The 121,803-nt window shown below is 42.6% G+C and overlaps 1 protein-coding gene across 1 annotated transcript; it reads right to left on the bottom strand.

Annotated features, from left to right (window-relative positions):
* Positions 1 to 4,053: 4,053 nt before the first annotated feature.
* MAP3K1 (mitogen-activated protein kinase kinase kinase 1) lies at positions 4,054 to 59,326 on the bottom strand. Its single transcript, XM_033164356.1, has 20 exons — positions 58,678 to 59,326; positions 28,672 to 28,822; positions 27,409 to 27,615; positions 26,043 to 26,243; positions 25,287 to 25,403; positions 24,231 to 24,379; positions 19,638 to 19,759; positions 18,589 to 18,670; positions 18,298 to 18,475; positions 17,542 to 17,826; positions 16,048 to 16,169; positions 14,595 to 14,686; positions 13,460 to 13,649; positions 12,032 to 13,304; positions 10,264 to 10,416; positions 9,508 to 9,670; positions 9,039 to 9,170; positions 7,408 to 7,550; positions 5,851 to 5,982; positions 4,054 to 4,739 (listed from the first exon to the last, which is right to left on the bottom strand). The coding sequence occupies exons 1-20, from the start codon at positions 59,241 to 59,243 to the stop codon at positions 4,590 to 4,592; spliced, it is 4,608 nt and encodes a 1,535-aa protein (XP_033020247.1). The 5' UTR covers positions 59,244 to 59,326; the 3' UTR covers positions 4,054 to 4,589.
* Between the last annotated feature and the right edge of the window lie 62,477 nt (positions 59,327 to 121,803).

The raw sequence follows: 121,803 nt of genomic DNA, 5'->3' as shown, positions 1-121,803 counted from the left end.
GCAGATTGGGGCAGCACCCTTGGGAGAGTAAGACCCACTGGACTTACTATCCTCAAGCAAATGTGACTGCACATGGCTCGGACTGCACACCTTGCAACCCTCGCAGTGGGTTTTTGGGGAAAATTTTAAAAGCCACGCGGGAACAGCATGTATACACCACGGATGGGGGAACTTGTGCCGCCCCCTCCCCCATGTTTTTGGATTCCAGCTTCAGCCCCAGCCAGATCTTCCTGGTCCTGATCCAACTCGCCAACCCCTACACCACTCCCCCTTGTCTGGCTGCTGAAAGATGGGCAGTGATGTGATGTTGCAGGTGGGGTGTAACCTTGTTATATTTTAATTGATATTTAAGGAACTTCAGATGCCCTTAACCATGGGATCCTCCTCAGCTTACTAAGTGAGATGGGTATTGGGGACACAGTTTTAGGGTGGTTCTGGCCCCATCTCCAGGTTTAGTTTTTCTTTTTCAGCCTCCTGCCAGTTGTCCCTGGTGTGTGTGTGTGCACATGCTGGAAAGTACTCTCTTGTCATCCACAAGAAGCCTTTGGGAGCAGTCATTAGATTTGGGGGGAGCTGTCAGTATTCTGGGAATACCCAGCTCTTTTTCTGCAACATCTGAATGAGAAGAGGCTGTGCAGCCCTGATGATGGATTTGGACCAAAAAACCAGAGTCCAAATTTATGGCAAGGGGGAAGTGCTGCGAGTGAGCAGTCCCAAAGTCTGGATTATTCCTGTTTTGGACAGGATCATACTCCTAAAGGTTTGTAGGCTGATAAGACAGCTGTGTGTTTCTGGACCAGGATGGCCTGGCCACTGTTCTCCATGTGCTGGTAACTGCTAGAATGGATTACTGCAATGCACTCTGTGAGGTTGACCCAGCAGCTGTAGCTAATGCAAACTGCAGTTGTTTCAACTGCTCCCTGGGGCAGAATATAACCATATTATGCTGCTGTTGAAAGAATTAACACTGGCTGCCAATTAGGTACCAGTTCTAGGTGTTCGTACTGGTTTACAAAGCCCTATACAGATTGGGACCAGGACACCTAAAAGAATCTCATACCTTATATACCCATCCAATCACTGCACTCTGCAGGATAGGACCTGCAGACACCATCTCACTAGGAGGTCCATTCCATACCTTGTACAAATCAGGTTTTTATTGTAGCAGCACCTACCATTTGAAATCCTCTCTTGTTGCTTATCAGGTGAACACTGTTGTTGATGCTTGTTGGGCCATCTTTTTTCAACAAGCCTTTTCAAGGATCATTTAATCTTGTTTTTTAAGTACTCATTACAAGAAAAACTTCGTTCCAATACACACAATGATGTATTATGTATAAATGATGTTATATTTCATATGATGGGAGTGCCCATCAGGTTTTGCCACATCACCCTCCATGAATTCAAAAGAACACTCTGCAGTCCTCAGTGCACTATTCATGATCCTATGTGCTGGGTATTCCTTAGGCAGGTATAGCTAAGGAACCAACTACTGTGTGTTGAGTGGCAAAAAGAGACAGCATGCCACCCAGTCTAGTGGAGGATCTAGCTCTCAACTGGTTTATGTTCTCTTCTGGAGTCTGCCTAGTGAGTCTTTGAAAAGCATTTAAAATAGATTGTTAAGTACAGTAGCTGTAAGCAATGTTCCAGTAGTTCTATTGTATAACAATTCACCAGATCCCAATTCTGGGTCCCAGAACGTTTAATCTGGCAGCATAACAATGACTGTGGGTACAAATAGCTGTTGTGGAACCCTAATTCAATGAACAAGAGATATCATAAAAATTATGCTTAGTAAATTGTGCCCTTAAGGTTTACACAAACAATGAGTATAATGAAGGAGAATCAGAACTGAGCAAGATAGCTCCCTTGAGCTTGCCTATTGTGAAGTGTTCATGCTGCCAAGAATTAGAGTAGAAAGAGATTAAAATACTTATTTACAGGCATTTTTCAAACTATATAAACAGCTGTGATAAGCTGGCTCTAAAACCTTGTGTTTGATTGCTGACTGTATTGTAAGGAAAATACATGTGTACATGAATGCCAATGTATTTGTTAAACTCAGTTCATTACCATAAAGGAGGGCAGCTTTTGTCCAAAATCTTTTATTTACTATAAAGACAAAACCACCAAAATAGGTACAAATTATACTATAAAATTGGTTCAAAGGGGTAAAAACTTTAATTAAAATATCTTGATATATTTAAAATAACAAAGGATATAATGAAGCCAAATTTTCTTAACCTAGAGATCTTTAAAATTTACGTGCACAGTAAGGTGCTAATAGAAGTTAGCCCTTAAGCCCTGGAAGTCTTAGGAAATCAGTCACATAGCAAATATAATTTCAATGTGAAAGTGAACTTTGGTAGAAGAAAATCTATAGGACACCTGAGGTAGTAGAAACTGGAATAAACAGCAGTAGACGTTATTTACAACTTAGGTACCAAATAACATTAAGAACACAAAAATAATTACACAATACAATTTTCAGTCCAGCTTTGATCCAAATAAAATAAGATTACATCACATCTGCATTAAAAAAAACCACAATTACCAGCAAGCTGAGGGAAATGCAAACAAACTCAGACAATGCTTTTAGACACCTAGAGGCAGTCTGAATTTGATATGTGGTAGACATGGTGATCTAGAAAGGTAATACTGATTAGCTGAGGTTCATCAGTTTATACAATTGACAATTTTGTCAGAAACTGCATTAATCTGACAACTGATCTTCCAGTACATGGATTGGCAAGAGCGCATCCTTTAAAGCTTGCACAGAATAAACTTGGAAACAATCTGATCAGAGTAAATTCTAAACTGTCAAGAAACAGAAGTCAAATACAAATACATAGCTACCAAACTTCACATTTCTATTTTTTAACTCTTCAAAGCCTGTCAATCTTCAAAAAGCAAAGGAAGGTAATGTTTTTAGAAAAATGCACATCCACATTTAATGACATTGCTTTTATTTAACGCTAGCATGATCACTGCTGTAAACCTCACTTTTGTTTCCAATCAGCGAGTCGTACATTGTCAATAATGTACAGTACTATAGCTTATTTAGTTTGTCCTGAGTCTTTGAGCATAACCAATTTCTGGTCAATAATTCAACTGGCTTCTGAAGAGTTAAAACTTGAACAGTTATTAAAACAAACTGATTATAAACACAACCAGTATTTTATTTCAAAAAGACTGACCAAAAAGCAAAAGAATAGCTGCCATTTTCCTTCAGTAATCCATTCATCAAAATCTAAAAGCCTGCCCTTAAAAACCATCATGAAACAATTAAAAATCTTTGCTAAAAAGTAGTTATGCACTTGTGAAAGAATTTTCTCACATTATACTTGTGGGTTATATTTTTCAAGTCCAAACACATTTTTTTCTGAAAAACTCTTAATTTTCTTTTTAAAAAAGAGCTTAAGTGATTTTCTTTTCCTTTTTTAAAATATTGCCAAATTACATATTTATCAATTGTAACTGTAAACAGATGATGCATGGTAGAAGGAAAACAGCAGGCAAATCCAACACATGGTGCACATGAACACAGTGGTAAATTGAGAGTAAGACTGGATTTTAATATTTGGCTCCCATCAAAGGTTGACTTAGAATGGAAGCTGGGTAGTGGCAGGCTTGACATAAAACTTTTCTACACAGCTTTACCATGAGAATTATTACATGAAAGAAAAGCTCCAAAACAGTTCATTTGACCCTTGGTTACAAATTCTGTTATTGAAAGTAATTGTGCATTTCCCCCTCCCAACGCTTCCCACTGACTCAATGGCAGTATTTTATTCCCGATTTCAAACCAATCTGTATCACAGTCTTTTATAACAGGTTATCCAGCAATATTTAGCTTGAACCAAGTTCTAGCTACTATGGGTGTTTTTTTTTTAAAAAATCACTTATTCCCTGAAGGATAAAATGAAAGCACAGAACTGTAACTTCCAAGGGGAAGTTACAAGGCTAGCAGTAAATGCACATTGAACCAAAATTGCCATGGTCAGTGACTTTTAGGAAGGCAAAATGTGGATTCAAAACTATCAACTGTTCCCCCCCCCCACTTAAAAGAACATGAAAATATAATGCACAGACACTGTACCTTCTTAATGATGAGTAACGAAAACAACCTAAATTGGGTTGTAGAGCCCATAACTGCTGATGTTTGCATGGTGTGAAATGGAAATGGGATTGCAGTTTTTAAATGGCTCCTGAGCCCCTCAGCTGCTAGTAATGCTGAAAAAGTGCTCCAAAATAAAAAAAAATTAAAAACCACTTCTTCCACTAAATAATCATGCAGATTTAAAAGAGGAATTGCTTTTCTGTTCACGAAGAGCCAGATCTTTGAGAAAGGCACAGTTTACATATTTCTGCAGTCTGAAATGTTGCATACTGAGCTTGGGTAAAGATCTCGATTTGTCAGTCACATACTTAAATACAGGTCCTCTACTGACCTCAAGTCCTCAAAAATGTATAGTTAAGGCCAGCAGAACAGTTAATACATACTGCCATGCAAAACTGCACAGGAAGACCAGCACTGTTCTATATTCAGTAGCATCATGTTCAGTGTATCCCCACTTTTACACAACAAACTACCACGTAGTGCGGAAGACAGGGTGTTTCAGCAACTCCCTTGCTGGGGGTCTGTCCTGAGGTTGAAGCTCCAAACACCGAAGCGCCACATCCCTTAAGCCTGGAGAGAGATGCGGTGGGATTGAGGGAGCTGTGGTTGCACTGGCAATCTACAATCAGAAGAGCAAACACAGGTTATGTTCAGGATTCCTTCTCGTAGGAGACCCCTGGATGCAGACTAGAACAAAACCCCTGCAAGACTCTGAAATGCAAGACATCTTGCTTATTTTGCATGCAGTCTGGTTGTCTTTATCTTTTGCACATTTTGTATTTCCCACCCATAGAACTTTTGGGTTGGACTTATTCCCCCAAATGTGTGTGTGTGTGTGTGTTGTAACTGCTTACTATCTTATTGCACACAGACACAGTATCAAAACATAAAGGTGGCAGAAGCAGCAAAAAATAAAATAAAAAAGTGTGCAGCTTAGCACAGAATTTGTTACAATATCTGATCTGCAGGATTCCTAGAAAAAAAAAGAGTTGTCTTGTTCAATCAAGGCATTTGCCTTTTCTAATTGGTATAGTTGTGCAGTAACACTAAACTAACTGATGTAAACAACTAGCATAAACAAGATTCGCATCTGTAGTTAATCTAGCATACATTTAAGAGTTCTGCCAATATTCACTGCCCCTGAAGACTTTACTAAAATCTCTAAATTTTGTTATTTAATTTCTATAACACTATTTCCAGTCTATCTAGCTTCTTAATCCTTGTACATAATTTCAATGAATGATCTTTCCAAAGACTGAAGTTGCTAGTGAACAGGGTATGGTACTATTCAGATATGGATGACAGCAATAGGATCACTGGGTAGACCATGCACAGCAGGGTTTAGTAAGTTCTTACTGAAGTCCCAATCATTGTCCATTTCTGGTTCCTTTCCTCTTGTTATTTGCAACTCTTAAGTACAGTAATAAAACCCAGTCCTAAACCTATGAAAAACAGTATCCTGAAAAATGTGCCCCTCAGGACATTCCTTTGGCAGGACCATGCTAATGAATATACTTATATGACATAATTAGGGCAAATTTGATAAGAGAACTGTGGGTACTTTTCAAACTAGGATATTTTGAAAATAGAATACATTGTCCTTTTAAAAGAACTTAAACAAGCATTTTTGGCAGCTCTAAATTTGTTTCAATGTTGTTTGTATGGTATATAAGTTTCCAGTGGAATTGCTCCACCTACAGGGTTTGTAGATAATTCTCTTATCGCCTTACCTTAAATATCAAAGCAAGATGATTGGAATGTTTCTCTGCGTTCCAGGGGGGTTTAGCACAAGCCATTTCTATAATGGCACAACCAATGCTCCACACATCACAGCTCCTACCATACTGTTGGCCTCTTAACACCTGAAGAAGAAAGACAAGTTTAATTTCTATAAATCTAAGAATCATCCATGGTTAACAAAATGAGAGGTTCAGCAGACACCTCTGTGTGGGTTTATGGCAGGACTGACAACTTATTTGATTTCTATACTGCTCTTCATCCAAGGAGCAAGGGGCGGTTTATAATATAAAAACAAAATACATACAGTAACAGCAGCAAAAAAACAACCACACACACAAAGTTTAAAAGGCCATAAATTGTTTAATTAATCAAAGGCAGGCATAGGCAAACTCTGCCCTCCAGATGTTTTGGGACTACAGCTCCCATCATCTCTAGCTAACAGGACCAGTGGTCAGGGATGATGGGAGTTGTAGTCCCAAAACATCTGGAGGGCAGAGTTTGCCTATGCCTGGTCAAAGGCCTGGGAGAAGAGGAATGTTTTTGCCTGGTGCCTGAAGATATGTAACAAAGGCGCCAGGCCCTGAGGAGAGTATTCCACAAGTGTGGAGTCACCACAGAAAAGGCCTGTTCTCATGCTGCCAACCCTCGATCACAGGGTCTGGGTCAGTTCCTATGGGAAGAGGTGGTCCTTGAGGTACTGCAGTCCTGAGCTGTTTAAGGCTTTATAGGTCAAAACCAGCACTTTGATTTGGGCTTGGGAACTAACTAGCAGCCAGTGCAGTTGGGACGTGATTAGTGCTATATGCTCAAACCATCTTGCCCCGGTGAGCAACCTGGCCGCTGAATTCTGCACCAGCAAAGTTTCCAAACCATCTTCAGAGGCAGCCCCATGTATTGCAGTAATCTAACCTGTTCTGCACAACATCCAAGTAGCAATATAACTAGATACAGTGACAAAGAGCAATAACTAAGAGCAGTAACTAGATAGAGTCCCAAAGAGCAACTTTCCATGTTTCAGACCACTGGCTCAAATTTGCTACATTCTTGTTCAAGGGGGAGCGGAAAAGGGGATGTGGGCTGGAGTGTTTCTGGGGTTGCTGCTGGCAGCAAACTCTTTTCTTAGTTTTAACTCACTACTTCTGAGATCCTGTCCTACTCAAGAGGTTCAAAATAAGGTGGTGGCAGACACGGAGATAGCATGGCATGGTTTGGTGCAGGCAACCTTGATCAAGTTTGCTTGATTCGAATAACCATAGTTCTTGTTATAGTCGCATGTTTGCCAATCCAAGTAGTGGAACAAGTGAGTTTAGAATCGTTTAAAAGGCAAGTAGGGCAAAACTACACTGCTTTCTCTTGTTTGCATTGCACAGGGTGCCTCTTTAGGTATTGCAGCTGAGCAAGCATGTAGGCCAGTGATGGGCAGTATTGAACATGCCAGCCAGAGCTGCTAGTTCAACATTTGGGAGGGCCACAGGTTCCCCTCTTCTGGCTTAAGGTAATAATCAAGCAGTTAATCTTTTCCCAAAGCTGCCCCTCTGAATTCTTACCTCGGGTGCCATAAATGCAATGGTCCCCAACAACTGTCCTTGGAACTCTCCAGCGCCAGTTCCTTTAGATGCCAACCTAGCTGCAGCTCCAAAATCCGCAATTCTTAACCTATGGCCTGTGCTGTCAATTAACAAGTTGGCACCTGTGAACACAATAAGAAAATAATTTAATTGCTGCTGTGGGTGGGTCTCTGTGAGGGAGGGAGACAGGCTTGGGTGCACACACATGGTAGAAACACAAATTACTATCAATCAGAATATCAAAGATTTGGGTATTTTCCTTCAGTGCACACAAATAGCCTCCATTCAAAATCAGACAATGCCATATAAACAAAAACTGCAGCCTTTCTCCAAAAGTGACATTCTCCCACCAAATATTGAAAAAACACCTGAAAGATTTCTGCCCCTGTAAACCAAACTCTGTTTTTTTTTCTATTGGAAGAGAAACAGTAGCAATATTTATCAACAGAAGATCTTGCAATACTGCTGTAGCAAAGTTACATTTGGGTGTTCACCAAAATACATTTTTATCCTGGTTGGAAACACTTTAGACATCAGTGACAACAAAAACCACTGAGTAGACTATATTGTCATCATCATCTCTTTTATTGATGTTTAATGTTTTCAGAATACAAAGAATATAAAGGCAAATCTTATGCTTGAAGAACCTAAAGGAGGACAGGAACTCCCAAATACAATTTTTTTTTAAAAATAAAACCCTTCATGTACCCATTCCCCTAACTAGAGATGTTAGCATTACATGGGTCCAATCATAAATCTATTCTATTTTGTTGTTTCATTAATCTCTGGAATTTTAACAGAAAAATCTGCATAGAAATTTATATTTAAAAATGTATATCTCTCAGCCATGCATATCTTACAATACTGTATCTTTAAAAGTGCTTTTTAATAATTAAGGTATGGCTTTTGAGAGTTGAGAACTGCATCACAAAATCTGGAGAAGTGCAAAATCCAAAGGTAACAGAATTCTTGGCGCTCTTGAAGGAAACTGATTTTCTAGATCAGTTTTCCATTTCTATTGGGGCTTAGGCTCATTTGGGCACAGAAACTGCTTTGGTCACCCTGTATGATGACCTCTGTCAGGAGAGAGACAGAGAAAATGTGTCCTTGCTAATTCTCAACTGCTCAGTGGCTTTTGATGCCATCAACCCAAACCTGCGATCATCATTCTTCATGCGCCTCTCCGAGAGGTCAGGAGGGTGGCAACACAGGAACAGGTCTTTTCTGTGGTGGTTCCCTGTTTGTGGAATGCTCTCCCCGGGGAGGCTTGCCTGATGCCTTCATTATATGCCTTTAGGCATCAAGCAAAAATGTTCCTCTCCAATGGCTGAGTAATATCCTATTTCCTTGTTGTTAGTGGGGTATTGTTTTGTTTTGTTCCTGTTCCTGTTTTTTGTCTCTTTATAGTTTGTTGGAAGCTGCCCAGAGTGGCTGGGGCAACCCAGTCAGATGGACAGGGTATAAGAAATAAATTATTGCTCTAGATTATTATTATGTATTAAGCATTTTTATGCTGTGAACTGCCCTGTGATCTTCAGATGCAGGGCGGTATACAAATTTAATAAATAAACCATTACAGGTTATAATGACTATAGTAGCACGATTCTTACCTTTGACATCTCTGTGAATTATCTGATTCTCATGAAGGTAAGCAAGGCCACGAAGCAACTGTTCTGTGTAGTTTGCAATCACAGAATCTTTGAAGGCTCCATATTTACTTAACAAATGAGCAACAGATCCCCCTGGAAGATGAGTTAACATTTTAGTCACTAGTACACTGCTCATGAAAACAATCTGGATTTTACTGCCATTGAAATAGTTTCAAAATTGGGTATACCAATGCAGACAAGTGAAATAGTTTTAAGCTCAACTTTCTGAATTTACTTTTGGGGTCCTAGTTGTTTAGAGTTTCCTTTATCAGAAAGAGTGTCTCACGTACACGAGACATAGTATTGTATCATTTACATCCCATAATTTGGGTAAAGTTAATTTCAATTTAGAGAGATGGCAAAAGGGACAGACTTACAAATCTAGAGGCAGGTAGAGAGAGAGATGAATGCAGTTTGGGGGCACACTTACCTGCCATCCATTCTATAAAGAGATTGTAATTGCTCTTCTCACACGTAGCACCCATCATTCGAATTATATTAGGGTGATTTAGATGACCCATCATTCTTATCTCTTCCCGCAGAGCTTCTACCACCTCTTCCTGCTCAGATGATGTATTCCTGACATATGTCACCTGCATCACACAAAGCCAGGTCAAATTTTGCTTCAACAATAGAGAATCTTATTGACACTGTTGTACCTGAAGCTGCACACAATGATGAGCACCTTCAAGAAAGAGGTTCAACATAGGACACGCTATCTGATTCTACCCACTATATAAAACTTCTGTTTCTGTTCTCTTGCTTTCTTCTTTTCCTTAAGCAACCATAGGCAGCCACTTCACATGTGGAGATAAATGGATTTTGGAGAAATGTATAAACTATGACATGGGAAGTGCAGTAAAAAAGATAAACACTCTTGCTGAACATGTATGTTTCCCACCTTCCTAAAGATTCTTCCCATGCAAGGGGGAGGGGGGACTTAATGTGTGGAGCTGCCTAGAATAAAAGCAGTTTTCATCATCACTTCCTCCAATAGTTCAAGTCCTTTCCCATCTTAAAGCATTAATTTGGGCAGAATTTGTGTAAAAGAAACCAGTTTCAAAATTTTCAGCACTAACATAACCGAGGACAAATCTTTCTAGACCTCTGCACTACCTTGATTTTCTTTTCCAAATATTAAGTTAATGCTGACAAAACTTGCATATCGCAACAGAGGAACATTTACCTGTTTCACTGCCATTAACGTCCCAGTTCCAACATCCTGAGCTTGATAACATGAAGAAAAGGCACCAAGGCCAATTTGTTGACCTTTAAGCCATTCTATATCTTCCCTGTAATGGTGCTTTGCTTTGGTATGCCCAGGCAGCGTCTCTGGTGTCTGCAAATTAAACAAATAGCTGTCTATGAACCCATTAACACCCAGTGTTATCCAAGAAAAGGAATTTTTTTAAAAAAGACACACATCCTAAGAATTTCAAACAAACACAACGATTGCATCCAAGTTTCTTCAGGACCACGGGGTGCACAAATTCAGGGTTTTGTGTGTATACAGGGTTGTTCAAATTCTAAAAACTAACCAGTCCTAATGTTTCACTTTCGAACTACTCGCTTAATGAAGTCTTACGTTTGGAAATATCACCATGAGATATTTCTTACTGCAAAGACAAAAAAGTAACACAAAAAAAACAAATGGAGGGGGTAGGATAGTCTAAGAAACCTCTAGAGAACCACTGAAGAAACAATACTCTCCCAGTAACAGTTAATGAATAAAATTGCAAACTATGTACCAGCAAGTAGCTGATCTCTGTACAGTTTAGAATTGCTATTATATGTTTGTTTGTTTTTTATTTCTTCAACATTTGTTGTGTTTGGTATGCATCACAGGGGGCTTCCCTTGATAAAACATTTGTACCTTGCTGACTGGTGGAGGTTATTATGGAAGGCTAGAGGACACGTCAGTTGGGAAGCAAGGCAATTAGCTTTATTGCCCCTCACCAAAAAGAACAGAACAGAAAAAGAAATCTTCTCAACTCCAAGTGTCACCTAAATCTAATGACTAAACCATGTAAGTGACAGTATCCACACAGAGATAACCAAATTAGCACAGAGTAAATACTGAATTCCTGTCTTAAAGCAATCTAATTCCACAGAGTGCAAAGGGAATAGGAATGCAGACCTCAAGGCCTAGCATGCCTGTATTTCACCTCTGGGCAAAATAATGCCCACCAGATAGATTTCAGTCCTACTTCTATTTTGCATTTTGTATATTCAGTTGAGATTCCATGCATAATCAATTTGAGCTCAAGGAGCACTCTTCCTTTCATAGCCACCCTAATTTCTTCTTTCAGTTCTATGTGATAATTCAATTATTACAACACGCGCCCCCCCCCATTCATTTAGTCTTGATGGTATCAGTAAACCCTACCCACCACATGCAAACAACATGCTGTTTCTTATACCTATTTTCCCCAGTTCTAATATATAAACAAATGAAGTGACGTGCCTTAGAGCTTGGTATGTAGCTTCAATTAACTATTTTCATGGACAGGACACAGAACCCAGTTATAGTCGAAGTCCAAAGTATGCCCATCCCCCCCCCCCCAGGTAAATTGGCTGAAGAAAAAAGTGACAGGCATAGCCACCTGTTGAGTTTTCATTGAACCATTATGGTTTCATTTCAAAAGTGTTGCTCAGCTGATGGCAAAACTTTTGTCAGTGGAATGGGAAAGGACGCCATTTTCAGCTACCTACCCCCCCCCACAGCCCTGTACATCTGGTTGAGAGGGCCCCCAGCTTCTGGAGCAGGTTCAGCGGGCAATGGCTGAAAATGGCTTCCCTCCCCCATCGGAAGAATGGCATGGTTTAGATGCAACCCACTGTGTCTTAAAGGACAAAACTGTTTTTTCTTTGGTTTCCCAAATCAAACACCAGAAATGCATTGTACAACAGTAAATACACATAGACTAAGAAAATACAAAAGCCAGTGTACTCACATCCTGCTGAATGATTATGATATCTTCACCATTTTCAACCTGCAATTGAGGAACTACTGGAAGGGCATCCTGAGATGCTGACATTGCCATGGCAATAGCTAAAGCTTCCTCTTCTTCAGCTTCCATCTTTTCCTTGCATTTCTGATTATGGTTCACATCATCTTTGTATGTGTTGTCGTTTTCCGCGCGTTCAGGAGACAGAACCGCCACTTCAGATTTGAACGTGACTGTTCCATCACTCGCTGGCATCGAAGCCTCAAGTAAGTCCTCCATACTGGAATTGAGTTCTGTATTGATATCCAGCTGGCTACGTTTTTCTTCCACAGGGGTGAAAACAGTCTCTTCACTTGGTATGACTGCACTATTATTGCTACTACTATTGCTATCACACTGTGATATATCATTTAAATTAAGTGTCATGCTGTTTTTGGAGGCTTCCCCCTGCTTGTTCATTTCACATGGAGTAGGACGAGATGGCTTTGGCCGGTGTATATGACTGAATGGCAAAGGCCGGGCCTGTGTAAAGACAGGAGACAGTTTTTCTGATTCTTTATGTTCAGCACAGTTTCTTTGAATCTGGAGAGAAAGCTTCCGTTGCGTTTGAGGAGAAGCAGAGGGCATTTTGCAGGGAACAAATCCCTGAGGTCTGAGTTTAGAAACATCAGCGCCTGCGGGTACGGATGGCGTAGTGGGGGATGACAAAGTTGGGAATACTGATTGGGAATGACAGGATGAGAGAGAAGAGTTCAAGCACTGACCATGGGGTCTGCCTTTTGTTTGAAAGGCTGGTTTTGGTTGCTCCATTGTTCCTGAAGAAACAGAAAGTCCCAGAGACATACCAGCCACCATGTCAGAAATGTCCTCTGGACTGGTACTTGGTTTTTTGTCACCCACACCTTTCCCACTTTTCCCTGATAACTGAATTGTGTTATTTGGAGTACTGCTCTCTGTGGACTCTGGAGAGTTATCAGGAACTGGTGGCTGTGCAAATTCGCGCCTGCATTCGCTGGAATGCATCTCCTCCATACCTAGCTGGATGGCTTCTGCAATTTCCATTTCATCCGCTATAGCCATCAACCGCCGGCGCATCCTTGTGTAATGTGTTGAGCTCGTCATACTCAACATTTCTAACAGTTTAACAAACACGTGCGGTACTCTTGCAACCATTCTGGCAGCACTTAAAAATACCCTCCGTGACAATTTGCCAACCATTGAGTGGGAGTTGTCAATTGACTGCAGAGCAAAGTTCAACAGCGACAGCAGCTTTTTGTACCTAAAAGTAAACACAAGGCACAGTTAATGTCTCTGCAGCAAAACAATAAAGCGTACCAAACATTTAAAGCAGCAAGTCAAATATGGTATAGTTAACAAAAAGTGTATTTTATGTAAAAAAATATTTTCCAAACTCAGTATTTTCTAATGTAGTACCTGTCTACGACAGTGTCTGCCTCTAAAATATCCCCACTGACAATGTGGGGATAAAATTCACCAGGAAACTCCAACAACAGTCTATCTATAAGACAAAGGCGCCCAAGCAGTGCTTGCCAATTGTTTGGTTCAGGCTGTGTTCCAAGGATGCAGTTTAAGACAAAATCAATACCACCAATGCCAATGGACCCTACAAAAGAACAAGAATTAAACAGAATTAAAAATATATCACCAAAATATATTGTGTTATGTGAAGTGTTTGTGAAGTTATGTCAACTTAATGCTTGTACCTTCTCTTCTAATGAAACAATGTGTAGGAATTCTTCCTTTAGAAACTCAGCTGGCTTAATCTCTCCACCGTCCCCCCCAAAATCCCCTTGCTTTTCCACTTTGATCTTCAATTTCTCTCCACTTACTCTCTCTTTTCTTTTAATTTCCCTGTTGTACCAATTTTTTAATTTATTTTTACAACTGCACCTTCTCTCCTCTCCTCTCATCTCTTTTGGTTTTGCTCTTAATTTAGAATGCAAACATGTGAACAGGGGTTTGTTATTGCTTTTAGTGTATGGCCTAGTACAGATTTGGTACTTCATGTAGAACAACAGCAATCAGGATGATTTGAGTGGGAGGCTCACAAAGCCATGAAGATGCAGGATCAAAATAAAAAAGATCTTGTGTTCATTTGATGAACCCTTTGGGGGTGGGGAGAAATAAGCTCCAAAATCAAATGGGCTTAATTAATGGTGGTCTAGCGACTGCTAGTACATAATATTATTTTTGAAATTTCCAACTTAATTGAGTACTGTATTGGACTCCACCCCACTGGAATTTAGTTTTCTTTAGAACAACTGATCATATGTTATTATTAGATTTTTAAAAAAGATTTTCTCCTCTGCCACTTCAAATTTTATCTCAAAGCTCCTCATCTACTGTAGGAAGTCTTCTTTCAGCCCTTATGAACAACCGCATGAAGTATGTGTGACAGTGTTTGCTCACATTCATCCCTTGTTACTATGTCCCCAAGAAGCCCACTGAGTAAAGGAAGAGGCAAGCATCTTTTTTCTTCTTATGATACTCTGTAAAGCACTAGGTATACTGATGGTACTATACAAATAAGTATACAATGAAGTTTTACCAGAGTTAAGTATTTCTCTACCAACTGCCAGTTCTCCAGCTTGGCCCTTGCACATCTCAAGGAGTGTTGAAACTGAAAGTTGGCTTGTGCGGCTATAAAAAGTAAAAAACAAAAAACAACAACCAATGTCTTTATCACATGAATTATGTATGTATAGTTCTATGATTTTGTTTTATTTTTACAACAGGTAGAGAACCTATCATGTAAGATCTTTATCAAGGATATTTCTGAAAACAGCATGGTCAAGATTAGGAGCAATTTTCATAATTCATAAATACCCATTTCAGCATGCTTCCATTAATATATACTTTTAAGAAAGTAAAACAAGATTGTTCTTCAACAGATGACACCAAAGTAAGGATTCCCCACTGTTCTCCCCATGGATTGGTTGGATGGCAGTGCCATCCCAAATCTGGGATTAAGACTATTTATTCATCTTCGGTTTAAGGTGGGATCTGTTTAAACTCATTCTAAACTGTCCAGCTTTCCCTCAATTAGCTGTGAGAGCTCTGATGGCAACAGCAGATACATACCCTCAATACTGAAAGTCTGGTAAACGATTAACTGGATACTTTAGTGGTGCTGCCTCAAGTTTCTGTAAGCTCTCTCACCTTCAGCTTCCAAAACTGGTGCTCTAGATTAGATGCCAGAGGTTTCCCCTTGTCCACGCTGACGGAAGTTCAGTCTAGGGCATCAGTTTTGGAATTAATATAATTTCTTGAAGTTTCTATAGGACTTATTTCTGTAGTACTATGTGATCTAGTTTGTATTCTAAGAGTGGGAACTTTTTAGCTTTCTTAACAGACTGCTCTGACTTAGGCAAAACCAACCATTTCAAGGCAGCTAGTGCTCAACTGCTGGCTTAGTAAGAACTCAGTTATTTGGTGAGCATCTGATGCTCTCTTAAAACCACAGAGGCAAATAAAAATAAAAATAAAAATTGAAAGAGCCCACACACCTCACTCTCTCTGGAGGGAGTGCTTTAGAATTTGGAAATGTAAGAGAATACAGGTAATTGACTTTGCTTGTACATGCGCAGACCAATATGTGGGACAGCACACAGATCTTTTATTATATGCTGTGCATCCACTGTGCAACATTATGACACTTCTGATAATGCGCACAACCAACCATGACAAGAAAAATTATATCCTAAATTTTTAAAAAAATCTGAGCATTTACACTTTCCAGGAAATTGCTATGTAAAAATGAAATCCAGTGTATCAATTTAAGAGTAACATTTTCCAGCTATGTATAATACCTACATATTATTCAAAGAGCTGCTGTCGAGTATTTTTTACGGTATAACCAATTTCACATTCCAGGCCAAAATAACTTCAAATACAGACCATAAATCAACTAACAGTTTTTACATGAATTTGTCCTTAATCTTTTATGAAGTTTTTTTAAAAATACATATCTGTAAAAAGTTTGAATAGACCAAACACTATACCTGTTAGCATCTGCACATTTCACCAATATAGTCTCCACAACTGGCTTCAGAAGTTGTTGCAGTTTTGCCCTCTCTGCCAGGCTATGACAGGGTGTATATACCAGCATGGCTCTTAATGTTTTCTAGAAAAAGCAGGGAGGGAGTGTTTTAAAAAGCAAACCCCCCCACAAAAAACCTTATACACACACTTCATATGTTCAAGAAGAATAGCAAGAATTAGTCATTGGATACAAAAATGCACTCTAAACTTTGCTGCAACAGACAAATCAATTGCAGGATACAATTTTGTAGACAAGAGGCAAATTTTGTAGGAAAGTAAAACAGATCCATGTTTTCCTACAAATTTATTAGGCTTCCAGATGCCAGAGACTCTGCTTTACATTTTTTATTTAGTATAAAGAACGCAGTCCCGTGTGATAGGCCAGATAGAAACGGATAATAAAGGATGACCACACTGTGCATCTTCCTCATAATAAAAAGTCATTTTTGAGGATATTCCAAAGAAAACTGATAGGCTCTATTTAACAGAAGCAGACTATTATTTTGGGCTTTCTAGAATTTTGTGATCTGCTTCCTACTGGCTTAACCAAGAATTGAATATTACTAGAGGTAAACTAGGCAAAGTAGCTTTTATCTTAAACTTGTATATGAAACCTAGAACGGACGTTTCAGTAATCTGCACTGTGGGTCCTAATTTGAGAAACTGTATTTTTCAAACATGTATTTCTCCATGATTGCCGAAGCATAGATATCCATGCATGGATTTCATTTGAACATCCACACCTGGCCTTTCAATGGAACCATTTGGCAATGGGTCTCAATAACGGGTTGTTGTTTTAATTTTGATTATATATATATATTTATATTGTGGTTTTTTCTGTGAATCGACCTGAGACCTCCGTGTATAGGGCGGTATATAAATTAATAATAATAATAATAATAATAAACAACTGTACTACTGCCACAAGACACTTCAGATACTGCATGGAATCATTCCATCTGGCAAGCTGAAATACTTGCACGGATGAAATGATTGCCATAGTGCTGTGTGGAATTCTTCCCTAAATAAGCCCCAGTTCATACATTCGCTGGGAGCAGATGTGATGGAGCAGCTTAAGCTCCTTTCTTTCACCATACACATAAGCTCCTGTGAGAATAAAAAAATTCCATGCATATACAGGTTTGTACCAGGAAACGGTTTACATGATTTACCTCCCTTTAAAAAGCACAGGAGGAAAGAAAACACGGACAGAGGTTGTTTGTGCTATTCAGGGTCTAAATTCCAGTGAATGTATGAAATAGGTAGCTATAATTATAGTAAGTGGAACCATGGCCATTAGTTTCTTTTGAGCATACCAAAAAAACCAACCAATTGGGAGTCGTTCTGCTGTCATCACAAATTCTACATCTTTGGCAACAGCATAAATAGTGGTTTCCATCTCCAAACTGTAGCAATGATTTTGCAATTTCAGTAATCATAAAGAAGCTACTTACTAAAGCAGCAACATAGACTTTGTAGACGGGATCGGCACACACCATGGAAAGGACACTACAGCAGGACTCCACATCTCCTGAGATACTGGTTTGTGATGACCCAATAGCTGCTCCTAGAGTTCCAGCACTTGTGGTGCTTCCACCACTGCTTCCAGAATTTCCAGTGCTTTCACCGTTAGCCAATAATAGAGCACCACTAACATCATGGGAGAGACGTCTAAGGGCCATCTCACGTACATTCCAGTTTCGAGAAAACAAGCAGCCAACTAATTCCATTCCAAATACCTAAAAGACAGACATGAAAACACTTAAAAGTACATGTATGATGATCTCAAGTATTCATACTGAAAAATGCAATTCCATCTAAACTTGGGGGTAGCACAGGGAAGAGCGTGTTGCATTCTTCAAGGCTGCTACTATCAGAGTAGCTACAAAACAAGGGAGATGTAATGAAGTGTCAGATAACTTCTCCATTCATTACTGTTTATTTTTGTTTGGAAGTATTTATATACCACCATCTCATAAAATATCAAGCTGGTGTACATCAATATGCATACAATAAATATGGTAATCTTTTTTCAAAGCCAGAGAACTAACACCGAAAAAGTCCTCTCCTATCACAGAATACAAACCTGACACAACTTAACCAGTAGCAGTGCAATCCTGTTTGTACTATTTGACATAAAACGGAATCAAGGAACACAAAAATACCCAGCAGCTAGTTTAATTAATGTTTCCTTTAGAAATTTAGTATACCTGTATCCATGGCTCAGCTAAGTCTTTATAGGCAGAAGGGATTTGCTGGACCCCATAATGAGTAAGGTTAAAATTACTATCTTGACTCCTCCTTGGTGAGACGGCTGTAGGCTGCTGAGTTTGCTGCTGGACAACACGAAGAGCAGAAGGAGATTCTACAGGGCTTGGCAACTCATGGCTGTAAGGTGGGGAAACGGTTTTCATGAGTAGATGTCTGCAAGCTTGCAGATATTTTAATATTTATACTAATTAATGGAAGACCCAGTACATCCAAGCACAACACATCCTTACCTATAGAAATCATGAGATCTCCACTTAGATCTACAAAGAGGGCATATAAGAGGCTCTCTGTTTCTTCTACACTCCTCTGCCCCTAAAAAAATTAACAGTAACAAAAAGAAATAATACTGACGTTAGTATGATAAGGACACTTTAGAAAATATAAAGCTATTGAGTTTTTGGAAACATCTACAGAACTTACAAGTCTATGGAAAACTAGTCATATGTAAAGCTGTATATTCAGTTCTGTAGCAAATGTGGCATTTTCCATTTTTTCTGCATGTTTCATGTACTGTGTGAATTATACCAGCTCTATATACCTGTCCACTTCTGGATTTTGGACATTTTATAGGTTAATATCACAATATTGCCCAGTTCTTTGAAACTGATTGATCAGCTCGGTTAAAACTACGTTAATAATTTTCTTATTTATAATAATTTTCTTCTCTTTCATTCATAGTAAGGGAGTTAAGACACAAAAGCTACCAAGATGCATTTCTGTACCTCTACCATCCTTTATATAGGGACGCGGGTGGCGCTGTGGTCTAAACCACAGAGCCTAGGGCTTGCTGATTAGAAGGTTGGTGGTTTGAATCCCCGCGATGGGGTGAGCTCCCATTGTTCGGTCCCAGCTCCTGCCCACCTAGCAGTTTGAAAGCACATCAAAGTGCAAGTAGATAAATAGGTATTGCTCCGGCTCAAAGGTAAACGGCATTTCTGTGCACTGCTGGCCACATGACCTGGAAGCTGTCTGCGGACAAACGCCGTCTCCCTCGGCCTATGGAGCGAGATGAGCGCCGCAACCCCAGAGTCATCTGCGACTGGACTTAACTGTCAGGGGTACCTTTACCTTTTTATGATCCTTTATACTTAAAACTCCGAAGAATACTACCTCACATTTATATGAGGAAAAGTATTTCACTTAGATTCCTACTCTAACATCCCAGTTTATGCATAATCTCATTCCATAATATCAAATGTCCCTTTTGATATTCATTATTTGAAGTAGAAGCACTGACATCTGTGATGCAGGCATATATTTAGTATTACAAGCGACTTACATATTGACATGCAGTGGTGGTGAAGTTTATTTCTGCAGCCATCTTCGCAGACAGTCAAGCTCTCTTCATCCAACATGCCTAGCAAACAAATGGGGCACATCTGTTCTTCTTCATCCTTGATACTATTTTTAAAAGAACATGTACCAATATTTAAAGAGTAATCCTTTTAATTTACATTACTATACCTCTTTCCAGGGCAAAAAATAGTCCCAATGTATATTTATTGGGGTGCATTCTATCATGCTGCAAGTGACTAGTTGACCTTTCAGTGCAACTGTTTGCAGTAAATTCCAGTGCTTTGCTTACATATTACCTTTACCACACAGGTAAACTGATCAAAATCGCCTCTACATTGTGCATGAGGTGATGTTTTATATATTACTCTTCAGTAATGTATGTTACAATAGTAACTGCAAGTTACAATAGTAACATGGAAAAGTCGACAAACTGCAGACAGCAAAATGGGGTGGATAGAAAGTGTCCTCTTCCTCTCCTACAGCAGTTCCCCCAACATGCAGTCACAATTATCATTAGAGTTTGCTGAATCAAGGGTGTGTGTGGTCAGGGGGATTTGGAGGAAGTGGGGGTCATGGAAAGATTGATTGGAAGTACCTCAGGTGCATCAGCATAGCTTCCCATCATCTCCCTCTTTCCCCTCAATCTCCTACAACACAACCCACTCCATTCAGCCTGGCCTGGTGACCCTTAGGATAAGATTTTAGGGGGGGGTTGGGGACTGATGGGGGGGGAGTGGCAGAAAAATCACCTTTTGCCTAAGCCCTTCCATGGACGAATCTCTATCTTGAAGCCATACTTTGCAGTGTATCAAAATGAAAACTATTACCTATGGTTATATAGCAAGTCCTAGAACAGATACATCATTCTCTAGGAGGTTCTGGATATTAATAGCTTTGATTTCAGAAAAAGGTTCATCTTACAGCTCAGGGCTTTTAGTGTGGTGGCGCTTGCCCTTTAGAATGTATCTTCAATTATCACCAGGCAGGCTCTTATAGTACTGGCACCTACTTAAAACTTACCTGTTCACCCATGCTTTTTCCCAGGGGGTGATCCAGCTATGTTCATGTACAATATTAATCTACCGATTTCTTTTCATGTATCCTGTATTTTTCTATCAATGTGATTTTATTGTGTATTATGTTGGTCAAAGCCATTTTTAAAAAAATGTTGCTGGTATAGAAAGTTTTGCCAATGAACAAACAAATAAACAAAAACTATTAATTCCACACTTAGGCTACTGTAGTGGTGCCAGAATGGCATTCCTGTGGTTTCTTCCCACAGTACTCTGGCAATATCTAGATGGAATAACCACACAAGTGGGGAAATGACATTGTTTTCCCATCTAGAAGTTAATGGAGTGGCGTGTGAAGAAGCTACCGGAAAGCACTTGCTATGGTTCTAAGGTAATATTAAGAACTGGTGCCATGTTAAAACTGAATCAGTGGCTAATTCAAGTGTCTTGCTTTTTAAAACGAAACAAGGGAAACTCACAATCTGGTCAGTGCCAATATTGAAGTCATCCAAAACCTAAGTTAGATATTCCTAGAAAAACTAAATATGGAATAAATTCCTTTATGTCTAGCTCAACAGTCTCAAACCTTTTAAGAACTCTCTAGATAAGCAAAATGATTACCAAGGCTGTAAGTTAAAAAGTATCACCTTTCTTCTTCTATAATACAGATAATGGAAACATGCTTATTCTATTTCTCATTTACAAAGAATTTGTTTTCTCTATAAGCCATCTGTTACGAAAAGCTCAAAATCTGGGCACTACGTGGAAGAATAAAATTTCAGCTCATGACTGATAAGTAGAACATGATTTATCAATAAAGAATATTGCTCTCCAAATGACTGGCACAAATGGAGGTTGTATAGTTCTCTGTGGATTTTTATGGGTACATAATCATCCGGGGTAACAAACAACACATATAACTTAAAAACAGGTATACTCCACAACACTACTTTCAAAATAATACTGCTAACAAGTTGTCAAAATGTAAGAACAGAATTATAAAGTACATATTTTCTAAAGAACTACACAATGCATGCACCAGGGGAGGCTAACTTGTAGCTCACCTGAGATTGCTGCACTACCACTCCCATCAACTCATGGTCAGATGACGGGGGTGGTGGTAATTTAGCAACATCTGGCGGGCCACAGGCTAGCCACTCTTGATATACACCAAGGTGATCCAACAGTTAAGAAAAGATTTGCAGGTGAATAATTTACCAAGCCTAGTTGCATTTCAAGCCTAAGTACTATGGACCTAGTAAGACCAGGAAGAGAGGTTAACTTTAGTTTAGTTATTACATACACATATGGCCAAAAAGTAATTTGATATATGTATTCCAAAGGTGGGGAACCTCTTTGCCCAATTGGCCAGATTGTTATCTGTCCCCATCCCATGGGCCAACTTTGACAGGCAATGCCAGATGATTTGACAGGATGGATTGTCCTAAGCACCTGCCAGAGTCTCTTGCGCAGAGCTTTCCAAGCACTCCACAGCCAACCGGTTGTCAGGTGGTTGGGAAATGCAGCACAAGGAGCCTAGCCAGCTCTATGCTGGCAAAGGGGCTTTCTGCAATGGCTGGCTGCACAATAAAGAGTTCCATAGGGGAAAGGTGCCATGGTTTGGGGTCAAATTTATGACATTTTAGGCCACATCTGGCCAGGGAGCTGGATGCTTCCCACTCCTCATATATTTAGCAAATTCACTGCATTTCATCACCCACAGTAAATATTTCTACTATGGCCAGATTTACTAAAATAGGAATGGGGAAACTTTTTCATCCCAGGGACTGCATTCCCTTCTGGAGGCTACATGCCAATGGAAGGCAGGGTCAGAGACAAAAGTGAACAGACAAAATGATGTAAATGTTCCTTGTGTACAGTAGGCTAACTTTTACACACACTTGTAGACCTTGCTCTGTTCTCCATTTATGCCAGCAGGAGGCATTATTAGAATTCAAGGTAACATTCCACCAAAATAAAAACACTCAAGGAGGGTGCAAAGCACAGCTGATGTAACCGAGGTAAAGTCCCAGGGGTCAAATGGAGAGCCTCAGATTTCCACACCCCTGCATTAGATGAATCACTCACACACGATAAAACAGCTACCCTTTCCAGGGCAAACATCTCTTGATTCTTTCAAACCCAACATTTCTGATAGCACCTATGCTTTAGCCCCTTGCTCCTCATCCCCAATTGAAGCTACTTCCCTGCTTCCAGTTTGCATTAAGATCTTGGGGGCAGGGATTTGCTTTTTTAAAAACTAATACAGTGGTGCCTCGCAAGACAAAATTAATTCGTTCTGCGAGTCGTTTCGTATTGCGAAAAATTCGTCTTGCGAAGCACGACCATAGGAATGCATAGAAATTTTCGTCTTGCGAGTCGCGCCCATAGGGAAATTTGTCTTGCGAGTCACCCTTTCGTTAGCGAATGCCTTTCGTCTAGCGAGTTTTTTGTCTAGCGAGTTTTTCGTCTAGCGAGGTACCACTGTAGTATTCAGTAAAGTGTCATGTACGGTGATTGTGAGGGGTGGGTGGGAACAGTAGCCACAAAAGCATACACTTTAGTCTAGCACCCAAGTTGAGAGGTGAATATATACTTTTCATATTTGAGCTGGAGATGTTCTCATACCAAAAAAAGCAAAATGAAAATTCCCATTGTTTCAAAAACCTTTTCCAGCAAATTGTCCCAAAATGAATGGTTAGGCACAAAAATAAAGGCATTGCTATGAAGAAGCAAAGAATTCACAGTAACAGAGTGCATGTGTTTTGGCACAGTATTAGATGTGAATCGCTAGCATGAATGGAAAGCCAATTCTACTTGTGCAAGGTGTCCTCCATTTCCAGTGTCCCCCCTGCACTGTGCCACATCTCTTGCAGTTTTGGAGGTTCGCTTGAGGCTTGGGAGCATCTTCTGAGGACTGTAATGGACTACAGTGAGGATGGGGGGGGGGAATGCACCATGAACAGAGTTCAGTTTGTGCTTCTTTAGATCCAAAGTTCTATTTCAACGAACTTCTAAATATTCTCTTTTCTCCTGAGAGTAAATTTCTCGCTTGTAGATGGAAAGGCTGCTGGGGCCAGTTAAAACCAGATTCATTCCACAAGTTGATAATCCCATGTCCAATTAATAATTCTGATGCTACACACAATTTTAAAATAAAGTTTCACTTTCCAAAGGTGAAAGCTCCTCTTCAAGATCCCACTAGTCACTGGTGCATTCACAAAGCACCTAATATATACAGTACTAGGCTCTTAACAAAAAATAATACTGCAACAAAAGGGCAACAAACTTCCATTTCAAAATGTGCTTTTTGGAAGACTTGGCTAGCCAACACAAAAAAAATTGTTCCCAAACATTCAAACAATAAATACCAGAACTTTTGTAACTTAATCACGCTATATAAAGAACAAGGAGTCTTTTGCAATGGTTTTGTTGCAACAGACTAACACAGCTACTCTTTTGGAATTGTATAAAATTCATGTGACAAATTAAAGCAACACTTTCCTGTGAAAAGGGGAAGATTTCGAAGAACACTACTTATTTTCTTTAGAAGAATTACTAACCTGTTTTCTGAACTAGATGTAGACGTACTAGATGATGACAATGTATGAGAATTTGACATGCGTGAGACAAACTTCTGGATGGTGTTACGAGATGGGGCTTTGATTCTTGAGCTACGCCTACTGTGATATTTCTGGAACAAACTTTCAACCTAACATTAGAAGAAAACATTAACAATAGCAATTCTGCTGTTAATCCCTGGAAGCTGATGTCCAATTTAAAATAAAGTTTTAATTGCAATCAGACTATGATGGAATAATACATTGTCAAATCACAGTAATATCAGAACAAAAAACAAGTTTTCCTACTCCACCATCAATAAGCAATGGTTGGATCCATCTTATAAACAATTAAAATCACACCTCACATTCAAAAATTAAAACCACTTCATTTAAGGCATGTGGATATAGGTCGTGAATTTTGACCAGATCCTTACTTCATGGCCAGCAAAGTCTTGCAATTTAACATTAGCTAACAGTGCTTCTGTATCTATCTACATTGCTAAGTAGAAGCAGAGAAGGAACAGAAGAATTTGCAGGAAGATACTGATTTCCTATTCTCTTGAAGTGTGTTCCTGATTTTTCGTGCTTTATTTTCAAGCCTCCACTTTTAGGGTGGAGCACATGTGATTGATGTTTAAGAAACTCGATCACTATCCACCATGGTTGCAAGATGCATCACAACTGACATCAGCTAAGTCAAGAAATCGTGTTAAGAATTGTTAAACATCATTACTGATGAAGTTAAGGTAAGAAGGAAAGGGCTGTGGAGAAGGAACATGGTATTCCACTTCCCACTCCTAGTAGTCCACTCTATTAAGCGAGCACTAACCTCCAGCTATTAGAGAGCTATTGGTGGTGAATTTTCAGTAACCCATAACAAATTATTTCATATTGCTGTAGTATTGTTGGCTATTAACAGAAATTTCAGAAACATAGTAACTCTAGCAAAACTTAAACAGCACTACAATGTGATTTCTGAATAGTAAATTTTAGCAGCTTTAATGTATTTGCAGTAACCATTGTATATCCATGATAGAAGAGACAGGATAACACTACCTCAAAGTTCTTCAAGGTTTTTCGCCAGAGCATTGGATCTGAAGATTCAAGTTGAAACACACGAAGCATAACAAATAGGAGATGAATGCAAAATGTTCCACGCCCACAGCTGCAGGTCTGTAAACAAAGATTTTAGTGTGCTTATTATGACTGTTTTCTTTCAAAAGACACAAGTTACTATATTAAATAAAGAGTTATTAGGATTATACTTCTGTATTTAGTTTAGAAAAACAAATATGTTATATCATAGTTTATTTCTGACAGCTATCCTTCCATTGGCTGATGGATGATTTATGGCAGAGCAAACAATCTATGTTGTTCTCAGATATAACCAACCTGAAGCTAATACAACTATTTATGCTTAGCTGGCGTTTATTCTAATGCCTACACATTACAAGTAGAAATTAACACACACTAGAAAATAGCACTACAGTGTGCTATTGAACATACAATAGTAATTACAACTTTATCTTCTCAAATTAGTGTACTTTATAATTACAATGGTACCCCTGGTTACGTACTTAATTCGTTCCGGAGGTCCGTTCTCAACCTGAAACTGTTCTTAACCTGAAGCACCACTTTAGCTAATGGGACCTCATGCTGCCGCTGCGCCACCAGAGCACATTTCTGTTCTTATCCTGAAGCAAAGTTCTTAACCTGAAGCGTTATTTCTGGGTTAGTGGAGTATGTAAACTGAAGCGTATGTAACCCGAGGTACCACCGTAAAAATAAAACTTGGGTCTATGCAATTCATACCTGAGGACCAATGAATACCCTATATTTATTGTCTGGGCTGTCGCCTCCTATCAAGAAAGAATTCGGTCCTATTTGCTGTAAGAGGTACAATCTGGCTCTCATGACCTTGTTGACCCGCCGATTTGTTTCCTCAGGACTATATGGTGAGAAGCCATCTGGAGATGGAGCTCTTCGTGGTGGTGTTATTCGTCCACTCTGAAACTTATAACCAATTTATTTTAATTAGCTTCCAATAATGTTGACAGGGAATTTAACCTCCCCTCTCCCAATATAAAAATGTTTTACACTGCCCATTGTGTCTGTCATCTTGGTTAAGTTATAATGGAAGAACTTGTGATCTACTGGTTGCCCACCATATTCTGATTGCACATAAATGGTAGCATCACTTCCAAACAATTGCAGAAAATAAAATAAAAAATCCATGCTGGTTTTCTCATAAGTTCAAATTATGGCTACTACTTTTTAAACCCACCCATCCCCTTCAGGTTCAAAATGAAGACACCTGTGGAGGCTTACATCAAGTTTCTTTTTTAAAAAAAATATTAAATGTAGTAGCAGTAATAGACACAAGAAAGCAAGTAAAACAGTCAATGACACAAAAACGTAACCAAAGCAGTCAGATCAAAACATCCATTGCTCCAAAATCTGCTGGAACAAAATGAACTTCAATAATGCACTACAGTATCAGGGATGAAGCCTGGGCTTCTTGGGTAGGAAATCCCAGCATCTATATATAATTGCTGCCAACTGAACCTCAGCTGGTGCCAGGACCTGCAAGTGGGATATCCCTGCTTACCAAAATGGATAGAAAGGAGTAGATATACTTGAAATATCATGGCGATAGGCTATACTCAGTCACATAAGAGCAAGGGTCGGCAAATTTTTTCAGCAGGGGGCCGGTCCACTGTCCCTCAGACCTTGTGGGGGGCTGGACTATATTTTGAAAAAAAAATATGAATGAGGGACGATGAGCAGCGTGCAAAAGGGCTCCGGAGAGGGGCTGCTTTAAAGGGCGGCCACTCGAGAGAGGCGCTCAGCCAACCGCGGCTCCTGTGTCTTTGTGAGCTGCAGGGGGGGGGAGGCGCCAGGACGATGAGTGGTGCGCGAAAAGGCTCCAGAGAGGGGCTGGCACCAACAAAGCCCAGCCCCCTTCCTCCTCTAGGCAGGGTGGGGAGAAGCCAGGAGGAGGGAGGGAGGAGGCGGTGTGTGTGTGTGGGGGGGAGGAAATGGCGCAGCCCGAATGATCAGAATCAGATCCACGCAGCGATTCCCAGACCGTCCACGGGCTGGATCCAGAAGGCAATTGGGCCAGATCCGGCCCCCAGGCCTTCGTTTGCCAACCCATGCATAAGAGCTTTTAACTTACAGGCACAGGAGATAACCTTTTCCTTCTTACACCTGGTGATTCCGATTTAACAGCCCTAGATGAGGATGAAGAGGAACTGCTAGGAGAAGGGCTCCGCCTCCCCTTCTGCGTAGGTGAAGTAGCACTTGTTTGTCCCTCAGAAACAGGCTCCGTTGCTGGTTTGTTTGCTTCACAGCCATCACCTTTTATTGGTATTGGTTTTACTACCTTTTCAAGAAATACATGAAGTGATTTAGGGTTACCTAAAATATTCACAGTGAAGTTCTGGGTATACAAATATTTACTGGATTCACACCAAAACCTGTCAGTTTATTCTCAGTGCTTTTGAGATTCTATTTCAAGTCAAAAGAATGTGTGCTCCAGGCAGATGATGTTTCAAAATGAAAACCTGCCAGATCCAATATGGTAACCAAGGTCTGAATACCCGGAAAGAAGTATACGGTAACCTTCAATACTGGGTAAACAAACAACTTTTTTTTTTTTTAAATCGACTCCAAAGTGCCTCAAAGCTTGAAAAAGCTTTTCTTTTGCAACTGCGTGCAAAGTGATATCACACAGTTTTGGAAAAGAAGTTTGCCATATAGTTAGGGGTGAGCTGCAGTATGAGAAATATAAGTCCAAACCCTTCTTGGCTGTTTACTAATAAAACAGTTCTTTAGGTAACTGCCATATTTATCAAACCACATTTTTGTGGAATGTCTGTTAAAAGTAATGGGCATCTCTCTTCTTCCACTGCACCTTTTACCAGCCCACTTTCCACTCCTTTCCGCACATTCTAAAACTTGCAGGTAAGGCCTCACCTTTGCTCTTCTCATTTTGTAGTGCCTAACCAGGATGTTAGTATACAAAAAATTTTTTTTTTAATCGTTTGACATTTGTATTTATTTTTTGAGAGCTTGACAAAGCTTCCTCACCACCACCTTTGTCAGATCCTTATTTTTTACACTTTCTGGCTATGAAAAGGAATATGGTTTTTCCCCCCCCTCCAAGAGAGTAAATTTAAAATGCTAACGATAGAGGGCAGTGTTGTAGTTATTTTGAGCAATACAAATGTAAGTTGGAGTTGACTTCCACAATATGCAGTAGACTTGTACACTGTTATGAATTTAAAGCTTCGCAATCAGCAATTCACAGAAATTAATCAAGAGGAATTACAAGACAAGAGATACCCAGATGTTAACACTAAGGTTCTGCTATGCAAGAATCAGCAATCAGGCTTTTCTAAAGCATAAACGCCAGTGCCTTTCCCGGAGCATTACTTACCACAGGGCCTCTCCTACTCCTCCTTTCAAGCCATTCATGCTTCCAAGCAGGCATACATGTTGCCTTGAGTTTCTCCCTGATCATGCGCTCTTCTGGGCGGTCATCCATTTTCTGCAACCCCCTGAGGGTTTCTTTATTCTCCATGTCACGACTACAGTAAAGAAAAAGCAGAGACCATAAATGTGATTGTCAATAAACACAGTGGCATGCTTAACCCTTGAACCACCATATTTTACTCCCCCTGTAATTGCTAAACGGTTGGTTTCAGCAACAGATGCAAACCTCTTAAACTGGTAATGCAGACATTCTGCTACCCCGTTATTTGGAATGCATCTACTCCAAATATAAAAACATCAAGCATGAAAGAAACGCTGTTTTAGTAGACCTTAAAAAAAGAAAGAAAAGAATTCCCTCAAGCTACTGACCTACCATAGCCTGATAATAAACACACGGTTCATAAGACATGGGACTGCAATCACAGGAAGTTTCTGAACAACCTTTCACACAAATTGTGCATGTGATTTTAAGTTATTTTAAACTGTTTTTAACACTCTGCTTTAATTGCTGGAACCTGCCCCAGGGTGGTGGGTGGGTAATTAATAACATAATGAACAGCACTGTGTATGGCCTCTTTCCAAAGTTATTTGTGTATGGATTTTTTTTAAAGATCAAATTAGAAGAGAAAATCTTGAGAAACAATGCTATATTAAGGTTTTTGAACACTATGAATTTATAAACATTTCTAGACAGCGAGAACTACAAATCTTCAAACAGTTTTTAATTCATGTATCTTAAGAGCCAAACTTACTTCCCCAAAGTCCAAGATTAACAGAAGCAACAAGACCATGATTAATAACGGTGACTCTAATTAAACCCACTCCTATGCTAATAACAATCTTCCTGCACATCTGAAAGTAAAATTCTCTTGCCACTCAAAAAGAATAAACTACTTAAAATGAACTAGTTAATGTACTTAAGTATCATTCTGAACATTTCAATGCCTGAATGCAAATTAATATTTTTTCAAAGGCCAATTGCTTCTCTGCCAAATATAGAATCAATTTATATTCCATGTTTGTCCATACAACTATTATAAACTACCATAGTCATGATGAAAGTCACTGTTTGTATAGACTACTGTACATCAGTTGAAGTTTAAAAACCCTGTAATCAACCACAGCAGCAATCACTGTTAGCATACTGATGCTCTGTAGTCTTGAGATTAATGATTAATGGAAAAAAAAGAGAGAGATTAATGATTGCCCAGAAAACAGCCTCAAATGCACCTACCCATTTATATACAAATTTTAGTTTATACATGAACACACACACACACCCTACTAAATGGCAAAAGCACATAATGAGTGACATTCTTGTTACTGTTTCACAACTCTGGAACAAAAAAAAAGCTTTGCTATTTTTAACTGTGGGCAACCAGTTGGGGTACAGCAATATATATTTAAATGCTGCAATGTTCCCCGACCACCCAAAAAGTTCAAGAATGATTCTGTATTTGCCTGAACCCTCTGTTACATTCTCCCCCAACTCCATGTATGCCCTTTAAATATATATTAGATAGATAGATAGATGCATGCACACTATTAATCAGAGGGGAAAGAAGGACAAAGAGAAAGACGTTTCTTCTTTTCATTCTCCATCTTCACCATTTACAGTACTTTATACTATACTAAGGAGATATAGGTATGGAAGCTAGCTTCCCCATATATATGGCTAGATCAGTAACTGCAGGTGGGAAACAGATGTGCATTCAAATATGCACCTGAGTATGGATGTCTCCTATCACAGCCGTACCGCTTTCAGTGGGATGTGCATGTAGAATGCCTCCAGAATGTGGATGCAAATCCTCATCTACATTCTGGATATGCATCCAAAGGAACATTCCATTGAAAGCAATGGTGTTGAGACAGCATCAATATTCACACGTGTCCGAGATAAACAAAGGTTACATATTGGTTCACAGGTGCTGCAACCAGGGTTCAAAATTAGCAGGACGCCAGGCACATTTTGCACCTGAAGATTCTCTATTTGCGAGCAGCTCAAAAAGTCTGGGTGCCCCCTTTTTTTTGCACCAGGCTGACACTCAAGGATTACTGAAATGTATGTACTTTGAAGCCTCAAAGTATATGTCAAGGATAGAGAACATGTTAAGGAGTTTAACAATAAAGAGTAGAGTGTTTTGAAAACTGAAGTATGGTACCAATATCTTTATTGTAAACACCAAATTAAACATGCATTAACAATTTCTGTTTAAAATGTGATATTAACAATGTGTCACTTATGTGAATTCTGTATTAGTTCATGCTTATCAAAATAATAAAAGTGTTGCCGACACCCCCACCCCCCAGGTCCCAGGAGCCTTTTGGTTCCTAGATTTTCTATCCCAGTTTCTAACACTGGCTGCAACATAACTTTCTCCTCTTTCCCATGTATCCCCTTTAACATCACTTGCTTCTTTTCAGGCTGAAGACTCAAAAAGAAAATCATATCCACAAAATTTGCTGCTGGAATCTTTTTTTAAAAAATGAATATTTTCCCCTATCACTCATCCTAATATATAAAGGAATCCATTCTTTCCTTGACCTGGGTGCTCAGTGCATCTACACATAATAATACACATTTTACTATTGGGGGAACTGTTGCTGAAATATTAGGAATAGCTTCAATATAACTAGAAAGAATATGCTAGATATTCTTCTACTGCAAACTAAAATAAAATTACAGTTGTATTTCTATGAGATCTGATATACTGCACCATGAAAATCCTTTGCAAAAAGGATACTAAGGCAGCCAAAGACTCAACCACATTCTTCTGTGTGTTCTCATGTCCACTGTTGACTTCTCAGCCGATATAAAAAAGTACTTGGACAAGCATTTATTAACAATGTACTCTAGCAGTGAAAGCTTCACAATCTTTACTTGTTCTCTCTCTCTCTAAAAAAAAGGCCAACAGCAACTAGCTTCTTCTCATGTGACAGGAAACCCAATCGGCTCTTGTTTATACAAAATATAACAGTTATTTAAATGGAGATGGGAATTACCGACTGAAAAGAGTTCTCTCTCAGATATATAGACAAGCTGTAAAAATAATTTTTTATTATCTGAAACCAAGAATGACCTTCAATGTTGCACATTCAAAATGCTCAGATTCAAATTGCATGTTCATCCAAGTATGCAAGCGGTCAATTTCTGAATACCTGAACTTCAGCGCCAAAACAAAGGCAGCAGACAGAAAGCAACATCACTACTGGATACAAGTGAGAACACAGCTTCAAGGTCTTTTAAGTTTCATTTGGCAATGTAACATTTTTCATGTTATTCACATTTGCCTCCAATCTTATTGCAAAACAGTTATGTTAAATAAATAAAGTGCCAAGCACATAATAATAGTTGTTATTGTTTAGTCGTTTAGTCATGTCCGACTCTTCATGACCCCATGGAGCAGAGGACGCCAGGCACTCCTGTCTTCCACTGACTCCCGCAGTTTCATCAAATTCATGTTGGTAGTTTCGAGAACACTGTCCAACCATCTCATCCTCTGTCGTCCCCTTCTCCTTGTGTCCTCCATCTTTCCCAACGTCAGGGTCTTTTCCAGGGAGTCTTCTCTTCTCATGATGTGGCCAAAGTATTGGAGCCTCAGCTTCAGGATCTGTCCTTCCAGTGAGCACTCAGGGTTGATTTCCTTCAGGATGGATCGGTTTGATCATTTGCAGTCCATGGGACTCTCAATAGTCTCCTCCAGCACCACAATTCAAAAGGATCAATTCTTTAGCGATCAGCCTTTTTTATGGTCCACCCCTAACTTGGACTCCAGAAGGATATCATGGTCAATAGCATTGAAAGCTGTTGAGAATTAACGAGGAAAATTAACAAGGATACATTTCCCCTGTTTCTCTCAACAGATGTCATCATACACAGTGACCAAAGCAGCTTCCAAGATGGAAAAACTTTGCCAAGGGAAGGACAGTGGGCATACTACCCTGTTCATTTTCCTAGAATACTTGGCAATCTGATGCCATTGATCATAGTATCCTACTACATAGGGCATCTGGATTGAGGAGACTCCTTGGGTAGCCAATTCCAGAGGTCCATTTGAGAGATTACAGTTTGGATCCATTACATTTACGCTATGGAGTTCCACAGAGTTTAATCTCATATCCTGTGCTCTTTAGCACCTACATGAAATCTAACTGAGATTACATGGAAATCTGCAGTAGAGTGTTATCGGTATGGTGATGACACTCAACTCTACTCCTTTTCATCAGATTCAGGTTAGGCAGTTCAAGCACTCAATCAAGTATATGAGATGTGCAATGAACACTAGTAAACTGAAGATGAATGCAGAAAAGATTGTGGTATTTTTGGGTAGCAAGTTAATCTTCTGGACAGGACTCCCCTTCCCCAGGAGAACAAGGTTGCAGTTTAAGGGAGCTACAGTGGTACCTCGGGTTACGTACCTGATCCGTTCCGGGGTGCCATTCGCACCCCAAAAAGTACGCAATCCGAGCGTGCATTTTGCACATGTGCGAACTGCGCAGAACACTTCTGCGCGTGCGCGATGATCTTTACTTCCGGGTTTGCGGAGTACACAACCCGAAAGTACGCAACCTGAAGTGTTCGCAACCCGAGGTATGACTGCATTGTGTCACCTATTACAGGTAGTTGTTTATCTCTTTGACATCTGAAGGGAGGGTGTTCCACAGGGCAGGCGCCACTACCGAAAGGCCCTCTGCCTGGTTCCCTGTAGCTTTGCTTCTTGCAGTGAGGGAACCGCCAGAAGGCCCTCAGCACTGGACCTCAGTGTCCGAGCTGAACGATGGGGGTGGAGACACTCCTTCAGGAATACTGGGCCAAGACCATTTAGGGCTTTAAAGGTCAGCACCAACACTTTGAATTGTGCTCGGAAACGTACTGGGAGCCAATGTAGGTCTTTCAGGACCGGTGTTATATGGTCTTGGTGGCTGCTCCCAGTCACCAGTCTAGCTGCCGCTAAATACAAACAGATATTCTACAATATGTACACTCAAAGAGAATTTAATTTAATAAGACTACCACACTCACAAACAGCTGGAGTAACTGTAGAAGGAAATTGTGCCTCTTCAGCCTAAGGAGAATTTGACATTTAAAGAATGCAAAAGGCCACAAACACTAGCTTCTTTTGGATGCACATTTCTGCAGGCTGATAAGGTTTCATTATTTCTTTGCCACTTGCAGCTTGCAACAGAGGAGCCAGATTGTTAACACTATAAAGCAGTCTATAGAATATGGTGGACTGAAACCAAACAAAGTTGATGTTTTTATTGACACTTTTTATTGACGTTTTTATTGTCTTCCTTGTAATTTTGTATGCTGGATTTTTAGGGAACTGTGGTCTATAAATATTTTAATAAGTAACATAAATAAATAAATAAATAAATAAATAAATGGTAACTGTTAAGTGAATTTGTAGCTGGTTGACTGACTGAACCCAAGTGCTCACTAATTGTTCCTCATCATCCTGGAAAAAAGTGACAAGTGGGGTTATTGTTCAATGTCTTTATAAACTACTTGGATGAAGGAATGGAGGGGATGTTCATCAAATTTGCAGATGACACCAAACTGGGAAGGGTAGCTAATGCTGCAGGATACAGAACCGGAATTCAAGATTACATTAACAGATTGGAGAACTGGGTCCAAACAAACAAAATGAATTTAAAAGGAGCAAATGTAAGGTTATACAATTAGGCATTGATTAACCAGCTGCACCAGTGTAGCATGTGAGACACCTGAATTACTAGTAGTACATGTGAAAAGGATCTAGGGGTCTTAGTTAACCACAAGCTTAACATGAGTCAACAGTACAGTATGTTAGAGCGACAAAAAAGAGAGCAAATGCTATTCTAGACTGCATCAAGAGAATTATAGTTTCCCGATCAAGAAAGTAATAGTAACACTCTCTTCTGCCTTGGTCAGACCACACCTGAAGTACTGTGTCCAGTTCTGGGTGTCACAATTAAAGGAGGATATGGACAAGCTGGAACATGTGCAGAAGAGAGTGACCAAGACGATCAAGGGTATGGAAACTAAGCCTTAAAAGCAATGCTTGATGGAATTGGGTATCATTAGCCTGGGAAGGAGGAGACTGAGAGGAGAGATGATTAGCCATTTTCAAATATCTCAAGAGCTGTCACATGGAAGATGGAGCGGGCTTGTTCTCTCCTGCTCTGGAAGGCAGGGCCCAAACCAATGGCTTTAAGTTACAAGAAAGAAGATTCTGACTAAACATCAGGAAGAACATTATGAAAGTAAGAGCTGTTCAACAGCGGAACAGATTCCCTTGGGAGATTATGGACTCTCCTTCCTTGGATGTTTTTAAGTAGAGGCTGGATGGTCATGGATGCTTTAGCTGAGATTCCTGCATTGCAAGGAGTTGGACTAGATGACCTTTGGGATCCCTCCCAACTCCATAGTTCTGTGATTTTAAGTTCCTGGAATACATAGAAGCTTCTATTACCAAAATAATGCTGCCAGACAAAAATTATTCACAGACAACCAGTTCAATGAACTACGTTAAAATTTTATATTATAAGTAAAGCCTGCTAGATTTTTAATTTTGCAGTGCTGAATGTGTCAACATGCAATATAAGGCCAGGAAAAAGCATATGCAGACTACTGAAGCCCTTAAGCCACCTTGCAAAGTTGTTAATCTAAATGCAAGTAATTATAATAGTGATGTTATGTTAGAGATTTTTCACACATGCCTGGAACTCCAAAGTTACACTTCCCATAGCAATAGTTCAGTCAACCTGCATAATTATATTTTCTAATAATGCATGTGTCATGGAGGAATTACAGCTAACATAACATTCAGTAATACAAGTGGGGCCCCATTATGGCAGCTGTGGGAACTTCCTGGTTTGAGCATACATGTAGAAATCACCACTACAAATAGCGCATCAAGCACCCCACATTTCAATGGGTTTAATCAAAGCTAATACAAGAATCCAGTATTTTAGTGACAGACAATTCTAGTGCACAAGAGCCAAGTCCTGGTTCCCTAGTATTTTCAAATGCAGTAACAGCTTTGACATCGGTCTTTGAACGATGCTACAGATCCCTGTTTAATGCTGTCTATCTATGGGAAATAGTTGAATGATATTGTCTGCTCCATCTTAACTCTTAATTTCCCCCTAAATAGGCAAGTGAATCTACTGTTTGTAACAGCTTCAAGTGGCAAATCTTGGTGTAGTTTAAACTTCCCTTCCTTTCATCTTTCTAACCATGTGGTTTCTTCAGCAGCTCACCATCAACATCTAAAATATCAAAGCAAAAAGCACAACACACTTTGAGTCGAAGCACCTACAATTTCAAGTACCGGTATGTTTGAAGAAGTCCCTTTTGTTCCTCAAAGCTTTTATTCTGAACACTTTCCAATGTAGTAATGAGAATACGTTGCTGAAGTTCAACAACCCTGCAGTGCACTTTACTGCTAATATTGTGGGTCAGATGTGAAAAGCTCAGGCTGGTTTGGATTCCCAAACATCACCCATACTGGTCAGCTTGTATCAAAGGTGAATCTACTCAATTTGCCCCTCAAACCTCCTCCATGACTAAATGAAGCATCCAATTGGATTCAGAACCTTCCATGATCCACTAACTTGCATGCAGTCTGGTTGCACTTCAAAATGTTTTTAAAAACGAAGAAAGTACACATTAAGTCCTAAATTAGAGCAGGGACCCCTGCTTTTTTTCCCAGAACTCTCCCCCTAAGCATCTGGCTCAGATAACGTACATATCAGAGATACACTGCAACATTTTATTGTAATCCTCAACTCCCTAGCTTAATTTCAGGACATTTTTGGCACTCCCGATGTGCTTTATGAATGTAGGCCATGTGGGATGAACTCCTATTTCTTTTCAACAGCCTCCAAGAACATTCAGTTAGACAGAGAAGTCAGGATGCATTTCTTTCTTCTTTAACCCAATTTAAGTCCTCCTATTTAATTTCTTTCTTTCTTTTTTAAAGTGAAGCTGTGTACAAAGAACACAGAAGAGTATATCCTCTAAAAGCTTTCCTTAAGATTAGCTATTTGGAAAATGTATTAGCTATTTACAAAATAGCATTTAATACACCATATATGTAGTCCTAAATATTTACTAGTATTTGTGACAAAAACAGTCAGGTTCCCAGTTTCGTACAACACAGTTAAGTGTCGTCTTACAATTTACAGAAAGCATTCAACATATAAAAGTTTGGTCAATTATTTTTAAATTAATGAAGCAGCTTCTCCTAATCTGGATTCAGTGTACGGTAATATAATTAATTTTCCAGCACATATGCTAATCCAATGTTCTTCTGAGTAAGTCAAATATAGGGATTATCCCAGACATCTCCAAACTAAGGCCCATGGGCCGAATGCGGCCCATGCGAGCCAATTGTGCAGCCCCCGATGCCCCCAACGCCTGCTCTTACCGGCATGGTGCGGTGCGGTTGCCCATCTCCCAGTTGGCGCGACGCTGGAAATAGCTTGTGCGCATGCGCAAGCGTCATTTCCGGCACACTTTCGGGTCTGTGGAGGCCCGTGTTCATGCGCACAAGCTATTTCCGGCACCGCGCTGACCCGGAAGTGCATCAGAAAAAGTGAGTGCACACGTGTATGGGCGCACACTCCCCCACCCTACGGCCTGCCGCGTGATCGGCGCCGGAGGAACCGGCCCAAGGCCAGGTAAATTTGGGGATGCCTGGATTATCCTATTCTATTCCCACAACCATCCTGTAAATTGGTCAAGACTCTGAAAAACACACTCATTCTCTCTCTCTCTCTCTAAGTTATCTAGGGAGCTCCATGGCTGAGCAGGATTTCAACAAAGCCTTCCCTTTCAAGTACAACACTATCTATACCATCACAATGGCTCTCTAGAAACAGTTTTCCAATTTATATCCCTGGATAAAAATTAGCACACAAGTATGGCCAATTTTCTTATGAGGCTTTTCATCTAATAAGTATTATACTGTACATACTTTTGTAGTCCTTCGTGAAAGTCAAATTCAAACAAAATGAGATTGACACTCTGATTGGATGTACAAGAGCATTTTCCTAAATAACAAATTGCTTTGGAAATTAACATATCTCGTATTCTATTCTTTCTTTTCGCTTTTTTAAAAAAAAAGTTTCAAGGATCACAAATCACAATACTTTCAAGATAAGGGCTGCCAGTTATATATGCTAATGCATTACTTGAAAAAGAGGGTTAGGGGGCATTTCACACTGAACAAGTCATAACAACCCCTACTATTGTGAACTGGCAATCTGCAAAGCCATAATTTAAAACCAACCCCCCCCCAAAAAAAAAACATGACAAACCAAGTCTGATACCTTGATTCATGATAGCGTTGCCGAGATGCTTGCAGGTATGCAAGTATCCACTTGCAAATACAACCTATGCCAATCCTAACTGATTTTAATCAGTAAAGAAACTAGGTTCTCTACTAGCTGGAACTAACAATGCTTCTCTTTCAGGAAAGCAGCATGCCATGAAGATTGAAGGCCAGCTCAAAATCCTATATTTTGATGCCAGTTACCCTTTTGTTTCTAATCTTCACTTTTAGAGAAAGGTTATGGAACAGATGGTCACTCTAATTTCAGATACACCAGAAGCTATTGGTTACCTGGAATCCTGCCAGTCTGGCTTTTGCCTTTTTTTGGCACCATTTATGTCTATGACCTTTGGCTACAGATTGATAGGATAAATTGTTCACTATTTATCTTTTCATATCTTCCAAGGGCTTTTGAAACTTCTTAACATAGAGTATTGGCAGTTCCCTCTTTTGCAGATAAGACAATAGCATAACATGCAAGCCACACGTCTATTTACTCCCACAGGAAATGTAAGCATGGTTATACTGATGGTTTCCTATTTATTCACTTAGTTTGCAGTGTCTTGAAGCTGCAAGATAAAAAAAAATGTACCGTAACTTCATTGATGGACAGAAACAATACGGTTCCTGATCAAAGCTCTCTTAATATTTAGTAGTTTTATACTATTTGGGGTTTGTGCATCATATCTACCAGTATTTGGTCAAAGAACACATTTATTTTCATATCCAAATTGCTGTAGATTTTCTGCATGGAGTATTACATCAGGCTAGGATATAAATAGTGAAAATATGAAAGAAAAATCAGACAGCCAAGTTTAGGAGATTTCATTCTCCATGGAATTAAAGCTTGAAAGCAAAATCATAGCCTCTCATTGACCTAAACACACACACACACACAGAGAGGGGGGGGATCTAATGAAGCAGTAGCTACTGAATGGCTACTGAAATCTGGCTACTGTCAGTGTTGGTTTCCAAAGCCAATTCCTAGATTTAAGATCATATCCTGATTAACATTTGCAGTTCTACAAAAGCCTTACATGATGACTGTCAGGGAACTGTCCCTGGCTCAGCGCAGGGTGGTGGAAGGGCTCTCGGGATGCTACATTTCCGGCGCCCCAAGTGCGCAGAGGGGTGAAACGCAAGGAGGGGAGGCGGAGATTTGGGATACCGAAACTCTTATGTTGGGGTCACAGCTGGAAGGGGCCACTCCCAAATTCTGCAAGTGACTGATACAGACATGAACTTGTAGCTCTGCACTGTAAATTTTGGAGTCTTGCCTGGCTACTCACGAGCAACCACCCCACGGACCTTACAATGACGTTCATTACTACCTCACAATTAGTACAGCATTTCTATATTTTAAAATGGATTATTTCAAATACTAAAATTCTCATTTCCAGGCACCATTATCTGCAGCCCACAAATACAAAAGGAGTTACAAAGGTCACATTTTCAGATGGTACACATTCATGTCTTTCTTTCTCTCTCTCACACACACACACACACACACACCCCCGTGTGATAAGGCTATATGGACAAATCACCACACCATTCATTAGCAGAGCATAAGATAAGCATCCCAACAATAATGTAACTAGTAGAGAGAGGAAATATTTCAACGTTGTTGCATATATTTGAAACCTGAAAGTGACCTGAGAACGTCACTAAACATGGCGCTAAAAAGGTGGTGCGGGGTGGAACGGGGCGGGGTGCGCTTATATGCATTCCACCGACGCATAGGGTTGGGTGGAAACAGAACACAAAATGGTCATTGACAGTACACATCTAGCTTTCCTGTTCTTGCACAGTACAAACACAACTATTCTATTGCACCAAACAGCAACTACACTGTCAACATATGTTGACCATACAGAATGCTGGTATTTTTCAGCAGCACTGTCTCTTTCAGGTTCTGCACCCTAGAAACATTGCTAACAAGTTGAACGTGAAGGGAAGATGTACATTTACACACATATCAATTGCTCACATTATCAAACTGTGTCATAGTCCTAATACATGGTTCATAGTGTAGAAGACCAGACCAGAGATATACCGGTAAATAGTAACATAAGCATTATAAACAACAAAAGAGGTACATTTGGACACACGCAAAACAGGAATTAATGTGTGATATCAAATTCCATGAAAAATTCATCATGCATGAAAGCCTTTCAGTCATAACACTGGAGTGCAAAGTCTAGAGAAAGCAAGAAAGCAGCAACATTTTGATAGAAACAGGAAAACACTCAACCAATGTCAGCTGATTATAGCTTATTTCAGTGCAGTGTCTTCATTTTGAACTAACACAATCTACAATTTACTACAGATATTTACAGCTGTTGCTTGAATTTGAAGTAACACAAGTCCTGCTGCAGGAGAAACTGATTTAATAGCCAAGAACTAAAGTGTTCTTGCATATGAATTTTGAACAAATCTAAAAATAAAAAATGCAGACACAGCATGCAACCTAGATAACGCATGGAAGAGCTGCCAAGAGCAGTTAAAATCAAGGTATAAGCTAGGCATTCATCTGGAAGGTAATTTAATCATTTTTGATAATTGTGTAATAATGTCACAACAGAAGTACTCTTTATTTCTGAAATGTCTGTTCTATAGCTTTTTATCTTTTAAGAAAAGTAACTAAGCCTTTAAAATTATCTACAGTATCTTGTGCCACTTCACAAATGGCAGAAAAAGTTAAAAATTGGGAGGGAGAGAAAGGGAATGAAAAAGTAGTAGTAGCGTCATTTATATTTTATTCACCCTGTCTCAAAAAAATAAATAAACCCAAAAGCACCCATGAATTCATCATTTAATATTGCTAATTCTCCAGGATCTATGGCTTGTTTTTTGTTTGTTTTTAACAATTTAAAGCAGATTTTGGGAAATTGAGCTTCTCTATAGGAGTATGCTCAAGGATGAGCTCTTCTACAGCAATTTTCATTTGCTAAAGACCTCATGCAGCACTCTACACAGTTTCCCTAATGAAAATACCAGTGTGTCTGTCCCACCACCACCACCACCCAGCTGTAGTCGATAAACATGACCTGAATGTATGTATGCACATATAGACCAACAGATGGTGGATCTCCCAGCAATAACATGCAGTTTGGTCCTCACATGACGATAGCATCTTCTTCTCTTTATGTTTGGCTATCTAAACCATTTGGGCCCAAGCTATTTATAAGCCATAGCCAGTCCATTAAATATGGCCAAAATAGCGATCAGCTATTAATTATGACATAACCACCACAATGATACAGTTTCATTACAGCAGAGTTGCATCTTACACAGTTGTTAATTCTAAAGTCTGCACAGAAGACATAAATTGTGTACAGTAAGACCACAACTTATCCACATTTAACTTGTGTACACTCAGCTTTATGCCCTTGGCAAAAATGAAGGAAAACAAGAAGGGGGGAACATCTGGGGGGGAATACTTTGACTATACACAATTTGGGCTTTAAGTGTGATTCCCAGAATGCAATCCCTGCATAAATTGAGGGTTTACACTACAGTCTAATCAAAATCCCCTGAATTGCCCCCATACACTCCCCTTTAGAAAGATCTGTAGTCAGGGTGGGGGCCCTGGGCTCTGAGCAGTCTTCTGACTCACTCCAACTCCCTTTTCTGGCTACCAGGCACCACCACTTGCTTGTGTGGTAGCTGTGCTCTCCCCCCCCCCCCCCCGGTCACCAGCTCTGCCTGCTCCCTATTCTCTACAAGTACTTTTTCTCCACCTCCACCCTGCTTTTTTTTTTTTTAAAAGCTCAGGGTGGCTAACAACTCTCTTTCTAGTTTACCATACTGTCAAATATCAGCTCTATGCCCGCTTTGATTCAATTCTACAGCAAAGGATATCCTCAAATTATTTAACCTCCTATGCTTTAGGGTTCAAATAGCACATAGCAATGGGTTCTCACCCATAGAAGTGAGTTCTAAGCTGCTGGAATTTTTCTTATTTACACCAAGTTTTTCCCAGCCTTCAAAGAAGCCAGCAGCAGTAGAGAACAGCTGTTTATGAATGGCAGTAGGCTTAATCATTACAGAAAGTCTATTTAAAATAAAAATGGATGTGCAGATACTCAATAACCATGATTCTTATAGATAGAAACTCCACAAAAGTGTTCATAATATGTATACATTTATTTACTACACTACACAAAAGTTTCAGTAAGACAGAGTAAGAAAGTCAAATTTTAGCGCCCACTCTTTATGAAGAAACCTTGACAGTTGTCCCCTTCTGGGTAAAGTCAGGCTTCCCTACTTTCTTCGAGACATAACCTGTATATAGCATTGATCACATAGTGAAAGAGTGAAACAGAAAAGAAGTTCCTTTGCTGTTCCACATGATGCATGGCTTGGAATTTGTCCTTCTACAGAAAGTTTAGCCAGACCTTAATAACTCTGACATAGCTAATGAGCACACATAGCCAGCGGAAAAGTGTAACTTGTCTAGGGATCATATGAGTTAATTATACTCACACTTCCAAGACTTTGGACCTTTTACAACTAGGCCAAAGTTTACGTATGTGGAAGCTCACCTGGGCTGAGCTTGACTGCAAGCATTTGGAGAATGTATTTCAGAAGGTTAAGCACTTGACCAATAAGGAGTTATTGGTTTCTTACGATTTTTAAAATTATAATCAGTTCTTTGAACAAGTGCCGTAACTCCTACATAGAATATGAAGGCCACAGGAAAAAGAAAACCAAGAACCAGAGTTAGAATGCCAGACTTTTTCACCTATTGCAATTTGCAAATATTTGGTGAAAGAACGTTTAGACTGTAATAACCAGGGATGCACATTTCCCCCTCTAAGTCAGTTTGTGCATGAATAAATTAAATACAGCAAATGTTTTTACTCTTAATATTAGAATGAATGCATTGTTGTGGAGCACTTCTATTAGTTTTATATTGACTGGATTTGCGTATGTGTGTTTTTAAAGAAAGGGTGAGGGCAATTTGATGCAATCTGATTCATATTGGCCACTGCTGCACCAGGACTACTGCTGGGATCATGTACCGTATTTTTCGGTCCATAAGGCGCTCCGGACCACAAGACGCACTTGTTTTTTAAAGGGGAAAAACCAGGGAAAAAATATTTTCCTGGTTTTCCTCCTCTAAAAAACCGGGAGGGGGGCGCTGGAGGGGAAGCCCCTTCTCCCTTCACAGCGGCTCATCCCCGCTTCCTTAAAGGGACATGGGGACGAGGGGAGAAGGTTTCTCCCCTCCTCCCCATGTCCCTTTAAAGCAACAGGGGATAAGCCTGCTTTTGGCATCGGGGCGCAGGGTGGTGGAGAAAGCAGCAGCATCCCCGCTGTTTCCTCCACCACCCCTCTGCTGGGGAGGCAGCGGAGATGTTGGTGGATCGTGCCTGCAGCTCCGTTTATGGAGCTGCTGGCACGATCCACCAACATCCCCTTCGCTTCCCGCCGCCTCCCCCATCCCCCGTCGCGTTCTGCGGGAGGTGGGGGGAGGCGGCAGAGATGTTGGTGGATCGTGCCTGCAGCTCCGTTCACGGAGCTGCTGGCACGATCCACCAACATCCCCTTCGCTTCCTGCCGCCTCCCCCCATGCCCCGTCGCGTTCGGCGGGAGGTGGGGGGAGGCGGCAGAGATGTTGGTGGATCGTGCCTGCAGCTCCGTGAACGGAGCTGCTGGCACGATCCACCAACATCCCCTTCGCTTCCCGCCGCCTCCCCCATCCCCCGTCGTGTTCTGCAGGAGGTGGGGGGAGGCGGCAGAGATGTTGCTGGATCGTGCTAGCAGCTCCGCTCGCCGAAAGAAGCTTCTTTCGGTGAACGGAGGTGCTGGCATGATCCAGCAACATCGCCGCTGCCTCCCCCCACCTCCCGCCGAACGCGGCAGGGGATGAGGGGAGGCAGTGGGAGCGAAGCCTTCGCTCCATAAGGCGCACAGGGATTTTCCCTTCCTTTTTAGGAGGGAAAAAGTGCGTCTTATGGAGCGTAAAATACGGTAGTTATTATCTCATGCTCCAATCGGCAGCAAAATTAGAAGCACAACAGCTGCTGTAGAAACAAGCACTAATAAAGCAACCAATAGCCAATTCCAGTGTCCATGGCAACCCCATGTGACCCACCAATCATCAAGTAGTTTGCTGCCACAGCTGCATTAGCCATACATGTAAAGCAACAGTCAACATGTAGCAATAGCACTGTTAGGACGTCACCTTACCCAGTAAACACTTATCACCAAACACAAACAGGCAGGTAGCACTGGGATTGTTTGGTCATCTCTTCCTAGCTATTACAGCACTGCAGAAATAAAGGCAGCAATTGACACCTAGAACTACAAACCCCACAGTTCATAAACATCATCTCGGGTCTTTATGTATTATTACACTTAAATTATTCATATATTAATCAGTAATAATTTTAATGTTCTGTTTTTTATCCCGCCCTGTTTTAATCAATGTACAAGCATAGTATTAGCAACATTTATATAGCTCCTTTGAGTGTTTCTAAGCTCTTTGCTTACCTTATTCTACCTAGTAAATTTACAAAGCCTCTGTAAAAGAAGGCCAAGCATCATTCCTCCAGATGGTGTGGGGAGTGGGGGGGAGTATAAATGTTAAGTATTTATTTATTTATTTTTAAACAGAACACATTTTTAGAAATTAACTGTGATTAAAAAACTAGATTAACACATAAATGGTCTCTCTCTCTCTCTCTCTCTCTAAATGAACTTGAATTATGAACCCAAAGGTTTTAACTACTTTAATGCATCATACTGGTAAATCAAAGAATCTGTTTTAAGGGCTGAAATTTATGCTCCATTGTAGAGACTACCAAAGTACTCTGCCACAAAGGGCACCATCAAATGTAAGAGCTCTTTCCCATTTGTTAATCCAATTTTATGTAGCACGTGTTGCTTGGCAACAAAACTGTGGCACCAGTTATAGGGAAATGATCACTGTGTGAAGGTTTTAAGCATAGTCCCCTGCCACATGAAGAATATGTGAATGACTTATCAAAAAGTCATTTTATATACAGAGAGAGAGATATAGATATAGAATATATGAGAGAGATGTTTTATTTTCAAAGAGACACATAACAGGATACTTGCAATCTGTTCCAATACTATCTCAGTTCCCATAACTTTGTTCCTTTACTTCAGTGTTCTCCATCCTGGAGTCTCCAGATGTCCTCCTTCCCCTCCTGCAGCCATCCAGTGTGTATACAGGGAACTAGGGCAGATGGAGCTGCTGCCTTGCATTTGTAAATATATTTATTATTTTATATTTACAAATGCAAGGCAGCAGCCCCACCTGCCCTAGACTAATAAGGAAGGAACTGTGTGCACGTTTAACCAAATAATTACTGCCAGCACCACAGAAATCTTGGTACCAGTGTTTGAAAAATAGAGACAATTGAAAATGGGGACCAGATCCTGTATTAGCAGTGAAATACCGGTAAATGCACAAGCTGGACAAATAATAGTATGTGAGGGAGGTGGGAGAATCTTACGAAAACTAGGCAAGGCTGACATCGTCTGACAGAATTTAATGATCTGGACTCAAATTCAATATGCACTTGCAAATTTTATTTCCCAACAAGTATTATGGCAGGATGCTAATTTACAAAGCTCAAATTCTGAGACTTTAATATAGAATATTTAGCCGAAGAGGTATATTGCAAAAGTGATGTTTGTCAGCTGTGTAACCATGGAGGGCCACAGGAGCACATTAAACATCAGAATTGTAACCTTTGTATGAGTTAATACCGGTACTTTACTATTCTTTGGTGCTACACTGTATCTTTGTACTTTTGTCCTTCTAGGCTTTCACACTTCATGGTTTACATTTTTGTTTTCCCTCTTTTTATTATGTTTGCCCTTTTCTTCTTTTGTAACAAATCTATTGATATCAAAAGTGAGTTAACAACTTGTAAATCATAATTCTGCTCTTCCAAGCAGTACTTCAGTGTGTCAACTCTGTGCAAATTGTAATTGGCATTTTAAAAAATGCAGATAACTTATAGTATTTGGCTTGAGTCAATCTCCTCTGATTGGAAAAAAATGGAAATTATCACCCAGTCCAACTGGTACTGCACAACTCCCTTATTTTCCCTTAGGAAACTAATCCCCCACTTCCATCACTGGTTACCTGGAAACATTATTTGGAGGTCAGACACAGTGGTATCATTCACATGTAACTCTAAACACAGTTCAGCATTACATAGCTGAGTTTCACCAAGCCTCAAGTTCATACACTAATTCTTATTACAACTCTGAGGAGGAATTCATAAGCTTTTGTTCCATTTCAGCTTAACCACAAGCTTATCTTCAATTTATGGTTGACTTTAAGCGAAGCAAGCCAACTTCAAACCAAGGGTAATGAAGTTGGTTTGCTTCAACAAGCTATTAATATTAACCACAGTTTAGAGTTTGGACAAAACACTGATTGTGGTTCAACTATAATAGGTACTTCTTATCTCCTTACGCCTATACTGGAGGAGGAGGCAGGACAAGTGTATGAACATAAAGCTCGCTGCAGCTCATCTTCAAACTCTATGACAAGGATTAACATTACATGCAAATGCAGACAGCAAAAGCTTCACTCACTGTACTCAGTGTATGATTAGCAACAAGTCCGAAAGGATCACTGACTGCATGGATTATTGTGCACAAATTATTTAGTAGCAAGATACTGCAACACAGAATTATGTTTCAAAATTGTTATAAGGGGGAGGGGGGCTTATGCACTGCATGAAAGGGCCACTCCAGATGCTGATAGACTATAACCCCCATCATCCTTGACCACTAGCCAGAGTGGTTGGGGTTGATGGGATGTGGAGTCAAACATCATTCCTGCATTGCAGGGGGTTGGACTAGATGACCCTGAGGTCCCTTACAATTCTATTATTTGGAGGGTCACAGGTTACCCACCCTGGCACAAACTATTTCAAGTGCGAACCAGCAGAAAGATGAATGCTAAGAGTTTGAATATGTTGCAGTTTCCAAAGGTGTAGCTGCACTGGTCTGTTGCAGAAAAAAATGGGAGTCTCACATAATTTTAAAGACTAACACATTTATTATGGCAGGCAAAGTACCCTCTGTGCACTACAGCACAGCTGTTGGTGCAGCAAGCTGAGAGAACCGGTTTTATGCCAGTTAAAAAAATTTAAAATGTGATGTTCCTTAAAGTGAGATGTGTGTACCTTAATGCGAGATGTGTCATGGTTGGGACATTAAAAGTTTTTTTACTTTAAGCAACTGATACATTGTTATCGAAGAACACAGACACGAAGTATTGATTGTAGCCATTCACATCATTTTTTTGCCTCCTGTGAAATAAAAGGCTTCATTTCTTAAACTCACTAGAAGATCCCTTCATTTGGAGTAGAGCCACAGGCAGAAATTGAGACATCTGCTTCTTACCAAGCAACAGCTCAATATTTATACTGACAAATAATTAGGCTTACTATGATTGGGTGGCTGCCTTCTTCCAGCATGCGTCACGCTTATCAAAGAACAGCACTGTGCAATGTAAAGCAAATGGGGGGTGACAAAATTGGGAAATCCTTCCTTCTATAACCAGTTCAAGCAAATTTACATTACTGGCAATTGGCATCATTTACCTTCCCAAACTTAAACAACTCCTCACCCACAATAATACAACAACAGGACTTAACATGGACACTGGTACCAGAGCCTGCAATAAACCCAGATGCCAACTTTGCTGCCACATACACCCGGACAACACTATTACTGGCCCCAACAACATCAAACATACCATCTCAGGACTATTTAACTGCTCATCTTCTAACATTGTGTATGCCTTCAAATGCCAACAGTGCCCTTCAGCTCTCTATATTGGACAAACAGGCCAAACCCTACGCCCAAGGATAAATGGACATAAATCTGATATCAGGAATCACAAGACAGAGAAACCAGTAGGAGAACACTTCAGTCTCCCAGGACATTCTATACAAGATCTCAAAGTAGCTGTCTTACTACAAAGGAATTTCAAAAATAGACTGGAAAGAGAAGTTGCTGAATTGCAACTAATTACCAAACTTAAAACCATGGAGAGACCTGGTCTGAACAAAGACATTGGATTCTTATCTCATTATACATGACAAAGCTATCTTTAGCCATCTCACCCCTTGCCTTTTTCTATAAGACCAATTGCAGTCGTTAACAGTCATCAACAGGTTTTCCACACCTATCAGCCAATCACCCATTCCCACCACCCTCTGAGTAATACCCCTCCCCACTCTCTCACTATATATAAGGGTCTGGTGACTTCTGTTTCAGTGTATCTGAAGAAGTGTGCATGCACACAAAAGTTCATACCAAGAACAAACTTAGTTGGTCTCTAAGGTGCTACTGGAAGGAATTTTTGTTGTTGTTGTTCTTCCTTTCACCTATTAACCTACTATAAAAATATGAATGTTGAAAACCGTTAATTATCCTTTGCAACTAGTAAAATATGTGCCAGTAACTGTAAACCTGATGTGAGATGCACAAGTTGGTAGAATTGTTTCTTGACAAGCAACTGGGTACAATTTTTATTCTTCTTGACTGTACCTTTATGATATTAAAGATAACACTTCCTATTTAAGATAGAAGATTGTATAAAGGAAGGGGTGGGGTGGGACCAATGCCTGGGCACAGGATATGAAAGGTAAGCAGGGAGTTGTGTGCATGTATCACACAAACAAATTAAGCATTACACTTTGTCTTCATCCAAGTCTCTTCCTTTTTCTTTTCTCAATGTGCAGCCTATTTAGATGTGACATTTCAAGACATCTCCCTGCCTTCACATCCAACAGCAAAGGGCTTAGAAGCAGTCGTCCAAAGCTCAAAATGAGATGGAAGACTCCACTCCCCATGAGGAAAAAGCAGTGGTAAACAGAAACCATTGTTGGTATTTTGTAGATGATTGTATATGCACTATGATTTTAAAATATTATTTCATCCATGATGCTTAGCAGTCACAAAAATCATGTAAGTTATCAGGCTTATGTTTGGGCAGCTCCACCATTCAATCCATAAAGCTGGGCAAGTCATCCACCATGAAGTCAATGATCTGTACAGATGTGCACTAATGCTATGGTCTTAATCAGTTCACACAAGCAAGTATTACCTTTTATACATACAGAATCTTATTCAAGACAGTGAAGCTGAACACCACATCATATTTTATTTGTATGCTTACAAAAGTAAAAGGTGCGCATCCAGTTTTAAGAAACCATTTCCATAAATGCTTAGAAGACTAAGATGACTCATTATTATCTATGCTGGAAAAAAGTAACTCACAAATTGGCCCTTCTGTTCTTGGTCACGCAGGATAAGACTGATTATTCTGTTTCAGAAAATAATATGACCTAACATATATGAATACTCTTTGTATCAGGAAAAAGGAAACATGGTTTCCCATTGCATCCATCCAGAAAAAAGGAATAAAAGATACTCAAATGTCATTTCATAGTTCAGTATTGTACAGGTAGATCCAGTTTTGTGGAACTCCCTCCTAAATGAGACAAGACAGCCTTTTTTTAAATATAAAACTAATATGGATTTTGGGAGAGAGCTTAAAAAGCATTAGCTTCCATAACATAATACAAACTTAAAAGCATAGAAAAGGTTTTCAAATTACAAACTAGCTCAGATATTTAAAGACTGCATATTGGCTGTGAGTCACAGAAGACTGCCCCCCTGCCTTTAAGGCCAGGGGTAGGCAACCTAAGGCCCGTGGGCTGGATGCAGCCCAATCACCTTCTCAATCTGGCCCGCGGACGGTCCAGGAATCAGCGTGTTTTTAAATGAGTAGAATGTGTCCTTTTATTTAAAATGCATCTCTGGGTTATTTGTGGGGCCTGCCTGGTGTTTTTACAGGAGTAGAATGTGTGCTTATATTTAAAATGCATCTCTGGGTTATTTGTGGAGCATAAAAATTCGTTCAACCCCCCCCCCCCCAATATAGTCCGGCCCACCACATGGTCTGAAGGATGGTGGACTGGACCACGGCTGAAAAAGTTTGCTGACCCCTGTGTAGGACTTTCCCCACCTGGTCTGGGAGGTGTTGAATTTCTTTTTGAAGCAAAATATGGTGTATGGGAGAGAAAGGATGCTTCCACATGGGGCTTGATACTGCAAGCAGAATGCTGGCAACAGAATTATTTTTAATTTATTGGTATTTCAATGGAAAGGGTAGACCCAAATTCAATGGGGAGGAAATATAGGCTGGCATTCTGGTGGAAAGGACATCATATGGATGCTACAAAAAGCATTCATGCACAAGAAGCACTGATTCTATAATAATCAACCACCTGGAAGTAGGTGAAGAAAGTCTTGCTGCTTTCGGAACAAATCCTTGTGATCTGTGGATGCAAGGAGCTCTTGATGACAAACTCCCACAATTCTTTAAAAATCCTTAAAATAAAGTGGCCTCATGTTAAAAATAGATTGCCTCCAGAATACAAGGCAAGTGTCACTTCCCACTTCTGTCAAGCATTTATTTATTTGCAAGACTGACTAAGCAAGAGCCAAGGATGGGGAACCTATGGTTCTAAAAATGTTGGTGGAATGGACCATAACTCCCACCATTCCTGACCATTTCCATGCTGGCTGGGGCTGATGAGAGCTGGAAGTCAAATGACATTTGGAGGCAGCGTTTGAAACTCTGATATATAATCTTAATTGCCAAATGGCACCTTAAATCTGGGCTGCTGTTGCCACAATGGAATGTCTAGCCACTGTTCCCCCCCCACACACACACACCAATGCAATTATTACCACCACCACTACTACTACAGTAGTACTTATTCCATTCCTTTGCTGTTTTATATTTCAAAGAACAAATCTCAAAGTGTTCTACAACACATTAAAACATCAAATAAAACAATCCAGGATAAAGCTAATTCAAGCTTCAAGGAAAATATTTCAGATTCTTCTCTAAGTGATATTTTGCTTTCCTCAGTCACCAACCTGGCATCCCAAGATCGCCACATGGTTGCAATTGGACCTGCACTAGTCGCAAAATGTGCCTGGCGTCTGGCTAATTTTGAACATTGTTTGGAGGGTCACTCAATCCCACTTTAAGTAAAGGATAGCTTCAAATATAGATAGATGATTATAGTAATCTAGACGTGAGGCTATGAAGAAACAAATTCAATGTTTCCGGGCATAACCCAGGAAGAAAAGCTTTTAAATCTAACCAAGATGGGCATATAGTTCAACTCACTTAAAATAATAGAGCAGTCCAGCTGGATAAGAACAGGGATCCAATTAACCTAGCACCCTGTTTTAAACAATAATCAGCCAAATACTCCCAGGAATCCCAGAAGCAGGGCATGAAAGCAACAACCTTCCATTATTTTTTGTTGCCCAACAATTATTCTCATGCTTCTGGTATCTAGAGCAGACTTTGTCCATGGAGCATCTGAATACCACTTGCTCAAGTGAGAGAGAGCTATTGCATTTATGTCTTAGCTGACCACACATTTGGTTGACCACCATGAGAACAGTGAGCTAGATCAGTTAGGCCTTTAGTCAGATCAACCAGGGCTTTTCATTTGTCCTTAAGTTGTTACCTAAAGGGAAACCAACTGAATTCATTCTCTGCTCCAGTGAGGATCAAGTCTCTGACCAGTTACCTTGCATAAGCCCATAATTGTTTATTTTAATATATTTCATATACTACATACTTATTGTGTCTTCCCCTGCAAGAAGCTCAAGGCACTGCGCATTGTTTTCTCCTGTCCTTTTATTCTCACAACAACCCTATGAGGTAGTTAAGGCTGATAAGATACCGCAGTTACTGGCCCAAGATCAGCAGGTGAACCTCCCGCCTGAATAGGGATTTGAACCCTGGTCTCCCAGGTCCTAGTTCAACACTAACCATTACACCATACTCTCTTACTACAGAAGTCATAAAATTCTGAACATACCCAGGATTCCATTGTCTCCTCAGGGCTGGAAGAAAACACATGAGGTATCTTCATATTTGTACTTAAATGTAAGTTAAGATATCCACCTTTTTAACATTTGGAATTAACAAAACAAAACCCAACCACAACTGGTTGTAAATCTTAACTGAATCAATAGGGCATGTAAATTCAAATCCACTAGGAAATTTGTCCTGAGAGTCACACAAGGGACAATGTCAAAGGATTGTTTATACATCTCAGAACTGTATCCAAGCAATTGTGCTCACAAACACAAGTACCAACAATTTTACTTATTTATGTAATTTATATACCGTCCTTCATTCGCAAGTTATTTGGGGGGGGGGATCACAACAATAAAAATACACAATGAAGTCAAACAAAAACCTGAAAACAAGCATGACAATATACAAACCATGTCATCTGTTCTTTCCTAAAACCATGGCTATGTAACTCACTCTACATTCCCCAAAGGCCTGAAGCTAAGAGGAAGGCTTTCAGCTGTCACAAAAAACTATACAGTATGTGGGAAAATAATTGTGTGGAACCCTCACAACCCTCAGCTTTATTATCATTTGGTATGATTGATATAATCAAAATAATTAAAATGTTAGTCTTCCCATTACTGCTTATTCAAGGAAGTTTCTGCATAGGGAGAAACAGTCTGATAATCACAATGATTATGAGTCAAGTATTAGGGTTATATGAAGGACAAGGAGACACATAACATTTTCTTAGAACAGGCTGCTCTGGAAGTATCCTGACTGTGTTCCCTCAGATATATTCTATTTATCCTCTCCATTCTAAAGTTCTGGAAAAAAAGTTACACACATTAGCAGCAATTACAGTACTCTCAGTTCACCACCCTGATTGGCTGTCTTCCCCATGATGTAATCTATGCTCCCTGAATGATTTCCCCCGATGTTTCTGTTTTTAATTAATAGGGCAATGAATGAATATGCAATATATTCATGCAGAGTGTTTTCATGCAGTATTTTTAAAAAGGCAAATAGCCAATTTGTTTGAAAGATTGAAACATGCAAAAGGGTCAAGAGAGTTTTGATTCACTAGTATATGCATCAGGTCATGAACTGCAGAGGAAACTAAACTCTCCTCAGAGGAAAAGTATTTGAATCAAGACAACGTAAACCACTGTACACTCAGAATTGCTTTCTATCATTTTTGAAAAATCCCAGAGAATAGGTGTGCCAGAAGCAAAAAATGCAGTGATTAGCAGATGCCAATATAAATTTGTGAAAAATACACTTCTCCCAAATTCTTTTTTCTTCTTCTTTTTGAACAGGTTACTACTAGATTGTGGGGATGCTGTGGAAGTAATTTAGTTTGATATCAGCAAAGCATTTAATGAAGTCCTCCACAACAGTTTGGTTACCTTTATTTATAGCTAAAGGACAATGGTGTCTGAAAAATTCACAGCGGTCCAGAAAACCATTCTTAAGAGCACTCATCAATAGTTCCTCATCCAACTGAAGAGAGGTTTTGAGAAAGGTGCTGTAGGGCTCCTTGGGCTCAAGTACTGTTCAACGTTTTCATCAAATGACACAGATGAGGGGGCAGGCAAAATCACATTTGCAGATGCCACAAAACTTTTTGGGGGGGAGGGTTTAGCTACACCATAGGAGACAAGAATAAAATTCAGACTTCGAAAGAATGGCAATCTGGGCTGCAATGAATAAAAAAATGAAGTACAGGTACAAACACAAAGTTCTGTATACAGGCAAAGTTATAGAATGAGGGATACCTGGCTTTGCAGCAGTACATATGAAAAGGATCTCGGGATTGCAATTTATCATAAACTGAGCATGACTCAGCAGTTGCAAAAAAAAGCTAATGTACTTTTGGGCTGCATGAATAGAACCATAGCTTCCTAGCCACTACTAGTAATAGCTTCACTTTATTCTGTCTTAGTCGGACCTCATCAACAGTCCTTTATCCAGTTCTGGAAGCTGCATGCCAGTTATCAGGGATAAGTGGTGTTATAGCCGTCTGGAGATGCTCTAGCTTTGAACTTCCTGCATCAAGCAGGGGCTTACACTAGATGGCCTACAAAGTCCCCTCCAATTGATCAGATCTGTCAATAAGTGTGGGGTTAAATTATTTATTTACATCAGGTTTCATGTATCATTTCCAAATAAATATTCATACTAACTAATTGGCAGAACAATTAAAATTTATTTGTTTTAAACTAATTACAACAGGTTGTATCCAATGCTCTACATGCATTGTTCTGTGGGCACAACTGCACTTCCATTTCTTATTCATCCCATGAACACCCCCAAAACGGTGGTGGCCCCTCCTCGACCCTCCAAAGCCTAATCTGAACTCTTACCTTTGTATTGTTGTTATCTGTATAGCTGCTATTGTATACCTGCTATTGTATTGTCGCTATCTGTATACAGTTGTACCTCAGATATCAAACAGAATCCATTCAAGAAGTCTGTTCAACTTCCAAAACGTTCAGAAACCAAGGCACAGCTTCTGATTGGCTGCAGGAAGCTCCTGCAGCCAATTGGAAGCCATGGAACCCGTGTTGGACATTTGGATTCCAAAGAATGTTCGCAAACCAGAACACTCCCGGGTTTGCGGTGTTCGGGAGCCAAAACGTTCAACTCGCAAGGCGTTTGACTTCCGAGGTACAACTGTACCTGCAGCAATCAGCATAAATACAGCTTAATTTTACTGCTGGTGTTCCATAATACAGAAGGATGTTATGTATTTTGTACGTGCAACTTTTATCCCTTCTGCTCACAATAGATGAACTAAAATACAATCTATGGTAGAAAACAACTATATAGTACATTAATTTACAACTATCACCAGAAGTTAAGCTGCATAATGGCTTCCTAGGGATACTTAAAAGCATATGTTGCCAATATGTTACACTCTAACCAAAGCTTTAACAAAATTGTCAATGATGCATGCTTGTGTTTACAGGGAAATACAAACCTAACAGTAGAGATAAGCAAATTGTAGCCTTTTATCAGTAATTCAGAAATACCGGTAAATCTCAGAACAAGTCTTGACAATAGAAGGTCTTCCCACCATTTGTTTAACAAGGTATGTGACCCAGGATCTGATCTCTCAACCCACTTTGAATCATGTACATAGCTTTATAAGGCAAGCTACCGGTAATAAGCTGATGATTCTCCAAATAATTTTGACAGGACTAGTAGAACATTTAATACTGCATAAATACACAGCAATTAGAAAACAAACATATAGAAAATGGACATTAATGCACAGAGAAGCATTAGTTGGATTACAGATTTTAGTTGGATTACAGATGTGAATTAGTAGACAGACTACAACTGAAATTATTCTGTATAAATGGCTAATAATAATTTGGAATTCTGAATTTTATATGGAACAACCCTGGAAAAGTGTATTTGTGCTTGTGGCATTATAGGATAGAAATAATGATGAAGTAATTATGAAAACACAATACACATACACACCACACCACACACGAACTACTCAAATAAAATTACAGTATTTTGCTGGAGCTCTCCATTTTCACTTCAAAAGCTTGGAATTGATAAAACATAATAACACCACACCCAGCAGTGCATTTCTCATTTTGGCTAAATGAAGTACCTTTATTTTGAATTCCCAGTTCTCCCATGGAAAGTGTTCTCAACTGAGGATTAATCAGTCCTGTTAAAGTGGGGTTTATGCAATGGCCACACATTTCAAAAAACTTGATCTTATTGTTTCATGGACTCTACAAAGTAAAGTTACCAGTCATACATTACCTATTTGCATAATGGATGCTAACAGCAAAACAAAAACAAAAAACATTTCTCCCATTCGTGCTTACCCTTTTAGCTTCTTCTTAAGGCAAGGTGAGCTACTTCAGTTCCCACAGCCATATTCAATATATATTTGCAAATCTAAATGGCACCATTTCTCTCTCTCTCTCTTTGTTCTAAACTATCAGAAAATTCTAAAATACTGTAACAGGATAACTTGCAACTATCTCATAGTTTTCACATTGCAGAATTGTTGCAATATACAATATTTTGGTAGCATTTTTTCCTTGTGGAAAAAAAATACTACATAGATGTGAAATGTGCAAGGGCTTTGGAGAAAGCACACTGTCTGCTTATTGTGCTGAAAGGAATCTCAGCCACCCTGCTTAAAAATATGAGCAATAAAGTATTAACAACTTCACATAGGAATTGTACTTTGTACTACATTTCCCCTTTGTACAAGACATTTCAATAAAATTACGATAAACTGCTTACAGGATTGAAGTTTTCTCTGTGCAAAGGTAAGCTGCACTGTATTAATGTATTTTCAGAAATAAAATGCTTGAGCTACTTGATTTCACCCACTTTTTAAAATTAAAAAGCCTATTTCCTTAATGGTTATTTTTATGTCTTATCCGTTAACATGAACTAATCAAGGATATTGCCTCTTCTTCCAGAAAGGCAATATTAAATTAGGCATTTAATAAGTAAAAAAGCTACAGCAAAAAAAAAATTCTAGATATAGGAATGAGATTAAGCATACTATAGGCTAGTTAACCAATATCAATCTCACTGCACTGTTAAAACACAACGAAGCACCTGGTATTTAATATTAACATGCAATATTTGCTATATAATGGACCCTATCAAACCTGTGAAAACCATTACAACAAATGATCTTGGAACCTCTTCTATAACTACTAAAGGATTTATAAATTTAGGTGAATTTCACATGTGTATGTGAAAGTGTAACGAGGATACCCAGTAAGATTCTCCCATATATGGAGCAGTAAGTCAACATTTTAACATAGGTGATTTTGCCCAATGCAACAAGTGCTTAAAGAAATGAAAAAACAACCTGAGAATCCTATTTGAAAGATACGTTTTTGCCAATGCTTTACCTGTCATTATTCCTCTGTTGCAACCATGTATTGCAAGACACAGAACAACATAATATGAAATATTCATTTTCCAGAAACATTTCATTTATGTTTCAGCACTAGGTCTCCTCAGCTAGCTTTATCTGCACTGGGAAGGTTTTTCACGGACTACAAATCATTTCCTCTGTTTGGGTTTTGTTTTTGTTTGTTTGCAAGTTGCATATAATCAATATGAGTATGTCTGCCACTGTTGATTAATCAGTGGGCCATTACTAGAGCTAGTGTTTACTAGAATGTTGGTGCCTGTTTAATTAACAAGACTTTAAGAGCCACAATGGATAGTTGTTAGTATAAAAGCTAAAACAGTCCCTGACCATCAGTTAAGCCTGCAGGGAGCAATTTATTATTGTCACACAGGGCTACATTTAGTTGTACAGTAATTTTAAAAATAGCATTGATACTAGCACTAATGCTGCAAACTTACTAAAGTTGGTCCTACTAAAATTAGTCTGTTTTGGTTCAGAGGAAATGCATTTATGATCAGATTGCAAGTCCTCATTTATGAGCAGTCAGGTCTGCTGTTCTCAGATTAAGCTCTTTTCCGGAGTGCACTGATAGCAAGATCTATAACACCAACCCACAGCACAAAGTTTCTGAGGGCAAACAGACCAAATGTGCCAATCCAAAGCAGCAGGACTACACGGTTTAAAACTGCAACAGGAAATCTGAACGGTTTCAGTTATGAATTAAAAGGCACTCCAACCATCTTGTGCTTTTTACTTTAATAGCCACAGCTATAACCTTCGCTTCACTCTAGAGAGTGAAGAACAGGGTATATTTTGCAATGTCAACGCTTTAAACAAAGCATGGCACACAATCTCCTACAACGAGAGCCACCTGACACCGCATTGCAAGTTTCTCAGCACAAAACTGAATAAGGCATGCTTGTCTATACATTGCATTCTCTCTTAAGAAGACCCACACAAAAAAACAGTTCCGCATTTTCAAGCTGCAATGAGGTGGAACAAGGCACCGGGGGCGGGGGGGGGGGGAGAGAGAAACGCTATCGTGGTTCTTAAATATCAAGAATGGCAACTCCAGGGGATTGCAAACTGCGACCAGATTGCTAAATGATATACATGTCAACGAAGCCGAAATATTGTTTAAATAGAAACGCACGTTAAAGAAGCTTCCCCCACAACTCCGGATCCTCCTGCCCACAGCGAAAAGAACCGCACTGCAACTGAATGGCTGATACATCCGGTCCTGGGTCCTCCTCCTCTTCCACCACCACCAGCAGGACAAATTCAAACTTCAAAGCCTCTCTGTAGTCGCTGGGCAAATATCAACCAGCCTTCAAGCCCCGGAGCACCCACACATTCCCAGCACTCGCAACACCAACGATATCGAGCGAAAAACCGGGGCGCGCGCGGGGTGCGGTGGTTTGAGGGCGAAGAAATGCAACGAGGTAGCGAGGGAGGAAAAAGCCATGGTGCCAAAACAATGCTTTCCCCAGGAAAGAAGCAGCGCTGCACGCCGGCCGTGCACCCGAGAGCGACCCCTGGCAAGTTTTCCTGGCGAAACCCAAGCTCACCGTGCAGCTTCCACGAGTTTTAAGTTACCGCAGGCAAGGCGGCTCAGCGGGAGCGTTTGCAAACGCGCCCGTGCATTGCACCCCTCCTTCCCGTGCAGCAGCCGGCGCGCAGACCTCGGTCACCTGCCCACGGAGAGGGGTCCCGTTCCTCTCCTCCACAGGCCCAGCCCAATGCCCGGGGGAGATCCCGCCGTTCTCAAGTGTCACCGCCCTGCCCTGCCCCGACCGAAATCATACACACACACACACTCACCCTGTTCCGACCGGAGGGGGCGGCGGCTCCACGGTCTTCTCGGCTGCGGCGGCGGCGCCAGCTCCCGCAGCTTGGCTCGCGGCGTCCGGCAGCGGCGTGTCGTGGGAGCCGGCGAGGAGGAAGCCGCGGCTGGGGGAGGACGCGGGGCTGCCGGGGGTCGAGCGCGGCTGCACGGCCGACGGGGAAGAGGCGGCGGCTCCTGAGAAGCAGAGGGGCAGCTCCGGGCACTCGGCGGGCTCCAGCAGCCCGTCCAGCTCCACGCTCCGCACTTTGCGCAGCTGCTTCCGCCTCCAGTCCGAGCGAGGTTCCCGAACACCGCCGCCGCCGCCCGGGTCTCTCGTCAGGAGCCCGCCGCCGCCGCCTCCAGCGCTCCCAGCCCCGCCGCTCCTCACAGACTTCGGGCTCCGGGCGGCCGGGACGGAGCAGGAAGGGGAAGCGGAGGCGGCGGCGGCGGCGGCTTCCTTACTCGACGATAATCCGACCGAGGAGGAGATGCGACTCGCAGCCGCCACAGCAGCAGCAGCAGCAGCAGCCGACCCTCCTCCTCCTCCTGCTGCCGCCGCCATTTTCTCTGGCGGCTCGCATCACATCCCACACACCACTCGCACTCCCGTCAGCCAGTCGCACCGGGCTCTCTGAGGCGCGCGCGGGCGGGGAGGGAGGGAGGGACAGGAGAGGAGAGAGAGCGAGGGAGAATGGCCCGGCCCGGCGGCCGCTGGCACGCAAGCGGCGCAGGCTGCGTAGCGCCGCGAGGAGCGCGGGCTGGGCGGGCCCAGGTTGAGGGGGCGGGAAGAACGACGAGAGGAAGGAGGCGATAGGTTGGGCTGCAGGGAGCGAAGAGGCGCGCCTCGCGGCCGGGCCTGCCCCCCTCTCTCTCAGCGCCGCCTCAGGCCGGCCAGGTACTGGCTTGGCTGTGGGAGCTCCGTGTCGAAAAAACAAACAAAAAAACAAGCGCTCCTCTGCCTCCTCGTCCTTTTCCCACAGCCAGGCTGGCTCTGTCAGCCGCCCGCCCTGCTTTAAAACATTAGGGGAGAAGGTGCTGACTTTTGCAATCCCATTGAATATATATATTTATATTTTGTTGGTATCACTCAAACGACGAGCAGTATTAGCTCTCTCTCTCTCTTTGTTTGTTTGTCTGTTTTAAAAATCGTTCCATTTCCAAATGCGGAATTTCCCCAACTGCACGTGAGAAGCGGCACCTCCCATTCCATCACCTCCGGGCTCTTGCCACTCTATTCTGCTGCATGTGTTGCATTTGGCATCGCACCCTATTCCTTTTATGGAAGTCAAATACCACCCCAGTTAGATGCATCTAACTTCAGAGCATGTAGTTTTGCTTTTCTCTTTCTTAACCACTCTGAGGCTTGCTTATTTGTTTTGTTTTTACAAGCGAGTGGTGTGTAAGTTTCATGAAATAAAAACCATTCTCACAATACCTGTTCAAGGATTGGACAAAATTGTATCTCTCCCCCCCCCCCCGCTATTTTTTTTAAAGTTTTTGTTTTGCAGTGGTCTTTTTTTCCCCTTTTTGCTCTGAATCTCTAGCTATAGCTTGACCTTATTGGGTGGTAGATATGCAGCATCATGACAGAAAAGGAGTAGGGTCCTTCCTTATTTACAGTACTTGGGAGTAAACTCCACGGAAATGAACACAAATTTACTGAGCAGATATGTATAGGTTTTTCCAGAGGGGTAGCCTTGTTAGTCTTTTGCAGCAAAAACAACAAAGAGTCTTGTGGCACCTTAAGGACTAATAAATGTTTCATGGCATAAGCTTTTGTGGACTTAAGCCCACACATCAATGCCAACTAAGATTTTACTTCATGCATCTGACAACGTGGGCTTGAGTCCATTCATGCCTTTAGACTAACATAAAGGATTATACTGCAAGGTTGCAGTCCTGTGTACATTTACTTGGGGGTAAGTTCCTTGAATTCAAAAAGAACTGAATTCCTTGTAAACATGCTAAACAAATGAATCATTGTTATTCCTAATGACATGAAAGGCCCTTCAATTTTACCAAGGGTAAAAATCTTAAATATCTTCCAACAATTTTGTAATTTCTCAGCCACCATACATCAAAGGACATACACTCTTTTTAATTATTAGATTTGCATCCTTGAACTTTGCTGAGTCCACTGTCATTGACAAGTCCTGCACAAACCCATGAATAGGCAGAGTGGCATCCTGACACTGCAACTCAGCAATCATGTAATGCAACATTAGAGTGTTACGCATGCCAATCCCATTCTTAGTTTCTCTGGAATGTCATTTGATAGTCTCCTCTGCCCTTTTCTCCCATCTGCTCAGAGAAACAGCAATGAGGTGTGTGTCATTTGTCCTTAGCCTTACTGTTTGGAAAAACAAGGGACCAACCCATTTGCCTGCCACAGTCGTTCACATATTTAATAAGTGAAAAAGTTGCTCCCATGATCAGCACTGATCACTTCCAAATGACCTGTTCATTAAGCGTTCATCCTGATTTGTTACACCACGTTTATAGGGAGGTTATACAATGGTAACTGTTCCATAAGCATTCGTTCAGATTTGTTTGCAGGAGGTTATGTGACAATATCAAGCAATATCTTACACTGTCCAGTACATTTCCCAGACACTTTTCTTACTGTAAGAAAACTGATATGTTAAAAAAATGGGTTCTTGCATTATAGTGCCAAATCCACTTTAAGTGTGCAGCCACAATTTGCCAGGATATGATTGAATTGCACAGTAAAATAGTCACATCCTGGAAGCATCCACTGTCAACAAAGCCACTTCCGCCCATGAGCAGGAGGTGGCGTTGCGGGCGTCATGACCCGAGCACGCGTGCAGGGGCTGATACACAGCCCCTGCACGATTGGCTCGATTCCCGCTGCTCTCCCCCCCCCACCCCCCGTAGGCCGACCAATCCAGTCGGCTGAGGGGCATGGCCGGACATCCTTTTAACTAGGAGACGGCGGGAATCCTTCCCCCTCTCCTTTTCTGCCCCCAGCTGCATCGGTTCTCCTGCCCACCCACCCTTTAGGTTAGCTATTGACCTTGCTATGGACTGCGGTTGGTTGCCATCACCTGCCCCTCATTGGAAGGGTATTCCGTTAAAGGTTTCTGGGGGCGTGGCCCTGTCCGAAGCCTAAGGCACGCCCCAACGGTGATCACAGGGGGAATTCCACTTGATAAGCATCAGTGGGGCTCCCCTTGGTGGTTAACCCTTCACGGACCTCCAACACCCGGGTTGGGGTCAGATATAGTGGTTAGGGTCCAATGCCTAAGCCAATACCGCTCAACATCCATAACCAATAAAGTTGTGGCCTTTATGCCCATTAATTCGATACAATGTCTCATGTTCATTCAGGAGGGAGGGACATTGCCACGCAATATGGGCAACCCGGCATCATAATGCTTCTCTGTCATTTACATGTTCCATTTGCAAGTCAATGTGTCAAGACAAACTTTTAAAAAATGTGCAGGTTTCTTATTTTAGACAGCTCCTAAAGTAAGTGTAATATTTTGCAGATAAAAAAATATGTAAACTGGAATCTTGAGGAATATATTCAACTGAGTGTCTTCCACCAAAACCTCAAAAACAACTTGAAAAATAGCTTAGCTGAAATGTATAACTTCCATTTATCTAGTTACAGGTAGGTAGCCATGTTGGTCTGCCATAGTCAAAACAAAATAAAATAAAAAATTCCTTCCAGTAGCACCTTAGAGACCAACTAACAATATTTGAAAAATATTGATTTTGACTCTGATCAGAAATTACTCCAAAGTAATTTATCTTACGGTGTTTCCGTGCACTGCTCTGGTTCGCCAGAAGCAGCTTTGTCATGCTGGCCACATGACCCGGAAGCTGTACGCCGGCTCCCACGGTCAGTAACGCGAGATGAGCGCCGCAACCCCAGAGTTGGACATGACTGGACCTGATGGCCAGGGGTCACTTTACCTTTATTTTTAATTTATCTTAAATAATTTATCTTAAATTTATTTATTTAAAGTAATTTATCTTAAAGCACCCTTTAAAGCTTAAGGGTTTAGCTGACCATATGGAAGCGGGGGTGGGGGGTTTAAAAACTGATTGCTACAGGAAAATAATGGAAATCTTTTTGTACAGAAGAAACAGATTTTATCTTTAAAAAAATCATTGAATCAATATAGCTATTTTATATTGTATATACTTTATAGCATTATTATATCTACTTGTGTTAATACTGGTTAATTGTTGTTTGAAAAAACCATTTTTTATGGAAATAAAGGCAGCACATTACTTTATGGTGGGGCCCCCAGCCTTTTTGGGCCAGGGGCATATCTGGAAACCTAACACACTGTTGTATCACAAAATACCCATTTCACAAACCTAATACACTATTGTAAATATCACAAAAGACCCCTCTCACAAAGCAAAACTAGTGATGCTCAGAACCTCCCCCTCCCATAAAAAACTCTACACACACCAAAAGAAATAAAATACAGACCACCACAAAGGCAACCACAACTAAACAATAACAAAACAAAAATATCATAAAAAGCAATGCCCTTGGCAGGCATCAATGGAGTGTTCACAACAAATTTAGGGGTGCTACCAAAAATGGAATATATTCAACTGAGCTGAGACAAGGAACTACGTAAGATAACAATATCAATATATGGGGTATATATGGGGTAAATTATACTGCATATTATAGAGGGAGGGAAAACTTGACACAGGTTTGATGACAGCCCTGTGTTTCTTAAGTTGTATTAATTTAAATGTAACTTCCCCTTGCAAGCATTTGTACTTAAAATTCCAGCGCGTAGTTAAGCATCTTCAACTCTAGTAAATAACTATCTGCCTTATCTCAATCTTTTCCCATTTTTAAAGGAATGTGTCTTTAAAAATCACCACTGGTTCGGCATGATTTAATATGATAATCTACATTTAAGAATTTACAATATCTCACTCCAGAATTTTAATATAGTTATTACCATTTTGTCAAAATGAAAATAAAATGAACATGAAAGGGTTAGATACATTTTTCATAGCCTGCTATTTAGCTTGCAGTTTTAAGCAGATGTAAATGATGGTAGGATTAACAGACTTTTATAACTCATGGAAATCTGCCTTGGAATGATTTGGCATAAAGGCCACAGTTCTATTATATATATATATGTATATAAAAGCAAATACCATATGACACCATGGCATCAACAAAGCCTTCCCAGTCTTTCCCCAATACCTTGCAGGGAGGGTCACTAAAATATGGTGGCCATGCCATTAATTGTCTTCTCAGTGTTCCTGCCAGTGTGCTCCAGTCACTGGTGGAGGAAGAGGAGTGCGGGGGGAGTGCACCGCCTCCGGCAGCGCGATCCTGATAGGGTGCCATCACAGCTGCCCCCCACCCACGCTGGGTGCCATGCCCCTGCAGGCAGTGTGCCACGCCCCCAGGACGCACGCCAGCCCTGCCCCCACCTGCTCTCCGCCCCCCAGTGCTGGAGCATGAAGCTCCGCCACTGGCTCCAGTAGATCTCTGCCAAACCTTTTATTAAATTAGTTCCACCACTGCAAAAGCTGATTGGCTGCTGAGAATGAGGTGGGGTTGGGAAACACATACCAGCTTCTTCTTCTTCTTCTTTGATGATCACTTGTAGCTGAGTAAGACCGTCTTCCATGAACACGGTATTAACAGTGAGTCCATAAGTGACCATGGAGGCCAATTCTGGATCCACACGTCCTTCCACAGTGGGGACATAGGTCTCCGGGTGGGAGTTGATCATGGTGAGGGTTTGCCAAATATGCCTCCCTCTTAGCACATTTCTCCCTTTCGTCCTGAGTTTGAGCATCTTCAAAGCCCATGACATCTTTGGTAAAGGCTATTTTTCAATTGGAGCGCTTGCAGGCCAATGTTTTCTAATTGTCCGTGTTTACCCTACATTTTTTTTAAGATTTGTCTTGAGAGAGTCTTTAAACCTCTTTTGTTGACCACCAGCATTACACTTTCCATTTTTAAGTCTGGAATAGAGTACCGTATTTTTCACTCGATAAGACGCACCTTTTCCCTCCTAAAAGGTAAGGGAAAATGTCTGTGCGTCTTATGGACCAAAGGCTCCCTGTCAAGCAAGCGGCGAGAGGCAGGGGGCAGCTGTGGGCGGCGGCGGAGATGCAGCTGGTTCCTCCCCGCCGACTCCGTTCACAAAAGCAGGGTTGTTTTTGCAAACGGAGGCAGTGGGGAGGAACCAGCAGCATCTGCGCCACCGCCCACCGCCTCTCACTGAACGCGGCAAGAGGCGGGGGGCAGCGGCAGGCAGCGGAGGAGAGAAGCAGGGGGAGAATCCCCCTGACGCTGTGCGTGAAGCTAGCGGTCCGCCCCCCCCAAGCTGCTTTTTCCTCCTCCGCAGCTGCCGCCAGGTTTGAGTCAGAATTCCCCCCCCCTTGTTTTCCTACTTTGGAAAATAGGTGCGTCTTATGGAGCGAAAAATGCGGTAGTTGCTTTGGAAGACGATAATCAGGCATCTGCACAACATGACCAGTCCAACAGAGTTGAAGTTGAAGAATCATTGCTTTGATACTGGTGATCTTTACTTCTTCCAGTACACTGACATTAGTTTCCCAGTCTTACCAAGTGATATGTAGATTTTTTTTGAGACACCATTGATGGAGTCTTTCAAGGAGTTGGGGATGGCATTTATAAGTGGTCCATGTTTCACAAGTGTACAGTAAGGTTGGTAGTACAATAGCTTTGTAAACAAGCATTTTGGTTTCCCTGCGAATGTCCCGGTCCTCAAACACTCTGTACTTAAATCAGGAGAAAGCTGCACTCACAGAGCTCAGGCAATGCTGGATTTCCATAATTGTCAGCCATTGTGGAAAGATAACTGCACAGGTAGGAGGAGTGATTGACACTTTCCAACATTACACCATTGAGTTGGATTTGTGGCGTTGCAGAGGGGTTGTTTCCTGCCTGTTGGTTTAGCACTTTGGTTTTATGCATGTTGAGCGAAAGCCCAAGCTTTTCATAAGCTTCTGCATAGATACTTAGGATGGTTTGGAGGTCATCTTCTGAGTGTGCACACACTACGTTATCATCAGCATACCGAAGTTTTATCAAGAAAGTTATGGTAACCTTACTCTTTGCTTTCAGCACACATTTATTGAAAGGCAGAGAGACTGGCAAGAGCAATACAGAACTCCACCAATTGGAAGTGGGATGATTAACATTTATGAAACATAGATACAGTGGAACCCTGGGTTACACACACCCCGGGTTGCGTATGTTCGAGTTAAGAACGCCCGCAACCCGGAAGCGTTTCCAGTTTTTTTCAGTGTTTTTTTTCTGTGCATTCGGGATACGCGTGCCCATGTTACGCACGGCGACCTGGAACAGATCGCGTTCATAACCCGGGGTTCCACTGTACACAGGAAGGAAATCTTCAGGCAGCACATTTCCATCCTAGCAGATGAAGTTACTAGCCTGGTAGATAGCTACCTCTGCAATCCTCCTTCCTGGGCCCCACAGTGTTACTCACATGGTCTTACAGTATTACCTCAGCAGTCAGAAACCATGGCATCCAAACAATGTGCCCTGATGTCCTCTCTCCTTCGTCCTCTTACATATGCGGTAGGATTCTTGTAGATAAGTGATTTAAGTTTGCTGTACCAATTGTTGGGTGTTTCTGGGGGGTCTGTTGCCTTTCACCAATACCATGTCATCTTGCACATCACAAAAACTACTTTTATGAGCCTAAACATTGCATTACTCTGGGACCGATTCCACAATGTGCAGAGAATTCATTCATTCTCAATGCCCTTAGTGTATTCCTAAACAATGTAGTCACAGGGGGCTCTCAGTTTCTTGATCTCCAGCTGGTTGTTTTAAACTTCAAATATAGTACCTTGGTGTAACATGAAACTTTAAACAGTTTCCAGGGTGTAACTTCCCTCTGAATTACAAGTGGCGACAACTAGGCCTGTTTGGGTAACATAAGCCTCTCGCCAGCACCCTAAGCTTGGTGTCATGCAACATTTGGAATGTAGTGGCAGTTGTGGAGAGAAAGTTATATTCAGGAGCACAATGTGATTGCAGTACAACATAAATTTACTTAGTATTAAGTCCATTGGTTTCAACAAAACCTACTGCCCTACTGTCTTACTATTAAGTAGGATGAGACATATCTACCCAGGAAATTCTGAAGGAGTCCTGTAGTAGATGGCCACATCAAATGGAAGCCCAGCTAAAAACTAGTGTTGTTTTTAAGAAGAGGAAATGGAAGTAAATCTTCACTCAAACCATTTTCCAACTCTCTTAAAAATGATGGCTTGTCCTCAGCCTAGATGGCACTAATCATGGTCACTGTTTCAGTATTTCCAATCTATACAATTGTTTACGTAATAGTTGGCAGGGGCTGATGGGAGTTGTAGTGCAGCAATATCTGGAGGTTTGCAAAGGCTGATCTAGAAGTATAGTTTTTGCTGACCCACATGGCAGATATGGATCAGCAGGAGATGTTATTAGTCTCTGGATGTGGGGGTGCTTAGGGAAGTGGGAGAGGAGGGGTGGGAAGATGCTTGCTTGTCTTCCAGGATGCTTCCCCTTCTTTGCTACTATTGCAACCCCTTGGCAACTTCCTACATATATGCATACTAATCAGAGAATGACTGCAGCACCAAATGATACTGAATGGGTGAAGCAACCACCACACATCCAAATACCAAAAACAGAACTTTTTTTTTACCTGACATCACCTCAAGCACAATATTTCTCAGTGAAGACAGTTCACATGTTTCACCTGCAAGTCATCAAGGGATACAGCATTGAGAAAAGCAAATGCACTTGTGAACCATCCCTACAGTGAGATCTCTGTAGTGCTTGCAACCTAAATAATAACAGGCTACAATCCCAGCAACAGTGCTTTAAGGAAGAAGGACTAAAACAGTCCTCAGAAAAAAAAAAAGTTCTTCCTCTTCTCTGTTCCTCCAGCTGCTCCCTTTTGATCCTGCTGCTGACACTGGCAGGAACAGCCCAGTGAACAAACAACCACCAATAGCAGCTGCAGCATCCACAGGACAACAAGACAGGGAAAGCACAGACACCCAAGCAGCAGTAAACATAGAAATTAGGCCAAGTCTCAGTGGTGAGCCGCACTATGGTTGTAGGCTGAAAACCAGCTGCATAGTGCAGCAGACCTGGGAATTTGTTCAGTGCATATCACACACAGGACATGAAACAGCTTCTAATGTTGTTTCCAGCCAAGTGACAGTTCTGCAACATTCCCCGGCCAGAGTTTTGTAAAATCAGTTAACCTTGTTTGCAAAATGTTATTTTATTTACTTACTAGATTTCTTACCCTGCCATTCAGGTCAGGGTTACCACAATATAATTTGCAGTTCTAAATCAAATAAATAAGTTAACAATTTTTTTAAAAAAAAAAAACTTTCTCCCAATCAGTATGAACATTAATATACATTAGGTTACATACCGGTACATTCTGCACTTAATGTGCCACTCAGTATTCTCAACAACTCTCACAATTAAATCTGGCATCCTAATTCCATGCTATCACACTTAAGAACTCTACTTGATGAATTCTGGCATTCATTCGGCTGGAATCGCATTCCTTCGGGCCATAAGCAAAAACAAGCTTTTGTATGAAACTCACTGATGCTATTTCTACACCTAACCTGTCTCACATGATTGTTGTAAGGCTAAAAAAACCCCCACTGTTTTGAGTTATTTGGGACGACAGCAGGGTGCAAATGAAACAGATAAATACATTTATAGCTCTAAAAATGTGTAGAATGCTAAGAAAGTTGAATGTTTTTCATCCTAACTTTCTGACCGTTCTTCACCCTAAACTTCTGATTGGCTCGAGAATCCTATATAAAATCTAGGTCTCAGGCTAGTTCTCATTTTGGGATGTTTGTTTCTTCACTTGTTTGCTTTCTGCTCCAGCTTTTGCCTGACACATCTACCTTGACTCTAGAGCCTATCCCATTGCCCTGCAAAATTAGCAGCCTTCTCAGACACTGATTCCACTTTGCTTCCTGACTCTGGTAATCACTTCATCCCTTGAAAATAAACCTGCCAGGTTGTCCAAAATGGAATCCTGGCTTTCGACCCAAAATTGGGACTGCCTCTGTTCATAAATGCTATCGAGAATGACAGCATGATTTCTCTCCTAAAACTATTGAATATGTACTAAGCACTAGGGCCCACAAAACTGTCAAGGAGAATAAGTAAACCCAGCAGCAACATTAGTGCCTGCTCCATCATGCACCGTTTTCACGCCAAGACTATGTCAGCTCCCTCTTGCTCCATTGCATTAGTAGTTCAAACAGCTACCTGCAGAGATTACGGAAATGGAACCAGCAGGCTTTTTGAACAGATAAAGGCTAGAGGCAACAGCCAGAATCTTTACTGGCTGCAAGACCAAGGCTGTCATTGCCTTTCCCCCCAAATAAGGACACCATTTAAGCAGCTCTCGGTTATTTAATGGGGACATCATTTATAGTGAAGCTATTCCAACGCCAGATCATTGCTTGCTCAACTGTCTACATGTTTGGATTTTGTCTTTACCAATTGAGCCCTCTTTCATATCCCAAATTTTTAGTTAGATTGTACATGCCGCAGAATTAGTGCAGGGGCAAATTATTATTCACCCTGCTAGTTTTTTTTCCATTTGGGGGTGCACTTTGGCAAGCAAAAACGACAAGTGGAAACTCGCCCCATGGAGACTTCTTGGCAAGTCCAGTCAAAGGGGGACAAGGACTATGAGACCATAGGTGAGCTTGATCCAGGGAAGGGGTCAAGTGGTCAAGGCAGCGCTGAGCTGGACTTGAAGAAGGGAATTGAGAGGTCTGCCAGGTGACCCCCCCCCACCCCACTATTTCCAAACCTCCCCACAGAGCATGGAGAGCTGCCTGCATCTGCTGCTTCCTTGCCTCTGGCTAACCATAAACAAATAGCTGGCCACCCTAAGTAAGAGCATGCATTTCTGAATTGCTACTGTCCCAGTAGCACCCCCTACCTCAGAAACAAACTTTCTAACTAGAAAGTACATATGCAACTGATGGCGGATGAAGTTGCATATCCAGATGGGAATTTGCAAATCCAGTTCCCATTGAATTTGCTTATTGTGTCTATTTGAAGCAGATGGGCTGTGCATGTCCACCCAGGCCACTAGTCACATTCAACACCTTGATGTGTGTATCTAAGTAGAAAGGTTGATGCCTTCACCTTTAGCAACAAAAGCTGATCACGAACCTGTGAGAATGAATTAGTTTCCTAATGTGACACATTCACACCACAACGTGCTTGTTACGTGCCTCATGCGCTTGCTTTGGTCTTGACAAATCCAACCCCTTTACCAATCCATTTAACGTTGGTATATATGGGGAACATTCCAAGAGTCATATCTTGGTTACTTCCCTGGAGCAAACACAACAAAAGCAGTCTGTAGGTTAAACCATAAGCTTCTATCAAAGAGATTCATCTTAAATATTTAGAAGGTCATAAGTCTGAATTCCATTGATGTAATGCATTCAACTCTTCATGCGGAGTCCAGGAAAGTGAATTAAATATTTGTCTGTAGAGACTGAAATTTGCCACACAAGTGCATGTTGACACTTGGCATTTCGGAACAAAGCAACTCGTGTCATTGTTCCGATGGGATAAGTGTTTTACCTGACGCTCTTCAGTTAAAGATAGCTTTCCTTTATTTTAGCATTTTGAATGTGAGCCTATTTACACATGGCATTTTATTCTAGAATCAATGGAGACTTGAGTACTTGGTTTGTTTTCTACACAGCCCACAGGCTGTCCAGATCTATTGCATATTTTTTGTCCCTGGAAAACACTTATTAAGAAATTTGTTTCATTCTGAAAATGAAAGCTCGTTACAGATTGATTCTGCAGGTTATACTGTAGGCTGTCCATATGAAAGTGAATGAAAACAGATGTAGGTGGTCCTGGCACAGAGGGGTGTATCCAAATCTGCCCAATGATGCTGTGGGTAGGTGTATACCAAGATCACAATCACTACTTCCTTCTTCATTCACCTGAGGCATGTGCAGGGGAGAAAAAAAAGCACAGATAACCTAATCAAGGGGAGGGTTTTCAAATGCATATTGAGTGATCACACCAGTCCTGGTGGGTGTCAGGATCTAGAATCTATCTAGATTGACAGTAGCATGTTGAGGGTGAGCATTAATTATTCCAGACTAGAAAAAACCCTACATTTTTGTGCTACAAACTGGTTAGTGTGTATGTGGTCTCAGTGTGATGAAGTGGCTAGAGCGCTGGTTTTAATTTGGAAAGACCTGGCTTCAAATTCCAGCTTGGCCATTGAGCGTTTTGGATGAACTGGGACCAGTCATTCTCTCTCAGCCTAGCCTGCCTGCCTGCCAGGGCTTATGGTGGCATATTTAAAATATTACATCCCTCCTTTCAAACTAAAACAGTCATAAAGTCACATATAACCAATTACAAACCATAAAACTATAAGAGTTTAAAAGAACAGTGTATACAGCAGTAAAACGATAAAGTTAAGAAATAAAGCAGCTATAGTAAAAGTGGGCAGCAAGTGATAAAACTAAAACAACACAACGTACCGAGTTATATCTAAGTTCTAAAATTAATGGAGTTAAGTTGGTCTTGTCCATTAATTTCAGTGGGTCTGCTCTGTGTATGAATAACATTGGGCACATATTATGGTTAAAAAAAGTATGAGTGCCTAACACCCACAAGGGTATATGCCAGATGCTCCTGGCTAGAGGCAGCAAACTAGGTTGGGATACCACCACCCAAAAGAGTTGCTCTGAATATATACTATGAATAGCCTTTCTGGGTTGCTCTGAGCACTCTGGGTGATGTGTAATTTTCACATATTAACATAAGACTCTTTGATTGCCTTGGAGAAAAAAGTGGTGCATAATAATAAATTAAAATCTATAGGGGATAAAATGGACCCCCACATGGAAAGCTCTAGGGATCTGAGGTGCACTCCCCAAGCGTCAATCACTGGAGTTGACCATCCATGTAGGACTGGAACCACCGCAAATCATTCTGTACAGGTATTCTATATTGGTCTGCAGTCTCACAGGAAGCATTTTTCCAGATTCCCCTCCTTCTACAGATAATTGGCAGTAATTTAAAATACAACAGTAATCATCTACTATAGTTCATAACTGTTAATTATTGCTGTGTAAAGAGGTTGTGCAAACACACAACCATCCAGCACCAAATTACAGAAACCATATTGCATCACAAAATAGCAAAATCAGCAACTCAGTGCAATCTTTATCAAAGTGTAACACACACACACACACACACACACACACACATATAGAAAGCCTCGCTAACAACAAGGCCAGTGGAAGTGATGATATTCCAGCTGAACTATTTAAAATTTTAAAAGATGATGCTGTTAAGGTGCTACACTCAATATGCCAGCAAGTTTGGAAAACTCAGCAGTGGCCAGAGGATTGGAGAAGATCAGTCTACATCCCAATCCCAAAGAAGGGCAGTGCCAAAGAATGCTCCAACCACCGCACAATTGCACTCATTTCACACGCTAGCAAGGTTATGCTTAAAATTCTACAAGGCAGGCTTAAGCAGTATGTGGACCGAGAACTCCCAGAAGTGCAAGCTGGTTTTCGAAGGGGCAGAGGAACCAGAGACCAAATTGCAAACATGCGTTGGATTATGGAGAAAGCTAGAGAGTTCCAGAAAAACATCTACTTCTGCTTCATTGACTATGCAAAAGCATTTGACTGTGTCGACCACAACAAACTATGGCAACTTCTTAAAGAAATGGGAGTGCCGGATCACCTCATTTGTCTCCTGAGAAATCTCTATGTGGGACAAGAAGCTACAGTTAGAACTGGATATGGAACAACTGATTGGTTCAAAATTGGGAAAGGAGTACGACAAGGCTGTATATTGTCTCCCTGCTTATTTAACTTATATGCAGAATTCATCATGCGAAAGGCTGGACTGGATGAATCCCAAACCGGAATTAAGATTGCCGGAAGAAATATCAACAACCTCAGATATGCTGATGACACAACCATGATGGCAGAAAGTGAGGAGGAATTAAAGAACCTTTTAATGAGGGTGAAAGAGGAAAGCGCAAAATATGGTCTGAAGCTCAACATCAAAAAAACTAAGATCATGGCCACTGGTCCCATCACCTCCTGGCAAATAGAAGGGGAAGAAATGGAGGCAGTGAGAGATTTCACTTTCTTGGGTTCCATGATCACTGCAGATGGTGACAGCAGTCACGAAATTAGAAGACGCCTGCTTCTTGGGAGAAAAGCAATGACAAACCTAGACAGCATCTTAAAAAGCAAAGACATCACCTTGCCGACAAAGGTCCGTATAGTTAAAGCTATGGTTTTCCCAGTAGTAATGTACGGAAGTGAGAGCTGGACTATAAAGAAGGCTGATCGCCGAAGAATTGATGCTTTTGAATTATGGTGCTGGAGGAGACTCTTGAGAGTCCCATGGACTGCAAGAAGATCAAACCTATCCATTCTCAAAGAAATCAGCCCTGAGTGCTCACTAGAAGGACAGATCCTGAAGTTGAGGCTCCAGTACTTTGGCCACCTGATGAGAAGAGAAGACTCCCTGGAAAAGACCCTGATGTTGGGAAAGATGGAGGGCACAAGGAGAAGGGGACGACAGAGGATTAGATGGTTGGACAGTGTTCTTGAAGCTACTAACATGAGTTTGGCCAAACTGCGAGAGGCAGTGAAGGATAGGCGTGCCTGGCGTGCTCTGGTCCATGGAGTCACGAAGAGTCGGACACGACTGAACGACTGAACAACAACAATATATATATATATATGTTGATTAACATGGCTCTCCCTTAGTTCCAAATCCATGTCTTCCTGGAACATTTAATTGGAGGAAAACAGCATGATCTTTAGCCATCATATTAGCATCCATCTGTGTTGGGAAATAACTAGTGAATACCAATTATTCATGAAGACCCACGTGTGTGGGGAACTACAAAGGGAAAATGGCTACTGCCTGAATTAAACAAACAAACAAACAAACATGGTGCTTTACTGACTCTTCAGCCAAAACAGTCCTCAGCAGAGTTCAACACAGATCTATGCAGCATTTGCAGTGTGGGAAACATAAGTTGTTAGACCTTTAAATATCCAAGTATTAAGCACTTAAAATTGTGCTCCCCAGCTTCTACCCCTCTCAGAGTGAATAGAACACAACCTTGAGTAAATTTAAATGTTTTACTTACAGTAATTACAGGTCTCACTCATGTATCATTCAATGCTACAGCAGAAACAACACAGGCAAGTTATTCCTTTTTACAAAATGCAGAATTTTGTCTCAAACATGTGGTTTGAGTCTGGGACTCCAGCCTCAGATGTCTGCTCATCTTAAATAGTTCAAAAGGAAGAAGAGGGATAGAAAGGGGAACAGGGAACAGACAATACTTCCTCCCTCCCCAAAGGTGACGGGTGTGATCTAGCTGTGCCTTCTCTAGAAATTTACACTTCTGTGGTCCTTAACCCCCCCCTTTTTACTAACAATTATGCCCAGTTACATATAACCTCCCACAATCTGCCCCTCTCTACATCTCTACATAACCTGTAGTTTGGCCCTAAGAAGCAACCCAATCTTAACTCTGAAATAGCAATGAAAATTTCAGTCAATACGTCCTCTTCCATTGCTATTTGAACTTGGTTGACAAGCAATTCAGGACAGTTAGTATCAGAAACAATATTTAGATCAATATCCAAAGAATTGCACAACTAATTCCACCACACCTAGAGGTACTTGGAGCTAGTGGACGGGGTTCACCTAATGAGTCCTGTCAGTGGAAATGTAGTGCAAGGACTTTTGTTTGCGCAATGGGGCTTCCACCCTCTCTCCCCCCCCTCATTCAGCCCCCCATCATCTCAAGGGGTGCGGAAAACCCTCAGAACAGCACATGAGGGAGAAGGGGGATTGTTCCATCTGGCGTGCTGACAGAACGTTATAATTTCACGATGTTTAATTCCACCCTGTGTTTCCCATTCAGCAGCTCTCCACCAATGTTTCCAAGTTAATAAAGGCATATTCATCTACCCAAGCTTTGCATATTTTGTTGCCAAGAACACATTCCTCACACCATGTCAGCTTTGAAACGGGATTTTCAAAATCACTTTGTGGTCAGCTTGTCAAAAATCCTACTGGGCATGCCTAAAGCCTTGGCCAGGCCAAAAGTATTCTGGGATAGCGGTATTATGAAAGGAAAAATCCGAGGAAATTTCAATGACATCACAAACAAGGTCAGTGCCAGTGGATGTCTTGTGGGAACTATTTTGTAATGATCACTAAAGGCAAAGGTCTTTGGAAAGACAATCTATTTTGGACACAAATGTGTCAATCCAGGGAGGATTAAGTATCAGAAAGTGACAGCAAAAATGGTACTTGCATCCTAAGGAATGGATAGTAGAATGGGGAAAGCATTCAGGTCCACAATTGTTTATAGCACAGTCAAGATAGCTTCTTTCAGTAAGACAAAAGAATATGTTAATCGACCCAATCAGTTCTCAAGAAAATTAAACAATACCAATACAGTCATACCTTGGAAGCCAAATGCCTTGGCACTCGAATGTTTTGGCTCCTGAAGGCTGCGAACCTGGAAGTGAGTGTTCCAGTTTGCAATCGTTCTTTTGGAACTTGAATGTCTTCCACAGCTTCTGATTGGCTGCAGGACCCGCGTCTTGGTTTCCAAACATTTTGGAAGTCTAACGGACTTCCGGAACAGATTCCGTTCGGCTTCCAAGGTACGACTGTATCATGTAATAATCTCAAAAATATTAAAGGTGAGGTAAAAAGCTTAATCTCCAGCACCACAACCCCAATATCTAGTGAAAAGTCTTTTCTTGTGAAAAGGTGGTATGGACACTGGGTGTGGGGGCAAGTAGGGAGAGGTAGGCTTGAAGTTTTATTACTGCTTTGCTGGAACAGGCAAAATAGTTATGTATAGAAATGGAATGAAAGAGAGCTGACATTGTGATAACCTACAGTCACTATATATGCTATGTAGGGCATAGCTAATGCGAATGCTAGGCTTATATACGTTCTGGTTAATGACATTAATTGAAAAGTCTTCTAAAGACATTGAGTTTTTGTCTGCACAACTAATGCTTGGGCATTTGTGTTTTACTGGATTTTCAAAACAAAGGTCAAGCATTGGGCTGTGATCTATATTTCGGGGGGGGGGGGAAATGTAAAGGAGTGTGGCCTAAATAATCATAATCATTTCATTTTATTCATATAAAGCACCAGCCTGACAACTTCTTGTAATAAAGCTAAACCACCCCACTCACTTATTGCATTGTTTTAAATTATATGGGAAAGGTAAATAAAGGCATGTAGCTATACAGAATTTCTTTGCCATCAGTGCATAGCCAGGCATATAACAAGTGGAGCTGCCAACTGATGAGGAGAAAAGCCCGCCCTGGTACGCTCTTATGTTTGATAAGCTGAAGTCAGCATGGAAAGCTTTTCACAGCAGAGAAAGGAGCATTACCACCTGTGTCGGCTGAAATTAAAGGCAAAGGAGTAGAATCCAGTGGGGGAAAATATTGTCAATCCTAAACACAAGTCTGCAATTATTCACAAATGCCCATTTGCTGCTCAGAAATCAGGCATCCATTTTGCAACTTGGTGACCCAGTTTTGCCCCATATACAGAGTGGATTGAATGTACTGAAACACTACTTCCAGTCCTAGAAGTAAGAGCCATTATAAGTGATGGGTGCAGGGTTTTCAGATTATCTTCTTAAAGTTCATAATATTTAAAACACATTTTTAAACAACAAAAAACCCCTAGCTGAAATCAACAGTGGATGCATGAGATGAGTATGGCAGTGATATTTATAAGAACCTTCTGTGGGGATTACTGGAAGCTTGCTTTCTGTGAACAGTCAAGAGAATTTGCATGATGTGGGTGCAGCTCAAAGGGTGTTTTATTGTTTTTTTAAAAAGCCATTTCTATGTTCCTTGGCTCACAGGCCTGGCTGAGAACCAAGATGGCTGCAGGCATACATGAAACCTGCCAAGGCTATGATTCCTGCAAAAAGCAGTGCCAGAGGTGTGGTGTCGGGGTTTGGTTGCTGGAGCTCCTCGTGCACGGCCTTAGACTGGTTATGCACGAGGTACCAGTTGCGGGGAAAGCGGCCAGCGTTCCGCGTGCTTTTGAGCACGGTCGCCGGCCAAGCCTCACAGTCTGAAGGATGATGAGTAAGCCAATTGAAGACTCTGGTGGAGTGTGAGTTCCTAATCGCCTTCTTTAATGAACAGTTGCCTCGTGAAAATAAATATATACCCTGACTCTGAATATGCGGACCAAATTAAAGAAATTAAAAATTTTTACTTTACTCCCCCCTTAAACCCCAAAGGAAGACGGACACCGGTTGTATCTTTAGTGGCTTCGGCAGAACCCGCGTAGGCTCGTCCCCTAAGCTAAATTCCCCTAAGCTTAAAGACCCTGCGCGCCCAATCTTCCGCGAGGCTAACTAAATAAACTAAAACCGAAATATCTTCCGCGGGCCTAACCCTAGGCTAACCTAAAGAAAACCTAACTAAGGCTAAACCGAATGATCTTCCGCGATCTAACTCTAACTAAAGAAAAACCCATCCAACCCGTCCAGCCCGCTCCTAGCCCCTTAAACTAAACTTGACTTCAACTAAAACCCAACTAAAAGAACATGAACGAACTCCTCTGCCTAAGCGGGGTGCCTCTGCCTTTTATTAGGGAACAAACGTGACATCATCATTAGTACTTTAACCAATAAAATCACTGTTGCTGCCCTCCAAAAAGGCGGGAAGCAAGTTTAACGCTCATTAACAACTTTGAACATGACCGGATCTACAAAATAAAGGCGGATTAATCTCATAAGTGAACCACACTATTCATTCATGCTTTCACTTTCGCTTTTACGCGCAATTATACCAAAAATAGACCTCGAAAAACTTATAAAATAACCAAATAAATATGAATCCATGGCGGATCCGTGAAACGTATTCCGACATATCATCTTTCTTTTTTTGTTTTAAATTAAATTAATTTTGATTTAGTTATATAAAAAAGGAAGGTTAGAGATATCATAAGCATTTATCTGACATAAACATTACCATTTGCTTTGATATAAACCTTGACATGAAAAGGCAAAGCGTCAACAGTGCCGACAGTGTCCACATCAAGACTGTGATATAAACACTAGCAACACCATCAACATCCACCCTTTTCATAGGAGGAAATACTTGTATAATAATGTAGCAATAAAGTCATGAAAATAACAAACCACTAGCCGAACATAAAAAGTGATCGATCCGATACACTATAAACCTTTTAGGCATATATAAATACTTCAATACATAGTGTAACACAACAAATCGTCTTATAAGTATGTATACTTTCGCGTGCAGCGTAAAACAACAAATTACTCCCCAAACACAAGAGAGGACCTGATACAGGTCCAAAATTAAAAATAACGGATAACGACTGCCCAAACATAAGAGAGGTCCCGATCCGGGACCCAAAATTAAAGTATAACTAGAGCTGGGGCTACATGGCCTACCCAGACCCCTCCCCCATTTTTTTTAATTTTTTATTTGGAAACTAAGGAGAAATGGATAAGGAAACATAAAAGGTGTGTGGCACTGAGGCTACAGAATCGAGGGAACTTTCAGGAAGACAGATTCTGGACTTACCACAGCGACCACAGGTAACGGGGAACTAGGGTCCGATTCCAGAAAGGGGATTTAAGGCACCTAAGTACAAGTGGTTTGCGCCACTAGAGGGGATTTAAGCTACCTATATAAAGGTGTCCCAGCCAGGATGAGGATTTAAACCATCTACGCAAGGGTTTCCAGCGAAACGAAATTGGAATTAAACCAGCTACATAAGGGTCTCCCATTAACAGCAGGAAACAGAGTGAAGGGAAAAGCTGGGAACCTGGTTTACTGCCAAAAGGTAGCATATAGAGGGGGAATCTTTAAAGTAAATAGGGGTACCAAAAGGGTAGGATGCCACCAGACTTGACATATATATCTTGAACAAATCCGAGAATGACCAATTCTTTGACCAAAAGGCATATAAATGTTACCACATTTTGAACTACAACTTTTGTAAGCACAACGTGGAGATTTAGGATCATTGAAAATAAACATATATGTATAAACATGTCTATGACTAGAACTGCACAAAGATGATGCTTTGACCTTACATAAACATTTCCATATCATGAAAATTGTGACGCTCTAAATGGAAACCATTTCAGAAAAGCTTTGCATATATAAACATCCATATCATTAATTACCAAGCTATATGGAAAACACATGTAATATGCGAGGCGGATATTTCAAGAAGCATACAAAGGTAAATATGCAATTTTTACAAGTACAATATAAAGTACAAGACAGGTTTAGAACTGCAAAATGGTGTTGGAGAGGAGGATGAAGACGATGAATGAGTTGCCGGTCGTCTTCTTCTCCGACTACACACGACCATGTAGAAGAAATAGTCCTGGAACTCAGGAAAAGTTCATGGAGCTCAGGAAGGTACTGAAACATCGAGCTCTGAAGAAACAACGATACCTGTAGAAGAAAGGAGGTTAAGTAAGCAAATCAAGGTGATCTGCTAGTGAATGCAGGTATGAGAATAACTGGAACAAATCTAGGCAGCCAGGAACCAAGGGGCTGCCCAGAGGCAAACAAAAGGCATAGGTTGAGGATAGTTGAAGAGTTGCTGCATTTGACAGGAAGTTGAGAAGTTAGCGAATAGCTAACAACCAGAGTTAGACATCACGGCTTGTGATGAAAAGGGAGTATCGAATTTCACGCAAAGTTTGACCAGCGTGTTTCTTGAGTGAAGAATGGAATTGAGCACACAAACAGGTGTGGGAAATAGGGGTTCTTTCCGCAGAAGTAGGGACAGTCCTCTGCTGAGAAGATTAAGCAACAAGGGGTTGTCGTTGAAGATGCAGGCTGGCAAGTACCACGCAGGGTTACATGACTTGATCTTCAGGTGAAGAGTTCCTTGCGGAAGACAGTACTTCTGAGCACAAGGAGGAACTGCCTGAAGAGCCTGTAGTAGAGTTCTTGGTTGATGCAAGAAAAGATACTCCAGAAGAATACCTGGGGAGATGCGGAGCATATTTGCAACCAGGTAGAGAGCAACAGAAAGCAGGTGAAAAGGGTTTGCGGTTTTGGTTGGAAACAGGTATGCTGCAAGAAGTGATGGCAGCAATCTGTAGGCACGGTGAGTACCATTCAAAACCAGCCAACAGAATGCCCATGCAAAAGACAGCACGGAACATAGCAAGGAGCGTCCCATGGCTGACGATTGGATCACTGAGACAAAGGAAAGTTTCAACGGCGTGAGAGTGCTTGAAGATGCTGCTGAACAGAACTTGTAGACAGGAGAATTCACCTTACCAAGCAGTGAAATTCTCCAGGAGAACTTTGCAATAGGTTTTCTGCAAGGGACAGTTTGAAGACTATCAAGGGAACACTCTAAAGTCAATGACTGTGGAGCTTTATCCATGAGGTACTGATGGAGAATAAAGAGTTGCATGTGATTCCGGTGTAGCAGCTCTTTGATTAGGGCCTCTGCTGCAGCGAGCTTTTCTGACGTCAGCGCCCATTGGTCGACCCATACAGGGGGTCCTTCCTTCCATGTGAGTGGAAGAGCATGTACTGGCGCTGATGCAAAGGCCCACATCAAAAATGTGTATGGACAACAGTTCTTGCTTTAGACAATAAGTCTCTACCCCAAAGGGTGATAGGCACATCCATAACAAGTGGACGGAGCTGCACCATGGAGCCTGAGTCTGACTGGAAGGTAATCGGATGCACGCTCTGGTGGGCGGGTTCGAAACCTCCGACTCCGAAGACTTCCTGGGTGACAGTCGTTGCCCACTGGTCAGGCCAATCCTTTCTGGCGATCACTGTGACATCTGCGCCTGTATCAAGAAGACCCTTGATCTTTCGTCCACCCATTTCTAAGACGAGATGAGGGCGTTCTTCTGTAATCTTGATTAGCGCCATTGCTGTCTGAGGAGGCAAAGAGTCTACAGGAGCTGTAGGTGTAGAAGTAAGCAAATAGAGTCTGGCAATTTCCAAACCTTTTGTTAGGACACAAGGAACAGTTGAAAATCCTGGAATCAGCAACTGCGATGAATCTGTGATTCGAACTAGGCCTGCAGTCAGTGTGACTGTGGCAGGGAGGCGATCCATCCTAGGCAGGATAAGGCAAATTGAGGTGTCTGGGAATGGACCACGAATGGATGTTGGCAATTGCTGAGCAAACCATGGATTTGAAAAGTAACAGTCCTCTGTTAAGAAGAGTGGTATACCTGGGATAGAAGATTCTTCTTGTTCTTCGTTGGCAGTGTTTGAAGATATCTTTTTGGCTTCGGGTTTTTTGCACTGCTGAAGTTGGCAACTCTGAAGCTGCTTGGCGTTGAGTTGGCAAACTTGGGGTTCTTCCGTTGGTAAGAGTTGCTGATGCTGTTGAATCTGCTGGCATTCAGTCAGTTGTGTATCAAACTGGCAGGATGGAACTTCTTCTTTGACACAAGACAGTTGAAGTGGTTGTCCATGATAATTGTTTGATTGTGGCTGACTGAGCTTAAAAGCTGGAGGTGACACAAAGGTGTGGACATTGTTAACTGGAGTGATGCTTAAGCTTCCACAAGAGGGAGCTGTCTCACTCACTTGCATTCTTTGGCCACATGGAAAGTGATCATCAGCTGGGTCGCAACTTGAACACTGCTGTTTCATCAAGGGCAAATGTCCTTCAATGACAGATTGACCTTGATTCAAAGGTGAGTAAAGCTCAGGTGCTGCAAGGTTGACCTCAGTAGGATGTCTTCTCAACGTTGAAGGCAATTCTGCGATCAGAGGCTTGACTGTGATTGCTTGCTGCGAAGCAGGATCAACATCAGCAGGAACTGAAGGGCGGTCAGCAGAAGGTGAACTGAATGCTGTGTTCTCTACTGGAACCCTTTGAATAGGTAAGGCAGATGATGAAACCTCTGGAACCTGAATGCTTGATGAGGTCACATCTTTTCTCTGGACATCTGAAGAGTGGATATCTCTCTGGATCACTCTTTTTCCCTGATGACCTGGATAAGGAGTAGCGTTGTTCACCTTTCTGGGATGGTTGACCTTCATGATGTTCTTGAACTTGCACCCTATTGTTTTACCGGGGCCGGGGCGCGGCCCGCAGAACCGTTTCCCTGAACTGGAGATGAGGTAGGTGATGTGTTTTGTGGATTCAAGCGACAATCATTCGCCCAATGAAATCCTTTCTGACAGATGGGACATCTCTCTGGCGGCTTGGCAGCAGGCCTTGGCGTTGTTGCGCACTGCGACCGGAAATGCCCATCGCCTCCACACCCATAGCACTTCTTGACTGGCGTAGAGCTGTCTTGACGTGGCATCTGTACCGCAGCTGCCAAGAGCTGTGCTTTGTAGGAGTGGGTACCGACATTCTGGCAGACGCGTAGCATCTCAGTCAATGTGGCATCTGGACGAGCTGCAACTGCTGTTAGGGCATTCTTGCAGTCATCATTGGCATTTTCAAAGGCAAGTTGTTTTGTCAGCATGTTTCTGGCATGACGATCTTCTATCTGGCGTTCCACTGCAACAATCAGGCGATCCACGAAGTCCCCATAAGGTTCTTTTGGACCTTGCCTAACTGCAGCGAATCCTGATACTGAGCTAGCATCTGTGCGATTGGGTAGTCTGCGCCAAGCTTTGACTACAATGTCTGCTATGGTGACAAGTGCAGCATCAGGTATGGCTAGCTGTTGATTGAGATTGGAGTAATGTCCTGATCCTGTGAGCATATCTTCTGTGGCAAGTGGCGTTGCACGTCTGGCTGCTACTTCTTTCCACTCTTGCAGGCACAGAAGAGCATCTGTAGGCGACAGGAAGGTGCGAAGTATCAACTTCCAATCAGATGGCAGAAGTCTACTAGTGGACAGTCCTTCAAGTAAACTTCTAGTATAAGGAGCTTGAAGTCCATTTTCGCGTATGGCTTTTCGCAGTTCACGTAGTGTCTCGAAAGGAATAGCTTGATATCTTGCAGGTTGTCCTCCATTAGCACGAATCACTGGAAAGATGTGCATTGGATCAGCACTAAAGTCTATTTGTCCCAAAGCTGCTTCCAAAGCTTGGGTTCTGCAGATGGGCTGCATTGCTGTAGGGTCTGTAGGTGGCATCAGTGAGTTTAAATCTTCTTGATGCTTTCCAAATGATGAGCCACTAGATGGTGCTAAAGAGTCTTTGACATCTGGATGCCTTGAAGATGGCTGACTATGAAGACAAGATGGCTGACTTGAAGTTGGATGAAGACAAGATGGCTGACTTGAAGTTGGAGCATAAGGTTGTTGGCTCTGTACTGCAAGTCCTGGCATCTGGATCATCATTGTTTGGCTTTGCTCTTGTCTTGGAATCTGCATTGGCATTGGAGGTGCTGAAGGGTTGGTAAATTGCTGTTGTGCTGCTTGCATTGAAGCTTGGATTGCTGTTGATTGGAAATCAGCTTGCTGCAAAACTGGAGCTGCTGGCTTGAGCGCGGCCTGCAGGGCAGCAGGGTTTGCTGGCAAAAAGGCTGCTTGCTGCTGCTGCTGCTGGATCGCTGGCAAAAGCGCGGCTTGCGATGGAGGAAGCGGGACCGTTGCTTGGAGCGAGGTCCGCGGCTGCTGCTGACTTGAAATCGCTGGCTGGTAAAAGGCCTGCGATGACTGCTGAGCGACTGGCGGTGGGGCAGTCCGCGGCGGGGCTTGAAAGGCCGACGGCGTCTGCTGCACCGGCACAGGCGGCAATGAATCTGGCAACGACAAATTGGACAAGGGCGAGTGCGTGTACGACAACGGGGCCTGAACTGGCTGCTGCGAGGGGACCGAAAATGGCACAACCGCAAGCGGCAGCACAGGGGCACTATTAAAAGCAGTATTTCCTAAATTCACTGTTCCATTAAGCAAAACATTTCTTGGAGCGATTTGTTGAAAGCAGTTTCTTACTTTGCTCCATACTAATTGTACAGGAATTCCGATTTTCGGGTTGGCCATAAATTCTAACCCGATCCTTTCCCATGAGGCTAAATCTTTCGTTCCCTCCTTAGGGACCCAGGGACAAATTTCCCCAATGGTTTTAACTAAAAGCTCTACTTCTGATTCAGAGACAGGGTGACCATTTCTTTTCAAAAGATACAATAAATCTTCACAAAATTTTACTTGAGCAGTTGAGAGTGAGGAGCCCATTTTTTAAACACTTTTCCAAAACTTTTCCTCCCCCACCCATAGGCTTTTGGGAGACACCGGCCCTACCCGTAGGCTTTGACCGAAAACCCTGGCACCCGTAGGCTTTTGCCAGAACCCTTCCCACCCGTAGGCTTTAGGGAAGACCTTACTCTGCCCGTAGGCTTACACTAAACTCCTTGCCGCTCTACCCGGGGACCCCTTGGGGCAAAATATACGCGCGCGACTTCTATTTACAGTACTTTGGGCAAGCGGTGGATTCGCGCTACTGCAGCGAAATCCTGGATAAACCGGGCCGTTATACCTCACCTCTCAATGTCTGTTTCCGAGCCACTTCCGATATGTTGCCTTTAACCGGAGTCTTCGTGGAAGCGATTTTTGACTACGCTTTGCCTCAGAGAGGGCACCACTTGTCGGGGTTTGGTTGCTGGAGCTCCTCGTGCACGGCCTTAGACTGGTTATGCACGAGGTACCAGTTGCGGGGAAAGCGGCCAGCGTTCCGCGTGCTTTTGAGCACGGTCGCCGGCCAAGCCTCACAGTCTGAAGGATGATGAGTAAGCCAATTGAAGACTCTGGTGGAGTGTGAGTTCCTAATCGCCTTCTTTAATGAACAGTTGCCTCGTGAAAATAAATATATACCCTGACTCTGAATATGCGGACCAAATTAAAGAAATTAAAAATTTTTACTTTACTCCCCCCTTAAACCCCAAAGGAAGACGGACACCGGTTGTATCTTTAGTGGCTTCGGCAGAACCCGCGTAGGCTCGTCCCCTAAGCTAAATTCCCCTAAGCTTAAAGACCCTGCGCGCCCAATCTTCCGCGAGGCTAACTAAATAAACTAAAACCGAAATATCTTCCGCGGGCCTAACCCTAGGCTAACCTAAAGAAAACCTAACTAAGGCTAAACCGAATGATCTTCCGCGATCTAACTCTAACTAAAGAAAAACCCATCCAACCCGTCCAGCCCGCTCCTAGCCCCTTAAACTAAACTTGACTTCAACTAAAACCCAACTAAAAGAACATGAACGAACTCCTCTGCCTAAGCGGGGTGCCTCTGCCTTTTATTAGGGAACAAACGTGACATCATCATTAGTACTTTAACCAATAAAATCACTGTTGCTGCCCTCCAAAAAGGCGGGAAGCAAGTTTAACGCTCATTAACAACTTTGAACATGACCGGATCTACAAAATAAAGGCGGATTAATCTCATAAGTGAACCACACTATTCATTCATGCTTTCACTTTCGCTTTTACGCGCAATTATACCAAAAATAGACCTCGAAAAACTTATAAAATAACCAAATAAATATGAATCCATGGCGGATCCGTGAAACGTATTCCGACAGTGTGGCGGTTTTTATGGGATTATGTTTAGTGTGCATTACATTTTTAATTAGTTTAACGTTTGAATTTAGCATACACCGAAATGACCAGTGCTAGAGGCCATGTGATCTGATCCAGGCACACTCAAAGGTCCACAATGGGCTCATAAACTGACCAGGTAGGACTCCATCTGAAGTAGTCAGATGGGGACATACCTGGTGGATTTATTTAACTGTGTCACACCATGAGAGTCTGTGAATAGGTTTGTACTGGTGATTGGTTGCCTTCATCCTCCTTCGAAACAGGCCCTGCACAGGGGCGTAGCAAGGGGGGCGTAGGGGGCGGTCTATCCCAGGTTCCATAATGAAGGGGGTGACAAATTATAAAGGAACAATTACTGCCCTACTAGGGCGGTTCATAAAAAAAACTTTTTTAAAAAAATGCCTGCTCCAAAGGTCTTATCTTACTATACTAGGGATTATATAGCTATATATGAAATTTCATGCATATCTGTTAATATCTTGACCCTCCTCCACCAAAATAGCTGTTTACTTGACTGTTTTCCTATGCCGTGAAGGCTGAAATTTCAGTTCAGTGGAGTACTTACTGTTCCCGACCCTAACCCTGTGGAAAGCCATCTAATTAGACTTTAATGAGATGTTTTTAGGAGGTAATTAAATTTTATACCAATGTTATGTATCTGATGTTAGCCACCCTGAGCCCGACTTCGGCCGGGGAGGGCAGGATATAAATAAAAGTTTTATTTTTATTATTACTTGTTATTATTCCTTTGTAAGAAAATATGAAATAACGTAAAACCATTTTTGCAAGGGGGGGGGGAATCAATGGGGTGGGGTTGACAAGAATTTTTCCGCACCGGGTACCACCTGACCTTCCTACACCTCCCATTTGCACTATCAATGTACTCTCAATTTGTCCCAGTGTCTGGAGCTATTCAGACTAAAAACAGAAACCTAGGACAATGTATGCACCTGCCTCATGCGGTGAGTATGAGGGCAACATATGGGAGCATCGCCCATAGCAGTGAAGTACTCCTAAACTCTAGACCAGGGGTGGCCAACTTCCAAGAGACTGTGATCTACTCACAGAGTTAAAAACTGGCAGTGATCTACCCCCTTTTTGGGGGGTTCATACAAAAGTTGTTGAGCTTCTTTGGGGAAGAGGAAAGCGACATTGAGCTTTTCTTTTTAGGAAGGAAAGCCCTATTTTTGGTGGTTCAGGTCATTTTAGGGGTGCAGGACAAAGATGTTGAGCTTTTTTTAGGGGACCCAAAGTTTTTTTAGCTTCTTTGGGGGCAGCCACTGATCTACCAGTGATCTACCACAGACGTCCAGTGATCTACTGGTAGATCACGATCTACCTGTTGGACATGCCTGCTCTAGACCACCCCTGCCTACCTAGCCATGCCACTGTGTGCCCTAGACAGTAACAGCCCTAAACAGCTTCCTAACTGGGCTGAGAGTTTTGCTGTGATATGTTACTGTGTGCTCCTTGGCTCTGGCTCCTAGCTAAGTTCTTCAGCTCCCGGTTCCTGGCTCCCATCTACAAGCTACCTACAGCTCAGCCCTGACACCCAGCCAGCTCCCTTCTTCATAAAACAATCCCCGCTTTCTTTCAGTTATATCCCAGTTTTCTTCCCTCATGGAGCCAGTATACATACGGTTCCCGGGCCTGCTTAGCCTTCCAACCATATCCTAGGAGTCTAGGACCCAAGATTAAACTCAAATTTCAAGAAGTGAATTCAGGTCAAGTAATTAATTTCTGGCTTGTGCATTCTGTTTCGCTGGAGGGAACATGAGCTGCCGCTGAATATTATTTAGGAAACGGTGGGATTTTATAACAGATGTGCCCAAGCCAAATCACACACGTAAAAACACACAAATCATCGACAAGGCCCATTGTGCTACACATTATGTAAGCACATCATTTGATGCTGATTCTTCAGTGATTGCAAAGGAAGCGATAGCAGCAACTCCGTGGAGCTGTAGCCTACATTAAGCAGAAGGGCCGTGCAATTTGTGCTGGAGACAGCACTCTATCAGATCCAATCAGATCTCCAGACAATAGCCTGCCTCAGGGTCTCCAGCAGGCCAGGAAGTTAAAAACACAGCCTACTACTTTGGGAGACAGAGGGGGATGAAGAAGATAACAAATAAAAGAACAGAGGAGGTAAAATGTCACAAAAGAAGAGTTTTGCAACACAAAGAAGGTAAGCAGGCCCAATCCTGACCTTCGATAAGAATACAAACTTGGGTACTGAGCGTTTGCCTCACTTGCTTCTTAGCGTATTTTCGGTACATGTAGTGACTTGTATAAGCATATCACAGATTCACATCAATTGCTAGTAAACAATTAACAGCATAGCCGAGGAAAGGTTGAAAAATGGGTCCAATATTACCTCTCATTGTTTATTCACCTTCCATAGCTTTCAGGGGAAAACAGGTAGACTTGTTTTCTGCAAAGCGAACAAAGGGATTTGGACCATGCTAGCGAAAAAGCCAATGAATTTGCCACTGAGATCTCACGGCATTGAGCAGAATTGTACAAGTACAGATTAAGTAAATGTAGCAAACTTGCCACTTTAAACTATTCCATGTTGTCACAATCATCAAGTAAACAATCTTGGAAATAGCTAGCTCTGCCTGCTTCTCGCCACAGAAATGCTGCATTATTTTTGCTGGGTCATCTGTGCCTTGCAAAATACAAGATTCATCCAGGAAGAGTTCACTTATGCATGCACTGGGCAGCAGGAATGCATCTACGGATCCTGCCCAAGCCACGCACCCTGATGTATGCATGCAAATGCCTCTGCATAAATGATTCCCCACGTGTACTAGAACTCATGTGGAGGAGCCCCATGTGTGTGTGGTCTCTTCACACCGATGCCAAACGGCCGACTTCCAGGTGGAGGCACGTTCGACCCTTGTGTTGACACGCAGGCGTCCAGCCTGGAGGCCATGATGTGAATGCCCTCTGTACAATGCAGTAGAAAATGGGGTAACCTGAGAATTGCCGTACTCATTCGAACATGTTATCTAGCATGGTATTTCAACACTGATAGCGAAAACCCTCACTAAAGTTCAGAAATGAGGCAAGGCGAGCAATATTAATTCCCAATAAGTTGTATATGTCAGAGCAGAAACAATAGTAGGAAGTGAACATGGAGGCTTGCATTTCCGGTCATCAGTAAATTAACAGCACAATCCTAATTGTGCCTAGTGAGGTAGAAATTCTGTAAAAACCCATTTTCAATGAGGCCAGTGTCACTATGTAAGAGTGTGGCCTGACCACAAAACAGGTAAGATCCATTTTATGAGGAATGTAAGGCTGACTGAGAGACAACTTCAGCTAAGATGCAAGGAGGGCTGTGCACCTACAGCAAAAATATTGGATTGAATAAATGTTTTCAATGACTATTGTTGGATGAGAGATGGTGAAGTGCTGGGGTGGCAGAAGGTGGTTAGTTGGAGGATGAAACAGCCAGGGTTATGTCTTTTTTAAAAAGGGGGGGGGAGAGAAAAATAGGATCTGTGCTAGTAGAAATTATCTCAAAGCTGCTTTGGGACTCTGTCTGTTAATGCATTACTGAATAAAGTCTGACTAATTGTGGATTTGGCGTAAGCCTCCAAACTGAACCCCCAAAGGGAATTTTCTCTCACACTACTGAGAAGTAAGTCCTGCTAAAATAAACGGGGCTTAATCCTGGGCAAGCATGGTTAGGAGTAGGACTGCATTCTTTAATTCACTGACTCCACCTTCATGCCATTTATTTAGTGGCCACCATAACAATAATATCCAAAGTTAAGTCTTGCATCGTGGAAGAACCACTCCCTTCTATTGCATGAAATCTGTCATTGCATATATATATTTCACCATGCCTTCGATCCATGCTACTCATGATAACAGTATTGCGTGACTAGAACAAGAAGGTATGCATTTCTTAAGTGTGTCAGCATATGCTATTCCCTCCGTACGCTCCAGAAACCATCATTGCATCCCTTGGTGTATATACATGAATAATACAGGCACCTGTTCAGCTTAGCAGAACAGTCGTTTTCCATTTCCTCCTTCCAAAGCATTAGCACTCCTCAGACATGCTTATAAAGTTTGCAGTTTAAGGGTTAGCATAGATGTGATGTGGTAGACTCATGATAAGATCTTCCAGCTCCCCCCCCAAAAAAAAACCTTCAAAGCAGCTAGGAGTCCAGTCTTGATCAGTGCGGCATTGATAGAGAATATGGCATTTGATCCTTCCACCATATTATTTTCCTAGTCTAAATAGAAGCTGCTATTTGCCACACCAGGGCAGCAGGAATATAGGCACTAAACTGGTAGTTTGCTTTCTGTAGTTTGGACAGAGGACTTTCCAACCCAGTGATAGAACCTGGCACCTGCTGCATGGAAAGCGTCTGTCCCACCACTGAGCTATAAAGGGTAAAGGTAAAGGGACCCCTGACCATTAGGTCCAATCGTGTCCGACTCTGGGGTTGCGGTGCTCATCTCACGTTACTGGCCGAGGCAGCCGGCGTACAGCTTCCGGGTCATGTGGCCAGCATGACAAAGCCACTTCTGGCAAACCAGAGCAGCGCACGGAAGCACCGTTTACCTTTCCGCTGGAGTGGTACCTATTTATCTACTTGCACTTTGACGTGCTTTCGAACTGCTAGGTGGGCAGGAGCTGGGACCGAGCAACGGGAGCTCACCCCGTCGCGGGGATTCGAACCGCCAACCTTCTGATCAGCAAGCCCTAGGCTCTGTGGTTTAACCCACAGGTGGAGCTATAGGCTTTCTCTAATTTAATCTTACTAGAAGGCGTGGCAGGAAGGAGTGGGGCCACCAACTGGAAAGAGCAGGGCTTCCCCACATTTATGTTATCCCATCGTTCACAGTGGAGTTGCTGTTGGCAAGCCAGGAAGAGAGGTGTAAGGAAGCTTGAAGAGACCAAAGTCCAGAGATCCCCACAAATTTTTCTGTCGCCTTCCTGACAGACACGGTGGTGCAAGGTTGCCAGTCCTGAGGACCCCCAAGACAAATACCAAAGATTAAGCGGCAGGTCACTGAGGGAACTGACTGGCTAGGACTTTTCCTTATTTTGCTCTCCCTCTTCACCCACATACCATTGTTCCAGGGCTCTTTTCCCTAGGAATGGGTGGATCTTTCACTTTTCATTCCCTAATCTTCCCATTTTCAGTTACAGGTAGGTAGCCGTGTTGGTCTGAAGAAGTGTGCATGCACACGAAAGCTCATATCACGAACAAACCTAGTTGGTCTCTAAGGTGCTAGTGGAAGGATTTTTTATTTTTTTTATTTTTGTTCTTCCCATTTTCCCTATCTTAAATTTGGTTCTCCACATTTCTGCAGCAATTTGTAATGTATTTAATATCTAAAAGAAACCTCATGGAAATCAGTCAGCAGTTGAGTGTAAGTTTCTCCTTATCAATAAAGTTTTGTATGCAGTTTTGACTAATATAAATATTTCCCCAAGCATTCCCGCCCCCAATATAATGCATTTCTGGATTTTCTTTTTCTCTAATGTGTGTATTTTTGTACATATTGCTTGGTTGTAGAAGTGCATTGCAAAATTCAAAGAAGTTAACATTTTGAAGAACAGCTGGGTTTCAGCCCATCTCCCCAGGTCACTTTCATTACTGGCCCTCCTTGACATCCTCCTTGAGTGTTTTTGCCTAGCTGGAATATGCCCCTTGGAAGCTGCCTATGAAGGTTTGGAAGTTGCCCATGGGGGTGCCAAATGGGATGAGCAGCATCAAGCTGTGTAAACAACAGCTACTATGAAGTATATTAAAAGTAATAGCAACATATATTCCTAAAATACACTGCTTCTTGGTATTTATTCCTGAGTATAGCCAAGACGATGTCATTAAACTTTGTGGTGGTTCTTGCCTTCCCCCCTCATCACACAGTAAAATATTTGCCAACTGAGATCAGTGTTGGAGCCTACGCTCATAAAGTTGATATAATTCTCATCAGGGCACTGAGTGAATCATAAACGGAGTTATGGATATCTCATTGCTCACTACTTTCTGTGGAAAATAATAATAATAATAATAATAATAATAATAATAATAATAATAATAATAATAATAATAGCAATAATACTGTGATGGCCTGGGAGTCAGACTCTGATGCTGAACCTGAGGGATCCCAGCCTGCACAGGATTCCCTGCCTCCAGAACCAGCTGAGCCGGGGCCAGGGCTTGAGCCTGAAGGATCCCCACCTGTGCTGGATCCCCAGGTGCAGGCATCAGCAGAGTCTGCTCTGGCTCCTGATGGGAGGGAGGACCCATTGCCTGCAGGTGCTCCACTCCCAGCCTCTTCAGAGGAAGCTGAGGCAGCCCCTGGGTCCAGTAACCCACCAGCCTCTCCTGAGGTGCAGAGGCTCAGGGCAGAGAGGCAAAGGGAGCTAAGTGCTTACAGGAGGAGTGCTCGCCTCCAGGCCCGGAGGAGAGGCGAGTCTCCGGAGGATCGGGGCCGCCCTAAGCATAGGGCCAGATAAAAGCCAGCCAGACCCAGCCCAAGTTGCATGAGCAACTTAGTTGCAAACGTATGCTTGACCTGCAAACTCGTGCCTGCACCAGCCTTGGACCTTGACCTGCTCCCTGCCTCGCTCCCCGCCGGACTGACCTCCTTTGGACCCCTAGACCCAGGACTGGACTTGGACCTCGCTTCATGGACAAACCCCTGGGGCCAGCACAAATACTGTATATTAAACATTAAAAGCTTCCCTAAACAGGGCTGCCTTCAGAAGTCTTCTAAAAGTCTGGTAGTTGTTTTTCTTAAGCCTTCTTAACTTTTTTTTAAAAAAAAATCTTTCTGGGGAATATGCCCTCTGTGACCCAAAAAGCTGGGCTCACAGCCCAAGCCAGAGGCGATCGGCCTGCCTCAAAATTCACAAGTGCTCAGCTGAAAACTTAGAGCAGCATCTTTAAAGGATTGCATGTCTGTGCGTGTGGAATGGTAGTCACAGAAGTTCTTGTGCCACGTCAGCACAACATGGCAAGCAAAGGGTGACCTAGATTTACTATGCCAATTAACCCCACAACCTGCCTATTGAACGGCAGTTGCCTGTCATATGATCTCCGTATCATGGTTTCGCACCATTTGCACGGTTGCAATGACTTTCTTGCAGTCTAGGATGTGACCCAGAACTAAAAACTAAATATAGGGTGCTGATTTATTTCAGGTCGAAGCTTTTGCCCATCAAGCCCATTATTGTCTACTCTGATTCACAGCAGCTTTCTACTGCCTTCTGTAGAAGTCTTCCAAAATCGCTTTTAATAAAGATGCCAATGATTGAACCTGGGATCTTTGGTGTGCAGAATAGATGTGCTGCCACTGAGCTCCAATCACATGGTTCCCCCCCCCCATGTCTATGTTTATGTCTATTTCACTGCTTTCCTTCATGTCAGTTGAAAGAGACAATCTAAGTCACTTTGCACATTAATAGGGATGACTAGCATCCCTCCCACACAGATTTTAAAAACAGTCACCGCGCTGGATATAATCACATTACTGTGATTTTTTTTTTTAATAAATAAATAAATCATTGTTTTCCACTCATTTCAGATTTTCAGGATGATCTGAAACTTGCCTGCATCTTATCTATCAGAACATGTGGAATTCCATTTGGAGTCACTTTGCCATAATGTTCGCTGGGCGAGCTAGACAAGTTCCCCAGTCATAACATTGTAGAGGAGTGTCCACATGATTTGTACATAGCCACAGATTCAATGCATTTGAACAAAGCCATTCCTGCTTTGTACCAATGAACTCATTTTCATTCATCTAATGCATCTGTAGGAAACACTATGCATGATATTGCTGACACAAACAATAATCCCCCCTTGATAACTGTGATGACCTGGTGTTGCTATCCTCGATGCAGAGTTCTGTGCAACTCCAAAGCTCACATACATTTTTACTTGGTCTCATACATGAGCATTTTCTCTACTGATTCTCCACGCCAATGTGCAAATATGAGAGTACCAAAAACAATCGACAGGGGCTTTTTTTTTAATCAGTGAGGCAGAAATGCTGCAATGATCCACCCAAAGCCTTTTGAAATATAGTTAACATAAATGCCTGTCCTCGGCATTTATTATACAACGCAAATTGGAAAATGAATAAATCCAGTAACCAATAAGGCAGCATGTCATTTTTGCAGCTCTAATTTGCCCTTTATGAAATTTATTTCAAGCTAATCCTTGTGGCATATGCAATTAATCACTCTGCTTCAGCTTTTCAAATCTTCCTTGTTCGTGCTGCTACAGTAAGTAATATAAGAAGCTGATTGTTAATTCAGGCTGTCACATGTGTATCTTTTTTTTTAAAGAAAAACCTACATTCATAAGCATAAAAAGGAAGTTTAGCCTCTTTAAAAAGAGCATAACTTATTTCAGAGACTAGATTAATGGCGAAGAGAGCCAATGCTGATCCAAGTTCATATTCTGCTACCAAATATAGAAAAGAAGGAAACCTTTGAAATCAAAGTACAGCTAAGAATAATTGTCAGTTTAAAAAAAGTTGAGTCACATGGAGAGAAAGAAATACTCAAGCTGAATATATCGACTTGTTTGCTTGCTTGCCAATTCACAAACATATACTCAGCAGATATTTTTTCCTTCACGACTTACTCTACTTGGGAGCTTCTCAAAACACATCAGCATTGATGACAGTAAAAATAATATCTGAAAGCTGTTGTTCCCCAAACTTCTGATAGACAAGGCAACATTTTTCTTCTGAATTAAATTTTGAGACACAGCTAAATATTCTTCTAACCAGAAAGTTTACTTTTTCTGAATATAAGAGTATGGGGTTACTATCACAGGAAGACCCCCTGGCCAGGTTTCTCTGTGAATCACTAGGCCTGCCTCTTAATTAGGTTTGAGCTGAAAGGACCCTCCCTCCATCTCATTTGCAGGTAGTGAAATGTGTTGGGGTACAAGCAACCTTTCATGCCTCCAGTCAGTACAGGGCAATGTTGAGACAAACAGATAGCCAGGAAAGTCTTTGGAACCTCTTTCAGTTTAGCACAAGGAACTGAAACTAGGAAAGGGGAGTGGTTGGAAATTGGAGACCATGCTGCAACTCGTGCCTGGAATATCTTAAAAGATACACAGGGCTGCAAACAGCAGCTTTGTGTTCTCCTATTCTAGCCTTTACCAATCTGGTGCCCACCAGCTCCAGTCACGCTTTGCAGAGGTTGGTGGTATATACCCCCCCCCCCCTGCTCTGGGGCATGTCTGTGGTGGTCAGACCTTTGTTACCGGGCAGAGGGATTGTTTTTAATAGTCTAATTACCTTGTTCTGTGCTTTGCTTTTTATTAGTTTGTTTCCCTTCATTGTGTTGTGCATTTGACTATTCTTTGTAAGTTGCTTTGAGGGGCTTCTCTGAAGCAATTAATCAACTTAGTAAATAATGATTTCTTCTTCCTTGACAATGGAGTGGCTTATAACTAGCAATATTCAATCCCCCCCCCCCCGCCCTGAATCTTTTGCAGAATCTTTTGCTCAACAATACCTGGTGTACTTGCTTAGCTCATAAACTCCTTGCTCCACTTCCTCACTTATCAAACTCACCGCCCACCCTAGTATCACTTATTCCAGTTCCCCCATACCACTCAGGGAAAGTAATGCAACATTCCCTACTTCTGAATGCACCCTAATGGCTGTAAAAAGGTAAAGGTAAGTCCATTCAAAGGTGACTATGGGGTTGCAGTGCTCATCTTGCTTTCAGGCTGAGGGAGCTGGCATTTGTCCACAGACAGCTTTCCGGGTCATGTGGTCAGCATGACTAAACTGCTTCTGGTGCAACGGAACACCGTGGCGGAAACCAGAGCGCACGGAAACGCCGTTTACCTTCCCGCCGCAGCAGTACCTATTTATCTACTTGCACTGGTGTGCTTTCGAACTGCTAGGTTGTTAGGAGCTGGGGCAGAGCAACAGTAGCTCATTGTGTTGCGGGGATTCGAATCGGCAAGCCCAAGAGGCCCAGTGGTTTAGACCACAGCGCCACTCGCAAATGGCTGTATCACTCAACCTGTTTGCTTTGGCTTCCTATCGCGTGTTTGCCAAGCAGCAAACCCTTATTCACTCCCACATAATGTATTTAAATGGTCCCACATAGTGGTTCCTGGGCAGGCATATGCAAAGTGCATTGCGGCTTGATCACGACAGCAAGACGTGTCACATTAAAGTGCTTTTCAACGGTGTGCTGTAAGGAAGCTCTCATTTCTAGTATGCTGCCAACTATCTTTTTGAAGTGCCCCCAGCATATCCCGAGAAATCCTGAGGAAGTGTTTCCATTCAAGCATTGGTGAACGGCTCTTAACAGTAATGAGAGACCGCTGTATTGGCTCCCTTTCTGGGTTGCGCTCATACACTTGGCAGGATGAGGTGTTGATGGCAGGTGTTGGATTGCTATAAATGGACAATTTATAAACAGAGCTGACAACTGGGAAAACAGGAGCAGTGGGGAATGCTAGCATTCCGGACGCCGGTGGTTGATTTCCTATCAGATGGCCCTCAGCATGGAATTATTGATAGCTACTGTTCTGAAAGCGAGCCAGTTGGCTTATGAATAAATGAATTCTGCCTCAATTCATGGTAGACTAAGGGCTGGATATTTTCAACAGGGCTATCAGCTTCATAGGCCTTGCGGGTGCTTGCAGATGGGACTTTATTGTAGAATAGGTGCTGTCCATGCACACAAGTGCTTTGCAATGTCCACACAACGGCATCATCTTCACAATGCTAGCTCACAATTTTTTCCCCTTTCATCCTGGTTTACCCATCCCATGGAAAATCCGCAAGTAGAAATAACCCTTCACGCTATAAAAAAAATATTAAAAAATCCTTCCGGTAACACCTTAGAGACCAACTAAGTTTGTTCTTGGTATGAGCTTTCGTGTGCATGCACACTTCTTCAGATACACTCTATGTTAGCACATTTTTTTAGATTGGTGGTGTGTCACATGTGTGATGACATTTTGGTGGGTGGCCCTGTTTCTGCTTGTTTTGCGCCTGAGCGCAACCTGGCCATTTTGTTTACATTGGCTCAAATGACAGCACATGCCTATTTATAACGATTGCTTGCTGCGGAAAGGCATGTATGAATTCCAGCTACTCTGTTAGGAAGAGCTGTTCTCTCAAGATTTCAATGCATTACATGTGTGTGGGAGGGCTACTCCTCGGAGAACTTAAGAACACAAGAAAAGCCTTGTTAGACTGGGCCAAAATCTCAGCGTGACCATTCTCACTAGAGGTGTTGAGTTGCACCCAACACTGGAGGAGGGCTGTCACACATGTGGAGGAGGCAATAGGAGGAGGAGGCCCAAGTGCGGAGCCCAGCCACATGGCATGGTGTTGCACGCGGCTCCGGACTCACTTGCCTCGCTGCAGAGGAAATGAGCTTGGCGGAGGGGGTGGACAGGGCTGAGGCATGATGATCACTCTGCCCCAAAGGCAGACCAGGAGGCATGGCGGAAGTGGTAAACCCACTGGGAGACAGTGCAGCGGCAGGGCTGGGAAGGGAAGGGGAGCCATTTCCAGGAGACTTTGAAACACCCCTGGGATGCTCCAGGCAATCTTGGCTGCCCCGTTGTGAAAAAGGTTGTGGGCGAGCAGTGGAAGGGCCATGCTCAGACTCCTTTGCTCCCTCAAGATTGGGGGTGGGGCTCATCCCCATCCCAATAGTGTGGGTGTGAAGATGTCTCAGCCCCATAGAGTTGGCATCTCTGGCACTCTCACAACTTAAAAAGGGAGAAATGGCTGGAAGTCTGGCAACTACGAAGTTCAGCCTGCATCCCCAAAGACCTTACTTTGCCATAAAACCACTCAAAGAAATATATCCAAGACATTTCCTACTTGTTCATAATCCAAATAGGGCAGTGCATTTATTAGGATCAAGCAAATGCCACAAAACAGAAAGAAAACTTTCAAGTTCTTCAGTTCTTTAATCAGAGGACATAAATGTTTAAAAAAAATGGGGTGGGGAGAAAAAGCTAGCACATTGTTAAAACCACAAGGTCTGAAATGGCCTTAAAATGGATTCCAGGAGTTAAACCATATTAAGACAACTTCCATCTGCAGATACTGTGGCTTTAACATCCTGCCAGCTTTTTCTCCATGACCACCACCACCTGTTTTGCCTAATATCTTAGCCTGTTGAAGCGTTTTGGAGAACTCAGAAGATGCTACTGGTCCTACTCAACCTACTGTAGATTTTGGACACACCCACACCATCCATATGGACCAACACAGCTACTTATAGCTGTTGAGTACCCATGCATAATTAGGGCACAGGCACAGGAGCAGTAAACGATACAGAGGCTTTGTGGGTTTCACAAGGCCACAACTTTTTTTGGCTACAATGGCCATAGTTTGTCATGGCACCAGGCAAGGATCTGGTCACTGCACAGTCCAACTGATGGCCAATGCCCATGTCCCCAGCCCACCTGTGGGTAGTTGGCTTGATTGCAGGCCCACTCCTGCATGGACCAATCTGGCGGGTCCCTCAGGGCAACCTTGTGGTGTTGTCACCCCATAGCTACCCTCCTCCAAACTGTGGAGCTGTGGGCCAAAGAAGCCTACTGTAGTTTTTGGATATATATATATATATAAAGCCATTTCTGTGCTACTTATTCATGAGATTATTTTTCTTCTAGGCTTAACAATGCTAGGCCTTTGATGCTACTGCATTCCTACTGTGACATTCTCTTAATTTCCTTCAGGGCACTGCTCTGAAGTGTCATTTTTCTGTCTTAGGCACAGCCACCGACTGATGATTCTTCTGCAACAGCTTTAAGCGAAAGGAACAGGAGTCGAAGGGAAGAGACGTTTGGGGTAGGCTTTATTCCTTTCATCTCCTGTGCCACATTTTTTTTGGTAGCCATCTTTCAGGAAACCTGATTTCCATACAATAATAGTTCAGTGTTTCTTGCAGCTGCTGCATCCTTCATTTTCTTCCTCCCAGAGTCCTGCAATTATATTTATCTGTTTAACTAAATCAATTTCTAATCCGCTTTTCAGGGTGCATTGCCCTCACAGGGCGGTTGACAGAAATAAAAGATCATCAACACCGATAAACGCAAAGTAATGCCACCACAGCTAACTACAGCATAAAACTATTTTATGATAGTCAAATATTTGACAATCTTTTCCTAGAAAACTCATGCTGCTTATGAGCTCAGAATATTCTCCTTCCTAACCTATTTTAACTGCTAAAGCCTGTGCATGTCTACTCAAAGACCCCTTTGAGTTCAATGAGGCTTACTCCCAGGTATGTGGGTACAGGATTCCAGCTGCTGGTTGCGTTGAAAACAGAGGGAGCTACTCTTGAGTAAACATGCACAAGCTTGCTGTGTATCCTTTTTTTGTTTCTGGAAGCTTAAATTATGTAAGGCAAGAATTCCCTCCCCCCCCCAATAAAATCGCGCACAGGAACCCACTTGGGAGAGAACCGGCTAAGTCTGACAGTGATTATAAGTGATTCTGACATTTCTGAGTATATGAATAGGCAGCTCAAAATTAGGGTGGCTGTGTATAAATAATTAAAGGAGGAGGAGTGTGTCTTCCTCACACTGGAGTGGGTCAAATGCAGAATGGCAAATGAAGGCACAGCTGCCCACAGATCCTGCCCAGGCGCTCAGTGCATGTACTCAAGAGCCAATTTTAAAACACAGGACTGATTGCAGCTGGGAGTCATCTATGAACAGGACATTGTTTTCTATCTGGGTGGAAGTACTTCTGCCTTCTGCATTTGCATAGCTCTAAACAAGTAAAAAAGGTGCCAATTAATCCTGAAATGAACGGCTAATAATGTAAGGGCCCCTTCACAAGTTTCATGGAAGGCAGTTCTGAGTAGGAAACCCTTTGTGTCAATTCAGTTGTTAATGATAATAATAATTGATGTTGTTTGTTGTTGTTGGCCTCCATCTGTCTTGAGACACAATGGAGTGTGCCTCTGGGGATGAAGTCAAACCACTGCATTAGCAGCACCAAAGTGACCTCCCTGGGGTGCAAGCCTAGGCCGTGTGTATGGAGGCCCCTGGCAGCCCAGATGACAAGACTCCACTCTTGGCCTCACTGATGTGGTCCAAAGGAAAGCAGAGCAATACATTCCGGTTGCAGGAGATGCTGGAAGGGGGTGAACAAAGCACCATTCAACTGTCTTAGTCACTCCACTCTGGATTTGTGTAGGGTTTACTCCTTAGCCTTTCCTTCTCCTGAAGACATCCTTCAAGACAGTGGAGGTTTAAGACCAGGGTTTTCCTTCTCCTAGATGGGCTACCTTTACTGAGTGATGAGACCCACTCACCCCTCACTTCCCTCTACTACATGTGCAGAAACTGCCTTCTTGACCATTGGACCTTCAGAGCCCACCTTTGCATGCAGAAGTCCCTAGCTCACCAAAGGTTTGAGACCCGTGGGCTACCCACACCATTACTAACAATGATGATAATAGTAATAGTAACAATGTATTGTTTCTATTATTAATAGATTTGTGGACCACCTTTTAGGCTGCAGACCCTCCCATAGCGGGTTACAAAATCCAAAATAGCTGTAAACAGAACAAGGAGGAACTTAAAATAACAGCAGTACACACAACGCTTCTCAAATATACTAACAATATAATCCAATGAATTCAGGGCTGCATATGTAGTTTTGTCTCCGCCACTTCCCCCTTTAGTTTACACCAGCTGACCTTGGACCTGGGATGTAGTGAGATGGCTACCTTGAGCAATGGTCTCTTCCCACTAAGGAGCATCACTTGTCCATTTTACTCATTATTGCAGAGAGAAGCAGATCAGAACAGCTTTGTTGCGTCACTGACCTACCCAATGGAGTGAATGGGACACGTCCCCCTCAACCTCAGTCTGCCTCCAACCAGCCCCCACCTTTGTGACTCCTTCCTTTACAATCGGCTCCTTCCTTTACAACCGAGGGTGGCACTGACTGTCAGCTTCTTCTTCCTTAATCCCTTAAAACTCAACAGGGGGGAGGATGAAGGCAAGTACCGTATATACGTGAGTATAAGCCGACGCAAATATAAGCCGAGGCACCTAATTTGACCACAAAAAACTGGGAAAACTTATTGACTTAAGTATAAGCCGAGGGTGGGAAATGCAGCAGCTACTGGTAAATTTCAAAAATAAAAATAAATACCAATAAAAGGCTTGGAAAGAAAGGGTCTCTTACAGGGAGGGCTCAGGGGGTATGGGGGCATATTGTGGGTACATTTCAGGGGGCAAGGGGAATATTCTGGAATGGATTAAGGGGGAAGGGGGCAGATTCTGGGAAGGTTTCAGGGTGGGTGGGGCATATTTAGGGAGGGCATGAGAGGCAAGGGGGCATATTCTGGGAAAGTTTCAGGGTGGGCAGTTTCTAGGGTGGGCAGAGCTGGGATGGGCAGGGGTTAAGAGGGAAGGCTTGGAAAGAAAGGGTCTCTTTACAGGGAGGGCTCAGGGGGAGGGGGCATATTCAGGGAGGAATTAAGGGGGGAGATTCTGGAATGGATTAAGGGGGAAGGGGGTTGATTCTGGGAATGTTTCAGGGGTGGTTGGGGCATATTTAGGGAGGGCATCAAGGGCAAGGGGGCATATTCTGGGAAAGTTTCAGGGTGGGTAGTTTCTAGGGTGGGCAGAGCTGGGATGGGGGAAGGGGTTAAGAGGGAAGGCTTGGAAAGAAAGGGTCTCTTTACAGGGAGGGCTCAGGGGGAGGGGGCATATTCAGGGAGGAATTAAGGGAGCAGATTCTTGTAAGGTTTCAGGGGTTGATAGTTTCAGGGTGGGGCAGTTTCTATGGTGGACTGAGCTGGGATGGGATGGGGGGCAAAAGCACAGGCTCTCTGGGGGCTGAGCCGGCTCGCGCGCCTGCTCGTCCTCCTCCGGCTACCCGCTGCCCTGTCGCTACCTCTGTTCCCCTTCGGAGGAAGGGACGGGAGGAGGAGGAGGAGGCGAATCCTCGCACAGAGCAGTGACTGCTCTGTGCAGGCATCGGAGAGGAAAAACATCGAGGAGCACTTTCTCCCCCTTTTCCCTCCCTGATGCCTTCCGCAGAGCAGGCACAGGATCATAGAGGTCTCAGCGCAGTTTCTACAGTGGGGCAGAGCTGGGATGGGCAGGGGTAGAGCAGGCCAGGATCATAGAGTCTCAGCGCAGTTCTACAGTGGGCAAGAGCTGGGATGGGCAGGGGTAGAGCAGGCACAGGATCATAGAGTCTCAGCGCAGTTTCTACAGTGGGCAGAGCTGGGATGGGCAGGGGTAGAGCAGGGCACAGGATCATAGAGTCTCAGCGCAGTTTCTACAGTGGGGCAGAGCTGGGATGGCAGGGGTTAAGAGGGAAGGCTTGGAAAGAAAGGTCTCTTTACAGGGAGGGCTCAGGGGGAGGGGGCATATTCAGGGAGGAATTAAGGTGGGGAAGTTTCTGGGAAGGTTTCAGGGGTGGGTAGTTTCAGGGTGGGCAGTTTCTATGGCGGACTGAGCTGGGATGGGATGGGGGCAAAAGCAACAGGCTCTCTGGGGCTGAGCCGGCTCGCGCGCCTGCTCGATACTTGTCCTCCTCCTGCTCCCGCTGCCCCGTCCTGCCGCTACCTCTGTTCCCCTTCGGGGAGAAGGGACGGAGGAGGAGGAGGGGAGGCGATCCTCGCGCAGAGCAGGCACAGGAGGAGGGATCAAGAGCAGGCACAGATGGGGGATCGGCATTGGCAGGAGAGACAAGCAGCAAGAAAGGATCCCTTTCTTGCCGCTTGTCCCTTTGCAGCCGCCCGCATCACTTGAGTATAAGCCGAGGGCGGCTTTTTCAGCCCAAAAAATGGGCTGAAAAAGTCGGCTTATACTCACGTATATACGGTACTTGGGTCTTTCTCTCACTGGCTTCCACATATTATTGACCTTCCTGCCTTCTGCCCTATCAGTCCTCAATTGGCACCTGCCGCTACTGAAGCCATCAAAGGACTGTGAAGCAGGTTGAGTAGATATGTCCAGAGATGATATGATATGATATGATATTGATATGATATGATAATATGGCCTGTTTGTCACTTATACAGCAAGCTTTGGCTTCTAGTGTACAAAATAATTCTTACTGACTTAGCATTATAAAGAAGGCATTAATCACCAAGCTGCACTGTGGCTTTTTCAGACTTTTTTTTTTTTTTGCGTTGACAGGCATCATATTCCTCCTTTTTCTGGCCTTATGAAGTTTGACCCAGAGGAATTAATTTTCAGGCTGTCACACAGGAAATAGATGTTCACTGTCCATTATTGCCGAGTTGGAACTGAATATTTAATGCCCCAAAATGCACAGCTGAAACAGATTTTAACGAATGCCCCAGTTCACACAAGAAAGAATGAGATATTTCTGTGTGGATTCACAAGGAAGTGTCTATGAATGCTGGAGAGTGGCTCTTCTTTCAAGGGATGCTATTAAAAACCCGTTTAAAACTCTGGCCAGGCGATTTGCACAATGGTGTCCATTATGAGGAATCTGGAGAAATGGCTCAAAGCTCCTCCTTTTCCTTAGCACTTCCAGCTAATGCATTTCTGAAACATTTCAAGCAGAGAGCTGATAATGCTTCTAAGGGATTTCTGCAAGTTAGGAGGGAATGACCGTTCCCCACATTAAATGGGGAGCGGCTTTTGCGTGGTCACGTGCAATCCCTTGGATCCCAGAACAGCCCCTTCCAGTTCGGACTGGCATCGCCTTCCCCAGGCTGGATACCAGTGGTCTCCACCTACCTCAGCCAGCATCCAATCCCACCTGGGGGAAGCGTTGCCAGGGGGATTGGCCAGGTAAGGGGAGGGACCCCCCAGCCCACACAATAGAAGGCATAGCTTACCTGGGAAACAGCAGTCAGGCTCCAGAGCTTCTCCCACCCTCCACTCCCTCAATTAACTCTTAATTTTGCAGGTTAACCTCTTCTCCACAGGTACGCAGGCACTGCTATGTCAAGGCCGCTGTTGAAGGGCCAGAAAGGAATTTCCCTGCATTGGCAGGTTTGCCTTTCCCGTAGCAAAACGTCACAACTTTGGCAGTTTCAGGCCTTGGGTGGAATCCTTTAGTCATCTTCCTAAATGGGGAGCATGGGGCAGTGACCCATACCCCCAGTGCGGCGGCGATACCAGGGTTCCCCGTTAAAGGGGTCTGGGGGGAGGCATTGACCATACGCCAAGAGGTTGTCATTGCCCTCCCCCTCCAGCGATGGCGAATGGGGGGCGGGCTCTCTGCTTGAACATATGTTCTCCAGAGCCAGCCCAATCCCCACACATTCTGGGGACTGGGAAGGATAAACGCCCAATGCCTGAGCCAAGGTCTCCCTCCATCTGAATCTTAATAAAGTTGTGGCCAATTTTAATCCTATAGCACATTGCCTTCTGTCATTATTCTGCTCGGGGTCACTTGGGGTTTGGGGGACTCTGCCTGTCCACACTAAGAACCAGCGTGCACACTCAGGACTCCCTGAAAAGGACACACAGTGCCTGTTTCCAGAGGGCTAGCTGTGCAAGTCCCTCAGCAAAAATGACAGTGTTTTGTGGCACTTTAAATACTAACAAATCCATGCTAGCATAAGTTTTTGAAGACTTCCGGCCGCTTCAATAGATGCATGCAGTCCTGAGTTGCAGGTATAGTACATGATTGTGGAGACAGGGCCACAGTCAGGTCAGAAGGAAACAAAAGTACAGTATAAAAGTACAGGCAGTGTTGATTAAAGCTCAAAGAAGTAGTACATAAATGATGATTTACTTACTATTTCCTCCCATTCTCTCTGTCTCTTTTCTTCCCCTCACTCCCCGCCTCCTACGCTCAGTTGGGATGCCATTTTAGGGCACTTATTGTGCCTGTAATGTAGAAAGTGATGAACGAGAGGTCAGACTAAAGCACAGAGCATGCAGATTTGCCCTCAAATGTCACAAAGATAAAACCGGAGAGGAATGCAGGGCATAGATCTTCTTAGTCACAGGATGAATTGCTATGATTAAGGATGGGTGGGTCTGTCAATTTCGGTTTCTCACTTGTCCAGTCTTATGTTCATTTCTCTGCATTTCCACATCAGTTTGCGATTGTTTGTTTTTAAAAAGGTTCATGTGCAATTTCACCAACATTTTAGTGTTAATTTCTCATAATAGGTTTGTATGCAATTTTGCCTAGTACAGTGGTGCCTTGCAAGACAAAATTAATTTGTTCCGCGAGTCGTTTCGTATTGCGAAAATTTTGTCTTGCGAAGCACGGTTTCCCATAGGAATGCATTGAAATTTAATTCCCATAGGAATGCATTGAAATTTTCGTCTTGCGAAACACGACCATAGAAAAATTTGCCTTGCGAGTCACCTAAAAATCACAAAACCCTTTCGTCTAGCGAGTTTTTCATTGTGCGGGCATTCGTCTTGCGAGGTACCACTGTATACACTTTTTTTTTTTTTTTTTTTGCAGAGCACTGCTTCCTAATACAACCCATTTCCCCACACTTTAACTCAGTATATGCATTTTTGTACAAATTGCTTGGCTGGAGACCTGCACTGCAAAATTCAGAGAATTGTGAATTTGCAAAAGATGGCTGTCAGGGCAGGTGTCAGGAGCAGGTCAACAATAACTCACATGGTGACAGCGAAGATAGCTTTTCATTCTGCTTTTTTGCAGGAAGTTAGATGACGTTGCATCAAAACAAATATTATTTATTCCACACTTCCCAGTGCATTCTCCTGTAACTTTCCTTATTGCAGAAAGTCTAATCTGTTGCGGAAGTGGGTTAGTTGTGCAAGCCCTTCCAGTCAGTCAACTATAATTGCACACTCTGAATTTGCCAGTATGTGGATGAATAACATCTCAAAATAGCAACAGTCTGGAAGTACCCTACAGCTGCAGCTACAAGGGAGGCAGGACTTCCATTTAGTTTGGTGCAGTCTGTGCTCCATGCACTGTTCCACCACAAGCCTTGCTCAGACATTCTTTGGATTAGTGTGAGAAGAGCCCCATGTCCAATGCTCTCAACCATTGTACATTGAGCAGGAGGGGTATTCTTCACATGTTTGACTGTCTCTGTCCAGAACCATCCCTTCCTTTGGGAGTCCTCCTGATAGCAGGGAATCAATCTTCACTTGTTCAGTTCAACACACAAAGAATTCTCCCTTCAGACCTTCCTCCTCAACACACATGGGTTAGTGGTTGAACCTGACTGGGGTGTTGACCCCACACGTTTTTTCCTCTCCATGTGTGATGAAGAACATTTGAACAGGGCTATAGTCACATCAAAATCTGGATTAGCAAAAATAAAAAGATAAAAATGGCAGGCCCGATAGAAAAGAAACAGCCAGTCAAGTGCCAAAGGGTCATGTGAATCTGCCCTGAAAGTCTACAATTTGTGATACATACACTTTTTTGGAAAGAGCAGCAAACATTCTTTTCAGCGAGGGATGAAAATGACATCTCTCCCTCCTCTTCATTCTCATCATTCTTATCAATACCTGAAAGTGGGGGAAATGCAATTGATAGTACCACGGCCAAGCATATTTTATTTGGCAAGAAATCGCCACCAGTTTGGCCACCCTTCTCCGGAGATAACCACAGAGTTTTGCAATTCCCTGACCTCTCCCCCAGCTCTTCTGTGAGCAAAGAGGATTTGAATTAAACAATCCCCCTCTCTCTTTCTTTCTTGGCAAGATAATTTCTGTAGAAAAGAGGCTGAATTTCTAGATATAATAAATGACTATTCATGAGGAATGTTATTCACAGAGCTGACTAGAGGAGAGATGTTCCTTAACTAAGGCTGCTTTGGGGCTTTGTGGAGCTACCACAACACCCACAGCCCAGCTAACCATGGTGGCCATAATAGAAGGGGGAACAGGATGATTGGGCCCGATACCTGTGCCAGCTCCAGGCTGATGCAGCACTTGTGTCCGGATTGGGCCTAATGCCATCTCCTAAGGAATGAAAGTATGTTTCTGACTATAAGCTGCAGGAGAACACAAGCAGGAAAGGAGGATTACATTCCTATTGTGCTTCTGGGCTTCCCATAGGCATCTGGTTGGCCAATAAGGGAACAGAATATTGGACTAGATAGTATGATCCAACTGGTTCTTTAGTTCTTATATTTCTTAAATTTATTTGAAGTGCAGATTTCATATCCATGTATTTTCAATACAGTGTTGTCAAATGCACACACACAAACTCAATCTAGTTAGGCACATGCATGGGCTAGGTAACTTCCTATGACAATCCTTCAGCCCATCAGTACTGCAAGTCTTCAAATATCTTTCCTATGTCATATATTCCCCAAGGATAAATTTGTGAATTCAGTTGACTGCTTAGCTAGAGGGCCATGAAACTCATTTTTTTTTTTGAGGTTTGGGGTGGGGACCTAAAACATAACGCAGCAAATAAATGTAATCCAGGAATGAAATACTGTCAATGACCTAATTCTGTAAATGGCCCTCATGACACATGGGATTTGATTAAACAAATTAACACTGGTTTTTATTGCTATTTTATAGGTTACGAACTTGCATTCCTCATTTAAAATGAATTGAATTCTCTGTTTGGTAGAAACATTATGCAGTAAAGGATCAAGCACTTGCAGAAAAAAAGTAAATAGTGTGGGAGGTCCACCATAAGACATAATCCACAAACACAGAATCTAGCGTCAGGTGCGTTCTTCTGGTACCAGCTTTCTGGGGCCGTCATAATTTGTGTAAACAGTCATTGCACCAACATGTAGTTCAAAATATATTTAAGCACTGTTGGTTAGGAGCCTCAGTTATGTCATCTTGTTTTAAATCATTATTAAGGACTGAAATTAATGTTGGTGGAAATTATTTGTAAAACATTTGAATAGTTTAATTCCAATCTGATTGCGAACAAGGCCTAAAAGGCATGGAGAGCTTGCTTTAGGAGATTGCTCTGATGCGGGGTGACACAACGTCACAACACATCAGCAGTTTAAAGGGGTGTATTTTTTTTAAGAAAGCGAGGTCTTGGTTTTTTGCTGCTGACATTTTTCTATCCTCGTCATGTCAGATAACAGTCAGGAAGCAAAACGTGCAAATAGTTGGTGTTTGGTACCAAATGAAGCGCTGGGTATCTGGATAGCTAAGATTCTCAGCCTGCGTTATCAACTGAAAAAATTCTTCATTGGAATATAACTCTTAGCAATTACATTTTATCTGGGAGTGTACACTCAGGATTTAAGCATCCACCTGCGATGTAAGGTGTGAATGTGGCAAACAGGTGCTAACATGTGCCATTATACAGGTACAGCCAACAGAGTTCCAGAACCGGGTGGAACTCACGGATTGGGAAACCTGGCTTTATTTGTGTTTAGCATGTGAAATAGCCTAACCTGATTCAACGGTTCTTTAAAAGAATGAGAAAATATAACGGGAGGAGGCTTTGCACTGAACCTTTGCTGTGGAGCTTCACTCAATTGCCAAGCGACTGAAGGTGTTTTGCCACAATAACCCAAACAGTGCATTGTGACTGAGCAGAGAAAGGTCCAAATTGCTCTGAAGCAACTTAAAACACATTGGGAAAGAAATGGCAAGAATGTGTGCCAATGCTTGCAACAGCGATGACAGATTTGCAAGGACATCTTGACCAAGATTATCCTTTAACTTGGATACTGTGTAATATAAATTTTGTCGCTTTTGAGGGGTGGGAAAGGGCCGACGCAATCCCCAAGGGTTTCTTTTTTCACAGATGAGGCAAATGAAGAAACAAAATGCAGTTTTGTGAGAAACGAGAAGTGGTTATTGATATTTTTGTATTTAACAGGAAACGATGCCCCCCTCTATAGGAACAGTGCAATAACTATCATATGTGTGATAATGGGGTAGCCTTGTTGCAAGGAGAATACTGTTGTGGGGAGAGACCATTGCTTAAGGCTAGTACCGTTGCTTGGCATGCAGAAGGTACCAGGGTCATTCTATGGTAAAAAGGACAGTTAGTAGGTGATGAAAAAAAGCCTTTGCCTGAGATGCTGCAGAGTAGACAAAATGGGGATAGAAAGACAAACAGCATGAACTGATATAAGACAGTTTCTTATGCTGCTATTACACTTTTGAAGATAATTTACACCTCACATTTAAATATAAAAATTCTATGGCATCTTATATTCACAAGAGAAGGAAGAAGAGGAAGAAAAATTGCCTTATTTCGTTTTGTTTTTAGAGTGATGATTTTGTTGTTGATGATGATTTACACTCCACTTTTCTTACCAAGCTACATAGGGCAGCTTGCAAAGGTATCACTATAATATAGCTATGTTGTAGTGGTACAGAAGCATCTGCACCACTCTGCGCTTTTTAATATAATTTTGTTAAATTTCTGTTTTACATTTTAGAATATTCACTTAAACAACCTTAAAATATCAATTACCCCTTCCTCTCTTTCCATGGTTCATTTTGACCAACATAAATCCCCACATATTTTATATAAACTAAACCATTCATTATTCCATTATTACATCCATTCAAACTTATTTACGCTGTTGAATTTATCTTAATGCTGCCCACATTTTCAAATAAGCACAATTTTCCTCCATATATTCAATACAGTAAACATTTTTCAATCTTCTTTAAACTTATGTTCTCTTATTTTAGAGTGGCTGGGGAAACTCAGCCAGATTGGCAGGGTACAAATAATAAATTATTATTATTAATTATTATGTTAGGTCCACAAACTGTGCATATTCCATCAGTTTAAGTTGCCAAACACCACTCTGCTCTTTTAAAGGAGTGAAGCATGTGTGTTCCAGCAGAGAAGGCCAGGGTCAGTTCCACCTTTTCAGTAAAAGGTAAAGGTAAAGGGAACCCTGACCATTAGGTCCAGTTGTGTCCGACTCTGGGGTTGCGGCGCTCATCTCGTGTTACTGGCCAAGGGAGCCGGCGTACAGCTTCCGGGTCATGTGGCCAACATGACTAAGCCGCTTCTGGCAAACCAGAGCAGCGCATGGAAACGCTGTTTACCTTCCCGCTGCAGTGGTACCTATTTATCTACTTGCACTTTGAAGTGCTTTCGAACTGCTAGGTTGGCAGGAGCTGGGACCGAGCAATGGGAGCTCACCCCGTCGCGGGGATTCGAACCGCCAACCTTCTGATCGGCAAGCCCTAGGCTCTGTGGTTTAACCCACAGTGCCACCCATGTCCCTTTTCAGTACTACCTTGCAAATTAGCCTAGAGAGCTCCCCTGCTCCACCCCCACCCCACCCCCGGAAAAGCCACCATTGAGCAGAGGAGGCAATTTAGAGTGGAGAAGTGAGTGGTGTTCAGCCTGAAGCTTCAAAGCAGCCAGAAGCCTTTCCCCACCCCCCACCCCAATGTGTGTGAGTGTAACTGACAAGAGCTTGCCCTACTTTCGTTGGAGACGAGTCACTCAAATGGTCCCCCCCCCCCTTTGCACTTCCAGCACTAGGTCACAACAACATGGCATTGACACTTGTGGAAGAGTTGCATCGCTCAGCATCACTGACTGCAGCCAAATTCAAGGCTGCTTTCAAAATCTCAGTGGCCCTAGTAGCTGCTGCAGGAATGGCGTTTCCCCAGGAACAAATGTCTGCTTTACACATGGCCAAGAGCATGGGTGTTATATCTGACTCCATTTCACACACCTATATATGCACGCAAACACACTTTTGAACATAGGAAGGATAAAGCTTTTCTTTGAAGGGTCATTTACACGTGGGGGGAAAATGAATTGTTCCTTTGGAAGTACGATGCAAGAGTACCAGGGAATGAAAAACTGGTACAAATCACCATTGCTGGCTATCCTCTCCTCTCCTACTAAATTTGCTTCCAATTCTCCCCCCCCCCCCCCCCCCGCCTGTAGCAAGAGATGGGGAAGTGAATTTTCTTATTGTGAAATGGTTCGCAGTTTTATTTGGGAAAGCAAAAAATGTATTTTATGTCAACAGATGCTCATCTTGTACAATAAATCGCAGTAAATATGTAATGCAATAAGGTTCTTCATAGTCCTCTGCTTATGTGTGCCTGCTGCCTACTGTAAAGGTTACTCTTATGCCCTTTTCTTTGTGCAACAAAAGCGAGCCGTAAAACTTGAAACCGTTCTGGGAAATTGCTTGGATACACAAAGAGCATACAGGTCTATCTTTCACTTGGGTGCTCTTTTCTGAACCTCCCATAAAGGCTTTTTGTTAGCTTCCCAGAGGCTAAAGTACAGTAGAACTACAGTGCTACATCTTCCAGGCTTTCTTTGCTGCCCCCCCTCCTTTTGCGCTCTTTCTCTCTCACACACACAATTAATGGCATATAAATAAAATTTATTCAGAGGAGGCCCATTGAAATTAATGAACATGACAAAGTTAGGTCCATTAATTTCAGTGAATCTACTCTGAATAATACTTAATTGAATACCACTCTATAATTGCAAATGCACAGTGCTTAAAACTTTAGATATTTCGTAAGTGTACGAAATCCCTGCATCATTTAAACCAGCTAGATGGAGCTGAAGGGCATGATAGTCTGAAACATCTGGACGGCACCAGGTTGAGGTTGGTTCAACATCTGGCAACATCTGGCAGGCCAGAGATTCCTCACTGATGTACTAGACCGCTTAGGACTTGTAAAGGCCAGAACAAATGCTTTAACTTTAGTCTAAAAACAGGTTGGCAACCAATGCAAAATTGGCAGAATTGGAGTGATGCACTTTGATTGGCAGCTGATGTTTTGGACCAATGGCACCTTCTGAGCTGTTTTTAAAGGCAGCACTTCAGTAGTCTAGTTTAGAGGTTACTAAAAGCATGGACCTAACTTCGTCATGTTCATTAATTTCAATGGGCCACCTCATGAGAAGAGAAGACTCCCTGGAAAAGACCCTGATGTTGGGAAAGATGGAGGGCACAAGGAGAAGGGGACGACAGAGGAAGAGATGGTTGGACAGTGTTCTCGAAGCGACTGGCATGAGTTTGGCCAAACTGTGGGAGGCAGTGGAGGATAGGGGTGCCTGGCGTGCTCTGGTTCATGGGGTCACGAAGAGTCAGACACGACTGAACGACTGAACAACAACAACAAAAGCATGTATAACTGTAGCCAATGTAATCAAAATAGTCTTTCTTCCCAAGGTAACTTTTGTTAACTTTTCTTACACTTCCTCCAACATTTCAGCAAGACACTGAGGTTTTGTAATATGCAAATATATCAAAATTTAATTGTTAAAGCACATGCTTGTGAATCAGTTAAAAATTCTTTAACTGGTTGACAGCCTCACTGGGATTCATAATTAGGACCTTTAGGGGCTCGCATCAATATCTAAATCTGTTTTCCCTCCTGGCTGCTGGAAGATAGATCCTTGTTTTTTTTATGTCTGAGGCCTGTTGCTACATTGAATGACTTGTTTGCTCCCCACACCAATCTCTCCTTGTCTGCATTGTTTTGTTTTGCTAAGCTTTGCTGTTTTCAGTTCCTGTGCAAGAACGACTGTGCAAAGCTTGTATGCACAGAAGGTCACTTTCAGGTCACAGAAGCATCTTTGTGACTCTCTGCTATGTAGACATGTCTTATCCTGCCCTTTGCAGGATGCATCACAAGGCATTTGGCAACAGAAAACGTGAAAACGTACTAGGAAGAAATATTCCGACCTTTGCTTTAGGTTTTGATCTTATACGGGGGTAATCAATGTCCAAATGTGTAGCTAGCACACCTGGAAAAGCACAGTTCACTGTGGGGCATTCAGAGTGCTGGGTACAGAATGGGTTTAAGAAAATGTATTGCTGCTATGAATTGATAAAAGTTAGCCCATTGACTTTAGAGGACAAAATCAAGCAGTAGTGGATTGATACATTTTGGGGAGACCATGGTTATTTACAAACTTACTCAGCAAGTGCAACAAGCAAGGGATTCAAATTTTTGAAAAGATACAGTGGTAGTTATGGACACACAATGGACACTCCACATCAAGTTGCCAAACAAAGGCTTAAGCAACAAAGACTTGATATGCAGTCGACTAACGGCAGCCAAAGCAGTCATTGCTATCACCTTAGAGGACTTAAGGGACACAGGTTGCGCTGTGGATTAAACCACAGAGCCTAGGGCTTGCTGATCGGAAGGTCGGCAGTTCGAATCCCCACGACGGGGTAAGCTACCGTTGCTCGGTCCCAGCTCCTGCCCACCTAGCAGTTCGAAAGCATGTCAAAGTGCAAGTAGATAAATAGGTACCACTCCAGCGGGAAGGTAAACTGTGTTTCCGTGTGCTGCTCTGGTTTGCCAGAAGCGGCTTAGTCATGCTGGCCACATGACCCAGAAGCTGTATGCTGGCTCCCTTGGCCAGTAACGTGAGATAAGCGCCGCAACCCCAGAGTCGGACATGACTGGACCTAATGATCAGGGGTCCCTTTACCTTTACCTTTAACTAAGAAGAAGTGTGCATGCACACGAAAGCTCATACCAAGAACAAACTCAGTTGGTCTCTAAGGTGCTACTGGAAAGAATTTTCTATTTTGTTTCGACTATGGCAGACCAACACGGCTACCCACCTGTAACTTTAACTAAGGGTCTTAGTTTAAATGTTTTGTACCTTCAGGTCTGCCAGGTGGCTTTCATTTAAAAAATGATAATATGGAACTATAGTTTTCATAAACCTCCTGGATGGAAGTCCTTCAAGATTCTGATCGCAGTCCAAATACTGATGCATGCAGTGATCTCAATGTCAGGTCACACTTAAAGTGGGTTTCAGTGTATCTACTGTATGTCTAACACTGACCATTGTCCATCTTTTTCTTTTTTCTAAGTGTGATTTGGCTACATAACTTACACATTCATACTCTGCTCATAGCTTCTCTGACTATTTTACTCTCAAGAGTATGGGTGAATGTTTGTATTTGGTTGTACAGCGCTTCACCCAAAAATAGCTGAAATGAGGAGCTGTTCATGAAGTGCACCCCTTTCTTTGCCTCAGGCATAATGAGCAATAATTAATGCTGTACTGAATATTCTATTACTGATTCTCCTGCTTATTATTTCAAATGTTCTTTGGCAAGATTGTCACCCATAGCTGGGATGGGAGAGGCTTGCAAATGACAGTCAGTTTGCAACCTGTTTGAGGACGGTGCCAATTTGAAAATTACAGTCTCATCACTTAGGACAGTCTTTCCCCCAATACCTAGCAGGAATCCATCACGACTATTACAACTGCGACAACTGAAACTCTCAGTTTGGGTAATTTCCAGTGACGAATATCAGAACTCTGAAAGCCATGGCGATCTCTGCTGCTGCTTCTCTGGGAGCAGAATGTGGCCACAGGCAAAGGCACTGTAACCTTTCAACTCTGCTGATGTGTGTTTCATGTCTGTGCCCAAGGGAGATTCTCCCCCCCCCCCCCACTGTTATGCAGGCAATCAATCCGTTTGACATCTGGCAAGAGTGCTAAGGATTCCTGACCTTGGTGGGGCTCCTCTCATTGGAAATGCAGACTGTCGCAGGCTACGACAGAGCCATCTGATCACTATTTTTTCGAAAGGACCTCCGTTGACTTATGTAGCAGTATCTCGTGTGTCCAGACAAAGTGATTTCAGGTAAGATCCAGTGTTGGTGACAAGCAGTTGTTGGTGGCATCCATCCGTCTGTCTCGAGAGACAATGGAGTGCGCCTCTGGGGGGTGAAGTCAAACTGCTCCATTAGTGACCTCCCCAGGGCACAAGCTTGGGCAGTGTGTATGGAGGTCCTGGGCAGCCCACACGACAAGACCCCCCTCTCGGCCTCACTGATGTGGTCTAAAGGAAAGTAGAGCAATGCATTTGATACCAGCTTGGCTGCGGGAGTTGCCAGAAGGATGTATACAAGACGCCATCCAACCTTCTTAGGGACGCCATTTTGGATTTGTGTAGGGTTTTCTCCTTAGACTTTTCTTCTCCCAAAGACATCCCAAAATGCAGCATGCATGGATTTTTCTTTGGGGTTTACTCCCAAATCCCTGTCTCATGGATGAGTATAGCCACAAGGCAGCAGAGGTTTGGCTCACCTGGCCAGTCAAAGCTGTTTCCCAGGGCGTGGCTGCTGTTGCATGCTGACAGCTTCTAGGAACCACAGATGAGAGCTGAGTGCAGAGTGGGGACCAAAGGTGGACAAACTACCCCAGAAAGAGCACAATGTGTCCCCCACCAGAGGTACCATCAACCACACACAATGCGCCAGCAAATGGCACACTGAGCTACACTAAAATTGCTACTGGATGACAGTTTCTCCTCCTCCTTGCCATCAGCACCGAGTGACAGCTTATTCATCCACTCCAGTCTTTCTCCTTCCCCTGCCCACTCTTCTCTGTGGGCATAATCTATTGTTGTCCCAGCTACTTCTCCTCCTCCCTGCTTCCACCAGGTCCCTCCCTTGCCCTTTACCTCATCCCTTTTCTGGACACAACCCACTTCTGTGAGTGGAGCCAGCAAATGTTCCTGCTTGTGATCCACTGAGCTCAAATAGCAGGGGTGGGGAACATTTTCATCCTGAGGGCCACATTCCCTCACAGGAAACTTTCTGGGGGCCGCATGCAAGGGGTGGGTGGAGCCAGATTCAGAAGTAGACAGGGCAATATATAATTTTAAGGACCTGGTGTGACATATAAGCACCTGCCGTTCCTCTTCACTGCCATATCACTATACCCAGGAATATTTTGCCTAATGTGGGGCTCAAACCCATGACCGTGAGACTAAGAGGACACAGTCAATTCCGGCCCTACCATTAGGCAGAGAGAGGCAGCCACTCCAGGAAGCTGATTTGTCATGTCAGAAAAAGGCAGCACATAGTCATGGTTCTGAAATATTTTGGTCTCAGGTGCCAAAATAACTTGATAGGCCTTGGGTACTATCCACATTGACTGGGGAATTTGCTACTCTGCCTCAGGCAGCACAGTGCCTTGGGCCAGCCCTAACTGAGGTTGAGGTTGCCTTTGGCCACCCAGGAGTTTGTGAGATTTAAACCAGACACTCCCTTGTTCACTACTTGCTACACAATGGACGTGCTATTTATAGATTGTATATAGTGCATATTGTTATAGTATGTAAATTGTATATGGTGACAATACTCACTTCCAGACAAACTGTTTATTGAGCATTCATACAAACATGTTTGCACAGAGTTTGTGGGGAGGTTATACAATGTTGGCTATTTACTGAATATTTATTTTGATTTGTTGGGGGCGGGGCATTCAACAATGTTGCATCAAAACAACTGTCATCCAACACCTTTCCTGTCACTTTCCTTGTCTCAAATAGTCTGTTGCTGGTGGGCAGGGCTTTTTTTCAGCAGGAACTTGGGGGAACTCAGTTCTGGCACCTCTCAAGTGGATGCCATTGCCATTTTAAGAGAATGAGGGAGATGTTCATGGTGAATTCCGGCACCTCTTTTTCTAGAAAAATAGCATTGCTTGTGGTGAAGCAGGTGTGCTATGCAAGAGCTCCAAATCTGTTTTAATTCTGCAACCTGAATTTACCAGTATGTGACTGAATTGCACTAGAAAACGGCAACAGTCTGGAAGTGCCCAGTGACTTTATTAGCACCCTTCTGGAGGATATGGGTTCCAGGATTATTCTGCAATTTGGGGTGCTGATAACTCCCGTAGCAGTTGGACATGCCTTGACATTTTTATTTGTTAAAAGGAAAATGTATTGATATTAGATTTCAGCCATCTCATCAGAAATGTGCAGCTTGTAAGAATAAAAGCAAAATAGTAAATAATAAACTAAAATAAAAGCTGGGCCCTTCGACATCATTCTAAATCTTGCCCCACTTATTTTGCAGCTAATAGTATGGAGCGATTGTGGACTTGTGAAACAGGACCGAAGGATGATATGAAAAGCTTGTGATCTCTCTTGCTACAGTATCTGGGCACCTGCCTGCAAATGGCTTGGGGAGGGCAATGCTCTGGTGCCTGTCGGTATCTTTTGGTTTCTTCTGAAACTGGATGGAATTTACTGAAAATGAGATCATGCAGGGCCATATGGATACTTTTGCTGGAGCAGCAGACAGACGGTGCAAATCTCATCCACCTGTACCAGACAGTCAAAGGGAGAATAATGAATAATCACCTCTCTGTTTTCCCTTATCTATTACTGGCACGAAGCCTGGGAGGCACAGAGAGGAGATTTGCTGCTTCAGACTTCTTTTTTGGTTGCATCTGCAGACTCCAGATAAGGGGAGACGGGTTGAAAAATGGTTGCCCTCCTACATCCTCAAGCATTTCTCCAGCAGTAGGTGAGTGGGTATGTGTGTGATTTTCCCTGACCCCACCCCACTTTTAATCTCATGCTCTTGTCAATCTCTGTTTCCTACTGCAAGTCTGCATTAAAAACAACAACATGAAATCTGCCATACAGGGAAATAGATTATTTGCAGCAGGTGGGTGCCCAAAATAATGGGTGGGGGACATACAGATGGATTGGTGGCTTCTGACCCCATGGACCATACTTGTTTTCTTTCCATCCACTCACACAACAAAGGTGGACAGTATGCACAACAGCCTCAATTTAGGTGCCATTTGGTGACGGAGGATGCAGCTAGCAATGGTAAGAGCTTGCTGTCAAGCTAAAAATGCAGGGTATAGGGCACATATTTGCATACAGTTTGCATATGCTTATTTACACATACATCACGTCATATTGAATGTTCCATCAGCTTGCAAGATGGAACGATGCCACCCGCTTCCCCTGCGTGCTGTTCTGGGGGTTCTTCCTGCCCCTTATCTCCCATCATATATGATACCAGGTGTGGGTTGGTGCAACTTGTGGGGGGGGGGGAGGCTTGCAGGCCAAGTGGGGACCTCAGTTGGGCATTATTAGGCCCATGGGCCAGAGGTTCTCTACCACTGAAATTGAGAGCTGTCCTCTGAAACAGAGGACTGTTGTCTGTAAAGCAGGACAGACACAGGCTCTCTGGGCCCCCTCCAACCCATCAGCTTTTCAGCAGGAAGCAGCTGAAAGGCCAAAGAGCTTTGATGTTGTATGAAGCCTGCAGTTTCAGTTCCTTTTCTCTTCACAGAAATTTGCAAAGAGGCCTCCTGCGTTAGTGTGGTCGATTTCCCTGCAGTTCCTTCCTATGGTTGGAGCTTACACATGTGGAATGGCTGTCACTCAGAAAAGGTGTTTCATAAATGAACAATATTCTTGCACAGTGGCCTGATCCAGCAGTCTCTTTTTATATTCTTAAAGGTAAAGCACCCCTGACAGTTAAGTCCATTCACGAATGACTCTGGGGTTGCGGCGCTCATCTTGCGTTACTGGCCAAGGGAGCCGGCATACAGCTTCCGGGTCATGTGGCCAGCAAGACTAAGCCACTTCTGGTGAACCAGAGCAGCACACGGGAACGCTGTTTACCTTCCCACCAGAGCGGTACCTATTTATCTACTTGCACTTTGACGTGCTTTCGAACTGCTAGGTGGGCAGGAGCTGGGACCGAACAACGGGAGCTCACCCCATCGTGGGGATTCGAACCACCGACCTTCCGACCGGCAATCCCAAGGCTCAGTGGTTTATACCACAGTGTCACCTGTGTACCTTTTCTTATGTTTGTTCAAATCATTGGCCAGGGTGACCCAATTCAAGCCATCTGAACGTGGTGTTAACACATGGCACAACTTTACATGTGTTGATCTATATGTATACATGCCTCTGGACAAATTAAAGTGGCTGGAGACTCACCTCCACAGACCTTTGCGGGGCAACCAACTATCTTATAAATAAAGTTTTTTGGGGGGGAGGGAAGTGGCAGGGGATCCCGAGTACAGGGCAAAAGACTCGGGGCTCAGCCCCTCTGAAACACCCCCTAACGATGCCCCTGCCTGCAGAAACATCTCAAGAAGACGTGGTTTGCACATGGCAATGAAACTCTGAATGCCAATGATACAAGAACGCTTTCCCCTACCCCGCATACAAAGGATGCATAGGAAGCTGTCTTATACTGCATCTGACCGTTTGTCCATCTAGCTCAGTATTGTCTACTCTGAGCAGCTGCGGCTCTCCAGGGTTTTAGCCAAGAGTCCCAACCCTACCTGGAGATGAAAACTGGGACCTTGTGCAGGGAAAGCAATTGCTCTACTGCTGAGCTATGGGCCTTCCCCAGTCAAATCCAACTCTCTTTCTCCCTTCCCATCTGCAATCCAACCTGCTTTATTTTCCTAGACCCTTCAGTATCTCCAGCAATTCCTCCCCTTCCCCTTCCCCTCAGTGCTGCACTTCCACCCTGCCCGACCATCTCCTGTGCGTTTCACATTGTTATTTGCATCTCTCTCTGTTTGGCTGCTTTTTATTTGTTGTTTTCCAGTACAGTGAAGAAGGCAGACAAGTGGAATATATTCTGCTTAGCCCCGCAGGTCCCTAAGCGAAGGAAAACAATGCATTACAATGCAGCTCATTGAAGTTCCCGCTGGGAGTTGTACTTTTCAACTGTCTTCACTGTACGCCTTTAATTGTCTCTGCATTTTTAGAACATAAGAACAGGAAGAGGCCATCAGACACAATATGCTCAGCCTTACTGGATTCATCCTAATGCCCTTTGTTTGCTCCCTGGCTGAATCTACAAAGCCTTCTCAACTCCTGTCTCGAAGATACCGACAAGGAAGGAAGAGTTTCAGAAGTTAGAAAGGGTTTCAAGAGCTCTACCACTGTGGTGGGTTGATGGGAGGAAATTTTCAGAGTACTATTTGCAGGAGCAGGGGCAGATCTGCTTTGTTTTCTACTAGAACCTCAAGGTCCACCAACCAGAGGCAGGTGCAAAATAGTGGGTCAATGCTAGGAGCAGACATACACTTGGAACAAAGGACCAGGGAGTCTCTAAATCTCATTTCTTAGGTAATCCAACACTGGGGTGCTGTATATGGTGGTCACCCATATAATTTCTGCACAAGGATCTGATATTGTGTGGCATCTTGAGAATCTGAACATTTTCAAGCATATTTGAGGAGAAAATCTTTGAGAGTGTGTGTGTGTGTGTGTGGACACGTGTTTTCCGATCAGGATTTTCTTTCATGTACTGAAAGAAGCTCACAATACTTTCACACACTTTCCTGCCCTCCCCAAACAGTGGTGGCTGTTGCACATTTAGACTGGTGGGGTGGAAAGACAGACCAGCAGAAGGTGGACCCACAGCCAATGATGAAAATGGTGGTGGTGGTGATGGTGGTAGTAGTAGTAGTAGTAATAATAATAATAATAATAATAATAATAATAATAATAATAATGTATTGTTTATACCCCACCCATCTGGCTGGGTTTCCCCAGCCACTCTGGGTGGTTCCCAACAGAATATTAAAAACATGACAAAACATCAAACATTAAAAACTTCCCAAAACAGGGGTGCCTTCAGATGTCTTCTAAAAGTCAGATAGTTGTTTATTTCCTTGACATCTGATGGGAGGGTGTTCCACAGGGTAGGCGCCACTACTAAGAAGGCCCTCTGCCTGGTTCCTTGTAACCTCACCTCCTGCAGGGAGGGAACCGCCAGAAGGCCCTCGGAGCTGGATCTCAATGTCTGGGCTGAATGATGGGGGTGGAGACACTCCTTCAGGTATACTGGCCCGAGGCCGTTTAGGGCTTTAAAAGTCAACACCAACACTTTGAATTGTGCTTGGGAATTGGGAGCCAATGTAGGTATTTCAGGACTGGTGTTATATATTCTTGGCGGCTACTCCCATTCACCAGTCTAGCTGTCACATTCTGGATTAATTGTAGTTTCTGGGTCGCCTTCAAAGGTACCCTTACGTAGAGTGCATTGCAGTAGTTCAAGTAGGAGATAACGAGATCATGCAACTCTCTGGTGAGACAGCCTGCGGGCAAGTAGGGTCTCAGCCTGAGTACCAGATTGAGCTGGTAGACAGCTGCCCTGGATACAGAAATGACCTGTGCTTCCATGGACAGTTGTGAGTCCAAAATGACAAGCAGAGGCAACTAATTCTAGTTTTGCCTCCATCCTTCTCCCTGCTGAGTTGTACAAGGGCAACACTGAGACTAAGGAGGAGGAAGGTGACAGGCAGGGCAGCCCCCTGGACTGGTAAGAAGACAGACAGATGGGGGCAGACTGTGATTGGTGGTCCTAATGGATCAGCCTCCATTGCCCCCAAGCTCCCTTTGTTAGAGCAACCTAACTTTAGGGCCAGGATAGAGAAACTTCTGTGGCCTTCCAGATGTTGTTGAACTATGACTCCCATCATCCCTAGCCATTGGCCATGGTGGCTGGGGCTGATGGGAGCAACATCCAGAGATCCACCACTTCCCCAGATTCAGGGCAGATTACTTCACACAAAACCCGTTAAACTTTAAAAATCACTTCCACAAGAGTTAGTAATGACCACCAGCTTGGATAGCCTAAGAAGAGAATTAGACAAATTCACAGAGGATAAGGCTATCAATGGCTACCAGCCAGGATCGCCATGTTCTACCTCCATTGTTGGAACTGGTATGCCTCTGAATACCAGTTGCTGGGAGAGGGCTGCTGCTCCTTGGGTATGCTTGAAGGCTTCCCATGGGCATCTGTTTGGCCACTGTGAAACAGGATGCCAGATCAGATGTGTGTTTAATGAGATCCAACAGAGGTTCCCCGTCCCTGATGTAGCCAGTCACCCAACACCTCTTTGACAGTCTCCCTTTGCTGGATGTGAAATAAAAGAGAGCATCTCAGTGCTTGATTCAGCCTTGAAACCTGTCCTTTTTGGGTGTTCCTTTCTCCATCTAATTAACCCTGCTCACTGCCTCCACCCTCTGTCACTATTCATGAGCTGAAGGACAACTGTAGTGAGAAGCCTGGGGTGGGGTCTTTGCTGCAAATAGCTGCCCTCCAGTTCATGGAGGTTGATGGGCAATGAGGACACCAATGAAGGAAGCACACTCATCCCCACTTCCTCTTCCACATAATGTTAAGCGTGTGGATGATAAAGAGGGGCTTTAAGGCAAGCTAATCTGTGTAATGGTCATCATGAAAAATAGCCCCTAGCCATGGCTGCAGTTTTTGCTTCAGTCGAGCCATGCTGGGAGGCTAATTAAGTCCAGGATTGCTGTTGTTTTTCCACAGTCCTAGGCAGTTTCTGAATTCCTCTAAAGCAAACTGTTTTAGAGAACAAGTCAAATACAGAATACACTTGAGTTTGGTAGGAGAAGTTGAAAGGTCTGCGTTTTCCCACCAAAGTTATTTGCAATCGGCGCTGGAGTGGGCGTGTGTGTGTGTGTGTGCAAGGGTCATGGCCTCCTTTTATTTTTACAGCCGCTGCCATGATTTCATAATGCTGGCAGCAGCCACGCCAAGGTACTAGCTACTCTCTGTTAAGCTAATGATATGCTGAAATGTTGATATGGAACAGAGCAACTTTTCTATGGGCAACAAATGCCAGAGGCAAAACTGCTTTGCCCAACAAATGCTCCTTTAGCAGCATCATGAATATTAGATTAACCTCCATAAAAAGAAAATGCTCACTGAATATGGCGCCAGATCACTGCCCTGAACAGTATCTCTGGTCTTCGAAATTAATAGGCTTATATGTGTGTTTTTATGGAGGAGCACTTTTAATTTTCTAAGCGGCATT

The sequence above is a fragment of the Lacerta agilis genome, chromosome 11 (genome assembly GCF_009819535.1).
Source record: "Lacerta agilis isolate rLacAgi1 chromosome 11, rLacAgi1.pri, whole genome shotgun sequence".
In the NCBI taxonomy this organism is placed as follows: Eukaryota; Metazoa; Chordata; class Lepidosauria; order Squamata; family Lacertidae; genus Lacerta; species Lacerta agilis.
Note: the sequence above shows the minus strand (reverse complement) of the source record. Positions and strands in the feature narration are given on the sequence as shown.

Excerpts from the sequence above, each read along its gene's own strand:
- MAP3K1 (XM_033164356.1), bottom strand. The coding sequence starts at position 59,243 with ATGGCGGCGGCAGCAGGAGGAGGAGGAGGGTCGGCTGCTGCTGCTGCT. Across the intron at positions 27,616-28,671 it reads GGAGTAGGAGAGGCCCTGTG|GTAGTAAAACCAATACCAAT; the intron begins GTAAGTAATGCT and ends TTTCTTGAAAAG. Across the intron at positions 17,827-18,297 it reads TAGCTGAGCCATGGATACAG|GTATTTGGAATGGAATTAGT; the intron begins GTATACTAAATT and ends TCTGTCTTTTAG.